The sequence below is a fragment of the Metopolophium dirhodum genome, chromosome 1, assembly GCF_019925205.1.
Source record: "Metopolophium dirhodum isolate CAU chromosome 1, ASM1992520v1, whole genome shotgun sequence".
Lineage (NCBI taxonomy): Eukaryota > Metazoa > Arthropoda > Insecta > Hemiptera > Aphididae > Metopolophium > Metopolophium dirhodum.
This window is the reverse complement of record NC_083560.1, coordinates 54585389-54729567: the sequence shown is the minus strand read 5'-3', so window position 1 is coordinate 54729567 and position 144179 is coordinate 54585389. Positions and strand designations below refer to the sequence as shown.

Sequence of the window (144179 nt, the reverse complement as noted above, 5' to 3'; positions counted from 1 at the left end):
TTGCATATAATTGTTTATTTAAAATAAAAATGTAAACGTCAAAGTAAAATTAATAAATGAACTACCTACTAAATACTACAATGAGATTCATTAGAACTTTATAGTTTATACCTTACTATTCCTTACTAATTCTATTGAAAACTGGCTTAATTATTCCAAAATTAAATATACAAAATCTACTTGGAAAATCTGAAGAAATATATAATAAACAATTAAAATATATGTATTAATTTATATTTTCATAAATCTTAACATTATTCATAGTAGATTAGATTAGATCTAATATGTAGACCACGAAAATTAGATCTAATATCTAGATCTATTTATTTGTTAATTTGTCATGATTATGTTTCCCTTTTAGATGAGCCTAATACATCATAAATTTATCACTAATCAGTCAACAAATATAAAGACTATTGTTTATTATATACATATTGTCCATACTGTAGGTAGCAATATGTCTGGTAATAGATTTTAAAATAAACAAGGGAAGTTCATAAATAATTTTTATAAAATCCTTATTACACAAATTGAGTATCTCAAATTATAAGTACCTACCTACATAGGTTAATCAATCAAAATTAAAATATCTATTTTTATTTATAGTTATTGGTACCAGATTTATACGTTGAAATATCTTTTAACGTGTTGCATAATATTTACAAAAAAATAAACATAACTTTCCAACTTTTAAGAATTATAATTCTCATATAAATCATAACTGATTTCTCTTTACTATATTCAATATTCATTAATTTATATCTTTGTTTTTTACCTATGATTTTAATACCTAATGATAAAGAAAAGCCTGAAAAAAATATAAGAATCAGTAAAATAAATATCAAGTAATAACATTAAATATTAACTATAGAAAATTTTAATGGATATCACGTTTTATTTATGTAAGTAACATTCATTATTTATTATTATTTATTATTGTTTATTATTTTTTAGTTTTTACCACAAAACTAATTTATTTACTTTATAATAAAATATAATTCAAACTCTTACAGACACAATTAATGCAACCATTTCCATTTACCGCTTCAACAATACCACCAACCATTATCGATAATCCATAGTAAATCACAAATAAAATGCTGACAAATATTTAAATCTGTAAAGTTGGTATTCTATTAAACAAAAAGACGTTAAAAAAATTTTTTAATTAATTTGTATAGAAATATTATACATATAATATAATATAATTCTGTATTTCAGGAGTACAAAATACAACTTATAATATATAATAATTATGGCATATATTATATATTGCGTGTATACTATCGAACTCTGTAAAAGTTTAGAAACCTCATAATGAAATACAGTATTTTATCAAATTAATGTATCATAATTTTGATTAATTTAATCAATTTATGTAAAAAACAGAATTTATAATAAAAAACTTTATTCACAATTTGTATATTAGGCTAATTGACTAATGGTGATCAGGAGGGATTAAGGAGGCTTAGTCCTGCCAAAATAGTTTATTTAAAGTTAAAATCACACTAAAAATTATAAAATAAGCAATATCGTACTTTAGTACAAATTACATAATTTATTGTGAATTAATATTTGCAGTACCTATAATTTTTTTTTTTTTATTATACCTAATACCTATTCATATATTATTGTGAAAACTATGTGATATTCATTATTTTAAGATAAAATTGAGCGATTACCGACCAATACCCAATGTCACAGTATACAATATCAAATATTTTAATTGTGTTTAAATAATTATTGTACATTTATGATTTGTACCTATTGTATCATTATATCAATAAAATTATAAAGGTGAAGTAAGACGTAAAATGGGACAATCCCATTTTGTCCACACTTGTATTTTATACAATTACTTTTCTGGTATTTTTAATCTCAATTTTTCATCATTAAATATTCTATGTACCCAATTTAAACACGTTCAATAAAAAGTGTAATAGATTAATAAAATTATCTTAAAATTTTTAATTGTATTTCATTACTTTCTTTTTTTATGTCCATATCTATTATAAATATTATGATAACGAGAAACATTTATTACTACATTCTAATATTCTATATAGACAATAAAATATGTTTGTGTTACATACATGTAACAGTTAGTTTGATAGGGATCTAGGGATCTGTTTGCAACCAAATATACCTAATACCATTCGAAAAATTGAATAGGTGCAATAGGTACAAAATACTATAATTTTAAATTGCATAATAAAAAGATAATATTTTCCATCATCAGAAATAATATTTATAGGTATCTACCTAACAAAAATAAATCACATAATGAATGTAGTTTTATATCTACAAGATATTATATACCTATATATATTTTTTTTTTTATAAGCCTATTCCTGTTTCTTTATATTCTGTGAATAAACTATTGACCTTAAAAATATCGCAAATTAAATTTTAATGTCTTTAAACGATGTTTAAATAAATTAATTAATAGGTACCAACTTTTAAAATTTTAATAGATATAAAAATAATAATTATGTTCAGATGAATTAATTTATTATAAAAGAAATACATTACACCTGTGTGCAAGAAATGTTTGGACTTAAAGTTTAGATATTATATAAAGTTGAATAAAATCAAATTGTATTAATTCCCTTGAAAAACATTGTGTATTGTGTAGTTAATAGTTTTAGATTTAGAACAATTTAATATTTTAAAAATGTTTAAAATGTTTGTTATTAATTATTTAAATAAAAAAAACCAGCAAAAAATTATGCTTTTTACCGTTTATCATCAAAAATTAGTTATTTCAGGGAATGGTTAAATTAATCAACATTTTGTTTTTATTTTGGTTTAGTATTGCATGATCACAAGCATGAAATTAATATAAAAAAACTCTTACGGTCCTACATCTTATACCTACAACTTAAATAATCCATACATTTTTATTACATATTTAAATATTTACCAATTAAGGTACCTAATTTGAGGTCTATTAGTATTTTATAAATCAAATAGAATTGTCATTCTTTTATTAGTTCAAGAAGTCTTAACTGAACAAAATATATTTAGATAAAAAAAACAACCCACCAGGTAAATAAACAAAATGTTATTAATTTATATAAATGGTATAATTTAGTTATTTTTAGTATTTAATTATAACAGATCTCGAATTGATCAAACAAAAAATGTAAATGTGTAGTTTATCTTGAAAAAATAAAGGGCGTTAATTTGAAGTGCTCAACTCATCATTATACAAAATATAACATATAGAAGAATGAGACCTAATAAAAAAACTTAATAAAAAAAAAAAACAGATGAAATCTACCAAGCAGTAACTAGTTCCCCAACGATTGTATGTCACAAAATTATTTATTTTTTAGTCCTATATAATTTATTTTATGTTTTCTTATCTATTTCAGTACAAAACTTTAGATTATTTATTATAGTTTTTTACTTGAGTATATACTTTGTTTTTGCTACAGACATTATTTTTACTCAGCGCCTAAAGTTAAAAGTTACAAAATATTTTTTTCACACTCCTCACTAAGGTTTAATGGGACAACTTCTTTACTTTATCTTATTTTTTTTAGGATTCCAAATGTAGATAATATAGTTTATGAGATACCTATAATTTATAATATACACAGACTATTTCCTGTTATTACAACATTAGGTACTTCCTAAATTATATAGTATGATCAACATATATTCTTAATACATTAACTAAATAATTTATATTTATAAGATAATTAAAATTTTTAAACTATAAGTTATATAGTAATAAAAAAAAATTTAAAATTTAGGTATATTTATTATTATGAATTTGGTGTAAATCTGTAAAAGTATTAACTGTTTTTAAATTAATATTCCAATAAATATTCTTATTTATAATTCTTTTTATATAATGTATAATTAAATTTCAATATTCAATATGCTACTGTTATATATGTAATTTTAAGTTTGTAACATGTAACACTCTTACTAACAACAAGAGATCTGCTTAAAGCTCTGCTCATCGGTAACAATGTTTTTTGTATAAATAAAAAAAAAATATATATATGTAATTATAAAAATAACGAGTGGATACATTTTAATATTAATATTTTAATCATTTAATATATATTTTTAAAAAAATATTGGGGTTTGAACTTTAACTTCTATTGAATTTAATAAAAAAAATTGTTAATTTTGTTTTAAAATCTAAGTCCACATTGTAATTTTTGATTTAATTAAATGGTCATGAATTATTTATTTATTTTAAATTATTTTACATTGTTAAAACCGTTATGAATCATTATGACACATATATAAGTTATAAGTCATGAAAACCTATCTTTCCATAAACACTCAAATTCAAATTATGGTTTAAATAAAAGTTATAAGGTTAAGTATAGAGTTTAAATAGGTATGTACTTAAATGTTGAGTTCCACTTATAAAATAATCTCAAATGATAACTCATAATTAAAGTAGATGGATACTAAATAAAAATGGTCACCTTGATCTTACAAAATATATTTGTATATAACTAAATGTTAAGTAGGTATCTAAATGGTTACATATTTAAAACTAAGTGTATGAGGTAAGTACTAAGGCTAGTAGCTACTATATTTGACTAATATTTAATCCTCAACTTTAAACCATATATAATGATTAAAGTTACATTTTTCCTGCCTAAAAAAAAAGTCAATAAATATAAGAGTATGTTATAATTCTTTGTTTTAACAACACACTAATCAGTTATCACTAGATTAGAATGTGTAAAACAATATTCTCTCTACCTCGTAAAAAAAATGTATTAAAACTAAACTATAAACATAATATTATATAGTATGAGTATTATCATCTGCATTTAAATAATGACTTATCTTTAATGATTATCAAAAGGAACTCTCAACAATTAAATACACCTATTTTAAACTCAATAATCAACGTACAACAATTTATTGGCCAAACATTAAGTTGGAAAAAACATAACAAAACAATTTATAAGTAATATGAGAACTGACCAAAATAGTAACGTGTAAGTACATATTATTAATGAATTTTAATTTAAAATAGAATGATTATAAATAATAATAATTATTAAATTTAATAATATATAATTTAGTGTATAAGTTTCAACAATAAAACTGTATTAAGTTATTTAAAGTTTTTCATTTATTATTTATTATTATAAAATACATTATTTCTTTTTAATATTATGGGTCAGGGTAAATATTTTCAATTCAAGCAAATTTGATGAAAATATTGAATCTACCGCAATCTTCAGTTTTATTTCATAGACACCAAAATATAAACATAAGAAATCTATCTAAAAGACAAGACTTAAAAATCAATTTAGTACCCCTAATAATAAACCTGTGCAAATAAAATAAACCGTAATAATTCTGTATCCTATTTTTTTAATTCTCGTAATCACTAATAAATATGATTGATGACCAATTAGCTATTATAAATCATAAATTAAAATTTAGTATGCCTAAAATACAAATTATTTATACACACTGTCAATGGAAAATATCAAAATATGGTATATTATATACCTACCTACGTCTAATAACAAACGTTTATTTATATATTAAATGATTTCCTTCAATTTTAAACTATTTCAACATTTGTAAAAGTGAAACACCATATATTTTTAGTTCAGATTTAAATAAAATACAGTCAACATTTAAAAACAAAGAATTTCCTACTAATAATAATATTACATCAATGTAAACAACTGTTTTAAAATACCTAGTACCTACTAAACAAATTAGACACAAAATTTAAAATTACAATACTAGCATCAAATCAGACAATTGTCAAGTACAATTTGTTTATAAAGATTAATTATTATTGATCTCAAAAACATCACTTCACTATAATGATTGATTGGCAAAAAACCTTCATGCGCTGTTATAATTGATACTTGAAAACTGTTAAGATTTACTAATGGTGAGTAACAACCATTTAAGTTGTACAATAAACATTCATAATTGTCAAAATCCCTACTTTGATAACTCTTATGAGTGAAAACATTTTACGTTTTTGAATTGATTTGTGAACACGTTTCTTGAAATACAAAGCAATTTATTTCATAACTCAATTTGACAACTTATAATATTGTGTTATACACTATTTATTCTTCAAAATTATAGCACTTTAACAAAATGTGTATACTATATCAATACCAGGGATTATATTTTTATTAACAACATAATATAATGTTAAGTGCCACCACCAGGGCAGCATAATGCTTATAGGTACACAAGATTCTAATAATCACCAATTAAATGAGATAAAATAAATATATTATTTAATATATGTGTATATAAAAGAATGTACACACTTCAAATATTTGATATTTTTAATAGGATACATTTTTTGTTGCAAGCAAAATTCTTTTTAAACATTAATTGAAAACCAATTGTGAATAATGCATATTATAATTTAAAAAAATATATTAAAATTAATTCATTGAAGATTTCTATGGTCCATACGTTTTAATATAAACATATTATATATTAGATTTTTACCAAGAGTTAAACAAAAATTCAAACAATTGATACAAACGTTATTTTTTTAATTTGGCATGTATAAATAATAATTTTTATTTAATCAATAAATTGATATACAAATACCGGATAATGATTTTTGTTTTTAGTTTCAATTACCTGATAAAAATAGATACAACTATTTTAATACTAGGCAATAATTTATTTTTTTTCATCCAAACTGAACAATCAAACTTTGAATACTAATACTATTTAATTAACAGCATTAAATTATGTTTTAAGATATTATTTATAAGTTATTCTAATATAATAAGGAAATAATTTAAAATCATTAATTTTGAGTAAGAAACATTTAATGTTTAAAATATGTAGACAACCATTTTTTTGTTACCCTAGGTTTCTAAAAAATATTAAAATTTATTCAACCCATAAATCATTTATACTAAACATTTATATAAAACAATAGGTTATGTTAATGTTAAAATAAATATAGATGTATTAAAATATGTATATAAAATACAAAGTTTACAAATACAACTCCTCATATTAATACTTCTAACTTCTATCAATACATGTATTTCAACAATGATAATAACGCAATGTAAATATTATGGTATATATTATTTTTTTAGAATTGAAGATAGGTAGATAACAGAACTAAGATAGCATCTTAATTATGTCTTAAGACAACATTATAGATATATTGATACATAATATAGTATAAAGTCAAATAGTTGTGTATTTATTGATTACTTTCAAGTTATGTTAGTTTACAAATTATTTTCTATTATTTTCAAAATAAATACATTTAGGGTTTGAAAAGAAACCGAAGGCACTCATGTTAGATAAACACTAGGCAAACAGATTTAAAATTGTGTTGAAAATAAAATGTTACATAAAAAAAATTGACAACTTCAAGCCCATAGGGCTCTAGACTAAAAGAACCAAAGTCATAGTTTGTAGTATAATTTGTTTTTCACTAGTTAACTTCATGTCTGAGTCTACAGCAACTTAGATGGGGTTGATTAGGGGTTGGTCATCAGTCACTCCACCAACCTCTTTGCTAACACAAAGTAATAGATACAAAAATATCCAGCTGTGTCTAAATGTCTTAACACATTTCCAATTTTAAACACTTCATCTTAAGGACCATCCATTAGATATTAACTCCAACTTCTAATATATGAGGTTTGGAAAATCTAAAACACATTAGATGCACATAGAACTAAAAATAAAATTATTTTATAATGTTGCTTCATTAAAACAAAGTTGTTCGTTGATAAGAATACCTTAGAAACTCTTGACAAGCGAAGATTTAGTCAACATATAAATAGTTAAGCGTTGAAGTAGTATAATCTTCAACACTGGTCAGGTCATGGCTAATAATTATGGCGATGGATAAGCAATAACCTTTTAATAAACCCTAGAATTAACAACCTAACTCAGGGTTTAACTGTGGAGTAAGTTTTCCAACCTTTGTGTAATGACGGTTGAATAATAATAATGACGTGATGTTGGATTCACAATACTATATACCAATCCAATTGGTCAAATAATTGTGTAATGAAAACCCACTCCTCTATCTTTACTGAAAATAGTGTATCTTATAAAATCCAAATCTTGTATAAAAATAAAGTAATGGTAGTACTTACCTTAAATTAAGCATAAGATCCTTACTTACAACATAGATAGCCATATTATAGACGGTATACATATACTCAAAATTCACCTGTACAACAAAACCAACTTAAATTAGTTAATTGATATTTATTTTTAAGCAAAACATTTTGAGTAAATTAATCAAAATATCAATGAAAATTAACAATAGATGTGTATTAATGTAAATATTGTATTCAAAAAATGAATCACATATTTATTAAAGCAAAGAAACTTACAATAAATCATGTATTGTTTTTTACTTACGGAATGAAATATGAGAATATTTTTATTAGGTAATATTAGTATACCTAGTTTTATCTACCAAAAATAACCTCTACCTAGGTATTATGCAGATACATTTTTTTTAAATTATCACTACCTATTTACTTTACAATATGACATCAATTTATGCAGAGTTTTGTAAATATTATGGTAAACTATATTGGTCAAACCACAACATTAATACAATTTGTTATGAATTTTCACATTTTATTCAATCTAGTTTTAAATACTTTTAAATTATGTAACTAAAATACTTTTAATATCTTCTACTTATAATTTAAGTTGGATATTAATCCAGTTTTGTGTAAGATGTTTCATGAATTAATAAAAAAAAATTGAATGAGAACACATTTTTTTTTATCAATTTTCATCAAGTGGGTTAGTCATTGCTGTTTAAAACATTTAAAAATTATATTATAAAAGTAGGTATTATAATTTATTTTATTTTTCAAAAATATTACCTTGCGGAGTATGTATTTTCTCTGATATTTTTAAAGTCAAATGATCATAATTTTAGATCTTTGATCACTGTAGGCACGTCTGTTTTGATATTTCTTTCTGTTTAAGAGGTTTCAATACCATTTGAAATTATCATACTGAAAGTAAAGAATTCATTTTATTATATTGAGTAACCTATAAATTTATTTTATAATAGTTATAATAATTTAATGTCTATACCTAATATTGAACTATCGATATGATATAAATCTACAATTTTAGTCATTTTTATAACTTTACTGACATATTCATATTTAAATTAGTTTCAAGTGAAATTAAGTTTTGATGAAAATGTATACTAAATGTATGGTGGAAGTGTGTGAATGTTTGTTTACATAACAACTATGGTCACTAAGGTGCCTTAAACCTTTTTTTACTCGTATAATATCATTAAGTGGTCAAAACATATTTGTTTAGAATTTATATTATTTCTGTAACACATATTGTACAGTTCTTAGTTGTAAAATAGGTTTCTATTTTGTTTTTATTTAATGGAATTTATTTTTAATAACTTATTAAAACTCCAAAATAGTCACTCGTAAGACATCTTTTAATAATTTAAGATTTTGCAGCCTTATATTATGTAGTTTTATACTGTACATTGAGTAGGTAACAAAGGAATTTTCCCCTTACACAAGGACACATTTTGCTCAGTTTATCAATTTTATATTAATTTCAAACTAAATAGGTAGGTATATAATTATTATTCTTTAAATTGTTTAAACACATAATTAATAATGAGTTGATTCTATTAAACATTTAATTAATTTGTCATGAAAACATTCAACAATTTTTCAACTTTTATGTTTAATTTATTATAGGAACATTTAAAAGTTCACTAAGACAAATATTGTAACATTCAAAAATTAAAGGTAACTATTGAAAGTTGAGGAAGATGGATTAATATCTGGTAAATTAGATACATATTTAATTTATATTACTATCTTAAATTTATGAAGATTTAAACTATTTTTAAGTTAAAACCATTTTTTTTAGGAAATTATTGCCTAAATAATAATTAATTTTTTAAATATGAACAAACAAAAATACATAATATAGAATAGTTACTCAACTATGCACTCTCTTCCAGTTAAGGAACATAGTCGGCGACCGACTTGTGCGCAGGGGCGTGGCAATACTATACGGCAGGTATACAGATAATTAACAAGGTGGGAGTAACAAACGGGTGTTGCCTGACTGCGGCCTGACAAAAACTAGATGTCACTGGCTACATTATTCAACTTGAACAGAATATATTTATAATATTATTGAAATTAATACAAGTTAAAAGTGCTTAAAAATTTGATGTACCTTAGGTAACTGTAGGATTTTTAAAAAAATGTTAAGGCTTAGATAAGTGTATAAAATGGCAAGGGCTATATTATAGCAAAGGTTGTAATCCACTACTTAATTCATTAAATTATTATAATGATGAAAATGGTAAAAGTACTTTAACCAACTAGATACGCAAAAACATTTCTTTCAAAATCACAAAAATTGACAGCCATTTTTCAATGAATTGCCCTGTAGAAGCATTTGGCATTTACCACATACTTATAAAACTACAATTAAGTGTGGCCTCATGTAGAGGTACAGTCGTATAGACACAAATATAAATATAGATGCATAATTTAATGTGAAATATAAATATGAAATACGCCTATTGGGTGATAAGATTATAATAACCTTTTTAGTTTCATTTAAAGTCTAAAATAAAGTTTGAATGCCATAGTAATTTAAATTTTGGGAGAGTGTAAGGACTAAGCTATAAAGTATTAATTATTGTTTATTACTATTTATTCAGTATTTTAAAATGTTATTATTTTTTAAATAATTTTAGTAGTTTTTAGAATGGAAAGATAATACAATTTATAAATAATTGTCTTAATATTAATAAATTGTATAATTATATCTTGAGTATAAGACATACACGAGTATAATATAATTTATGTATATTATGTTGCACCATATTATGTTTAATTTGTTGTGTGAATGGTAATGTTAATTTATTGTTTAAGAATTTATTAATACATGCTCAGTATTAATATTTATTCATAAGATAACCTTACACTAACTAATGATTACTCTGAGTTAGGAATTAGGAAATATGGTAAAACCAATAACTCAAGAAATAAGCTCAGAATAAGAAATTAGTAGACTATTGTACATGCATTCGTTTGATAATTGATTACTATCTAATAGTGTTGAAAGCATGACTAAATGTATTTAGTCATGGTTGAAAGTGTACAACATACCTAACAACAAGTAATAATTATATAACTTAAGTAGGTAACGTGAAAAAAAAATAATATATAATTGACTTCAAAAAGTCTTGAATGATTATTTAAGAAATAATAAACCTAAAGAAAATATTAAATAGGTAATTAAACAATAACCAAAACTTTCTTACTACGTCCCTAGCCAAAATTCCACATAATATACAGATAATATTTTATTATAATTAATTTTTTCATTATTAAAGCCTAACACCTATCAAGTTGATCCAATGTTGGCAAATAAAATGAAATAAAACACAAGGTCGATTAATAATAAACAATTTTTTATGGTTTAAAATGAATGGTGTTTTTTTTACATTGTGAGTCATGGCCTTGGTCTTTTATCGATTGGCTCGAGACCTTGTATGCAAAACAAAATTATTATTAAAAACGCTTTGGATAAAAAAAAAACTTTACTTAAAAGTGAGCATAATATTATTATTATGTTGTGGTTAAAATAGTGTGGGCGTAGACACCAGACAGATTAGTCATGTTCTAATAAAGCATTGGGTGTGACCGATTTCACCAAAAAAATCGCAAAGATATACGGAGTGTATCGCGAATATCAGACGTGTGCAAAATATGCAATTGGATATTTTGGACCTTTTTGATACACTCTGTATAAACGTAAAAAAAATGACACGTAGTCATGGTAGCTCGACCTCGGGTGGTGAAAGGGAGGAAGGAAGGAAGGAAGGGGGATCGATATCGCTTCGCTGCAGTGCGCAGTGCGCACCGACCGCGACGTTGCCAAGTCAGACGACCTACACTGGTGTAGTGGTGGGGCGTGTCCTTTGTGTTCGGCGCAAGCCCAACTCGAAAGTTTCGAATGATCAATATTTGGGAAAAGTTACAACCACCACATTCAGAATAAGCGGGGGGGGGGGGATAAAACACAATACATTATTTCATAAACATTTAAATTCAATAGACATTTATAAGAATGAATATTAATACCTAACCAATAATTACTAATTTATTACAACGTATATTATGTAGGTATAATACAATACAATAATAGGTATAAGTTCTAAATTATAATATGTTATAATAATATATAGGTAGGTAGGTAATTAATTAATTAATTAATGACAAAGCGGTGTCTTATTATAATATAATTTACATTTCATTCGTATGGTTATTATAACATAATAAATTATACTTACGAAAATCGAGTGAGTCCGTTGGTCAGCCGCCAGGCGTGGCAAAGCAAAAGCTCCGTGGCCAGTGACCTGCACCCGCACCGAGTGATGGCCGGGCGGATGTCGTTTTCGGCTTTTGGACGTCCATTTCTGTAACAAAACTTTGTAAGGCGTGTGCACAATGCGAATAAAATGTATAAAATACATCGTAAAGATATATGTATATAATAATATAATATTATAATACGACGTGTACGCAAACACGATTGGTAATATTATAATATTACAATATTCCGTTTATTACGCTTACCGTCCGCCATATTTGTTCTTGGAGCACCAGCAGGAAAACGGTGAAACAAAGCACCGTCAGCCTTTGAGTGCGGACCGCAAATGAAGCCCACTACGGGCGGTAGCGTAAAGCGTTAGCCGTCAGCGACGATGAGTGGGCTGTGAGGCGGCGGTGGCGGCGGCTTTCGTGAGTGTGCGCAAAGTAGAGGGGCCGCCGTCGTAGTATAGAATGTTCTAGAAGAACGTATAGAAGGACAAAGTCGATAAAAAAAAAACTGCTGCAGCTGTGGTTCCGTTTCGTCAGTTCACGTGTTACAGTCATGGCTATAGTCATGTAATATTATAATATTAATGTATTTCAGCGGCTGCGCATGAAATGGTTTTTTTGCTTGTCGATTTCTAAACTTGGTGTAGCGGTGTAGCGGGGTACTGGGGTAGTGCGCACTGCGCAAAACCATTATTCTATTCTGTGGCAAAACCGCCGCTAACATTCATACGACGGCACGTTATTATTGCAAATAATATTGCTATAAATTATAATATTATGACGCCAACGTACTATATAATATAAAAAAATAAAATATGACCACAGGCTCAATCGTTCAAACAGCAGACTTTTTGGTGGAACTGTAGTCACCCTTATGGCCATATGCCCATATTATATAGATACAAAAAAAAATATATGGGTATAATATGTCATGATGCTCCACCTTATGGCCCACACCACCACTATCCATGGGTATTCATCGAAAAAAATAATATGTTTATAATAAATAAATATATTATAGTATTATACCTAACTAAATATCTTTTTTATTTAACTACCTACAACACTACATTTTCTATAGCAAATAAAACAATATTCGCAATTAATAATTAATATTGGTTTCAATTTAGTACCTAGTCTGCGGATCCTGTGTCATAGAGTATAGGCTCGACGCAGGGCCGTTAATTAATAGGGCCTAGGGGCAATGATACAATTTTACCCCAGGCCCCATTTTAAGAAAACCTTTAAGGAGACGCCTTATTGCCTTAATGCAAGTACAGTCACAGCCTCACAGGCGTCCTTAGAAAATCCCTGAAAAATTTAATGAGCCATACAACATTAAGATTAAGTTTTACTGCTTGTCTCCCTATCATTTAAGTCAGGTCAGTTAAGTCAGGCTTAACAGGTCAGTAACTGTCTGGTCTCTGCAAAAAATCTTATATTATTTTGTATTTCTGTGTTCTGACTTATCAAGCGTTTATTATTATAAGTACTAAGTACTAAGTAGGCATAATATCCCAGTCTATTATCGGTAGTTGTCTTAAAGGACATCACAACACTAAAAACAAGTTTGATTAGATTTAAAGCATATCATTATCTAAGAAATATGGTGTGGGTCTTACATCACGTCACTAATTGTATTATTTAATGAAATACAGGCGTTTGAAAATATGCATTATGACTTCATAGAGCCGAAGTCGGAAAGCGGCGTATGTTTTACTTACAAAAGTGTCTAGATTAACAAAACGATTTCAATCGTTAAATATAATACCTATTTTTAAACAATTTTTTATATACCTTATGTGTTTTTTTTTTGTGTTTATGACACTAGTGTGATTATAATTTTGAAATACTTTCTAGTTTTTTTCTAGTAAATAAAATTATTATAGTGAATTTTGTAAAATTTGGTTTAAACATTATACGGCAATACAACGCGAGTCGATAACTCAATAACATTTTACTAAATTATAATTTTTAATGATATGTACCTATGCAACAACAAGATACATTAAAATTTAAATTACACCGTCGTCTTAAGCATATCAATATACTTAGAAATTAGTATCATGAAAAAAAAAATCTGAAATAGGTAGGTACTATTTAAATTATTAAAATCATTGAGTAAATCAAATTACTTTTACACGTGAAACGTAGGCGGCTGCTCAGTCGTCGGCTATATGACGTCACGCAGCTGGCTATCCGTCAACTCTCATTAGTCATTGTTTCGTTGAATAATCATTTTTTTAACTTCGGATATTTATCAAAACGTTATTCATTATGTTGACTACAATAATACGCCAATAAACTTAAAATAAAAAATTTAGTTTTGTGACTTGAGATGTCCTTTAAGATAATCATTAGTCAATCGCCAAATTTTACAATCCACATTAATCGTGTGTAAAATATGCACGCACAATAATATAATATAAGCATTATACAAGAGGAGAAAATGTATTTCATATGAAGTTATGACTAAAAAAAATGGTCGGGGAGAAAATGTCCATCTATAGTATCTAATATCTATAGTATCTATATACTATCTATATACTATCTATCTATCCTAGATTCTATCTACCCATAATCTGGATACTAAAATGATTTTGTTTTTGAATTACCAAAATCATCGGTAATAAAAAATAAAATCCCTAGTCTTTACCTCAGCTAACCGTTGCCAATGCCCAGTGCGCAGAGAGTATTTGTTTTTAATAGGTACCTACTGAAAAGTGAAGACTAAAGGTTATATTAATTTAACACCAATATATTATCAAACCTCATATCAGTATAAATTTTAAATAAACTTTAAATTTTATATGGAGTGATTAAAATTGAAATTAGAAGGTTAAAAAAAAATACTCAGTTCCTTATACAAATTATTATAAATAGAATAATAAGTTGTGGCTAATTTTACAATTACAATATTTATTAAGTTATGATTTTATAAAACTATACAGAATAAAAAAATAACTAAATAGTCACCTATCAAAAAACTTTTTGGAAGATGATATAGGTTTATAAAAACTTTTTGTTAAAATATATTCACAGATATTATGTACTAGGTAGATACGAATTATCAAAGGTGGCTCGAAGTTAGAACTCTTCGAATTTCGAACTTTCAAAGTCCTAAAAATTGTGGATGGTTCGAGTAATACCTACATTGCTCAAAGATGCTATTAAAAATGTTATAATGCAGACATGCAGTAGATGAATCAGTTTGGTTGGTTAAGGTTTAAAAAACTTAATAGGTATACTAAATAAAATTGTTGCTAATTTCTATGAGCGTTTTTTTATATTATCTAACCATGTCCCCCACAATATGGCGCATTCATTTTCCCCAGACTTCTAACTTACTATGGAACGGGATTGTATGCTCTGTTTAACTTTATATAATTATATTACTTAACATTAGGGCAGAGGACTTATAGCCATAAAGAGTCACAAAATATGCATTTGAATACTTAAAATACCTATGCATTTATATGCAAAATAAAAAATTTACCTAAAATATGCATTTTAAAAATAAAATTGAATGTCGGAAATATGACATCACATTGTAAACAATTATCTATCTATTAATACAATTAATATACGGCAAATTAATCTTATCGTTTTATCTATCTTCAAGTGTTTCAAGGAAAAACGTGCGCCGCGGATAATTTAAAACCATATTATTCGACAAAAATTAAAAATATTTATGCTTTGGTACCTAGTATACTTGTATTAATTATAACAAAAACGTCAGTGGATTGATAACATTATTAATTAAGTTAAAATATACCTCCAAAAGTATAAAATGGAAGAAATATGCTCTAAAAACAAAAAAAACTCAAAATATACTTTTATAATATGCAAAATAAAATTTCAAAACTAGCTTTGTAAAAGCATGAAACGTATTTGTTTCGTATGCTGCTATATTTGTGACTGTGCAAAACAAATATGCAAATGCTACAAGTCCTCTGCCCAGTCTGCCCTACTTATCATACATACAGTTTTACAAAAACATAATTTAAAAATATGTATAGGTAACTAACTTATTCCAAAAAAATTATATTTTAAAAACTGTATTGGGTAACCTACTTATTGTCTTATTTTTGAAATGCAGATTATAAAAATAATAAATAAAGTAGACGTACCTATATACTATTTACTATATACTATATATACTTGATGAGGACTTGCCTTGGGGGAGTAAGTCCCTATTGGCCCCATACCCTCCTCCTTATTTGTGGTAATATACAGGGGCGTAATTAAGGGGGGGATGAGGGGGATAGATCCCCCTCCAGAGCCATCATAATATTATATATTATATTATATACTCACAATGTACTTGAAAATTTAATATTTTGTGTGTAAAAAAAATGTATGTCCCCCCCCTCCCAGGACAAATTCCTAATTACGCCACTGGTAATATATATTATATTTATCAATATGATAATGTATGTTGGTTGGTATAAATATTATTTACTTTAATAAAATATTATATGTTTCTACGCAGTGTCATTATGACTTACGTAAGACAAATATTGCATAATAGGTACTATTATCTACCTATTGTCGTCACGCGCGTGCACTGTACAAGTGTACTGCATGTATAGCGATGTATATTATTCTAATCTATCATTTATTTGCTTGAAATATGATAATATTCATGTTGTATGTAAACATAGGTCGTCCAAATTTCGCATTACAATAATCAATACCTACTTAATACAACGGAGTACGGAGATCACATTAAAGATACATGCAGGTATCAACCATAGAGTAATAATATCAACATTTGTGTGGGGTGTAGGTAGAGAGCCTAGATAATAAATATATATTATATATAAAGGTTCTCTAGGTGTAGCCATGTAGGTATACCAATTTCATATTTAAATCACCCGAATTCGTTTTCTACATATTAATATACCTAATACATTAGGTAATATGTTATACTTATATATATGAATGCAATGTATAGGTTTCTACTAGAATTTGATCGAAAATATAATTTTATGAAACTCAATATACAATTGTAATAGGTAGGTTGTACCATTGTACGTACGTATAATATATAGGTAATAGATATGTTTACCGTATACATAGCCAAGGGTGGTGTTTTGGGTGTCTGGACACCCCCCCCCCCCATTTGAACTTGATTTACACAATATTTTTTATACATTTAAAAATAGATTTTGAGAAACCATTATATACCTACATCACTGGCGGACACCGACACCCTCCTTGAAAAAATCCTGGTTGTACCACTAACCGTATACACTATATCTAGCTACGATCTTCTACCTACACTACAGCCTACAGTATAATATTATATAGATGATTTTTTTTCACTTTGAAGTAAGTTTAACAGGTACAGGTAATACACTAATACAGTATGCATATGAAGTAAAATTGGAGTCAGTAGTTTCTGAATTGTTAAGCTTTATGAACACTAAGGCTAATAGTCCATGCCACATGGAACATATTATAATAATAGGTTTGAAGTTGTGGAGGCTAAGAAGATTTAGTAAAGTAGGTACTACAATATAGGTAATAATATATAATTAATAAATATTAAAGTATGGCTAAATACTCACTATATTTACATTTTATATAATATTTATATATTATTACAATAAAAAATACTCATCTGCTTGCTATGATAAAAAAAAACATAGGTATAGGTACCTAACATATTAAATTGTAGTTTAGTATTATTTAGTTCTAAATATAGGATGGTAATTAAGTTCTTGTAGTTCAATATTATTATCATTATTTATTGCTGCCTGCCGGTCAGTTGTTTCGAAATGTGCTTCTATAGTTTCATGCTTTTTCCAGCTATTAGCGTAATGGAAATGTCGTGAAAACGATCTAAATATCTGAAAAAAAATGTACTAAATATAGCCAAAATAATTATAGGCATATACCTAGGTATGTACTGTATTATAATATACACGGATACCCGTGTTCCTTATTAAAAACAAATTAATGTCTAATAATTAGGGCCAAGGACTTATACCCGTAAAAAGTCACCAAATATGCATTTGAATACCCAAAATATGCATTTTAAAAATAAAATTGAATGCCGGCATAATGACATCACATTATAAACAATTATCTATCTAAAATAAAGTTAATATACGGGAAATTAATCTTATCGTTTTATCTATCTTCAAGCGTTTCTAGGAAAAACGTGCCGCCCGCGGATAATTTAAAACCATATAATTCGACAAAAATTAAAAATATTTATGCTTTGGTTGTATAATACAGCTTGTATTATTTAAAATAAAAACGTCAGTGGAGTAAAAAATTGATAAAATTATAAAATTATTAATTAAGTTAAAATATACCTCTAAAAGTATAAAATGGAAGAAATAAGCCCTAAAAACAAAAAAACTCAAAATAAAATTTTATAAATAGCTTTGTAAAAGCATGAACTGTATTTGTTTCGTATTTTGCTATTTTGTGACTGTGCAAAACAAATATGCAAATGCTACAAGTCTTCTGCCCTACTAATAATTAATACACATATTATAATTCATTTTTTAACCAATTTCAGTATTATTGCTATTTCTTCGTAAGTAGGTACTATTTAAGGACTTAAAGTACCTAATTACAAGCCACGGTATACCTACATGGCTGCATTATAATTTATAATCACATCAACTGAGACACTAAATAGGTAGGTACTTACTATATAGCATGGCCGTACTTAGTACAAATGGTTATTTTTTTGGGTAAGGAGGTTGGGAAGTATTATTTAAAAAAAACTTATGTTAAATTTACGTTAAGTTACGTCATTAATAATATCATTATAAATAATTATACCAAATTACCCTTCAATGATTAATGACATTTCCAACTGGTTGTATGTTAACTGTATGTACCTTTGAACAACAACCAAATGTTGCAAAACATAAGATTGTGATATGTGGAAAAGCTAACATCATCCAATAAATAAAAAAATTTATCGGTCGTGAAAAATCGCCGAACATGTATTTAAATAAATTGCTAACTGGAAGCAGAAGTATTATAATGGCCAACCCTTGAAAAAGTAAAAATGTAAAACCAATCCATGTAACTTTTTCACAGTGTTCCAGTATTTCCTAAAATAACAATTATAATTAATATTTAATTTTTTTTTACTTAGGTCTTTGTGTTGCCACTGTTGTAAATCAAAATAATTTTATAAAAATATAAAATAAGTTTTTAATGAGATTTGAATTGATTACCTACTAATTAATTTAAAAACTGTGATAGTTTTAATTAGGCACCTATCCATTAAGACTAGGCTAGGCTCTAACTCAAGTAATAATGTAATATATCAGTCTTATCAAATGTATAAAAAATTAATGTATAAGATATTAATACTGAATTGTATAAATTACTATTCAAGCAAAATATTAATTATTTTTTGAACGAAAAAGATAAAAACTAGGTACGTAACTATTATATTATCAGAAAATATTTATTACCTACCTACTATATTTCTTAATTAGGTCTTACCTTCACTGAAAATAATTTTTTCTATCTTAAAAATTGACATACTGAGGTCCATAGGCGCATTTAGGGACATTTTTCTGGGGGGCTAAAACCCTGATAGTTAGTATTTTAAAGTAAAATATGATTAAAAACATGAGAATATGAGAACGTGTTAAAGTTTCAATTTATGCATGTTGAATTTATCTTATTTTTTAAAAATGTATCTGTTGTTTACAATGTTCCGTGTAGTTTTATATATATATATATATTTTGAAAACTCAGGTGTAATTTCTTAAGTAAAGCACATTTATATTATTTTTACCAAATTATTAACAAAAAGGGGTAATACAAATTAGATTATAACCTATATTACCAATAAAGCTATAAACAAATAAGTAAATAAGTAAATTTTTAAGATAAATTTTTATAAAACTTTATAAGTCAAAATTGCTTAACAAATTCAAATAATTCAAACTCAAAAATAGTGTACAATAATAATTCGAAAAAATAAATAGTTTGTTTCCTTTCTCGTTGAACACACTGTATAGCTCAGTACTCAGTACTCACTAGTTATTATAGTTACTTTAGTTTAAACAATTATTTAAATCTACTATAAATTCTTAGTCTTAAAACTAAAAATCAATTTGTGGATCAAGTTTTTTTTATACACACAGCTTACATTTACAGTGCATCAGGGCGACTTTTATGATGAGAGTCTTTCATTAAATGGATCACTCCGTACATAATATATTTTTGAAGTTGTTAACCTATAACCTAACCTAATAAAATAATCTTAAAAAAACATATTTTTTTTTTAAAATTTATAAATCTATCAATCTAATCTATAATATAAGTATAGACTATATAGGTACCTACTATAATATATTAATACGTTCTCGTCAGAGATTTACTTTTTTTAAATGAAAATAATAAAAATTCAAAAAATTTTATTAGATAATTTATATAATTTATATATTATTAAAACGTAACTTTTTAATCATTTCATTCTGTTTACAACCTTGACATAACAAATATAATGTTTATTAAACCGAAATAATTTGAATGCATAAATAAATGTTGCACACTTACCACTTGGACGTAAACACATTTGATGATCGTGATAATCATAATAACGGGGAGCGTAGAAATTAATTCCACTATCCAAGCACACGTGAAATACCATGGGTCTAAGAAACTGTCACCCAAAATGACGATACACACATAATATTGAAATGTGCCAAGCAACAGCCAACCAAATGGTATGCCAATTAAATACGGCAAAGGCATTGTAGATTGTTTGCTATACCACTCGGCAAATTGCTATCCATATAATATAGTAGAATTATTTATTTTTCAGTAATATTATATAGTAAGATAAGATTATACGAGAATATTAAAATAATCAGTAAGCTGTATTATATATTATATAAACTATTATAAATGTATAAAATGTATTATATATATACTTGTATATTATATATATGTAATATGTATATAGTACATTGCATATTATTACCTACAGGTTACGGGAAAATTAGGGAAATTTGGGAAATATAAAAATGATAACTTTATAGTACATTGTTTTCTTCAATGTCCGGGAAAATTATACTGCTTAGTTTATGATTGTAAGAATGCAAAGTACCTGCCCAAAGTCCCAAAATCATGTGACAATGTGAGTTTAATCAATTTATAATTGTTTTTGTCGAACATTTGCACGTGGCACGGTTAAATATTATTATAATACTTTCTATGGAAATTTTCAAATTTGCGTGGCCGAGGACAAATGTACATGGGCGGATAGGAACTTTTTTACCAAGATATATTTATTAGAGCCATATAATATGTAAAATATTAGTCTAAAATTATATATAATTATATATCCAATTGGTGCAACTAGAATAACTGTTTTCTTTTTTGTAATCATTTTGGCAACTCTGTACACAAATAAAATAATATTCGTTTTTCATGAGTCCTCTTTAGAATGTAAAATTAAAAAAATTGTTTTCGGGGTGCACATTATTGGGTATAGGATCATATATTATGTACTAATGTACTATGAGTGCGATCGACTAGGGTTTGGATCGCTTACACTTATACATACAGTGTCGTATTTTCAAACTTTTTAGGGGGATCTAAAAAGTAAGTACCTAAGTGTATAATACTATAAAAATACATATGAATTATGAATTAATATTTATTTTATTCCAAATTATTCCATTCTGGGGGGGTCAAGAATAGGGACCTCGAAAATACGCCACTACTAACATGCGAAAATATTGTTTTTTTTAATAATATACCTATATAGATTTAGAAATTCATCTAATGTTTAGTATTCAATGAATATCTAAGGTTTGAAAAATTAATACAAGGGTACATGTAGGTTTTGATTACAAAAATCATAAATACAATTAGATTTTAATAGAACAAATATTTTTTATGAATATGAATCGTCTGAAATTAAAAACTCGACGAACTTTAAAGGATATTTATGCGCAAAATAATGATTTCTCATCAAACGATTTAAGAATTTTTAATATAATTTAAAGAGTATATTATATAGTAAATTTAAACCAACCTTAGGTCAACTTAGGCTAAAAATCTGTGCTGTTGAGTACCTAATATTCTAACTAATAAAAAAAAAAATACAACAGTTTGATTACCTACTAGTCCACATTTTTTTATTCTAATATCGGTAATATCCTTGTATAATTTATTGTATTAAAATAAAATAATAATATGCCTACTTAATTTATTAAGTTGAAACAATAAAAATATTTCTTTGGACTATTTAAAATTTAAATTAAAGTTACCTAAAACATTTATATTAACAGTGGCGTAGCCAGGGGGTTTGGGTATTTAATCCTCCCACCACCCATTGTCCTTTTCCCCTAATAAATGTATTATTTATATACGAAAACTGTAATAAACCAAGTTTATATTATACTTAAACCCCCTCTCCCTTTCATAATACTGGCTAGTATTAACCTAACCTAATCTAACTTAGCTAGGCTATAACTGTAGGTATATTATAATATAAATATAATACCTATATCGGCTATATCATTATAAATTAAAATTAAAATACGATGAACCATGTATGGTTCGTAGTTGGTATGAATCAGGGACTGGAGCCTTTTGAATTTATCGGTATCGGTTCCGGTACTGGTTCTCCGTTCTCCAATAATAAAATAACTGTTCCCTTTCAGTTCTGGTTTAAAAAAGTAAAGGTACCATCGGTTCCAAATAATTTCGGTACCGGTTCCAGATAATTTAGATACCGAAAAGTATAATAATTTTAAATACCTATCTGGAATGCGGGTTTAATTAATAGTATGAGAAATATTAGAAAACTCATGTGATCATAGTTTATACACATAACAGTAATACCATTAAATTATGATAAATAAAATAATTTTATTTTTGAACCTAAAAGAATCTATTTAACCTATCGGTTCCCGTACTTTATTTAGGTTACGGTTCTAGTCCCTGGTATGAATACTATTTAATATGTATGGGATTATATATATTTAGTAGCTTAATAATTAATATATATATTAGCATAAATCCAACTCACCTCCTCCCCTCCAAAAAAATATTGAAAAATATTCTGAAAAATAATAAATCTCAGAATTTTGTGTTTGGTACAAGCCTCCCCTCCAAATGTAAGCTCTAAATGCACCAATGTTGGTACATTAATTTTAGGAATTTCGAACATATTTTGTAATAAAGAGACAATTAAAACAAAACATCGTATGAAGCCCATAAGGGCAAAACATATAGATACATGATACATCGCGCAGAGATGTTAGCGGCTAAGTAAAATGTTTAATGGGTGACCAGTAAGTTGAAAGACTTGAAAGTATATTAGTAATATAAAACTAATGTAATATAATATTACATAATGTAGGTTTACCTACCCACCTTAATTTTTAAAATGGTTCTATTCATTAGATACGTACATTAAAAACCTAGGCAATAGTAGGCATGATATTTATTTTATTATATTGCATATTTGTACAACTGTATATATATCGTATTTTTGTATTAAAATTTAGTTAGTAGTAACTTAGAAAAATATTACAGTACCTATAACAATAACACTCACTTGTATTATTCCTCGATTGACCGCCATGCTTCTCAATAAAACATTTTCTTCTATTCGCAGAGGAACTGATGAACATTCACACATTTCCAGATTTGCAGCTTCGGAATCATCTTCCCTATAAGTCGTTGTACTGCGACATCGGTTAACATTTATTGTCAACGATTTTGGTTTTCTGGTCTCCAATAAATCATCTTTTGAGTGATTTTTGGTAACTGGCATTCTAAGCTAAAAACATTATTTTTGGAAACAAAATTATTGATTATTACCCATAAATACAATTAATATAATATATTACATTATATTATAGACTATAGTACTTATATATAACTGGTTTTTTATCAGTAATATTATCAATATAGATTTTTACAATGTGTTATATTTTACATTATATCTAATAAGATTTACAATGGCTTAACTATTTAAAGTATGATTTAAAGTGTAAACAAAATATTATTTGTTAAATTGTTTTCCCTTGTACAGTTATACCTATTATAGCAATATATTGCTTTAGGCACATTTTTATTCATGAGTAGGTAAAAGAAAAATGCGTACCTATTATTTTACTTGAATAAAAATGTATTATAGAATATAGAAACGTTTCAATATGCTCCTTGTACAAGGATGTGTAGCCATGTAAGTGCCCTATTTATAGTTTAATCCCGTGTAAAATTTATTAAAAACAACATTTCTAAATATATGAATATATATGATATATCTATGTATATTGTATAATATTTACTATACCTAATTTAGATGCATGTATATGCATGCAATATATCATACATATATAATATTAAATTAAACTCGTTACCTACCTATAGAAACTATTATAACTTAATTATATCTATATCATGGGTATCTACCTAGGTACCTACGTTACATCATTAATCAGTATTATACCTACAAATTATTAAAGTTGCCAATTTATTATACTTAGGTACTTAGCTGTTCAGTAATCACCTCTGAAATTTTTGAAACTGCTATATTATGCGGATCGATAGACTGATAGTTGTATACAAAACAGATTACAGACCATCTGACTCTCGAAATAATATAGAGTGACTGGACCACAGTTGACATCTACATCAATACTGCAATATCTACATAATATATAGTGATAGCATATTGTCCATTGAGCTATAATGTGACACCAAAATGTCAAAATACCTACATTTATTATTATTATGCAATTTTGAACAATATGTTTATTGTTATTATACATTAGCAATCTTATAAAAACATAACTATGAATTTTCATATCTAACATAAACAAAACAGGAACAAAACAGGAAATCATATATTGATGTTTAACTAGTTACTAGTAGGTATACCTACTTACCTAAATGTTAACTTAATCTATATATTACAATGGCACTTAAACACACAATACAAAGGTCACTTAAAATGTATTTATATTACTTAAATAAAACATTAAGTAATTTTAACTTACCTTTAAAAAATGTTTGAAATGGGAATTATTAAAAAAAAATCAGCGTACCTAATTTCATAAATATTTTATACGAGTGCCTGAAGATTAAATTTTGACGAAATATATTATGGAAATTTTTAAGTTTTTTCTAAAATGTTAAAAAAAAAATAGTTTTGCGGTAAATATTATGTACAAAGAAAAGACGGGGTATGGGACATCAATTAATGACCGGTTCAAAAAATATCGACTCTCCCGAAAAAAAAAAAAATAATTGGTGCTGCAACTAAAATAGCATCAGCAGATAACTGTTCAAAAAACATATGACTTCAAAAGTAAGTAGGATAGGTTAGTTTTAATTTTAACTATCAAAGTCAATTAATCATAAATAATTACTTTTTTACAAAAAGAATCACTGGTTGCTAAACTAGAATATTATGCCCAGTAAAGTTACATATCTGTTGTTAAGTAGTTATTTGCAGATGCTATTTCAGCAGCGGTATTCATAATCAATGCTACTACCTATCTGTTATTGTAGGTGTAGGTTGTAGCTGTATAGCCTTTGTATATTGTGTAGCCGTCGGAACCCCATAAATATTATGAAAATATAAATATTTGACATTTCGGCGGCTACAATGCAATTGTTAGAAGGATTTGAAGTCATATTTGTACTCGACACGTCCATTAACCGAGTTTTGACCGTAATAATAAATACCTAGGTATGTCTAAATACAAAAATGACGAATAAAGTTGTTTTGTTATAGGTATATGTATTGTGTTCGTTTTTTATAATTTTAATTATCTAGTAGATACTTTAGTTTACCCCTTAGATCATATTATGGTATAAATGTATAATAATACATACCTACCTGGCTACCTATTATGTATAATATTATATTCTTTACTCTATGATAAACAGTGCCGCATTAAGCCAAATTGCCGCCCCGGGCAATATAAAATTTGCCGCCTCTATATATTTAAAAAAAATATCATATGATTTTCACCACTCTTTTTTCGCTATCATAAACACTGTGAGTTGATCTCGTGTTGTTACATCAGGAGTCGATTCTACTATAAGTGAAAAATATTTAAATAATTTTTAGTTTTTTTTTCTATAAATATCAATACAATTTTATCTGTTGAGTAAAAAAGCTTGAAAATTTAATAGAAGGCGCCTAGGTTATTGTTTCAAAGGCAGATGAAAAAAATTAAAAATCTTTAGTCACAGTTTTTATTTATAAGCATTTAAAGTTCAAATTTTGACAAAATACGGAAAAATCAAGAAAATTAGCAAATAATTTTGAGTTGAGAATTCATAAAAATTTTTTTTTTTAAATCTAAGATTTGAAAATGTAATATAAGATTATTCATAAGTTTGTCTACCTATATCAAAAAAAAAATGTCTACAAGAAACTTAAATTAAATTTTTATGAGCGTCTGAAATTTATATTTTTACAACATTTGATATTTTCTCGATTTCTCATGTAACAATTTTCTTATTTTATTGTAATTAAAAAACGAATGACTGTAGATACTTGAAAAATTCATTGAATGTTTATATTAGCATTTTCTATACACCATAAAATTTTAAAAATATTTTGACTCTTTTTGAGCTGTTTACAGACATTGTCAGTTTTCAATTTTTTTAGTTTTTTTTTCTATAAATATCAATAAAATTTTATTTGTTGGGTAAAAAAGTGTGAATATTTAATATAAAGCTCCTGATATATCGTTCTAATAACAGTTGAAAAATATTAAAAATACATAGGCAACATTTTTTTTATAAGCATTTAAAGTTCAAATTTTGACAACATTTATCAAATTTATAATTTATTAACTATTTTGTAGTTAAAAATGTATAAAATGTTTAACTTTTATGGCTAAGGATTGAAAATTTAAAACAAGGCTCCACGTAAATAGGTTATATATAAATTACTTTATTCACAATAATATCTTCAAATATACTTGGTAATATCATAGGCTGACTGACCGTTTTCGCTCAGAATCGTTTTTCTTATACAATGATATTATATCATTGAATTCAAATTTAACACCATCCATTACAGTGACCCACTTGTAACCTACTGTACAGCAGAGCGACTTCCACTTATCCACCTTTTTTCTTTTGCTGCTTTTTGGTAAGCTGCACCACTTAATTTAATTCGCTTACCAGACATAGTATAGTATAGTATTCAATAACATAAATTTAACAAACACAACACTGTTGTCTACCGAAATTGCGTCGAGACTGTGGTCGTCAACAGACGACAGTCGATGATAAGATTACTAAAATGATCGTCAAATACGTATTTTTGCGATTATTATTATATCATACAGCCCGCATTGCCCGCAACTGCAAACAGGCGACAGCTCTTCGATGTGATTGAGTCACTCGCCGAAAATTAAAAGCTATAAATAACACAGACACACAACTGTGATGCATTTAGTTATTATTGAATCGTTGATAGATAAAATTATTGTTGGTATTAATATTTTTAATATAATAATAATTATTTTAATAATTTAATACGAAATTCGTAACGGAGAACGTATAATATTATAATATGATATATTTTCTAAAAATCTGCCGCCCCTCAAATCACCTTAAAATTGCCGCCCCGGGGCAATTGCCCCCCCTTGCCCCCCGTTAAATGCGGCTCTGATGATAAATGACAATATTATACCTACATCATGCAAAGGCACAAATAGGGGGGAGGCTTTAGCCCCCCTTAGAGTTTCTATAGCCCCCAAAAACTAATGATTTCACTACTATAATTTAAAAGCATCATATAAGTTTCAAGTGTAGACCTGAGCCACCCAAATTTCAAACTCGATTTACTCCAATGACATCATGTAATATAATATGATCTAAGCACAGATATATAAATTTGTATTTTTATATATCTGTGGATCTAAGATACTATGATCCATGTACTATGATCCAATATCAATCCACATTGGATTCACGGCTTAAGATAGACCGTGCTTGGATTTAAGGTTTACCCCGGTCCCGCGGCTATCGGGACCGGCTGATAGTGTTATCATTTTTATCACATGGGCAGTTTGAAAAAAAAAAAATATAAAGCTGAACGACAAGCAAGCAACTAGTAACTACTACAGCCGCCACTGAATTGTCGTACGTAGGACGTGGGGTACATTACACTAGTACACACTACACAGATCCTCACCGATTTTTTGTCGATCCATTATGTGTGAGAGGTAGTCCATTCAATTCCTCTAGAACATCACTATGGGTATCGTCAGTGGCTTTACGTTGATTCTCCTATTTGTCGTTTTAAAATTTGATGGAATACATTCCGTTAACACTACAATTTGGGGACCCGGTCTCAACCCATTAATTGTTTTACCAGCTCGTTACTTTTACGTCCAGTACGACCAAGATAAGTAAGTCACTTTTCACAAGATCTTACATGATGTTCGTACATGTAGTCACAACACAACAAACTTAATATTCATTAAGTTCTGTAATTTAGTAAATTACTTGTATTGACAATTAAAATATAATCAGGAATATTATTTACACAAAAAATTGGAAAAGGGAGTTTTAGAGGAACTGTTTCCTTTCAAAACTCCATCAAGTCATCTCAAATTAGGTCCTTGTCATGTACCTACTGTATATTTTAATTTGTCTGCAACTTAGATAGTGAACACAAAACATAATATACAAAGCTGGTTAATGTTGTAAATTTATTCGCAGAAAAAGTATGCCTTATTTTATTAAAATAGAAATTTATTAGATCGTCAAGATTATTTTCTCACCAAAAAATGTGGGCTATTTGTGCCTATTAAGTAGATTATAGTTAAAATTAATTTTAGTTTTGAAATAATATATGAAGGGAGACTGGCTCTAGGACATTTATACTATAGGATATTAATATACTATGTTTATTCATTATAAATAATGTTTCATGCTAAGAATACAGTATTTACCTACATAATATAATATTATTGTTATTAAAAATGTTTCAGATTTAATATTGCAGACTTTAATGTGTTAATAAGTGGTAAAACAAAAAATGGTAATAGTTGTCGCATTTGGACAAATATCTTGGATAGAAAAGATGCATCATTTATAGTACGATACAAATTATATGAAGTTTGCTATGAATTCAACATATTAGTTGAAAATAAAATTACATTAAAAAAGTACTGGGATCATTTTGACCAAGGTAATTTAAATTTAAAATAGTTTAGCGGTATCCAACATAATTTTTTTTACATCAAATAGGTATACACGGACAGATATATTAGTTTGATTTCACTATTGGCTACTAGTATATGGATAAAATAACTTATTTTCTTGATAGTTAAGACACCAACAAATTATAAATACATTTAAAAATTATCATATTATTTTTAATTTTATTGATTATAAATTTTCTTACAAATAAAAATCATCCCTTTATGGGGAATCAAATACTGTAATATTTAAGTATTTATAATGTTTTTAAACTTTGAAAATAAGTACCTATGTTTTTAATAATATTGTGATATAATACAGGGCCAATTTATCCAGACGAATGTGACTGCTCAAAAGTATCAATAGATACATGGCTATCAAATACTAAATGCAGAACTAATATCGAACAAATTAATAATGATCTCAATCAATTTAAAAATGTAAATTTTAAAACCGTATTTGGGAAAATGGCTAAATTGTATAGTCAACACCCACACAGCACTAGCGTATGTCATTATGTTGTCAAGAATAATTTAGTAAGTACTTTTCAGAATAAAGAATTAATATAATTAAAATTATTATTGTAAAGATAAATGCATAAGGTACTTTCAAATTATATTTCCAGATATTCCGAAAATGCTATGGAGAATATACAGGATTTAAGATGTTTATGGATAATTTATTACTGTCATTAAATCGAAAGGTAAAATAATTTCCAATATCTATTTGAATAAATGTATTATATTATTTAAATTGGATATTGATCATAGGTTTTTTATTTAACTAAATTTTAGCATATATGCAACGTAAGATCATTACATACAAATGGAAAAAAAAAATGATATTATATTCAAGCAGTGTTTGTTACTTTTAAAAAGTAATTAAGTTACGTTACTTGTTATAAAATTAAAAGGCAACTAGATTACGATTTTGTTACCAAAATTGTGTAAAAATACTTTTTAACTCAAAAGGAGAAGTTTAATATGATACTTTCAACACTTAATTTAAAACTAAATACGTAAAACTAAAAATAACATTAAATTACAAAACTTTAAACGTAATTTATACATGTTAATATTTTTCTTTATTTAATTTTAATGTTATATGTTAGTGTGTCTCTTTATTGTGATTGTTTTTTTGTGAAAATGGCATGTCATTAAAAGGCATTCTATAGAAGCGCTTGAAAGGAGTGAAGATACATTAGTACAGTCATGGTTTAAATATATAAGGTTATAGCAATAGTACCACCATTATATCATTTTATTTTGTTTGATAACAAAATAGGCTATGTGCAATAACTTTGTATATTTAAGCCATGAGTATAATCATTAGAAAACCTTTTAATATTTTGAAACTGCCTAAATAAAGATTATATCAAAAATGCTGAATTTCAGCTCATTTACGTATTACCTAACATTTTTTATTTTAGATAATTTAATTTAAAAGTATTATTATTTTACAGAACTTATAAAAATTTAACAGAGTTTCTTATAAATTAATTAACGTAGTTACTTTTTTTTTATTTCAATACATATATAACAAAGTTACCGTACTGTATGTTACTCAATAAAGTAACTATGTTACTACCAAACACTGTTTTCAAGATAACTTTATGTTGCTTTGTGGCAGAAACTTTCAAAATTATAATTCAATACCCTAGTAAATGTTATATCTTCCATTTTATAACTGCCTCGTGAGTTTAGTAAAATAAATTATTTATAGGTGTTTTTACCAGATCTGGAGTTTTTTGTTAACTTGGGAGACTGGCCTTTATCATCACCCAAAGAACAATTTCCTTTATTTTCTTGGTGTGGATCAAACTATTCTGTTGATATTGTGATGCCTACCTATGATATTACAGAATCGGCACTTGAAAATATGGGACGGTAAGTGTACTTGTTTTTAATTTTTTTTTTTTTTTAATTTTATTAATTTATTTGTTAATATTTAAATTGATATTATGTTCTTTGTAGGGTGACCTTAGATATGTTGTCAGTTCAAGGTAACATTGAAAAACCATGGTCGCAAAAAATTGAAAAAGGTTTTTGGATGGGTCGTGACTCCAGCAAACATCGGTTGAATCTAGTGGAACTTAGTAAAATAAATCCAGACATTCTCAATGCTTCAATAACAAATTTCTTCTTTTACAAAGAATTAAAAGAAAAATATGGTCCAGGAAAAAAGCCCATTTCTTTCTTTAAATTTTTTGATGTATGATTCCTATGACTTATTATATTAAACCATTTAATGCGATTCTAATTATATATATTTTTTTTAGTACAAATACCAATTAAATATTGATGGTACTGTAGCTGCTTATCGATTTCCATATCTATTAGTGGGCGATTCATTGGTTTTCAAACAAGAATCCGAGTACTACGAACATTTTTACAATGAACTGATACCATGGGTTCATTATGTCCCAATAAAAAGACATTTAGATGATTTGCTAGATTTGATAGATATTATGATGAGCGATGACAAGACAGCAAGAAAGATATCATTAAATGGTCAAAAATATGCAAGAGAACATTTAGCGCCTCATAACATATTGGGATATTACCTACTATTATTTCAAGTAAGTTTAAGCAGACATTCACATCCGCATGTATATTCTCCGCCTTACAATAACAAACATATAAAAAATAGTAAATTGGCATTCAGCAGAAATAATGATGTATTGTTAGATTAAATATTAGTGTGAATTGATTCATCCAACTTAAATGTATAAATATTATGTGTGTTTGTTCATCAGTTTTCTACGATATTTTAATTTTAAAGCAAATGTTATGGTTATGTAAAATATTGCAATTTAAAAATGCACATTTAAAAAACTAAAATGGGTATTTTAAAAAATATATGTGAACACAGTTAATGTTCTTACTTTTATATCTAATAATAAATCAATTCACTTAAATATATAAGCTAATAAAACACCATTGGTTCTGTCGAATTCCAAATTTACTATGTCATGTTTCTAAAAAGAAGATAAAACTTAAAGGTATGCTGTTCTCTTATATATTTGGAATTTAAAGGAGATTTTGAGCATATTTTCTAATTTTTATTCATGTTCAGAATTTTCAAATTTGTCTTAGGTAAAATAATTTCATAATGAATTTGAAATTTAACACTGAAGTAGTTGAAAATATTCAACTATTTAATATATTATGGTAACGTATTATTAACTACACAAATTATACCGAACATGGTGATAAAGTCCGTAATATTATTCAAGAGATGTATAGCAAATTTAAACATAACTAGATTATTAAAAATTTTTAGATTGTTCAATTTTGTTAAGTTTAGATTGTCTGTTGTTTTATATTATTATAATATTAGTATATTACTAATTTATTAGTGATTAAAAAGAATATCACTCATTTATTAATTATAATTATATTTTGTATGGATTGTAGTTGTACATTATAAATATTTTATGAATTATGGTGAAAATGTATTTTTACTTTCTAGAACTACAGCAAATTTTTGACCTCAGTAGAAGTCCGTCCCAATATGGATGCAGTGATAAGTACTCACAACAGTCCTAACAAAATAGCTTGTGAATGTGAACCTGAACCTGATCCTTCCATGACAAATTTTAAGATGGAGCTTTAAATTTAAGTCATAATTAATCATTAATTTCTTTACAGTAAAAAAATATTGATGTATAATTTGTTTTTTTATCCATTTTAAAAACAATGTTTGGAAATGGATTATATTTGTCTTATTTAATATGTATATCAGATAACCATATTAGGAACTAAATGTTTGATGAATAATTCTGTTTGAATGTGTGATCGTAGTTTATAGTTTTATTATGTATCTCAATTTATTAATAATCAGTCTCCTAAATTTATTATATTGATTCTCATTAAATATTTATTCTTGCCTACTTATTAAAAGAGTTTATTATGGTTTGTAAGGAATCAGTATAGGTTATTATTTTTTTTAATTTTATATTATACTATAGGTACTGAATTATTTATTAAGTTTAATTAATCAAGAGATACTTTATTTAATAACTCTAATTTTAGTTTCATTATATAAATGTAATGATTTAATTTTGTATTCTTGCCTACTTAATTATTTAATTTATTGGAAAGTGATAAGATTTTACTATTATTTATTCTATATGACTATTGTATACCATAATATACTATATGACTTTTGTACACTATACTATACTATACTATACTATATTAGTATATTACTACCAAGGCTGGGCATTAAAGAGTTATAAATAATAAAGTTGAGTTGTTTTTAACTAAGTTACCTACCTTTTTAAAATAACTATTAACTTGACAAGTAATTTATTTTTTTTCATCATTATTTTGTAGTTTATGATCAGTTAAATCATTTTATAGTAATTTTAAGTTAATATTTTACTAAAATGAACCCCATATAATATATATTTAAAATATATTTGTTTTGTACAAATTAAAACCTAATCAGAATTATTATTTATAAATTCTAATATTATATTATTATGTATTGTAAATACAAAACTGTAGACTGTCAAAGTCTTGAATGTGTATAATATAAACACAACATAATTTAAACTTTTGTAGAAATTTACAATATCTCACTCAAATACATTAATTTCAAATATCTTAGCTATTATACTGCCAAGTTACAGATAACCAAATTTGACGTAAAATTTATTTTAACTTAAGTAAACAGTCTTTAATCTTAATGAACCTGTCGGGAATACTGGTTTGACGTAATACTGTGTTGAACTTGAACAGTATTATTATAAAGTTGGTTTACACCGATATGTGTAATGTATACATTGTTTTGCATAATTTTGAAATTGTGAATGTTAATTGTAAAATAATGTATTATTATTAAACTCATTTATTTGAATATCAAAAGATATTAAAGCTACACCAGCTATATTGCATTGTTGTGTCAAGAGAGGGGTTTAATTCAATTTTTAGTTTTAATCAATAATTTAAGTTAGATAACTTATTATTTACATTTCAACAAAAAGGTTTTTTAATCTATAAAAAAAACTAACTTCTACTCTAACTTAAGTTACTGTTTTCACCTAATTAACTTCTAACTAAGTCAGAAATTTGGACAGTTTCAGAAACTAACTTATATTCTAACTTTTGTTTTTTTTATTAAAGTAACTTAACTTAAACTAGTTAAAAAAAAATGACTAACTTGCCCAGTTTTGGCTGTCTTATTATTTATTGTAATTTCGGTGTTTTGATTTTTGTAGAGGTTATAATATATAATCCTGTCTTTAAAATCGAAATCCAATTCCTTTATTATTGAAAACATAATTTGCCAATCAATGTTATTGAAAGATTTTTTGATATCTATAAATGGTAAGTAAGTTATTTTATTTCGAGATATTTGTTTTCTATTAAAATCCTAAGTCCTAATATCGCCTCTCTAGTTCCCTGGATCAAGTTCTAGTAGCATTTCAAGAATTGGATAGTTGGTAGACAAAGTATTCAGTTGGTAATTATGCGTTGTGGGCGCTATGATTGAATTGTACAAAACTGAGCAGTTTTCTCCAAGTGCTGATGCTGAAATCCGTCTCTCTAGATCCAGTGCTATAATCATAAGCGTGCTCACGGGGGGAGGGGGGTGGGCCGCAGCCCCTGGCATTTTCTTTAATAAATACTTAGATATCTATGCTAGACTAGATAGTGAACATTTTTACATTTTACATGAAAAAGTGAAGCCAGTTTGAATCTCATAGTATAGATATCTGTGAATAAAGGTAATAAAGTTATTAATATATCAGTTATCATCGACCAAATGATTTATTATTATCACAGAATACTCTAAGTCTCTACTATCCACTATATTAGCTAGTAGACTATTTTTTTCTATCAACTACTTAATTTATATACTTACGTTATTTCACGGTTGTAACTTGTAGATAATATTACATACCACATAGGTTAGTTAAAATAGTAATTACAAATAACGAATATTCTTATTTAGTAGGGATCTACATTAAACTTTTACATATTATACCTAACTAGTAAATAAAATACTATTATAATGAGTGAAAAGAAGATCATACAGCAGAAGAATAATCATTAAGGTCATTAAAGTTCACACTGTTTTTAAAAGTTGAATTTTGTCCGGACTGACCCGTAAAATAGGGTGACTTCGGACACGTAGGTAGGTAGATTTCATTAAAAACTGATGTTATAATAATTACAATGGGTGGCTTCGGACAATATAGATATTTTTAAAAAAAAAATGTATTGTATTGAAATAAAAAACCCCATACATTTATCGCAAATACAATATAATTTATTAAATATTCTAAAAAAAAAATTATTCACTTTTCTATAAACATGTCAACTTAAAATTTATTTTTACTTATTGTGTTGTCATTTTTTTTATAACTAACACATTTTAAATATCATTAGGATTATAATTCTTATATACGTACATTGTTGACATAATATGATCTGGGCATAGTTTATGTGTTGTCCGAAGTCACCCACGTTTGGTAATAATTAAGACGATTTAACACTACAGTGTGATATCAAGTTACTTAACAATTTGCACATATAGGTACCAATTACCATTGATTTTATAGTATATTATAAAATCAATGCAATTACCAATTAACACAGACAAGTTAACGGGTATAGGTACCCGAAAACCGCAATCAAATAATTATAATTGCTGTTGTGTTACAGTAGTCAATGTAGTTATGAAATTTAAAAATACAAAAATATAATATTTTGTATTTACCTCCATAACATGTACTATGACACCGTTATGTCATCAATAAATATTATTTTCTATGGAGGTTATAATAGATATTAACGTAGAGTATCAGTTTTCAACTTTTAATAAACGCGTTTAATAAAAGTTAATACACGTTTTAATCCACGCGTGTATTCTAAAATTATAAGATAACTAAAAAACATGGTGTTGTCCGAAGTCACCCCTTTTTACGGTAGTCATTAGTACAAGAATCTTTGATTCGGACATTTTTAAGGCCACTCCCTGCGGACAAAGTCTGCGCACGCCTATGGCTATAAGCCTATAATATAACAATTATAGAAAATGTATGTCAGAATACAAATTCTTGGGTCACATGTCTAAGGCTGATGGAGATAATGTTAAGTTGAGAATGGTAAACTCACCAATTACGAAAAAACAACGGGAAATGCCTTCAAAATCGAAGAAAATAAAGCGTTTAAAAAAACACACACACATCAGTGTAAAATCAATACATTAGAAATAATCCTAAAAAATGTTTAAACAAAAATAATTTTTATTATTCAACTTTCGTCTATAGATAAAATAAATGTACATAACAAAAACCTAATTCTATAAAAACTGAATTTCATTTGAATTTAATATGATTGGGTGGTATTTATTACACAATCAAATAGGACTACAGTCTAAGGTTATAACTTATAACTAATATGTACATTATATAATTTTAGTCGATTAGGTAATACTCGCTATCCGCTTATTACAAAAGCATTCTGGAATAGAAATATTTTCATTGCTATTAAACAGTTGAAGGAGAAGCAATACAATCATTAATGTAAAGTATACGCAACAACAACGCCAGACAGAGAGCATTGAAGCTACTACACAACGGGCGATCGTCGTCGACAGAGTGGTTTTGCTTATGCCCAAGCATATAGGTATTTAAACGTTTACGATGAAGTGATACTGTGATAGCGTTTTCTAAGTCGAGAACCCTTACTGCAATGAATGATGATTGGACGTTTTCATACATAATTTGATGTTTATAGTTTATTTTTCTTGAGTAATGGGTCATACAACAATAATAGTAACGAATTTAAAAACATTTGGTATGAACACTTAGTGTATGTCTTTTACAGTTACCGCTTGATGTAAACTTTTTTTCACAATGACCGCACTTGAATGGTCTTTCGCCGGTGTGCGTTCTATTATGTTTAGCCAAAGTTGACCCTAGAGAAAATGATCGGCCACAAACGTTGCAGGCATATGGTTTCTCACCGGTGTGCGTTCTATTATGTGTGACCAAACTTGACCTTTGCGCAAATGATCGGCCACAAACGTTGCACGCATATGGTTTCTCACCGGTGTGCGTTCTATTATGTGAAACCAAATTTGACCTTTGAAAAAATGATCGGCCACAAACGTTGCACGCATATGGTTTCTCACCGGTGTGCGTTCTAGTATGTGTAACCAAAATTGACCTTTGCGCAAATGATCGGCCACAAACGTTGCACGCATATGGTTTCTCACCGGTGTGCGTTCTATTATGTGTGACCAAACTTGACCTTTGCGCAAATGATCGGCCACAAACGTTGCACGCATATGGTTTCTCACCGGTGTGCATTCTTTTATGTCTAGCCAAAGTTGACCCTTGCGAAAATGATCGGCCACAAAAGTTGCACGCATATGGTTTCTCACCGGTGTGCATTATTTGATGTCTAGCCAAAATGGATCTATAGGTAAACGTTTTAAAGCAAACGTTGCACTGGAGAGGAGTGTTTCCAGTGAGAACATTTTTGTGACCATGTACACCGTAGGCGTTGTTAGCCGTTTGATTAGAATATTGGCCAAAATACATACCTGTGTCGGCCATGGTGCAATATTCCGACGTCTGATCGTCCAAAGAATCAAAAAATTCTAATTTCTTAGTCCCGCCTTCGACATTATAATTATTACCAACATATGTCTCCACATTCGTATCCACTGATTGAAGGGGATCGTTTTTCGAATATTCTTTATCAGGCGTCCGTCGTTTACGTTTTTTCGGTGACATTACTTCTTTACTATTTACAACCTATTAAATATTAATTCAAAATATTCATTAGATAATCTCAAATTGCATACATGGTATAGTTAAGAAAACTTCCTAAACTGCTGTGAAAATTTGAATTCAATAATATAATATCATTGTATAAGAAAAACGATCCTGAGCGAAGACAGTCAGTCGTCAGACAACCTATGATATTACTAAGTATATTTGATGATATTATTGTGATTAAAGTATTTAAATTTGGAACATTGTTTTAAAATTTCAATCCTTAGCTATAAGAGTTGAACATTTTATAATTTTTTTTATAACACAATTAATTTTAAATTTTAGATTTGATACATTTTGTCAAAATTTAAACTAAAAATGTTTAAAAAAAAAATTGTGCATATGTATTTTTAATATGTGTGAACTGTTATTGTGACAATATATCAGGAGCCTCGTACTAAATTTTCACGCTTTTTTACCTCAGCAAATCAATTTTATTAACTATAGAAAAAAATAAAAAAAAAATTTTAATTTGAAATTTCCTACAAACAGCTCAAAACGAAGCAAAATATTTTGAAAATTATACCAAGTATAGAAATTGGAAAATAAAGATATGGTGTAAATTATACAGCATCTACAGTTATTCGTTTTTGAATTACAACAAAATCGCTACATGAGAAATCGAGAGAATATCCTGTTATAAAAACACACATAAAAATGTAATTTCACTTTCCGGTAGAAATTTTTTTTTTATATATATATATATGGACAAGCTTATGAGGAATTTTTTAATAAATTTTCAAATCAAAAATTTTTTTTATGAATTTTATTATGAGTTCAAAATAATTGGCACTTTTTCGTGATTTTTATGTATTTCACAAAAATTCTAAATGTAAATTCTTATAAAAAATATTGTGTATATGTTTTTTTAAATATTTTTCGACTGCCATCGTAACAATATATTAGGAATTTTGTATTAAATTTTAAAACTTTTTGACCCAACAATTAAATTTGGTTGACATTTAAAAAAAAAAAATAATTTGGAAACTTAAATGTCCGTAGCAGTTTAAAACAAGTCAAAATATTTTGTATCCACGGTAATTTGTGTTAAGAGTTACACAAAATCAAATTTATTGAAAACCGGTTGTACGTAAAAATTCCCATTTAGGCCTAAGGTACCAATTAGCTTCACTATCCTATCAGAAAAGATAATTTAAAAAAGGTGGGCAAGTGGGTGTCACTCTGCTGTACAGTAGGTTACAAGTGGGTCAGTGTAATGAATGGTGTTAAATTTGAATTCAATGATATTATAACATTGTATAAGAAAAACGATTCTGAGCGAAGACGGTGAGTCAGCCTATTACTAATATTACTAAGTATATATTTAATGATATTATTTTGAATAAAGTAATTTATATATAACCTATTTACACGGAACCTTGTTTTTAAATTTTCAATCCTTAGATATAAGAATAGAACATTTTTAACTACAAGATAATTATTAAATTTTAAATTTAATAAATTTTGTCAAAATTTGAACTTTAAATGCTTGTACAAAAAATTGTGCCTATGTATTTTTAATATTTTTCAACTGCTATTAGAACGATATATCAGGAGCCTTATATTAAATTTTCACGCTTTTTTACCCAACAAATAAAATTTTATTGATATTTATAAAAAAAAAACTAAAAAAATTGAAAACAGACAATGTCCGCAAACAGCTCAAAAAGAGTCAAATTATTTTCAAAATGTTATCGTGTATAGAAAATGCACATACAAACATTCGGTGAAATGTTCAAGTATCTACAGTCATACGTTTTTTAATTACAACAAAATAAGAAAATTGTTACATGAGATATCGAGTGAATATCAAATATTGTAAAAATATGAATTTCAAACGCTCATAATAATTTTATTTTATTTTCTTGTAGACTTTTTTTTGATAAAGGAAGACAAACTTATGAGTAACTTAAAGAAAAATGTTTAAGAATTCTCAACTCAAAATAATTTGCTAATTTTCGTGATTTTTCCGTATTTTGTCAAAATTTGAACTTTAAATGCTTATAAAAAAAATTGTGACTGTACTTTTAATTTTTTTATCTGCCTTTGAAACAATACAGTAGGAGACGTCTATAAAAATGTTCAAGTTTTTTTAACCAAGAAATAAAATTGTATTGATATTTAAAGAAAAAAAACTAAAAATAATGGAAACTGAAAATTCCTGTAAACAGCTCAAAATAAATCAAAATATTTGGAAAATGGGATGGTGTATAGAAAATGCTAATATAAACATTCCGTCAATATTTCATGTACCTACGGTCATTTTTTATAGAGTTACACCAAAAACCAAAATCGATTTTCTCGAAAACAGATTTTGCGTAAAAATTCCAGTTTTTCCTTAATTTTTCTTTTGTTTTTCACGTTGCTTTTGAAAACTGCTGGGAAATTTTTACTTAAGTTACTAAAGTTTTTATTGAAGAAAATCCAAGCACTTTTACTGTCCTAAAAGGTGATGACAGACACAAAAATAAAATAATAAAAAAAAAAACACACATCATTGTAACATCAATACATTCATCTCTTCGCTCAAAATCTAAAAGCACATCATTGTAAAACCAATATTCATCACTCTACTCAGAATCTAAAATATTAAAAAACAAATGCAAACCTTAATAGATTTTTTCGTAACTTTCCTTTTTTTTTCCAATAATTTTTGAAATCTACAATAGAATAAAATAATTATTTTTTTCACTGCAACACAATTTCGTAATAAATAGAACTATAAGTATATCATACACAACATGTAAATTTTATTTACATAAATTATAATTTATTACAGACTAAAATTATGACCTGATTTTACTCATTTTCTTACTCACAATTCAGGGTACTGTTCATGGACTTTTGAAATTCTTGAATTGTATGGAGTGTAAATCATAGCAGAACCTATTAAATTAAAATAATGCATATAGAACGTTTCAATACAACACAATACAATTATATTTAATATAAATTAAATTAAATAACTTTACTTTAATGTTTACCATTATTCTCTCTACTACTCTCTCAAATGTGATTTATTAAACTAATTAGATAGTATTAGTAGACAAGAAGTCTTAAATATACAACCCAGACGATTAAAAAATATTTTTAACAGTTGTCCTACATTTCACAATTTAATTTGAAGAAATACAATAGCTAGAGGTATGTCTATTTGTCAAATATGTGATCATATTGATAACAAAAATTTAATTTTGTTAAGAATACAACAAATATTGAAATATATGTCAGAAAATAAATATAATTTATCAATATATATCTTAAAAATTAAAACGTACTGTAAGAATTTAAGTTACATTTTCTGTTCCCTTCGCCATAATTTGTTAATAAAAAATACATAATATGATTTTGATAGCCATGATATAATATGCGATAAAATAAAACACTAAAAGCATCCCTAAAGTGCCTCTTGTTAATAACTATGTATCAAATTTACTCATTTTACTAATTTGTATTGTATAGATTGTAAATGAAATGTTTAATAAATATAAATAAAAAAGTATTTATAAATTATAAAATAAATAGAGATAAATACATTTATGCAATTATGCACTAATACAATGTTGATTCTATTTTTAGTAAAATCCTAGTTCCATATAATTTGGACTAGTGAGATCCAATATGTTCATTACTTTTAATATGTTTTAAACAAAATTTTGCACTCACAACACAAAAATTATTTTTGTAGACGGCATAATATTATACAATTTGATCATAGATATTTAAAATATAAAATTATTAAACTTCCAATATCACTTGATATCTTCTGGGACTTTTGTTGTGCTAAATGTGAGTAGCATAAATTACAAAACATTGTCTTCGAAAAATATATATTTAAAATGACAATATTACCATTGTAAATCTCATTTGGCTGTTCTTCAGTTATAACTTTATTCAGGTATTCCATATTTTTAAGAAATGTTTGTATAGATTCATATTTTGACGATTCAGTATATTCTTTTATTGCAATCTAAAATTAAATGTTTAAGAATATAATTATAAATTATAGAATTGTTCTTTTGCAAAAATGGCCAACAACTTTCAAAGTCTACCTTATCAGCATTAGACTAATATATCTTAAAATTCAAATAAATTACAAAAATAAATTAATTAAAAAATTAAATACCTTAGAATTTGTCTTCTTTTTTAAAGGAGTTTTTAACCTAAAACAAATAGACAGTTATTCATTAAATATTAAAGTAAAATAATAAACATATGTTTCAATATTCTAATATTTACAAGGTATTGAAACAGAAGAAAATACAAAATTTGAAATTTGTCACAAATAAATATATCTCAACTAATTTATAACACTGTATATGTTTTAATGGTCTATTTATAAGCATTAATTGAAAGTTGATAACCCAAAATTATATAACCTTTTAATATTATACTTACAAAACATTAACATATTCTATATCTGATAAGGCGGACGAATCTAAAAAACAAATGTAATTAACTCTCATTATCCATATAATAAATTGGTAAAATACTAAAAACTAATAATATAGAAAAAAAATATATAATGATAATAAATATATTTATACATACATAGATAACAAATATATTAATAATATTCTAATAATAACATCATAGCAATAATAAAAAGAAACAGACCTTTGTATAAATTAGAATCCTCTGTTTCGTCTTTATCCAAATGTTTGTAATTGTCATGAACAGTCTCATCAAAATACTTTCCTACATTCAATGTAGCTTTACTGTTTGTCGAATCTTTATCATTTTGTACCTAAAGAAAACAAACAGTCTTTTAGGTATCTAATATTTTCTAATTTTAATGTCAAAACTAACCATTTTTTTATCTCCTTTATTTTTCTTCTTCTTTTTTTTAAATCTACAATTAGACACAATAAAATACAGTACCGAACAATAAATTATTTTAATATACAGGTTATACAAATTTAATTTAATTATTTATCATTAACTGTACAATAAATAAAAAATGAGTATATAAAGCAATTTTAACTTTCATAGGTACTTACAAAAAGTCACTTTCCGAAGCATTGGCAATAGGAATCCTTGTCAATTCATCTAAATATATAAACCAATACATTAAATAATAATCTAATAATAACATCATAGCAACAATAAAAAGAAACGGACCTTTGTTTAGATTAGAATCCCTTGTTTCGTCTTTATCCAAATGTTTGTAATTGTCATGAACGGTCTCATCAAAATACTTTCCTACATTCAATGTAGCTTTACTGTTTGTCGAATCTTTATCATTTTGTACCTAAAGAAAACAAACAGTCTTTTAGGTATCTAATATTTTCTAATTTTAATGTCAAAACTAACCATTTTTCTATCTGATTTCTTTTTCTTCTTCTTTTTTTTAAATCTACAATTGGTCACAATAAAATACAATACCACACATTAAATTATTTTAATATACAACTTATACAAATTTAATTTAATTATTTATCATTAACTGTACAATAAATAAAAAATGAGTATATAAAGCAATTTTAACTTTCATAGGTACTTACAAAAAGTCACTTTCCGAAGCATTGGCAATAGGAATCCTTGTCAATTCATCTAAATATATAAACCAATACATTAAATAATAATCTAATAATAACATCATAGCAACAATAAAAAGAAACGGACCTTTGTTTAGATTAGAATCCCTTGTTTCGTCTTTATCCAAATGTTTGTAATTGTCATGAACGGTCTCATCAAAATACTTTCCTACATTCAATGTAGCTTTACTGTTTGTCGAATCTTTATCATTTTGTACCTAAAGAAAACAAACAGTCTTTTAGGTATCTAATATTTTCTAATTTTAATGTCAAAACTAACCATTTTTCTATCTGATTTCTTTTTCTTCTTCTTTTTTTTAAATCTACAATTAGACACAATAAAATACAGTACCACACAATAAATTATTTTAATATACAGGTTATACAAATTTAATTTAATTATTTATCATTAACTGTACAATAAATAAAAAATGAGTATATAAAGCAATTTTAACTTTCATAGGTACTTACAAAAAGTCACTTTCCGAAGCATTGGCAATAGGAATCCTTGTCAATTCATCTAAATATATAAACCAATACATTAAATAATAATCTAATAATAACATCATAGCAACAATAAAAAGAAACGGACCTTTGTTTAGATTAGAATCCCTTGTTTCGTCTTTATCCAAATGTTTGTAATTGTCATGAACGGTCTCATCAAAATACTTTCCTACATTCAATGTAGCTTTACTGTTTGTCGAATCTTTATCATTTTGTACCTAAAGAAAACAAACAGTCTTTTAGGTATCTAATATTTTCTAATTTTAATGTCAAAACTAACCATTTTTCTATCTGATTTCTTTTTCTTCTTCTTTTTTTTAAATCTACAATTGGTCACAATAAAATACAATACCACACATTAAATTATTTTAATATACAACTTATACAAATTTAATTTAATTATTTATCATTAACTGTACAATAAATAAAAAATGAGTATATAAAGCAATTTTAACTTTCATAGGTACTTACAAAAAGTCACTTTCCGAAGCATTGGCAATAGGAATCCTTGTCAATTCATCTAAATATATAAACCAATACATTAAATAATAATCTAATAATAACATCATAGCAACAATAAAAAGAAACGGACCTTTGTTTAGATTAGAATCCCTTGTTTCGTCTTTATCCAAATGTTTGTAATTGTCATGAACGGTCTCATCAAAATACTTTCCTACATTCAATGTAGCTTTACTGTTTGTCGAATCTTTATCATTTTGTACCTAAAGAAAACAAACAGTCTTTTAGGTATCTAATATTTTCTAATTTTAATGTCAAAACTAACCATTTTTCTATCTGATTTCTTTTTCTTCTTCTTTTTTTTAAATCTACAATTAGACACAATAAAATACAGTACCACACAATAAATTATTTTAATATACAGGTTATACAAATTTAATTTAATTATTTATCATTAACTGTACAATAAATAAAAAATGAGTATATAAAGCAATTTTAACTTTCATAGGTACTTACAAAAAGTCACTTTCCGAAGCATTGGCAATAGGAATCCTTGTCAATTCATCTAAATATATAAACCAATACATTAAATAATAATCTAATAATAACATCATAGCAACAATAAAAAGAAACGAACCTTTGTTTAGATTAGAATCCCTTGTTTCGTCTTTATCCAAATGTTTGTAATTGTCATGAACGGTCTCATCAAAATACTTTCCTACATTCAATGTAGCTTTACTGTTTGTCGAATCTTTATCATTTTGTACCTAAAGAAAACAAACAGTCTTTTAGGTATCTAATATTTTCTAATTTTAATGTCAAAACTAACCATTTTTCTATCTGATTTCTTTTTCTTCTTCTTTTTTTTAAATCTACAATTGGCCACAATAAAATACAATACCACACATTAAATTATTTTAATATACAACTTATACAAATTTAATTTAATTATTTATCATTAACTGTACGATAAATAAAAAATGATTATATAAAGCAATTTTAACTTTCATAGGTTCTTACAAAAAGTCACTTTCCGAAGCATTGGCAATAGGAATCCTTGTCAATTCATCTAAATATATAAACCAATACATTAAATAATAATCTAATAATAACATCATAGCAACAATAAAAAGAAACGGACCTTTGTTTAGATTAGAATCCCTTGTTTCGTCTTTATCCAAATGTTTGTAATTGTCATGAACGGTCTCATCAAAATACTTTCCTACATTCAATGTAGCTTTATTGTTTGTCGAATCTTTATCATTTTGTACCTAAAGAAAACAAACAGTCTTTTAGGTATCTAATATTTTCTAATTTTAATGTCAAAACTAACCATTTTTCTATCTGATTTCTTTTTCTTCTTCTTTTTTTTAAATCTACAATTAGACACAATAAAATACAGTACCACACAATAAATTATTTTAATATACAGGTTATACAAATGTAATTTAATTATTTATCATTAACTGTACAATAAATAAAAAATGAGTATATAAAGCAATTTTAACTTTCATAGGTACTTACAAAAAGTCACTTTCCGAAGCATTGGCAATAGGAATCCTTGTCAATTCATCTAAATATATAAACCAATACATTAAATAATAATCTAATAATAACATCATAGCAACAATAAAAAGAAACGAACCTTTGTTTAGATTAGAATCCCTTGTTTCGTCTTTATCCAAATGTTTGTAATTGTCATGAACGGTCTCATCAAAATACTTTCCTACATTCAATGTAGCTTTACTGTTTGTCGAATCTTTATCATTTTGTACCTAAAGAAAACAAACAGTCTTTTAGGTATCTAATATTTTCTAATTTTAATGTCAAAACTAACCATTTTTCTATCTGATTTCTTTTTCTTCTTCTTTTTTTTAAATCTACAATTAGACACAATAAAATACAGTACCACACAATAAATTATTTTAATATACAGGTTATACAAATGTAATTTAATTATTTATCATTAACTGTACAATAAATAAAAAATGAGTATATAAAGCAATTTTAACTTTCATAGGTACTTACAAAAAGTCACTTTCCGAAGCATTGGCAATAGGAATCCTTGTCAATTCATCTAAATATATAAACCAATACATTAAATAATAATCTAATAATAACATCATAGCAACAATAAAAAGAAACGAACCTTTGTTTAGATTAGAATCCCTTGTTTCGTCTTTATCCAAATGTTTGTAATTGTCATGAACGGTCTCATCAAAATACTTTCCTACATTCAATGTAGCTTTACTGTTTGTCGAATCTTTATCATTTTGTACCTAAAGAAAACAAACAGTCTTTTAGGTATCTAATATTTTCTAATTTTAATGTCAAAACTAACCATTTTTCTATCTGATTTCTTTTTCTTCTTCTTTTTTTTAAATCTACAATTAGACACAATAAAATACAGTACCACACAATAAATTATTTTAATATACAGGTTATACAAATGTAATTTAATTATTTATCATTAACTGTACAATAAATAAAAAATGAGTATATAAAGCAATTTTAACTTTCATAGGTACTTACAAAAAGTCACTTTCCGAAGCATTGGCAATAGGAATCCTTGTCAATTCATCTAAATATATAAACCAATACATTAAATAATAATCTAATAATAACATCATAGCAACAATAAAAAGAAACGAACCTTTGTTTAGATTAGAATCCCTTGTTTCGTCTTTATCCAAATGTTTGTAATTGTCATGAACGGTCTCATCAAAATACTTTCCTACATTCAATGTAGCTTTACTGTTTGTCGAATCTTTATCATTTTGTACCTAAAGAAAACAAACAGTCTTTTAGGTATCTAATATTTTCTAATTTTAATGTCAAAACTAACCATTTTTCTATCTGATTTCTTTTTCTTCTTCTTTTTTTTAAATCTACAATTAGACACAATAAAATACAGTACCACACAATAAATTATTTTAATATACAGGTTATACAAATGTAATTTAATTATTTATCATTAACTGTACAATAAATAAAAAATGAGTATATAAAGCAATTTTAACTTTCATAGGTACTTACAAAAAGTCACTTTCCGAAGCATTGGCAATAGGAATCCTTGTCAATTCATCTAAATATATAAACCAATACATTAAATAATAATCTAATAATAACATCATAGCAACAATAAAAAGAAACGAACCTTTGTTTAGATTAGAATCCCTTGTTTCGTCTTTATCCAAATGTTTGTAATTGTCATGAACGGTCTCATCAAAATACTTTCCTACATTCAATGTAGCTTTACTGTTTGTCGAATCTTTATCATTTTGTACCTAAAGAAAACAAACAGTCTTTTAGGTATCTAATATTTTCTAATTTTAATGTCAAAACTAACCATTTTTCTATCTGATTTCTTTTTCTTCTTCTTTTTTTTAAATCTACAATTGGTCACAATAAAATACAATACCACACATTAAATTATTTTAATATACAACTTATACAAATTTAATTTAATTATTTATCATTAACTGTACAATAAATAAAAAATGAGTATATAAAGCAATTTTAACTTTCATAGGTACTTACAAAAAGTCACTTTCCGAAGCATTGGCAATAGGAATCCTTGTCAATTCATCTAAATATATAAACCAATACATTAAATAATAATCTAATAATAACATCATAGTAAAAAAAAAAAAAACAGAAATTCACCTTTGTTTAAATTAGAATCAACTGTTTTTTCCATATTCAAATCTGTGTCATTGTCATCAATGGTCTCAGTATACAACTTACTGGTCTTCAACATAGTTTTATCGGTTTTTAAATTTTCATTATTTTGTACCTAATGAAGATAATTTATTATTTTATATATAATTTTATTTGTTTTATGAAGATTACAAACCTGTTTTTTGTCTCTTTTCCTTTTTTTATTTTTTTTTAATCTAAAGAGAACATAACAATAAAATACAGTTTCAGACTAATTGCCTTTTTAAATCAATAAGATCGATAATTATACAAATGCACTCAAGCCATATAAACATAATTCTATATATCTCAATAATTTTAGTATGTAATTTTGTTTAGACTTAAAATAAAACCACAATACAATAATAAAATAGAATAATTATTTCTAAAAACCTTATAACACTATACTCTGTTCCATCTGCTTTCGCGCACGCCAACTGAGTCGCCTAACAATGCCTGACCCTTTTTGCGATGGCTATGAGTTCTGTAAGTGGCGGACAGTCATTGCCGGCCGTCGTCGGTGGTCTATGTTAACGTTCTCACCAATGTCTGGATTGTAGCGAGGATGCGCGGAAAAAACATGTTTTGGTCATCCAAGTGGTCCACTCTTAGATGGAACAGAGTATAATGTTTATCATTATTATATTAATATATATAACCTATAATAAATATATTATGTGTATATAAACTTAATATATTTTATAATAATGGTATATTATGTTTATTATGAATTATGATAAATACATAAATTCATCTATTTGCATGGTAGGTATATTTCATTTAAATTAATGAAGCTCTACTTAATTCTACATGGAGGGCAACTCAAATATAATTTTGAACTACCTGATCAACGGTGGCAATTTGTATATTTAAGTATGCACCGTAAAAATAATACTATGAATTAATTTAAACGTGCACAAAGTCAATATTATTTTGAAAATCGTTTTACAATATAATTATATATTCACCTTCAAGAATGTAATGAGGCCAATTAAAAAGTCATTAGTTGTTATAAACACAGGGAGGATTTAAAGATTTTCCATATATTTAATGACTTTTTGCAACTTATCAGGGATGGAAATTGCGGTTGACTTATCCATAACAGAATTTGGAGAAAAAAATGTACTTTCCATATTAAAGCATATTTTGGAATTATATTGGAAGTTGTGTAATTGTTTCATATGTGACCGAATTCAAATAATTTATCAAAGAAAATGTTTGTAATAATTATGTTTAAGTAAATAGTAAATATAAACATAAACATACAAATAAATTATTTGAAGTAAAAACACATATTTTCAGTATATTTAACAAGTTTAAGTGAACATTTTAACGTTTTTTTAGAGCATATTAGAATCATATTTTAAACTTTTAAGAACCTAGAAATATGGTCTTGTGTTATAAATAATAGTAAAACAATTTTTAATGTTAAATGGAATTTAATGATGAGCTTATGCACTTCATTGTAATTTTATTTTATAATTGACAATAATGAACAGTAATTAAAACAGGTATTCAAATGTTTGTAAAAGACATACTTAACTAAATCTCTACACAACTAATAGTGTATACCGGAAGAGTTATTTTTATATTTAAAATAAATACTAAATTATTTCATTAGGAAAATAATTATAAAATGATTACACAACACAATTATAAAAAAAATGATAATTAAGATATTTATTAATTATCATTATTCTTACAATAATATATATGAAGATAATATTTATTTCATATTAATATTCATAGATACTTACATTGTCAGTTCTTTTTCATTTTCTGAAGCATTAGAATAAAGAATACATTTTATCAATGCATCTAAACATCAAGATAAACTTATTAGATAATTTATTAATTGCTTAATAATTATATAGCAACAAAAACAACATACTTTTGTTTAAATTAGCCTCTGTTTTGTCTTTGTCATCACATATCGTAGTATAAAGCTTCTTTGCCTTCTTATCATGTAATATGGTGGTTAACTGAGTTGATGTCTATATTTATAATTTAAAATTTAGAATGTAGAGACAATGCCTAAAATACATTTCTGTACATATTATTTTAAGAATTCAATATAATAAACATACATTCCATTTCCCTGTATATTCTTCAAGATAAGTAGATGAAATTATATTTCTAGTTGATAGCTAAAGTAAAATAGATATATATATACATGAATATTAGTTTTAAGAATATACTTTATTTATTATTTAAGCACCTTATTTTTTTTCTTCATTTTTTTTTCAATCTTTATCTACAAAATAAAAACATTTATTAATTACAAAATTGAAATAGTATTTATTGTGAAATAATTATTCTATATTATACGAGCGTAATAAATTATTTATTAAAAACTCTATAGGGATTACTTATTAGTTAACTTTTTATACAATAACAAGTAATTTATTATACAACTATAAGAAAAATACTTTAATTTTACACATTATGTAACAACACTTAATATTATATAAGTAATCACATATGCATCCAACGCATTTGTTTTAATTTTTAGTCACCAAACTAAGGAAACGGAATCCACTGATTCAAGTTTGCCTTATTGTAGACCTGATTCACAAACCTTATAATATATTTATATCTAATAATAATCATTATTATGAAAAGGAATAATGTTGTATTAAGCATTTAATACAAGTAGAAGTTGACAGGATGTAGTAATAAGAAATGTTGGTAGGTATGTAAAAACTAGGTTAAAAAAACAATTATAAGTAACAAAACAAGGAGAATACCACAACAATCCAAATATTATAAATATTAAATATATTACATGTAACTAGGTTAAGACAACAATAATGTAATATAATAACAATTTAGTATAATTTAACCATAGGACAATCAATATTATTTGATAGTTATTCGATTTTAAGCTTAAGATATAAAGAACATGTCAGAACAGAAAAGGGGTCAGCGAGTGGTGATCGTGTGACTCGATCGCCACTGGACATTAAAGTTTAATAAAAGTGCTTATTATAATTAGAAGGTTCGTTTATTTGTGTACGTCTGTGATCGGGGTATACGACAATAAATATAGTAGAAATTAGAATAGTATTCATTATAATACCACTACACTAGGCACCAACAATCACAACTACATATAAAAACAATTAATAGGTCAAAAAATTAATTTCTTCCTTTAGGTTATTTTTTGTTTCTTATGTTTGCGGATTTCATGTCTTATAATATTTTATATTGTAACAAATAACAAAATCGTTTGTTATTGAGGCAATTCATCATCAATCTATATATTATAACCACAAATTAAATGACATAATTTAGGTGGACTAGTAGATACTTCTAAATTATGAATTACCTACATTATGAGGTACCTACATGAACAACAAATATATATAATATTTAATACATTTTTGTTTACCCAGGTCATTATAATTTGTAATCAGCCGGCATTAATTTGATTTTTGTCACTATATAACGAATGTAAAAGAAACTATAAATTACAAAAAAAATATATATATTTGTAATATACAATTCTAAACTTGTATATTTCTACACAGTACACGATATAACAATTAAATTAATTTTGTAAAACTAATATCACAGATAAAACGTCATAATTAAATGATAGCCATTGCCCATTGGGAATTTGGGAAATATTTGGAGCCAAATTTTAAAAATATTATATTGTTTAATTGTTATCACATACTACTGATTAACTCCATGTTATCTCTTTGATATACCGGGCAAGACTTGTTCTATGATAAGACCGGGGATTTTAGCACAGAATAGATTAAACTAGATTTTAGTACAATGTCTTATTCTGTGGTACAATCAAGGTGTATTGATAAGGTGTCGTCATTTGTTTGAAAACTTGATTGAAAATTTTACTACAGATAGTCGTCACCACCGGGAGTCGACCTAAAGAGGCCGATGAACGAACACTTTAGTGCACCAAAGCCATAGAAAATTGAAAATAAATTATGATTTAAGGAATAAAATTCAAAATTTTTCATTGCATAATGACTTCTATATCCTAAATTATTTACATGTATTTAAATACTTTCTTTTTATCAAATACAATTATTAATATTATTAAATATTGTCATTTTTATATTTCCTATTACAAAAAAATATATGAAAAATGTAAGAGTTAATTCCGGTGCACCGTAACTCCGCGCGGATCGTCGCCATTTTATAATATATCACCTTAACTCCGCATACAAGTTTTTTTTTCGAAACCTTAACTCCGCATACAGGATTTTTTTTTAACACCCTAACTCCGCACACGGTATAAAATATATCGTATTTATTATTGTATTAATTTATTTATTTCAAATACAATATATTATGTTATTAAAATGAAATAAAAATAATATTTTAGAATAAAAAGGTTCATGCATATCAATTATTATATAAGATAAATCTAAATAGTATAAAAATAATAATAATAAAGACATTGTCGTCGTCGGTAAAATAAAATAAAATATAAAATATTTAATGTAAATTAAAATTAAATTGCATTAAATGAAGCTAAACTCTTTACAAAATCAATTTGGTTGTCGTTATACAATTCTATTTTTTTATTTATAAATTGTATATAATGACATTTTTCACGAAGTATTTCCCAAATAGCTGTATATGTATCTTTATTTTTATTTGGAAGGCAGACAGAACACAACTGGTACCTACAAATACGTCATTACGATATGTGTGAATACTGGATAATTGGTGAAAAAATTTCGTACAGTATTTAAATATACCATCAACATATAAGGTCTGAGAATCACACATAAAATTTAAATTTAAATCACATGAAAATATTATTATATGATCTAATGGGTCATTTGTTATAACAAAATATTCGTCTTTCACCGTTATCGGCTTGGTGTTATTAATATAATCATGTACTTCAGAAATTGATTTTGGAAGTGTCGGAAAATTTCGTATGCGTTCACGAGAAAATATGCTATCTCTAATTAATTTTGTGTCTTTACATGTTTAAGTCGACGCTGCTTCTACATTATTAGCTATTTCAAGTTTTATTAACTTGGAAGGACGATCAGTAATATAATCAAGTCCCTTTCGTTTTATCCCGTTTCTAATCTTTTGTCGAATAATAATATTGGTGTCGATACTTTTATGTAGATGTGTCCCTGATTCCCGCGAAAAATTATAATCAACGCCAATCGTGTATAATTTTTCTGAACACGTTTTTTGTGAATGCGGTTGAATGCGGAGATACGGTTTGTACTTTTGTAGTGCGTTCGTGTTTTCGATACCTATGGTGCATGCGGAGTTACGGATTCACAAAATATTTTTATTCATGCGGAGCTGTGGTGCGTCCGTTAATTCACTTAATTATGATACATAATGTTTTCAAAGTATTACAATTAACAAATAATAATTAATTAATTAATTAATACATTGATTTTAAGTACAGTTCATAATATGTTGAATTTGAATTTAATGCTAGTATTCATATTACCTATGTGTTACCAAAATGCATATATTTTGAATACCTTTTTATAAGCATTTATTACTCAGTTTTACCTATCACCATTGATTTTATAATATATTATAGTATTCATAGTATTTTAGTATTTATAGTATATTATAAAATCAATGCTATTATCTATATATATTATTATATATTAACCGAGATCCTGAGGATAGAAACATATCTATATGCTAAATGGTTGATAGATTTATATGGTCATCCTAGATCAGAGCTTATTTTCTTTAGACTTTAAGCGTTTATGGAAAAAGTTTTAATACTTAAATTTTAATACTATTATTAATATTTTTCAAAAGTATATTAAAACATTAATTTACTTTACATTTTAATAATTTATCTGTGTGAAATAGTACATGTAATTTTAGTATATACCTAATCTAGAAAAAACAATTAATAATTTTGATTAACAGGGCCTCGACAGTTTTCATTAAATTTAGGGAGCCTTTTGACAAAAAATTTTGAGAAGCACTGTACTAGATTTCACTGTAAAATATGTAACTGGCTGTCCCGGTAAACGATTATGTTTTTTAATGTTGCATTTCAATTAAAAAACTTCGTATTATACATTTTTCACTTTTTATTTTTCTAACATAATTTGTAGTTATTGAAGAAATATATTATATACATAATTGACAAAAGTTGGTTGCTTAATACACAGTCAAATATTAACCAGAAGGCAATTGAAGTGAGGGATTACTTTGCCGACTATTTTATGGGACCCGGTGCCGTAGATTTTCAGTATAAAGTCTTATTAGCTGCTTATTTAAAAAAATACTTATTACTTCATTGTTTTATTATTTGTACATTAATAATAATTAACATTATTAATAATAAATTAATAACTGTAATAGGTTTAGTCTTTATAGTTGTGTACCTAATTAAAAATAATTACTAATAAATAATAATATATTATATTAATATTCCGACAGAAGAAAAGTAATAAATATAACATAAAATGTACCTATATACAAAAATATTTTTTTTGTGGTTTATAATTAACTAGCTGTCCCGCTCGACGTTGTACAGGAAAAAAATTTATATTTTTAATAAATATATTTGTACAAAATGTTTATACCATATTTCTTCTAATTATAATATTAATATAATATGTAACGAATTGCAACCATTTAGATTGACAAAAAAAAATTTCTGTGTCATGTGTGACCTACCCTTTATACCTATCTACAGCAGTTCAGCCTTTATGAGTTGAAAAATCGGGTAAAACACGAATGCGTACGTTTGTTTTTGGTGACACCTTTTAAGCTATACGATTGCGTATGATTTTACCTGATTTTCAACTACACGATTGCGTACGAACTATTTAGCGTTGTTGCCAATTTTCATTCTAGTATATAGGTAACACATGATTACACTAAAAGTAATTTATAAATACATTGCTTTTTTAATAATTATTTAGTTTTTATTACCAACGCTCATTGTTAATGATATCTGAATCGGCACATTTTATTTTTTAATAATTCATACACTGAATGCCTTATTTAATTTTGTTGGTTTTTATTTAAATGATTTATTTTAACATAATTTTACAAGCTTAAGAGTTTACATCGAAAGCAGACCGTAAACTGAAAATAACGCGACCCGGTGCGGCGACACCGACCGATATTTAAACAATTTATTGCTATTATTATTAAATTAAATATGGTATCGAACAATATCAAATAGGTATTCGATAGATATCGAAATCTCGTTATTTACGATTTATTTTTAAAAACCAACTAACTTTTATATTGATTATTAGAAAAGTCTACATGTACTGGATATTTTATTTGGTATATTGTAAAATTAATAAATTTGACAACGTTGCATACAATTCCATACGCAATAGTGTTTATTTTTTTTTCTTAAAGGTATTTGCTACCCATCTTCAAACATACGCAATCGTGTTGTCAAAAAGGACAAACGAACGCAATCGTGTTCTACCCGAAAAATAAAGCTGTAAACACTCGCCAATTTTCAATTTCCTATATTTCTCCTATAATCAATAGCAACCATTTATAAACAAAAATCTCTATCGAAAATTTCAAAATACCTGTTTGAGCACCTCTCCGGGATAAACCAACTGGGTCTAATTGTGAATTTAAACAATTAAAAAAAACCATTTCAGGAAAATTATTAGTAAAAACGTATTAAAATAAGTAGAGTTCTTTTCAAGATATGCTCGTACATAAAAGGGGCAGTGTTTCTCTACTATATTATGCATGTTATATACATATAAACCTTCCTCTTGAATCACTCTATCAATTAAAAAAAACCGCATTAAAATCCGTTGCGTAGTTCTAAAGATCTAAGCATACACACAGACAGCTACGGGACTTTGTTAAGATTAAAATGTATTATTATTTTTTTTTAATTTGAATATTTTCTATTTGTTTGTGTCCATAGCAACCATTAATAAATAAAAATGTCTATCGTAAATCACAAAATTCCTGTTTGAGGACCTCCCGGGGTTTTTTTTGTTTATGTAACATACATCAGCAAATCTGGAAATTGTATGATTTTATGTATTTTTATAACACATACAATTTTTTTTGAAGTGTAATATTTTATTTTGAAAGATTCAAGATTAAACATTTGACAAACTTATATGTAATATTCAACGTACTGATGACCCATGTACTGATTTTCCAATCTTTTAGATTCTAAGCGAAACGATGAATGTATTGATTTTACAATGATGTGTGTTTTTTTATTATTTTTATTTTTTTTTTGTGTCTGTCATCACTCATCACCTTTTAGGACAGTAAAAGTGCTTGGATTTTCTTCAACAGTAACTTTTCTGATAGGAAAGTGAATCTAGTTGGTACTTTGGGGGGGTCAAAAGTAAAAACCTAACCTAACGTGACGTGAAAAACAAAAGAAAAATTAAGGAAAAACTGGAATTTTTACGCAAAATCTGTTTTTGAGAAAATCGATTTTGGTTTTTGGTACAACTTTAAAACAAATAACCGTAGGTACATGAAATTTTGACTGAATGTTTATATTAGCATTTTCTATACACCATAACATTTCCCAAATATTTTGACTTATTTAGTCCACAGTGTTGATATACAGTTAAACATTTACATTCAACTTTAGGAAATTTAATTTAATTAATTTAAATAAAAAATTGTGTTTATCTGAAATCTGAATTATTAAAACAAAATCAAGGAATTTATTATTCATTAAATCACCAATATTATAAGAATTCCAGAAATATGTAATTTTATGACGTATATTCAACCATTTGTTGTATATCCATAACAGTATAAATAAAAAAATTATTTTATTGCTGCACAATTGTTGTTATTAATATTATTTGTTAATTAATAATTATTACTAAACTTGATACTACAATACAAAAGTGATACTCCTACCTAATTAAGTGATAAAAACTGTGTTCCTCTGCCTTAGTACCAACAGTTTTGTTCATTTTAGGTTTATTGCACAATAAGGACTAAGCATGGCATATTTGAGATCTGAAATGTTATAACTTTTCACCAATTTAAAAAAAAAAATAATCAATTTTATAAGTTAAAATTTTAGTTACAATAAAATACCTAGATGACTGTGTAAATGTAACGTAATTATTAAAGTTAGTGTGTGTGTAAAAAGTTAATTAAGAAATTAACAAGAATTTGGTCAACAATGATTATGTGTTATATTTCATATTTTATGAATACAAATCAATTTATAAATTGAGTATTTTATACCCACATAATATAGTAATATTAATATATTATTATCTTGATATTAAATTACATAATATACATTAGGAGCTTAATCTTGAATTTATGAGCTAAAAAAAAGATTGCAGCTTAGCCATGTAATGATTTTTTAGGCCAAAAGATGAAAAGTGCACAAGTATACAATCAATATTTAGTTTGTAGTTAAAAATGTTGAATCTATTAAATGATAAACCATATTTTAACTTTATAAGTTTAAAAACAATTTAAAAAAAAAAAATTATAAATATTTAGTTAATAGTTATTAATTGTTTTTTAGTATTGCAAACAACAATTTTGTGTGAAATCCCTTAATCCATATTAACTTTGAATGCTTATAAAATAAATGAAACTATTAATTAAAAAAAGCAATATATTATTATATATTATTATAAATAATACATCTTAAACATAATACCATTGAGTACAATATATTGCATAGACAAGCAATGTATTATAAAATATATTTTTAGTTCTTGGGGAGGATGCTAATTGATGGAGCAGGAGCATGGAAAAATTAGTCGCCGAGGCGAAAAGAGTTTAGTAATTCTACTTATTAATAATTATTATAGACAATCGCCAGTGTCAAATTAATCATTAAAGTAATTACTTATAACCTAGCATTTTCGATAAAGTAGTAAAATGAATTATTATGATATTATATAATTTCATTTCACCTATTAAAAAATAAAATAACTATGTTAGTGACTCGCGAGCTCTGTTATCAGCGTCAAACATATTTTCTCTTTACAATATAATATACTCAATGATATTACATTTTTTTTTAAACCACAAAACTTAAATAAACAACTAGTTAATATAATTAAAATCTGACACAAATAGTATTATTTAAGGGCAAAGTAAAATATTTTTAAAGAGAATTTAGTACATTTTCTAACGTATTGCCCCAACGGGTAAAATATTTTTACTAACTTGTGTCTTGAAATGAATATACAATTTTAATCGAATAGGTTTACATTATCTCATTTAATAAAATTGATACATACATTTTGTTAAAATAAAGTTCGATATTAATAGTTAATAATATAATATATATATTTTTTTTTTGTACAGTTGCAATAAAAAAAAAGTAAGAATATAATATTTTATTAACTTTGGAATTGTATTATAATGATGGTTAATCCACTATTAAACTTGAGATTAAAATTAAAAAAATTAAGAAAAAGAAACAATACATTTCAAATTAGTTTAACAAATATTCAATTAATGTATTAGTAGTAGTTGACATACTAGGTAAACCAGAGATACTTCTATCATTGTTTATACCAAACAAATTAGATCCAAACATTTCAGGTTCATGTTTTGGCTTAGTAATATATTCAAATGGTACATATTCAATATTCCCATTTGACCAACCCTAAAAAAGATCAACGAATATAAAGATAATTATGGACTTCAAATGTAACATTTTATGTTCATACATACAATTGTTAACAAAGACCCTTTTTCGTAAGTTGGTTGGAATGCAATAGCAGAAGGTTCCTCATCAAGCCGTCCCTGAATAATACAACTAAAACCGACATAGTCAAAGATTTATCAAAAACATTTTAGAACAACAAAATTAGATACTTACAATGGAATACAATCAACAACAGCTTCACTTATAGCAGTTTGAAATACAACTAAAGACCCACTATTTTTAAAAGTTATAGCTAAACGTTGAGCGTTTTGATCCCAGCACATATCAGAAAGTGTTCCACCAATTCTAAATAATAAACAATTGTAAGAAATAAATTTAAATCATATTGTTAGGTAGCAAACAAGTTTGGAACAGAAAATTTATATAATTCTCTACAACAAACAATTCTTAATTAACAGTATATACTTGTTATTCTTACAATAATTTGTTACATAACATCTAACCATCTAGGATTGTTTGATTATTAAACTAATTAACCAGAATTAATAATAATTTTGTCACTGTAATAGAGGAGTTAAATTAAATTCAAAGATAAATTATTGCAGAAGAAAATTGATGTACCCACCTCTATTTCTGAGAATATTCTATAATTCATTTATATTAAGGGGACGTTCTACCCGCATATTGTGTTGTCTCCGTCTTACACACATAAGACATAATCAATTTTCGTTCACCAGTTTCAATAGTAAATATAAATAAATAAATATATTTATTGGCAAAAAAAAAAAATTACAAATAAGAAGAAAATATAAAGCAGTTGAATGGCCTATCGCACCACTGAGGATAACCTTTTATCGGTGAAATAGTGAGCTGTTAGTTTTGATATTAGATTAAATTGACCTATTATACAATTTAAAGGTACAATTATTATCTAGAACACGAGATAGGCTTTTTTTGATATTATTATTGTTAAGTACGTTATGATCATTTTAAAATGTACAGTTTCAAAAAGGTCATAATATACTTAAGAATAATAATATCATAATATATCGTGCCCTAGATAATAATAATAATCTTACCTTTAAATTTTATAATAGGTTAATTCACTCTAGTATCAAAACTAAAAGCACACTATTAAAACTGGTGAACAAAAATGCCGTACATATGTAAGACGGAGACAACACACGTGGGCAACAACGTCCTCTTAAAACAAATTATTTTTCTATAAGTATAAAATACACTAATATGGTATGTTAAGCTAATATTGTATACATTATATTATGCAGTATTATTATTAATTTACAAATCAATACTAATGTACAATAGAACTGAGTAGAGTTAGGCATGTTATTATAAAAAATGTATTGTACAAAGAAAATAATAATAGATGTTATGCCAAAAACTTTTAAGATTAATATAACCCTCAAAACGATTAAATAACTAAAATTGTTATGGGAAAGATCGTTATAACTCCTTTAAATTTCTAATTTTGTCAAATTTTGAACTTCAGATATTTATATAGAAAAAAAATTATGCAGTGTATGTATTTTAAGATATTTTTAAACTACTTGAAATATTTGAACAACTTATGATGGATGTTATACATAATGTATTCAATTTTCAAGCTATTTGAGTAAGGAAAAATGTGATCATTACAAATTGAAAAAAAACTAAAAAAAGTACAACATTTCTAAATAGCCGAAATATTTTGAAAATTATATCATATCAAATAATCATGTAAAGAAAATCCTAATACAGTTGAGTCTCGATAACTCGAAAACCTCAATAACTCAAATTTTTTTTTGTCCCTTGACATTCGAGTTATTGAGACTCGACTGTATAAATAATTTATGCTGTGGCTGGCGGTATTTAAAATGTTGATATGTTATTTGTGTACTAATGGTATCAGCGGTATTCATGGGTATACTGATGTGCGTCTTAAACAGTCTTTCCAACTCAAAATTTTTTAATATTTATTAAAAAATCATGTTTGTAATAAATTATTGTTTCAATAATAGGTCATTTAAAATTTTTAATAAGTATTTATTAGCAAAAAATTCGGGTTTTTTTTTGAGTAATTCACTTGATTTACAATTCTTTTTTTTCTTTTCTTTATTTGTAATACACAATCTGTACACAATCGGCACAATAAGAGTATGAGCTGAGACACAATAAAAAACATGAAATTATGAGCTAAGAAGCCACCCACCGATGACACTTATGTTTTTTTAAATTATTTGTTTTAACTTCATTATTATTATTATTTTTTTTTTTTTTGTTAGGGATTAAGTAGGTCTCTACACCATTTACGCTTAAGGCGACGAGGAGGATTACCAGGAATGGTTAATGAAGCCAGATTTTTTACAAGTTCGTTTGGATGAGAGTTAAGGCGTAGGTGGAATCGTTTGTAATAATTTTTAGCTTCTTCCTGAACTGTTTTCATATGTAGGTCTTTATGCAGGGAGTGATTTGAGACATATAGTGGAGAGTTGGTAATTTTTCTTAGTATTTTATTTTGGAATCGTTGAATTTTATTTAGATTTGATATTTTTGCGTTACCCCATAGCTGTAAGCCGTACGTCCAAATTGGCTTTAAAAGAGATTTGTAAAGAAGTAGTTTAATATTTAATTTAGAGTGTTTGTTGTTGACTATTAGGGTTTTGATTATTTGTAAGCGGGAATTTAATTGTGAAGTTTTGGCTTTGATGTGGTGAGCCCAGGTTAGACGGCGGTCAAGAGTTAGGCCGAGATATTTAACGTTTGGGGATGGGGGGATCTGAGTACCAAAAAGCGATACCTCTGGACATGGTGCTAATCTAAGTGTAAATGTAGTATATACTGATTTGGTTTGATTTATTTTAAAACGCCACTTTTTATACCAATCTTCCATTAATGAAAGATGGTTTTGTAGGTTAGTGGAGGCTATAATAGGATCTGGACTGGATGATATTATGACTTTATCGTCCGCATAGTCTGCTACTAGTGTGTTGGGCGTGGTCGGTTAGTCAGATGTATAAATATTGTATAGCATTGGGGAGAGGATACCACCTTGTGGAACTCCAGCCGCAATAACTGCTATATTAGAGTCTGAAGAACCATAATGGACCTGGAAGTGTCGGTCTGCGAGATATGATTTAAGTATAATGTAGTATGTTGGGTGTAGGAATTGTTTTAATTTGTAAAGTAAACCTTCATGCCACACTCTATCGAAGGCCTGCGATACGTCAAGGAATGCGCAGGTGCAGTAACCTTTTTTTTTCGAGGGCAAAAGAGACAGCGTCAACCACTCTATGGACTAGGTGAATAGTCGAGTGTTTAGCACGATTTACAACTCAAAGCACATTCTTTGAATCAACGAAATCCAACATAATTTTTGTTGTTGGTAAGGTTATTTTATAAATTAATTGTGTTCTGGAAATCCAAAAAAAAATTAAATATTTGTGTGCTGACCAGATCAAGTAACTGCGTTCACCAGACTATTAAAGCTCTACTGTATATTATTCAAAACATTGCACAATTTATTAATTTACCACTTACACTTTATCATTTATACATTCACTTTTGATGTCAACTATAGGCCATGCAACTTTTTTGTAATTCCTTGATCCATTGAACACATCTGATTTCCGAAAGTCAATAGCATTTATAATTGAACAAGAATCTGTTGCAAATAATAAAATTAAACTGCAAGGTGACCAACATGCGCATTGCACTCTAGACCGATTATTCAATGACCACTTATCTGAAGTCCAGTTATCAGTTGACCAAATTCTGAAAAGAAAAAAAAATGATATAGTAAAAAGAAAAAAGAAAAATTAACCAGCATTACCTAAATGTTTCACTAGTTGAACAGGAAAACACTTTAGTATTATCAGGCGACCAATGTACGAAATTTAATGTGTCAGAACTAATGCTGCGCAATGGAACACAGGTTTCTAAAGGATAATTCCAAACATACATTGTTTTAGATGTCACTGCACTGGATATCAAAAGATCACCCTAAATAAAAAAGTATGAAATTGTATGTTTTGTTATTACTTGTTTATAATAACTATATAAATAGACAATGTATTAATTATGTAACAAATATTTAAATAAATATAAAAAGGATTTAATGCAGAAAATAAATTTTAAAATGTTTGTGAGATTTGTTGGTTTATCAAAACAATTTGGTAATTTAAAATATACATGTTAAGTTACAGTTGGTTACATAATGGTATACAAAAGAGCTTTTATAGAAGTTACCATTTTATTCCATGATAATCCAGTAATATATCTATGATCATCTCTGACAAATTTGCAAACATTATTTACAGTTGGTCTTACATGTATGTTGCTAAACTCAATCGTCCAGATGAAAATACCTTTTTCACATCCCACTGCTAAAGTACCAACACTCAATGGTCTAAAATGTGAAAAATTAAATATTACACGTAAAAAAAAAAAGTTAATTATAAGTACTTCACCTCCAAGCTAATGATAAAATGGCACTTTGATATTTCCTTTTTATTTTAGCTTCAGAACCTTTTCGATTGAACACATAAACAATATCATGGGAAGAAACAATAGCAAGTTTAGTTACTTGTGGGTGCCATGCCATACAACGTACCACACTTGATGACCACAATTTTGTTCTACTTATATCTGTCAACACCAAATTTTCAGAGCCCTAAAAGAATAATACAGTATTTAAAAATAATCTTTAATTAATGTTTTGGTTACAAAATTATAACATTTCGCACATTTCTTTAAAATTTGAAAACAGGAATTTTATTGAAGAAAAAATTATACATATTTATTACGATATAAATTATATACAAATTATTCCACTTAGATATTTATTCTTAAGTGCATATTTATGTTATATTCTGGAATGATTTCAATTAGGTTGAAAAATATTTCTGCATTTATATTTGCATATTTTTTTGACAAGAAGCTTCTATTACATTGTTGAAGTATTAGATACTATTTACATTTTGTATAATTTTATTATATGAATATATTTAATTTATTGTACTAATTATATTAACAATTAGTATAAATTAAAAATTATATTAAGATTATAAAAGACATTTTGTAGTATTTGTAGATTACAAGTTAAGTATTTATGCAATATATTACCTTCAAACTTGCACGAGGAGAAAATCTCATAATTACTCCTAACGGATACATAAGAACTGATAAATTACTTGGATTTCTTTTAAAATATTTTGCTAGTTCGTCACACGCAGTCCAGAATTTTTCCTCAGAACTGTACAAACATAACAAAGCAGATATGAAAAATGAATGTTATTTTCTATTACTTATCACAAATGGCTAATCAAATATATTAAGAAAAAATAAAAACTATCCTTTAATTATTTAAAACATTTTAATAATGTACTTACAATTTACTTAAAATTTGTTGTAGTGTTGTTAGTCTTGAAGTTGGTAAAAATAATGGTTCAGGATTTTGATCTCCTTTCAACTGGATCACGATATTTGGGTAATCAATTGCCTATAAAATATAAAATTAGTGAATGTTTTTCAAATATAGGTACACTGGATAAATAATAACGGATTCCATTTTTTCTAATACTTTAATTTTCAACATGCATGCTGTTACTAATAAGATTAAATAATTATCCAGAATAACTGTCATCAGAATGGTTGGGACTACAGAGCCTATTAATATAAATAATATAATATATTATAATTAATTATCTAGACTCTCTAGTTGGGACTATATAACACTCAAAAAGTCAAAACTATACAAAAAATGAATTACCAACCTCAGGTTTCACTCTTTTAATGACCAATGCCATGGATACGTTCTTATCTGTGAGACTGCAATCCCGTAGTTCAGGAAAATCTCTCAAAGAACACATATTAAATTGTATGTTTTCGGTACGTGAAATTAAATAAAGGATATTAAGTCCACAAATTAAAATACTGGCATTTATACTTATACAACTAGCACAACAAACTTACAGTACAGTCATTCACGAGTTTCCTTATCAAAATTCAAAACAACTGAGAAATATTTATTTACCGAACGCCATTAAATAAAGACAATTAATGAAAAAAATCACTTTATTCAGGAAACGTTTAGATTAAGCACTACAATTGATTTCTTTAACTACAGATCAAGTTGGACATGCGTCGTCTTGTGGTTATAACATTTTCACTGTACTGTTTAAACTCGTAGAGTCGTAACGACCGTGATATAACAAGTCGACAGCTTATCACAAAAATACGACGTTTGGTCACGATCTGTAATCATGGTTTAGGTACTGCTGGTTAGAGCCATAGATATAAATTATAATAACTTGATAGCCGACAACATTATTGAATTATGATGCCCAACGCCATTTGTCACTCGGGCAATTTTTACAAATTCTAATCGTTTTGATTGGCATCGGGCTTGTTTTATATGAAATAATATTGTTATTTATTATCATATTACCCTTCTAACGATTAGTAAACATCACGGACTAAGATATACAGAATACGAAACGGAAAGGTCTTATCAATGTTTTTCTGAATCCGCCGCTTCTCACGCTGCGGCTAGACTACTAGCGCTTTATAGAATTGTTATGTTCGGGAAAATAATGAGTTTGAAAAAAAACTATTAGTTTCTTATTCTCCCGGTTAACACTGAACAATCCTATAAAGCGCTAGTAGTCTAGCCACAACGTGTGAAGGTGCGGATTTCACTTATCACAAGTTCGTTTCGTATCCTTTATATCTTAATTCGTGGTCCGTGCTAAACATTGTCCAAGTGGCAAGTTGTACGCATAGATAATAAAGAATGGATAGGCCATAACCCCTTATCATATGTTCTCAAATAATTTATTAATGTAGGTGCTTTTTTTCTAATCCATTATTTTTTTCTATTGTATTTCTCTCTAAAATATTTTTGAACATTTTATTTAAATAGTAAAATATTTAAGAGTGGATAGTGGATATAAAGTTCAATTTAATTTATATAGTTCTCACTTTCTCAGGTTTTTGATGAATAGTGGCGGACTAAAATATTAGATTTTCAATAAGTGGTAACATAAGTTGAGATAACAGGCACCTTTGTGAGACAGAAGATATCTGCTCTCTAGGAATGCGGCACCTTAATATGTTAAAAGCATAGGCGTGGCTTATCCATTCTTTATTATCTATGGTTGTACGTGGCTACCAGCGTCATTGATAAGAATAAGTCGGCTATCTAGTTATTATATATATCTGTGGTTAGGGCCTACCGAGTGCCGTTTTCGTTGTCATTATGACTAATTAGTTATTACTTAAAAACTGAAAACATGTCTTTTCGCTAACTAATTGACAATTGTGTTAAAATTGTTATTTTGTTTATTTAGCCATGCCGCAAACGAGTAACGACTGTACGAGTGTGAGTGCACGACATACCACCGGGCACAAAGTTACAAACCTTAAATATTATAGGACAATGAGTATTAGTTGTCCTATGGAAAATATCCACTAGTCCACTATCACTACAATCTGAAATCCAAATTTAAGGTGATACAATTTTTAGTCTGTAACATGCAAAGAATACAATCATTACCGGGTCATTCTTTTGTAACAATTTTATAATTATATCATTAGTTTTACAAAATATACATGCAATGTTTAGTGTTCTGTGTTATAGACGCTAGGTGTACAAGTTTCATAATACCAAGTTTTTTAGTATTTGGATTTCAAACTGAATTTTGTGTATTTAACCTTATAGACTTCATTATTAGTAAAACTTTATATTTAATAGATATTTAAATTTTAATAAAAATAGTTCCACATTTTTAATGATTTTAGTATTGTAATTCAAAGAATATTAATCTTAAAAACTTGAAACATTTCACTGTTCTCTGTTACTCAATACAATTTTCAAATGTATTTATTATTGTTTTATTTTAATTATACATAACAATTGTTATGCTCAGTTAAATAGATTAAAAATGTAACACAAGCTTTGGCCCAAGTAGCTCTTACCTACCTAATTAAAAATATTTTAAGTATGTTAGTCATGTTTTTTCTAACCTTAAACTATGGAAGTTCACTTTAAATGTACCTATTTATATTTGCATTATAATTTGTTGACGTATTGTACCGAAATTTTCTTCTCACAATATACTTTTTATTTTGTCATTAACTGTAGAAACTTTAAACATTAACTATTAGGGACTTAAAATATTATTATTTTTTAAATACTACATAACACTGAGTAATTTTAAGCTATTAATAATATTATTTAACATTTGTCTCATGTGTTGAAAAATTCTTAGGCTTGGTCAAAAAGCTTATCAATTAATATAATATTCCATGTATTAAGTTGTGCTTACTGCTTATAGTAATTTAAAGGTATTAAAAATAAATAGGTACATTTTGTTGTATTTTAGACATTTCAATATTTTTATAAACAAATATATATATATTAGTTGTTCTGTTGTAATTCAACAAAATAGTTTTTAAAGAGACTAAGCTTTACTACGTTATTATTTCCATTGATTATACTAGTATTTATGATCAATAATATTACATACACAATCTGTAAATGTCAATCAGACAATATTATATTCAGTGGCGTTGGCAGGAATTTTCATTGAGTGGAGGATAAATATTCATAAGTGTTAAGATAAATCACAATGTATTGCCCCCGTACTAATATTCATGTATATATTTTAAGCCTGGGGGTCATTCAATAAATTTGGTGCGACACGGAGAATGTTACATTGACGTCATTGTGTTGAGGCTAGGAGCCTAAATTATTATTGTATTTTTCTGACCGTTTGCACATTACAGTTGTTATGACAACCAAATAACAACAAAGATGAAATTCATGTTATAAAGTTCCTTAGGTTGCCTCATACTTTTTTAGATGAATGTATTAAATTTACAAAACATTTGCATGTATAGATGACATATAGATGTATCTACATGTACTCCTTTGTTTTATAGGGAATTTTTTATACGGAGTAACATTAAATAACAAAATCGATTTTTTAGAAAACTAGTTTTGAGTAAGAATCTCAGTTTTTTCCGAATATTGGAAACTACTGAGAATTTTTCAATCTTGTTAAACTTTTCCCCAAATACCAACTAGATTCATTTTCATTGGGGGGGGGGGACTTGGAATGGCTTAAGCCCCCCCCCCCCTGAATGTAACATACCTCACTAGATTTCAAAATAAATTGTGTATTTTAATATACCTATTTATACTTGCCTCTGTTAGAATAAAGTAGGAGTACTGAGTAACCACTAGTTAGAAGGTTGAAGGGTTTAAAAATGTATGTTTACGCTAATGGATAAGATAAAAATGTTAAGCCCCCCACGGATGTAACCAAATATCCGCCTATGTTCATTTTCCTACATGAAATACTATGGAAGCGATTCAATTATATTCACTAATTTTGTAGTGGTGTGAAATTTACATAATAAGTATTCTTATATATTATATTTATGAGTTATGCATAATATTATTATTGTTGATATTAAGATAATATTATAATGATTGTATTTATTTTATTTTTCATTTTGCATAGGAATGACTACGATGTAGTTAAAAAAAACAAAAGTTGTATTCCGGTACCGGGAATCGAACCCGAGCCTCCTGGGTGAAAGCCAGGTATCCTAGCCACTAGACCATACCGGAGACGTGAGTATGATTTTTCAAAAAACGCCAGATAAATTTGACTAAGCATCCATAAAAAAATGTATTATCCAATTCAATCTGAGTATCAAAAAGTACTTCATTATACAAATATACAGGAATACAGAATAGTTTAGGTTTTACGTAAGACTCATTGATTATTATTATTTCTTACGTTTTTTTTTTTAGATTCTGAGCGGAGCGATGAATGTATTGATTTTACAATGATATTATAAGGACTACGCTAACCGCTCAGAATCGTTTTTCGTGTACAATGGTTTATCATTGTATTAAAAAAAAACACATCCATTACAACTACTGTACAGCAGAGCGGTACAAACTTGTCCACATTTGCAGTGAAACTTATTTCTTTAGGTGTGGGTGGAAAAAAATTTGTAACAAAAAAAATGAAACGACACATTTCTTTATTTATTTATTTTGCAAGTTATGCAAGGCGGCAGCGGCATGCATGTTTATTTTTACCGTATTGATTCTTTCCACTCTCCCTAATTCACCTATAATTTCATGGGCCCCAATACTTATGACAGAAGTTATACTTCCCCAGAGTATAATGGTGGGCTCACACACTAGTTTTTTTTATTTGTGTGTGTACACGATAAGTAGTCGAAATAATGATTCAATTTTCAACTTTAGTATCTTGTTTGATGGGAAAGAGAATAGTTGGTGTATTGGAGAGGTCAAAATTTGAAATAAGTAATCATTTTTAAAAGCGCCGGGAAAAACAAAAAAAAAAAATCAAGGAAAAACGGGAATTTTCACGCAAAATCGGTTTTTGACAAAATCTGATACGGACTTACACTATATACGGACATTTACAGTTTCCATTTTTTTTTTAGTTTTTTTTCCTATAAATGTCAATAAAATTATATTTGTTGGGTAAAAAAGCTTGAACATTAATACAAGGCTCTTAATGTATTGTTACTATGAAATTTGAAAAATATTAAAAATCCATAGTTACAATTTTTTTTATAAGCATTCAAAGTTCAAATGTTGACAAAACACGTAAAAATCACGAAAATGTGCAAATAATTTTGAGTTAGAAATTCATAAAAATTTTTCTTTTTAAATCTAAGATTTAAAAATGTAATACAAGATTTCTTATATGTTTGTCTAGCTTTATCAACAAAAAAATTTCTACCGGAAGGTCAAATGAAATTTTTTTGAGTGTTTAAAGATAATATTTTTGCAACATTGGATATTTACTCGATTTATCATGTAGCGATTTTGTTATTTTGTTGTAATTCAAAAACAAATAACTGTATATACATTAAAATTTGACTGAATGTTTTTTCTATACATATGTGTATATGTGTCAAAGATTTGTCACTAAAAACCCGGGTGGTCTCCGGGAACTAGTGAAACCGCCCGGTGCTTGCACTAAGAACATGTTTTTTGACTGAATGCAACCACCAAGCCACTATTCTTACGTTTTTGAAAAATAATAAATGATTATATTATAATTAAGTACCTGGTACTTAACTTAAAAATAATTATTTTGCATTATTATATTTTTTTAATATGGAATATGAATAACTTATAAGGAACCATGCATTACATTTTCAAGCTTTATCATCTAAAAAGTATATGATAAATAAATAAAAAAAAGTCAAACGGTTTTGTGAATTAGTTTATGTCTATTCTCTAAATGTTGATTTGAATATTTGAATGAACATTTGAAGTCGCTAGTAGATATTAATTTTTGAGGTTCTATAAAATAACAAAATTGATTTTTTCCAAACTGGTTTTGCATAAAAAATTCCTCGCTTTTATTAATTTTAGATTCTCGTGATGGCTAATGCTCTTAATAATGTTGTAATTGGTCAGTTTTTATGTAAAAAGGCAATAGTAAATTGTTGTTGGTTTTCAGTAGACGAGAAAAATATTAAAACTATTATTAATAAAAAAAATTTAAAGAAAAACAAGATTTTTTACGCAAAATCGATTTTGGTTTGTGGTGTAACTACAAAAATAACAATATATATTATATACATCTTATATTTTTCTCCAAATGTTAGTATTTTCTTTATAACATACAATTTTCAAAATTTTTAACTTGATTTGAGCTATTTATATGTATAAAAATATTAATTTTTTAAAAATTATAGTCGATAAAAATATTTTTGCTCGGTTAAAAAACTCGAAAGTTTAATAAAAGGTTCCATATTTTTTATTCTTTGTGGAAATTACAGAAAAAAGTCGAGTGTAAAATCACAATAATTTTTTATGAACGTCTGAAGTTAGTATTATGACAAAAATAATCAGTCACGATTCACGAGAATTCGCAAATAAATTTGTGATTAAAATTTATAATAAATTCAATTTTCATACCTAAATATTGAACATTTAAAACAACGTTTCTCATAATTATTTGATACTGTAACCAAAATATCTAAAAATTACATAAACTACGTGACTACGCTAACCGATCAGAATTGATTTTCGTATACAATGGTTTATCATTGTATTCAAATTTAACACATCCATTACAACTACTGTACAGCAGATCGGTACCAACATGTCCACATTTTGAAGTCAAACTTATTATTATTATTTTTTATTTGAAACGACACGAAAAAATTGACACGTTTGTTTATTTATTTATTTTGCAAGTCATGCGCGGCGGCGGCGGCGTGCACGTTTATTTATATTGTATTGATTTTTCCCACTCTTTCCCTAATTCACTTATAATTTCACGGGCCCTAATACGTATGAAAAAAGTTTTACTTCCCCAGAGTGTAATGGTGGACTCACACGCTCTCGTCATTTTTTTTAAATTGTACACAATAAGTAGTTGAAATAATGTTTCGATTTTGAACTTCAGTATCTTGTTCTATGGTAAAGTGAATCTAATGACTAGTTGATGCATTGGGGAAGCTAACATTCGCAGTAGTTTTCAAAAGCACCGATAAAAACAAAAAAAAAATTAAAGGAAACCGGGTTTTTACACAATATTGATTTTCAAAAAAAAATTTTTTTTGGTTTAATTATAAAACAAATGACCGTACATGAAATTGTCACTGAATGTTTATACTAGCATTTTCTATACATGGTAACATTTTCAAAATATTTTGACTTGTTTTCGACTGTTTACGGACATGTTTTTTTATACATTATAATAACAAAACCATAATAAACATAATAATATATTGATGCAAAAACAAGTTAATGGTATTCATATATCCGGTACAATAACCTTTAAAATAATATTTTTATATAATAAGATATAATATAAGGTAATGTAAAAATTACAAAATAATTTAATGAGCCTAATTACTTATAAGTTAATAAAAATATATGTAAATTTTTTTGTATACCACATTGAATATCGCTATATGTAATTGATCAATTACCATAAATTTCAAAATGGATTCTTGTCGGAAAATCCTGTACCCGTTTTTACAATTGAGTGTGAAATTCTGATTGAGTATATGATAAGTATTCTGAATTGTACTACATGATTGCATAAAAATGTTGACTTAATATTTTTATAAAGTTTCCATAAAAATGTTTTGTAAATGTTTTTTATAAATATTTTCAAAAGTATGAACTTCTTGGCTTAAGAATGTAACTAAAATATTTCCTAATTATTTACACATTTTTTTAAATTATTTTGATAACTATTTTATTTTTCTGAAAATAGTTAGGATATATTTTTATGCTTTGTAGATGCCATACCGTGAATGTGAATCTTCAAACAAATAGTGGCTATTTAAATATGGATTAACTAATATATTGCATTATAGTTTTAGATGACCGTAAAATTGAACTAGAATTTGGGATTGTTAGAAGCTGAATAACAAAACAAATATCTGTTCTACACACATCAAACCCAACATTTATGAAGATTCAAGAAAAATAATCAACTTAATTTTAAACAAAACAAGTAATAATAAATAAATATATAGCTTATATAGATTCAAAAGTATTTAAAATATGTATTTGAGTACTTAAAAAGTATTTAAAGACTCCAGTACCTACCTACTTAACAAAACTGGGCTGCTCAATCACTTGTCAAATGCTACATATATTCATCATATACATGTATCAATGTGTCAAACAACATCCATTGATTAAATTGGTTTTCATCGTTTACTTTCGTTTCCAATAATTGGAATTCGGCTGTCCAAAAAATTGATTTTCTGTATCAATTCTATCAAAATTCAAGCTAGGTTGTTAAAATAATAAAGTGACATTCTCGGGAGCAAAGCATGTGTTTGTCACACCCATTTCTTTGAAATTACTCTTATTTGAGACATAGTATATATTACACCATTACCTATATACATTTACATTTTTATATTTATATATTTTAATTAAAATCATATGACACATTTATTTGCAGTAATAAGACTATTAAAAATTAAATTAAACCATGATATCCAATATTGGTTGATGCAGTTGGTAAAAAATACAGCATGGAAAACAACAATTCTACTGGTAAAAATGTTACTGTTCATAATTGTGTTACTATCTCCTTGTAAAACTTCTTCAAAAATGATTTTCTTACACAACTCATTAATTGGTTCTCAATAATTTGGCGTTTTCACGTATGCCAAAATTAAACTGTAGCGATTTTGATGATTGATGAATACAATTAATTATTTAACTTTTATTAATTATAAACCGTTCTACGCTGTTCCTTTTTATGTCTCTATATGTTTGAGTAATTATATGAAAAATGAGCTTATTAGGCGTTTAATGTTAATGGCCGATGAGGATCCCTCAATTGATCTTTAATTATGCCATATATATGTTAATTTGTTATTATTAATCTAGCTTAATGATTTAATTTTTCCATATTTATCACATTTTAAAAATGTTTTATTCAATTTACTAATTCTATACGAATATTATTGTAGTTACTGTAATTATGATATTATTTGTAAAATAAACATTATATGCAAATAAATAGATATTAGAAAATATCTTGAATTATTTTAATTAATTCATTAAAATTAACTTTAAGTGCTGTACATTATCTATAAATTCTTTTTATTTTTGAAATTGGGTGGTTCTATTGATTTTGGATAATTTCACATTGTAAATCATCTTAAAGAATAAACAGATTGATTGTTATACCCAACATGTAGAGAACACTCCATTGATGATTAGGTAAAGAAATATTATTTTTAATCTTTAAAAGGATTTGTATCCCTAAATATTTTTATTAAGTAATAAAATAAACCATATCAACATCGGAAAATATTTTTTCTTTTATAAAATATCAAGGATATTTAGGTTTTTAATTACTATACTCTGGCTCACGTGAGAACATGTAGAACTGGAAAAACAATATAATCCATTATTATTTTACTAGATGGCTTTTTATAACAAATTAATAGTACATAAATAATATTGCATTATAATATTACGTTTAGGTATGTTTAATATGAATGAAAACCACTTTATTACTTCTACTGGTATGATGTTTGAAAATAAAAAACAGTTAACTCAAATTGATTCTGATGCAGATAAGATATGTATGTTGAAATAATAATTATTGAGCTGATAAATTACTAAAATCCTGTCACTAATTATATAATTTAAATACTATTTTTAAAGCTGAGTCAGCAAACTGTGTCACAACTCAATTACAAGTTATACAAATGGTGGTACTAATAAATATGGTGGTATGGAAAATTCACAAATTATTAGTATATCAGATGTGATGAACAATATTCATCACTTAGGCCATGTTCTTATGAATGGTAATTATTTGATTATACATTTTCATATCTACAAAAATGTAATATAAAAATATTTATAACTTACCTGACATCATATTTTTAATTAAGTTTCTAGAAATAATATGTCAAATATACAGAAAGGGATGGATATTATTAAAGTCGATGTCAATAAAAATCAAGAAACACAAATGGAAATAGTAAATAAAATTAGAATTCAACAATCAAACCACAAGTTCAAATGCATATGATTTTTCACTACTCAAAGTGCCCGTGGAAAATTTGGTGGAGTTGAATAAACTCAAGGAGGATGCAGGACAAATAAAAATATTAGTTGAGTCACTATTTATTTAAGAAAATATATGTTAACTAATAAGTGTACTTTTTTTATAGGGGTATATGTTACGTAGACACGGAAAATCATTTGATGCTAAACATGATACGTACCTTATGATGAAGTTGACTGTAGATAATAGAATAGCAGAAATAATCAATATGGAGGGAAGAAGAGGAGATAAATTGGCTTTTGGTCGTCTAGAAATTTCTAAAATTTTAATTGGTAAATGAAACAAAATTGAATTCTATTTTACATTCAATATGAAATACAGTATGTCCCGATTTAAATGTACCACTAAATATCTCAGCCCGATAATCTTAGAATGAAATACGGTTTGCTGCAATAGCTAAGGTGTACTGAAGTACACATTCAAGGGCAAATTTCAAATTTTTAACTCTTGTAGTATGCGCATGCGCAATACAAATTTTTTTTTAAAATTGCAACACCTATTTTTTTCACCGGATATGGATAGATTATTTTATTCTAAGTAATTTTGATCCATTGACCATAGTTGTAAACCTAAAATTGAATGAGTTACAGCTTTTGGAAATTTTAAAATAATTAAATTTTTTCGATGTTACCTAAAACATTACACGCTTGAATTTCATACAAAAGTAAATCATTTTTGAACTAAAATGAAATGCATTTAAATAATTTAATACCAAATAACCTAAAAAAAAATGTATAGCTAATTTAAATTGTAATTAATTTAAAAATAAATTTACCAACTAAATTGAGAATGGCGTTGTAATTTGCGTTATTATTGTGCGATGTTATCTTTGATAATAGTACTAAGAATAAAATTAGAAATAATGTACTATTATCAAAGTACTAATAATAAAACTGGAAATAATTCAATAACTTTTATCGCACAATAATAACGCAAATTACAACGTCATTCTCAATTTAGTTGGTAAATTTATTTTTAAATTAATTACAATTTAAATTAGCTATACATTTTTTTTTAGGTTATTTGGTATTAAATTATTTAAATGCATTTCATTTTAGTTCAAAAATGATTTACTTTTGTATGAAATTCAAGCGTGTAATGTTTTAGGTAAAATCGAAAAAATTTAATTATTTTAAAATTTCTAAAAGCTGTAACTCATTCAATTTTAGGTTTAGAACTATGGTCAATGGATCAAAATTACTTAGAATAAAATAGTCTATCCATATCCGGTGAAAAAAATAGGTGTTGCAATTAAAAAAAAAAAATTTGTATTGCGCATGCGCATACTACAAGAGTTAAAAATTTGAAATTTGCCCTTAAGTGTACTTCAGTACCCCTTAGCTATTGCAGCAAACCGTATTTCAATCTAAGATTATTGGGCTGAGATATTTAGTGGTACATTGAAAACGGAACACACTGTATACCATTTATTATTAAAATATTTTTAGTAAAATTAAAACCCTTTAAAAATAGTATTTTAGTGACTAAAACTGTTGTGATAGATAGCTACAACTCGATAAAAGTGTTATAATATTATTGTTCAAAATGAGTTCAAAATGAGTGATATTTATTTTAAAACTAGTATAATTAACTAATTATTTTAATTTTTTTTTACAGAAGCCGTTAAAGGAATGTTTCCTGATGAGTCCATATTAGCAATCAAAAGTTATATCAGTGATTGGCTAGAAACAAGCCCCTAAATTAAATTAGATTTATATATAGTTTTACAATTAAATTATTTAATATAATACATTTGATATTGTAACAGTATAAAAGTCTATCTTATTTAATCTTTAGCTAGTAGATTAGATAATGCACTATAAATTTAAGAAACATTGCTTATAAATATTAAATATGAAATATTTATTGATTCTTGAAATAAACAAAACACTATTGTTAGAAATCTATACCTAGGTAGATTATGCACAACTACATTAATCAATTAACATTAATTATACGAAAAGTCCAAATATGTATGAAGACTATTCTGTTGACAGGTTTTTAGATGAACTAATATTAATTTAATGTACTATAATACTACTATGTTAGTAACTTAATATATAAAATATCAATCCTGCTCTAAATATATACGAAGCTTACACAAAAAATATTCATTCAACATGCTACATTTATACAGATGATAATTATCCTTGTGGAGTGGTGTTTGCGTTCAGTTAAGAAACCCGTTCTGAGTGTACGCACTGGCCGGTGTCATTAGCTCCCGGATAGGTGACCACCCATGATTTTTTGTGACAAATCCTTGCCACACATACACACGTGTTAAAAAAACCTATAGTACCCCAGGTTAATGACCTCAGTTGTTAAAGCCTTAACCACAATACAAAAAAAAAATTATCATATTATACTCAAAATATATTATATATACTACATTTATTTGATAAATATCCATTCTATTCTTCAAAAATATACGAACTTGAAACAAAAAATATCCACTGCATACTCTAAACATATACTAATATATAAACATATTTTGTTATTTTTATTGCATATTTTTATCGTATATTTGGATTTTTTTGGTGTTCATTTAATAAACTATTAATGTATAAATGACCGTTTTTTTTTTTTGTATATTTTATTGTTTTTATTGCATATTTAACGATATTTATGGTAATATTATAGCGCATATTAATTAAAAAATTTTAACTATTGCTTATTACTAATTAGTTATGGATTTTGTGAGTTATATAGATGGCTATAATTTTAATCTAGATGAAAATTAGATGTCATTTTTATTTTTTATTTAAGTAAGTTATTAGATAAGAAGATTTTAGTATAAAAATAACCTATCTAGATAAATTTAGCTAAAGCACAAACACTGCGGATAAGAAAATTCTTGGATAATCCACTAAATTCAAATTAAAACGAAAATTCAATAATTAAATTATTAAAAAATTATAATTATGTAAATCTTGTAATGTTATGTAATATGTAGTATGAAATTTAAGGAAAATTGATCATTCTGCGGAAGACCACGGATAATCAAGAGTACACTTTATAATATATAACCATAGACAAGTTAAGACAATCAAGTGTATCAGGAGCGTACCCAATAAAAGGGGTGTCGGGTTTGGACCCCCCCCCCAATTATTGACATATAATTTAAAATTCTTAAGGTGTAAACCATTGATTGTATACTTTTTACATGTTAAAAAAATTTGGACCCCCCCCCCCCTTGAAATTTTTTTGGGTATGCCCCTGAAGTGTATACAACCAATACCATCACAGAGTGCAGCACAAAGTCAGTGTTGTCTCTGAATCCTCGTTGGTACAATAAAAAGTTTGAATATTATATTATAACTTGATATTAATAAAATGACTACACTGTTAAATAGTATGTTTTAAAAACACCCAGAGCGCTAATCATCATTTTTTATTGGTGCTGTTGGCAATACTTCGCTTACTGCTTAATGCTTATTAAGCAGGGCTTATTCACTTCAGTTGGAAACTAACTTTTGTTGAGCACTGGTGTCTAGTTCAATCAAAGAAAAGTAAGCGAGTGTAATCGTAGTATAGGTATTCTTTAATTGTGTGGATTACTTACCCGAATTATTATAATTATTAATAGTATAAAAGATCGATGAATGTAAGAAAAATTACTAGAAAAAGTTTTTTTTTTAATTAATCGTTTCAATATAAAGCTACCAAACGTGTTATTTTTATACTTTTGATATAATTAATCGTAATTAATATATTTGGTACTTAAACAGTTAATTAAACTTTAATTTGTGAATTCGACATGGGCAACTTGAGGTAAGATTTATTTTAAATATAAGCAAATAAAATATGGGAACTTTTTTTTATTACTTAAAAATGTTGCTAACAATTAGTCAATTTTATAAAATTAAATAAAAACCAATATCTAATAGGTACCTATCTGATTCAATAACTGGTGAATTAATACCACAATTTATTGGATTACTAAATAATGTTGTATAACATGTTGTTTGTTATTATTTAAATACAGAATATTTAATTTAAAAAAAATGAATCAACAATTGTTATAGACTAAATTATTATGCAAGTATTGGTTATTGGTACTATTTATAAAAATAAATGGTTTGTTTTAAACGTGTATATGTTTACTTAATCGGAGAACGGGGTTCTCCAGCCCCACCCACCAGTTCTGCCGTTCTTAAAAATATTAAAGTATTCACATATAGTGAATAATTTGTAACACCTAAATTATCTGTGTTCTCGTGTTGATGTATGCAAATTATGAGTAGCTAGGTATTAATATTTAAAAATGCTCATAACTCTCTTAAAATTAAAATATAGTAAAAAAACCAACAAGAGAACAGAGATAATGTTCTTGCCTAAGTTCGATGATAATTTAATTCACTCTAATAATTACTTTATCAACACTACATTGGAAACAACACATGCGGCTATGCGGGTAATGACGTACTCTTATAAATAGCCAATAGCTAAAAATGAATCTAAATATTTTTGAAAATGTCATTGTATATTTGTATGATTGTAAATATTAAATAATAATATTGGCATTAACGAAAAGTCTTACGACGCAACAAACAATTTTTTTTCAATCAAAACAAATTAGTAAAAATTATTATTTTTCGTTTAAATAAGTATCCAATTTTATTGAATTTGTCATTTAAACTTATAAAAATGTCTATACAAAAAAATCGTGCATATGTATTTTTGAGATTTTTAGATTTCTGCAATGACCTTAAAAAAACTTTTTATTAAATTGTCAATCCTTGACTATGAATGTGTACATTTTTAACTTCAGATCAAATAAAAAAAAATTCGTGATTTTGTCGATTTTTATCAAAATGTAACTTCTATAACGAGTATAAAAAAAAACTTGTGTCCATGTTTTTAATATTCTTAAGCTGCTGTGAGAACAAATTATCTGGGTTCTTGTTTTAATTGTTCAAGCTTTTTGGCCAAAATATTTATATACCATCTAGTAACTACCAGGTAACCCAATGTAGCTAGTTTTTGAAAAAAATAATATCCTTAATTGGATTTAAAATATTAATATCTAATTTTCTGTCAATGTTCTATAACATTCTTCTTATGGAACGCCATTCGTCGTTATAACCGACATTTAACATACATACGTATTGACAGACTACTGGACCCCCCAAAAAATAAAGGAAAACTATTATAATTCTAAAATATATGCAGACCCGGGGATTTATTTAAGCACGCGCGGACACGGTTTTTTCCCGTGAACAAAATATTTAAGTATATGAAAATATAATATACAGTTTAAAATTAGCTCGAACAGTCGAAAACTTATCATGCGCCGATTGTAATTTGTATGTATTACCCATAGACCTTATACTTAGTATAATGCCTATGGTATTACCACACTATAAATACCTGTATTAAATGAAAATCAATAATTCTCGGAACAGTCGAAACATTCTTATCGCGTGAAATTGACGACGCACACTTAAATTATTACTAGGTACGTTTAGTAGGTATTGATTTATTTGAATTTTTGTTTCGTAAAAATAGGTTTGGCTGTTCAGTAAACGACAGTCATTAATACACAGCTATTGTTATTTCTAATCAAATCAAAACTTAAATTAGGTATGTGTAAGTTTTTACAGAGTAAAATAGATATTTTATTATTGATATGTAAAACAATTATTTTTTATTATTATGAATTTTGATATACAAAATACCGGTTATCAAAAATAAAATGTTTTAATCACAACTGAAGGCGTTCACTAATAATTAGATATTTACAGATTATCATAAAAAATTCAGCGTTCCAATTTTTGATTAAAACATGCGATTCGTATTTTACTAGGCAGTGGCGGACTGGAAGTACTTCGGCCCAGCCGGAGAAGATTATAGCGGTTCAAAAGAACGCTAAATATATTTGGCAATGCTGAGTAACATAACTTTTATTCTTAGAAATTCAAAATCTAACTTTGTCGATTTTCATTAAATTTTAATATTTAATTTAATTTATTATATTAAATATAAATATATCTTGGCTATCTTGAAAATTTAAAAACTTAATTGTCTAAAAAAAAGGTGGTACCTATAATTAAAAAACTTAATCTAAGTTACTAAAAACTTACCTAATTTTTGAAAAAAAAATCGAATCTTATGCCATTCAACCAGAATTTCCATACTTATTACTGTAAAAAAAAACCGCATTTAAATGTATTGATTTTCCAATAGATTCCATTTTCCTGTACAATAAATTAAGTATTTAAAAATTCAATAAAATTTGACGCCTCGTGCGGTCGCATAGCTCTCAGTTCCATAAATCCGCCACTGGTATACACTATACAGTATACTATAATGTATAATGTATATTATACACAAACTACATCAGTAACTATATATCATGTCGGAATTATTGGATCCCCCCCCCCCCCACAGAAAAAATTGAAAATACGCCACTGTACGTAATAGTAGGTAGACGTCCACCTACTATTATATATTAGTATAATTATATCGATTATTATAGATATATTTCGGTTTTAGAATACGTTAGGTCTCGGACAAATCGACATCGGTGATGTGAACTAAATCGACCGAGATGGATCGACTTGTTATATTTTTGAATTCGATTCATACTACTCTCTAAACTTTCCTCAAATCTCAGAAATTTTCATCAAAATCGTCGACTTGTTTTTGAGTCTATAAGCTACAAACATAAGGACATTTATTATACATTTAAAAAACAAATTATTATTTTATTTTATTTAAAAAAATATACCATACTAACACATGGTGGGTCGGATACTCGGATGGTCTATACCAGTGGTTTTCAACTTTTTTTAAACACGACACGCTGCGACCTTCACAATATTTCACGTCACATCTCTCAGACTCTCAACCATGAACGTTTTCTTTATTAAAGACTATTTTTTTAGGTCATTATTTAATTTTGTATACCGAATTAGATAAACAAAATTGTGCCTACTTTATTAATATTGTAAATATTATTAATATTGTAAATATTATAAATATTATAAAATATTGGTATAATTATTATAAAAAAAAATTACAAAATCTCACGGCACGCCTAGAGAATGTTTAAGGCTCACCTGTGTGTCATGACTCACGGCATATCGGTTGAAAACCACTGGTCTATTTTTTTGTAACCAGTGGCAGCCATACATATAAGCAAACAATTGTTCGACTTCTGTGAGCCAAAACGAAATTCATGCGTGCGTGCACCTATTGCAGTAAGCCATCCTATAGCAACCTATAGGGGTTTAAATAAGAACCTAAAATCATCCATTATAAGTCTCAATGAATCTTCTTTTGTCATTATTTAAATGGTAATAAAAACTTTTTCTATGCCTACATTTTCGATATTTCAAGTATAATATGTATTGTAACAATAGTTAAGACCAAATTGCGAACACCCAATTTTCCAAAAATAAAAATTGTAAAGCTAAACATTACATTCACTTGAATCTAAAACATTGCATCTATTATGCCTATGCATTTTCAAATAAATATAATCAAAACGGCCATCGGGCCATATACAAAGTACCTACATTTGGTTTTTGCTTGCTTTGTAAATATATAATAGGTACTGTTAATTGGAAGATAAGAAGCCGGTTCTACATTATTATATTATCAACAGTATATACTATATAATATATTATAGATATTAAATAGGTACCTATATATAATATACAATAAGCATTCTATGGGAGCAATGAACTGAATTTTGACCAAATGTCAAATGCGTCTGTTACGATACCTATGAACGATGAACAATGAATACCTATAACCTATATTGGACTATACTCATTTCCCACGTAGGTACTGTCTGTTTATAACATACAAATAATTATATCATCTCTAGAAAATTGTGAACGTTCACTTTGTACAGACACTACCTAGTAAACATTTTCATTTCAGAACACGGACACTTTGTACAATTATATACATGAAGTATATATCTAAATATAAATATATTGTGTATAATATTATGTTATGCTTAAAGTTTGATGAGATTTAAACAATATTTTATTTATTTTATATTAAGAAATTAATTAAAATTTCATAAATAGTACTTACCTATATAAACAAGCTAAAATAATCAAAGTTTTTTTAAATTTATAGGATAGGTAACAACTAAATATTTCTTGGTGCTATAATATGTGTATCAATTATAATTATATTACCAAATATTATATGCCAAAATGTATTTAAACTTCATACAATTTATCATTTTTAATATATCTAGGTAATATAAATATTGGTCATGCTCATGACTTTACACATGTTTAAATAAGGTATATAATGTATTTTAGTAAAAAGTATATTCGCGTTTTGAAGTGAACGTTTTTACTCCACCGTACAAAGTATCCACGTTTAATGTTCGGCCTTACAAATAGAACCCTATATAGACAACGCTATTATATAAAATATTGGTCTATAGCAGGGGTCGGCACCCTTTTTAACCATGCAGGCCATATTTTTTTTTCAAATTTTCATCAAGGACCGCGTTAATAAAAAATAATTGTACATATCATATAATACTAATAATTTTATTCCTATTATATTTAGTTATTTTATATGGAAATATAAGTATGAAAAAATTTAATTAAAATATATATATAAAATTTAGTTGCTAGTGTGATTTTTGAGGTTGAATTTTTCCCACTAGTTCATATTGGATGTTGATATTCTTAAAACTGCATCCACGTGTTCGTCGCTTAATCGTGAATAATATTTATTTTTTCAAAATTTAAGTATTGAAAATGTCTGCTCACAAATATAAGTGCTACCAAAAGCAGTAATCATTTTTTCAGCAAAACTTTTAAATTTTAATGCGTTTAAAATCTATTTTAGAAAGACTTGAATAACATATTATAAGTATTATATTTAATATATTAAGTACCTATTTGTCGTAATCGACGATATATACATTATATACGATTAGATTACGACCTAGATTACGTTCTCCCTCATACCTTATCTCACTCTAATAGTCATGATTCGATTTTATTTATTACAATTTAAGATATAAAATTAAAATTTTAAACACCATGAAATATATTTGAAGGGTCACAGAAAAAAGTTCCGAGGGCCGCTGCCATTTTAAGATTTGAAAATGTAACAAGTAAAAGATTGCTCATATGAATACCAATTTTTATATTTTCCAATGTGCCTTTGAAAGATCATATATTTTGCCTCCCCACCATCACATTACCGACCATTACTAAAAAAATAAAAACCTGCTACCTATACATATAGTAAATAAATGTACTTATAGATAGTATAATAAAGATACTTCATCGCTGCTTGGACAAAATATTGGTGTTGGGTGGAGATTTTTATGATTTTTATATAAAATATAATTTAATTACATATTTTAAAATGTTGACACCGGGGGAAAGTTCTTCCTATGCCTCCCGTTAAACATGCCTCTGGATATACATGTTGGTATATATTTATCAATGTCATCAATATTTAATGCGGTATTGCTGTCTTACCGTTATGGCGTAATAGGTATATGGTCAGGATTATGATGTTTAAATCGTTATTGACGTTATTATGGTGTACGTGTACTGGTATTACAGTATAGATACCGCAGGTATTCATTATTACAGTATTCCGATATGTATCTATTTTACGGTATTCCAGTTAGTACTTAGTATATAGACCTGCAAGGGCCGTACATTTTCGGTCCAGTCCGGTCCATCAATTTTATCCTCAAGTCTAGTCCAAAACATTTTGTGAAAAAAAAGTCAGGCCCAGCCCGGAAATAATGCTAAGCTCATAAAAAGCCCGGTCCAGTTCAACAATTATTTCCCCCCCCCCCCCCCCCCCCCTAAATAGATATCGGGTAATAGATTAGTGGAAAAGTCTTATAATTGAGATTTGAGGTGGAAACTAAAATATAAAATTTAATTTTCAAATTTTATAGAATTGTGGAATATTTGAAAAACTGGCACCGGGACCCTTAAACGCGGCTCGACCAGGTCCAAAACACTGAAAAAAAACCCAGGCCCGGGTAATGCCGCAGATAGCTAAATATTATTTTCGTAGTGTGTTGTTGTTTTATTTTGTATTGACATAATATTATTATGGTATATAAATAGCTTTATTTTACCCACTAATCAAGATAGGTAGGTATTGTTATATTCATTGTGATTGTATCTATTTGTACTAACGTCTGTTCTATCATTGGTATTTATTATTTTAAATTATAATTATTTATTGTCGAAGAAAAATCCTTTAAAAGCCCGGTCCAACCCTTTGTTTTATTATAAAGGCCCGGGGCCGGGCTTTTTGAGGATCGACTGGATCGAGTCGGACCGGTCCGGCCCTTGCAGCTCTTTAGTACCTAACCTACCTATGATAGAGATTACTACTCACTTTATATCACTTAATATTAAATTATTATTATTATTTTTTTTTTGTTGTCTTTATTTTATAAACCATATTGAAACTTTATAAAATGTTTACAGGATAATTAATTCTATTGGTAAAAAAAAAAATGGCTGTAGAAGTACTTATAAGAAAGGATATTGTACAATACTAGAAGTGGAAAAGACAAAAAGTGGTAAACTTAAAATATTTAATGGTGAACTCGGTAATGGCAATGCAGGATGTTCAATACTAGGAGTGGAAAAGACAATAAGTGGTAAGCTCAAATATCTAGTTCAATGGAAATTCAAGAACATGCCAGAACAAAACTACTTAATTGATTCATACATTATAAGTAAAGTATATCCTGATAAGGTCATAGAGTTCTATGAGAAAATAACTACATGGAATTAATAAAATCGACGAGATTTGGAACAGGACTAAATAATTATTTCTAAAATTGAATCATGTTTTATGATTTTTTATGAGTACCTATTTTACCAATTGACAACTTTATGTATTATTATTTTTAGTTTTGTATTCTTGTAAGATGTTATAAACATTTAAATTAAACTCAAGTTATGTATTCATTTTTTTAAAGTTTTTTTTTTGTTCAATTTGATTATTTAATATCGTAGATGTTTAAACATATTAGGTATTTTATATTTAATTTGTCAATGATCATTCATTTTTTCCCTTAGTCACTAAGTTGATGATAAATATATTGCAGTAAAAAGATAAATTCAGAATTAGCTCTGATTTAACAAAACTAGCTGTTCTATTATTATAGTAAATTTAAATGTGTATAATTTTTTCGTCTTAATAAAATTGACAACAACTATAGATGTGTTCAAATTACTACAAACGGCTGAACTTTGTTACTTTACCTGAAACCATTCTTTAACTTAAGTAGTACAAAATACCAGTAATACAAAGTGGAATTATACTATCATTGGATGGTTTCAATTTTTTTTTCTTTAAACCTTTGTCAAAATTATATTTTCATAAATTGTTTATAATAGTAAGTTAAGTGCTAATGTAAATTTGTTATGTTGTACATTTGTAAGATAGAGAAAGCATATGCGAGTGAAACATCCTCAAACACATTTTTTTTCATATTTGAAGTAGGTAAAAGTAGAGTTTTTCAGAACGAAGATGTTTAAAAAAATATGTAATTTATTGGTTTTCAATGTAGTTTAAAAATTAATTATAGTATAATGAAATAAATCAATTAACAAAAATAAATAAGTAAAGTCATTGCAAATATTACACTAAGACATATGACATAATTTTTTTTTTAATTTACTATTATAATACAAAATAAATAATTCTGTACAATTTATACACACAGATTAGTATCTAAATTCCCTATAAAAAAAACATGCTGTAGTTGTAACATTGTTTACAACTAATCAAGTAGGATCAATTCAGGTTTGGATTTTTTATTAACATTTTTTTCAGATTTTGTAATAGTCAAACTATTACTGAGGTGCTGAAACTGTTCAAAATTAAAATTTTGTGTAATTGTTGGGATGTTTTGAACATGACGTGATGCCAATGATGTTTCATTTGCCTTGCGGTTATCATTTGCGTTCACGACCGGCGTTATACTTAAACCTGGGCAAGAAGATAGCAACATGGCAGGACTCAACGAGACAGTAGCAGTTTTTTTAATTTCTGGACTTTTATTCTGGAGAATTGTAGATTTTAAACGGGCCTGTTCAGCAGCAGAATCTAGGTCTATGTATACCGATTTTGGATTACGTGAGTTTGGTGGCTTCATCATTATAGTCGGTTTTGACTTGTCTACAGTTAAAAGTGTCGTGGCCATTGCTTGTTTAACAGCTTTCTGTTTGACTGAAGACAAATTGTTGGGCTTTAGCTTTTGTGACTGGCCTATGTTATTAGGTAGTTTGTTGATTTCTACAATTGAATCCAAGTTGTGTGATGGTTTTAATTCATTATGTGCATTGTGTGGAATATTCAAGGATTTACATAGTTCCAAACGATTAGTTTTTGCTTTTTTTGTGGGTTTATTGTTGGATAACTTAGAGTTTTGCACAATTTTTGATTCAATACTGACTTTAATACTAGAACTTTTTTTTTGTTTACCATTTGGCAGTCGATGGACATCTGATTTGTCAGTTTTGGAAATGGTAGAACGTTTTGATTCCGTTTTTGGCTTATTACTGGTTTTTTTTAGTTTCTGTTTCGTTGCTTGCAACTTTTGTTGCAATGTGTAGTTATAACTTGTCTCTTGTGTCATTGGGAACAATGGGGATTGTGTATAGGGAGCAAACATAGACATAATTTGATTGGATAACTGTGTATTCATTGGTAGTGGATGTGAGACTTGTGGGGAATAAAGCCGTTTTTGATTTTCAAGTGACATCTGAGTTGACAAAGCTTGCGACGAATTCAATATACTTGTAGATTTAGAATTGGCAATTGGCGATGTAAGATCCTAAAAAAAAACATTCAGTTATTAAAAACATTTTAAAAATAGATAAACAAAAACCAATTTAAGATAATTTAGATAATTGCTAAAAATGCAACCCTAATATAAGTTACTTATATTAAAAAGGTCATCCGTGATGATTTTTCTGGGCTTAAGTGAAGTTATTAAAATTATAGGTAATTGATAATAGTGATCTGAGAATAGATTTTCAACCATTTCAGTTATTAAGAAAGCTGTGTAATGTGTATTAACATAACTGTCATTAAAACAAAATAAACCAAACACTAATAATATATTATACTTTGTATACAGTATAATTCTTGACTGGGAAACCCGGTAATTTTTTATTTGATTTATCAAAACAATGAATAGGGAAAACATTAATTTATTTTTATGTAAGTACTAGCTGCTGCTGGTGTACTTTGGTGTAAGTGAACCTTCTTTTGTCAAGAGTACCCTTGGTTGGGAATATACCTAATTGAGAGTTGATAAAGGTAAAGGGGAGCCTTTAAATAGGGATTTCCCAGTTCACCTCTTTTTATTTAAATTCATGTTTAACACGTTCACTGCGGATAACGCCAAATTACGTCATTTTACATAGTTTGCATATGCTAATTGGCGTCATGTACCTTACTATTTAATGGACTATAATTTGGTCAGCGTTACAATTTAACTATTTGTTTTTTGTCAGCGTCTTCTATAGCCATTGTTTCATAATAAAGTGTAAACCGTATACTGATATTTTAATTTTTCAATTTTTAGGAAATTTTTTTTTAAAACCAATTTTTTTTGTTTCTTGACAAGTATATACAAATATGATCTGCAGTGAACGTGTTAAACATATCTATAGCTGTAATTACAATTAATAAATTAATTTTTTTAATTACGCTTTATGCAATGGTTGAATGATTTAAATTAAAAATAAACAAAATATATATTAATAATTTAGCTGGTGCAAATGTGTAATTGATTAAGTCACCATAACTAGTTTGCAATAAGTAGAAATAGTATAGATGCATTTTTAACAAAATACTGAGTTATAATTTAAAAAAAATGAAAAGATACACAATCTTTTTAATATGTGTGGCCCAGATGATAATTTAAAAAAAATAATTAACTACTTTTCAACTGAATTGAGTTAATATTTTTCTCCATATTAACATTAATTATTTAAAGTAAAATATATTGTTTTTAACTATTAGCTTAGCATTATTAACAATAAATTAACTTAACTAACTCAAGTTTATTATTTTTATTAATTTGTGATACTATATAATCATGGTACGATAAGTTCATAAACTATGATTGTATTATTGTTTATTATTTTATTATATTGTTATATTACTATGCTATGAAGTTGTTGGCAAATTAGGATTTTTTTTAGTACAATTAAGTTGTTTTTTGTTGGTAAACTGGGCATATACTCTACAAATATCTTGCATTAAAACTAGTGATGGGAATAATTGAATCATTTGATTATTTCAAACATCGATTCAATTCGATTATTCTAAAATCATTCGATTAATCAAAACCATTCGAATCAACTTGATTTTTTAAAAACCATTTGATTAATCATAATCACAATCATTCAAATGATAAAATAATCGAATGAACATAAATATATTATTAAAAAATGATCTCTATTCTCTATTAGGTATTTAATATTTATAGGTAGATAGTAGATACTACATAGTACATAGTATCTTAAACTTTTAAAATTCAATACTTTATTGATTATTCATTAATATAGATTAACAATAGAATATAAATTACTAATAAGTAAAAACTAATTATTTACATCAATATTATATAAGCGTTATAATCGGTTCTAGGAATGTAAATTGTAAATGTTAATAATAATTCATTTGAATGAAATTGTTAGGTTATTAGTTTATTACTCATTTGATTATTCAATTTTTTTTCGACTACTAATCATTTGATTATTCGATTATTTTTTTTTTCGATTACTAATCGTTCGATTATTCCCATTACTAATTAAAACCAATTGTGTACAATTCATGTATATTAATATAGTTATATAGTTATATTTAATTTTATTGTATACAGTTAGAGATATAACATTTATTATATACAGTTTCAATTAAAAATTAAAAATTATTAACATTTGCTTTCGGTTTATTCAATTGTTTCTGGATTTTTATTTATATACTTACATTTTCATTAATTGCAATATTGCTTTTGTACTCAATTTCTTTTTCCTTTGTTTGAAGCTTTTGACAATACTTTATTATGATATCATTAGATACATCGTCCTATAATATTAAGACAAAAAACATTAATTTTAACTAATATAAATCAATTCTTATTATTAGTAAAGAATACTTTATTCTAAAATTCCTACTAGGGTACAGTTTTAAGAACATCTTCTTAGCTCGGTGTACTGCCAATTACTTTCAGCACACGTTAATTGAGAGTGGTAATTATAGCGGACAACAATTCAGCGCATACAGCATCTTGGTGCGCGTAAAATTAGCGCAACAAATATTAGATTAAAAAATATATTTCTATCTAATCAAAAGAATTTCCATGTTATCGGTACAGCAGTAGTTATTACCTATTAGTACCTAAATAATCAAGATAATCTTATATAGGTAACTAGTATAAAACAATTTAATGCAATATCAATTGTGGTTGGTATACAAAGTCTTTCAACATAATTCTGTAGAACTATATTATAGTATATAAATCATATTTTTTTAAACAAGTGATTATTTTTACAATATATAATAAGTCAATGAGAAAAACAATTATTAGTATACAAAAATTATAGTCATAGCACAGAATATAATAGACAGGACAGATAAAATAAAAATAAAATAATTTGGAGGTGCAATGAAAATCAAAATTGATCAGATAGTAAGTTCTTACCAGTTTTGACATTTAAATAAGAGTTGAACCTAACCAGACTTGTTAATAATACTTGTAATAGTGTCATAAATACAAATAAATGTCTCATCACAAAATTATTTAAAGCAATCAAGAAAACATTATGTGGAGGACAGTTTCTTTTTTTCCATATGGAAAAATTTAGATCTTTTAGCATATTCAAAACACTAGTTTGCTGACGGTACACTTTTATCATATCCCAATTTAATTTACCAATTATATATAAATACATACAATTACATACAATTCAGTTTTCTAGTGTCATACCGTTGGCATATATTTTGTAACCGGACAAAAAAGAAAGAACTTCTACTACAATGTTCCATAATTTGAAATTAATAAAACCAGATTTAAATCCAACTTTTGATTGGCTTAAAAAAAGCAGCAATGAATTCTATTAAAACTTAATTTCTACAAACAAAAATTTAAAGCAGTTTTTTCCACTTGGGTCAAGCCATATGGAGGCATATTCAAGAATATGGTTTATGAACTCAATATTGTAATGATCCTGTATTTGTTCTGGAGTTGAAAAAATTTGCTGCTCTTGCCTTCGTTCCAATAGAAAAGGTGACAGAATACTTTAAAGGTATTTTAGAAAATTAATTTTATATAAAAAATGAAGAACTGTCATCACAAATTTCATACTTCAAATTTACTTGGATTGGAAGTTTAGACAGAAGAGGAAAACAAAGATCTTCCTTATTTGCAATTAATATTTGGAATTGTTTCAATCGTTTGAAATATGATCTTCCAAAAACCAATAACAATATTGAAGCTTGGCATTATGGGTTTTTTGCTATTTGGCTATCGAACAGCTTATTGCTGGAGATATACCACTAACTAGTGGCGCCAATCTATATTTCATATTATGGGGAAAAAATTCTGGTGTTAGACCCACCTACTTAAAAAAAAATGTTTAGTTACTCTCGAACCGTGCATTATAATCGCAATATACTGCCTGGTGACCTGCCTTACTCATACTATTATTGTCTATTCTCTACACTTACCATTATTGTTAAATTATGATGATATTTAAAAATTAAATACCTCTAATTACTGATCACTTATTATCACCCACCCACTCACCTGACCCAACCATAAATAGTTCTGGGAAATTTTCCCCAGTTGATACCCGTGTTCATTTTATTATATTTGTTATCTCTAACTAGTTTTGTATATTTTATTAAGCATGATGCGTTGACTTGTCTTGCTCGCTAATGTTGTATGCGCTAAAATGTTGCGGTTTCCTCTCTTCTAACATTATGAGGTTGGTCACCCTAAGACACCTTTACAGGGCTCTGTTAATCCATCTATCCTTTGCTCACATCAGCTAATTCCAAGTCATCCTCTATTCTATCAATCCACCCTTTCTTCAATCTTCTTCTCCTTCTCTTTCCATATACATATATTTCCATAACTCAACTGTCTTTAAGTCACCACTTTTCATTATGTTACCGTATCATCTAAACCTATTCTTTTCAACTTATTCCTCAATTTTTTTACAATTTATGCCACTCCTAGACTATCTTTAATGAATTAATTTCTTATTCTATCCTCCCTAGTCACTCCACAAATCCATTTTACCATTCTCATCTCCATAACGTTACATACGGCCAACCGATTTTTTTCTAGAAATGGTAACCTTTTAAATTATGTTCTGTATTTGAGTATCACAATTTAGTGTTTATTATTTGTGCCAGTAGTAGTGATAATTTGATTTTTAAGAATAATAACTATCTTACTTTTGTTCCAACAATGTTTTGATAGACATTCAATAATAGCATTGATAAAGTGTTATCTTTATGTTGCCAACACTTGAACACACGTTTATAACTTTTGTAAACTTGAATAAGAAGAAGTTCATTTTTGGAGCGGTTATTAGTTTTAGCATATTCTGATTTCATTCTCCTTAATATTTGAACACTAAGGAACAGTGCTTCTTTTGAAATACCTTCTCGTTCGTTATCACGTAAATATTTCCTAAAAACCATAATTCATTATTACTTGCAAATACTATAATTATTTAAAAATTAAAATTTTTACTAGGAAATATGCTAAACAAAAATGTCTGTATTAATATTTATACTTCATCACATACTTATCAAGATCAGGTATGTATTTCAACTGTATAGCCAAATCAAGTAGCATTTTGTGGTCACCAGTTTCTTTTAGAAAATCTAACAATAGATGTATACAGCGACTCATGTGGTACGCAAATGAACCAGGGCGGTCTATTTCACTAACTGGTATCCTCCAAACACCCTAAATTAGAACCACATAAGTAAAATTGTCTAGAAAATATATATAAAAATCATTAAATTACGTGAAAAAAGTTATTAGGCCTTTGCCCAACAAATAAACCTCGTTCACCAAAAATTAAATCTTTGAATTTATTAAAATCTTTATGAGATGGCGAACGGAAATAGAAATGGGCCAACCGATAATATGATTTGTAATGTTGAGGAAATCTTTTGATGCAATCTTCTAAAGCTTCTAGGCACCTTTGAATTAATGTCCATCGAACTATGAAAATACAATTACAAGGCTATCATTTTTGCGAAATTAATAAATATATATTTGTGTAAAACTTACAATCACTTGTGTCTTGAATAGCTGAAACTAACTTCATCTTTTTGACCGGCATGTTTGAATTGTCCTTGAGCATACATTTTAAAATAAACATACAATTTAATATTTTATCAGCAATATACTTAATACTTACATTAGAATTTTTGGTAATAAATTCACGTTGATAACTAACTTTGGAATTATCAACATCTTTTTCAGATGTCATCACATGATTTATGATATTATTTAAAGTCTGTTTTACTGTCGAGTTTATATCCTAGAAAAGAAATACTTTAACATTTAAAACTTAAGCAATAAATCAAAATATTTGTGAATAAATGTATTATTAATTACTATATAATAAATTAGACTCAATTTAATTTTCTTGAAAAACCTTTATAAAGAACAAAAATACATAGTTGGACTAATTTATATATAACTTCTTTAAAATGGTGCATTGGTAACAAAAAAAAGATAATATAACCGAGTCTTGCTATTTATTTAAATTTTATAACATACCTTTTTTATTATATCCTTACAATTCACCACATCAAATGTGGACATGTTACTGGGTTTCCTACAAATATTAAACAGATAAATGTTGGTTAATATTAATAGTCTTGACTAATATTAGATTTTGAGCGGAGCAATGATGTAAATGTATTGATTTTACAATAATGTGTTTTTTATTTTTTTTTTTTTATTTGTGTCTGTTCTGTTTGGGACAGTAAAAATGCTTCAATTTTCAGCATCTTTTCTGGTTGGAAACTGAATCTAGTTAAAACATTTTTCAATTCCCAAAAGTTTTCAAAAGTGTCAGGAAAAACAAATAAAAAATTAAGGAAAAATACGATTTTTACGCAGAATCTGTTTTTGAAAAAATTGATATTGTTTTTTAGTGTAACTATAAAAAAAATAGCCATAGATACATGAATTAAATGAAATTTTACTCAATATTTGTATAAGTAATTTCTATGAACCATAAACTGTTTGAAATATCGTGACTCTTTTGTAAGCAACTTATCCTAAGACAATTTAGATTTTTATTAGTTTTTTTACAATTATTGACGATAAGAAATCGATAATAAATATAATTGAAAATCTAATACAACGTTCCTCATTAGTTGATGTTAGTGGAAATAAAAAAAAAAGTTAAACCACAATAACTTTTTATGAGCTTCTGAAGTTAAAATGTTGACAAAATACATCAAAATCACGAAAATAGGCAAATTATTTCTTGATAGAAATTCATAAACATTTATCTATTTATATCTAGGATTTGAAAATTTAATACAAGATTCCTTTAAAGTTTTCCTATATTTAACAAAAATAACTGTGTGTGTAACGAGTACGCGCGTATGAAGTGACACTTCTTTCAATCATTCAACTGATAGAATATTAGGGTTATATTGGAATAAAATAAAATAAATACAAAAATCCATTAAATTATTAAAAATATTAATTATTATTAAATTTATTAACCTAGCTAAATTAAACGAAACATATCAAACCATCTTTTTTGTTGTTTGATTCAACTAAGTTAATAAATATAATAAGAATTAATATTTTTAATAATATAATAGATTATTGGGCGTCACGGTTGTCGGCAAATACACAAAAACGAAAAAAAGCAAAAAAATTGTTCATAGACCGGAATTGAACCCGCTCTATACCGTGGTTAGTAGCTTCATGAACTGACCACTACGTTTTCTCAATGTGACAGCCGACAGTGGATGCGCAATGATAATTTTTTTTTGTACCGTCTGTAAAGAAGTTTCACTTCAAAAAAGTTTACTAGAAAGTCAAATTACTTTTTTGCGGGCGTTTGAAGTTATATATAGGGATAGGATATTCACCCGTAAATAATCATAAAACAATTTTCTTATTTTCTTATTTAAGTATAAATGTCAATAACATTCTATAAAAAAGGTTTAAAATGTAATATAAGGTTCCTCTTAACTGATAAGTAGTTATAATAGCAGTTGATAAATATTAAAGATCCACGAGCTCGATTTTTTTTTATAAGTATTCAAAGTTTAGATTTTGACAAAATGTATCAATGTTTCGATTTCATATAATTTAAAACAATGATTCTCATAAATAGAGTCCATACTGTAACCAAACAATCTAAAAAAAAATGGGTAAGTGGATGTCGCTCTGCTGTACAGTAGGTTACAAGTGGGTCACTGTAATGGATGGTGTTAAATTCGAATTCAATGATATAATATCATTGTATTAGAAAAACGATTCTGAGCGAAAACATTCAGTCAGCCTATAGTGTTACAAATATATTTTATGATATTATTGTGAATAAAGTAATTTATATATAACCTATTTACGTGGAACCTTGTTTTAAATTTTCAATCCTTAGCTATAAAATTTGAACATTTTATAAATTTTTAACTACAAAATAATTAATAAATTTTAAATTTTGTCAAAATTTAAACTTTAAATCCTTATAAAAAAAAATTGTGCCTATGTATTTTTAATAATTTTCAACTGCTATTGTAAAAATATATCAGGAACCTGGCATTAAATTTTCACGCTTTTTTACCCAACAAATAAAATGTTATTAATATTTATAGGAAAAAAAAAAAAAAATTGAAAACTGACAATGTCCATAAGCAGCTCAAAAAAAGTCAAAATATTTTTAAAATGTTATGGTGTATACCAAATAAAAATATAAACATTCAGTAAAATTTTCATGTATCTACAGTTATTCGTTTTTGAATAACAATAAAATAACAAAACCGCTACATGAGAAATCGAGTGAATATCCAATATTGTGAGTGGGTGTATGAAACTTTTAGATTATATTATTATATTTATACATACAGACAAAATGACATTCACAAATGTTTTTTTTTTGGCAAAATAAAATGTAACCTATTGTAGAGTGTAGTACTAATAGTAAAATTAATTATTTTAATCACAATATCATCAAATATACTTGGTCATATTATCGGCTGATAGACTGTCTTCGCTCAGGATCGTTTTTTGTATACAATGATTTTATATCATGGATTCAAAATTTAACACATACATTATAGTATCTCTCACACTTAATGTACAGCACAGCGTTACCCACTAACCCGTTTTTATATTAATCTTACTTATTTTTATCAGCAATAGGGGACATATCAGATATTTCATCTAATGCTATTTTAATTTTACTATATAATTCTTCATTTAATGATTGGTTATCATGTTTTTCTAACAACTTTAACGCTCCAGCGTGGATTCTGTAATAAATCTGAAATCAAAATTAATTTGCTTATGTTATTAAAAATATTACAGATACATTAATGATCAGATGAAACATTTTATATTATTTAATATTTATTCAATTAATGTAGATAGCAGGGCCGTATTAAGGGACAATGTATGGAGTGCAGACATAAATATGACACTCCTAATTCAGTTACTCAGTTTTTTACGATTAAATAACCAAAAAAAAACTATTGTTACTTATACAAAAAACTATATGCTTACTCATCTGTCATCTAGTCTTGCTACTAGGGTTGACGGTTTTTTCGGTATACCAGTTTTTGTTCAAATACCGCTGCAACGGTATACTATAATACCGGTACATACCGTGATACCGTAATACCAGTACATATTGTAATAACGTTGGCGGCGGTTTTTTAGTACACCTACCGGTTTGTGCCGGTATTACGGTATACCATTTCATACCGGTACCGAATCTAATACCGCACTACCGGTTTCCGATTTTAATACCATCAACCCTATGCTACACATATTATCTTTACAGTACATATCTATATTCTATATACATTATATAAATACATGAACCGGATCACGGACTAAGATATACTGGACTGGTATCGATAAATCGATTACCTATCGGTGGCTCTCAAATGTTTCGTAAGCCGCAGTAAGTTACAAGTAGGGCCCAAAAGCGCCATCTTACATAGTTACATGTGCTATATAAAACACAATGATAATAATAATTGATCTATGTTAATTATACTATGAACTAAGATAGTAGAATAGTAGATAGTTAACTATCTTAGTTCATGATTATACCTATTAACAATATCAGTTGCGTTATCTGTTACTAGGAGCGCTTTTACCCCTACTTGAACCTAACGGTGGCCTATTAAGACGAATGAGTGGCGGTGTCGAAACATTTGAGCATCGTTCCTCAACTATCCCCCCCCCCCCCCCCCCCCAAGAACCCCCAACCCTGTCGATACCAGTCCAGTATATCTTAGTTCGTGACCAGATACAGTGTACAAGTTTACAATACTACTCATTGGTTGGATTGGTCACTACCCCACCAATATTATTATAACACGATAACAACAAAAATAAATGCTTAAGGCTGTTCAAAGCGGGTAGTGTTTTCGTGCATTTAGACCAATAAGCGGAAGACAAATATATATACTTCCAGAAGTCCAATTTTCATTTTGAAAAATATTTGAATTCCTTATTCTTTTTTCTAGGTTAGGTATGTTAGAAATGAATTATCGATTTTTTAATAACACTAACAAAAATGCGAATTTTGAAAAAAAAAAGAAGATCGAAATCCATTTCTTACATCACTTATAAAAGAGAATAAGGAATTCAAATATTTTCAAAATTAAAACCAGGTTTTTTTGGTACAGGTTGAATTTTTTCTTCTGCTTTTTGAGACTTATATGTTAAAACTGTTTTGATCGCAAAATGTGTGACGTGTGACTGCGCGTATGTACGTTACAGTTGTTACAGATTTCCATGAATCTTAGATGTAGTTTATCTTTAATTACATAAAGCGTTTGGGGTACTCCCGCTAAGACTCAGCTAATCACAGCGCTAAATTTTTTTTCGGATTTCACGGTTCAAGCTGGATTTATTTTGAAACCAATAAGGTTACCAGTTGTAACCATAGCCTTGCTACCACACCTTCACACGACACGACCACCAATTAAGACATTATACAGTATACGAAACGATGTGCCTTCTCAGCACGGATTAAGATAGAATCATAGACCTTATACTAATACTTAACATTATAGACAAGAAGTGATTGCACACCAAGTGTGGAAATATAGAGGGAACTTTTCGGTGACTGAGTGACTTATATGAAGCCATGTAGGTAGTACGGGGTAAGATGTACGGTAAGTTATATATATAAATATTATTGTATTTTGTAGTCATGTAGGCCTACTTTGATATGTTTACACGCCGATCGTAATGCTGTTGTTATACACAGTTCTTGTTTATTAGTGTAAGGTCTATGGATTGAATAAACTGGAAACCATGAACTAAGAATACTCTATCTTCTTAGTTCATGCTGGAAACGAAAGTGTAATCAGTGACCGCTTAAGGTTATGAGTAGGCTTGTACGGGAGGAAATCAAAGTCATGGAGGAAATGTGCCAAGTGCGAATCTAGCGCTACCTATATTCGTCATCTAGTTTCTACACTGAACTCTATACATGGAAGGCGCATTATACATAGGAGGTACTTCCAAAATTCAACAATGATGGAAACGCTGTTTGGTGGTTGTTGGATACCGAAATATCTAGATTGCATTGAATTACGGAACATAATAGTGTGATTGCAACATTGTTGCCATGTTATCATTTTTTCAATATTGATAATATGGATAGTATATTTTAATACATTTCGGCCAGAAATTTCGCTTTATAAAAAAAGTGTCTGTTTATTTGAAAAGTGTCCCTATATCGAGGGCCGGCATTTCGATTCCGTTAGTGTTTCTATCAATAATTTTTCATGGTGGAATTATTTCATTAGCTTATCTTCTACCAAATATCAGTGATATACCAGTGCTATCCCATACATAATAAAGATTTTTATTTACCAACGTAAAACAACAAATTTTAAGTTCTCTCTCAATTTTGTATTTTTTTTTTTTAAATTGGTGTGAATTGACCCTGTAAAATTCAAAGACAAGATAATTTAGGGCATTTTACAGGTTTTTATTAATAGTTTATATTATTATTAAAATAACCCTATTTTTGTCTCATTCTTAAATTTAAATTTCCATATTTTAGTTATATAAATTATGATCATTACTTTTTCAAAAATCCATTAATTGTTTTAAGTGTGTTACCATTTTTATGGATCTAAATTAGGCTAAAAAAGTTGAAAAGCACGGCTCTAGGTAATAATCTTATCCTTAAATTTTATAATAAGTCAATTCACTTTAATTTTAAAAATAACAGGATAATTTATTACTGTGAAAGTACAATTTGGTATGTTGTATACAGTATAGGTTTGTAGGCCGGAGACAATATATCGCTAGGATATATATAAATCGCGGGTATGGTGTTCTCTTAAGAAATATATATAAATAATATAAGTGTCATCTGATACTTGTATGATAAAAACATAATTCTTTACCTCGAGCACTTCAATTGAATAATACTGAGGAGCAGTGTATATAATATGCTCTGGAAACTTAGCTCCATAGGAATTTAAATACTGAGCCGCTTTTAAATAATGATCCATAAATACTGTTGAGTTATCATCATTTTTCTCAGTTATTTTCCCGAGCACATAATGATGCATCCAGCGTTCATCCTGGGAATCACAATCAGTGTATTCCCAAACCTAATGATATATAATAACATAATTTAAATTAAAAAATAATAAATAAATATATCTAAGTTAAGATTAGTAAAAGTTACATTGTTGGCAGTTTCAAAACATTTTCTAGCGATTTTGATCATTTTTTCTTTTTCTTCTTCAAGCTCTCCAAACATTTGTAAGCTCATATTAGAGGTTTCCTATATAGATATGCAAATAAAGTAATAATAATAAACTTATTTGTTATACTTAAAATTCCAATTTACTTTTGTTTATCAAAAACTTAACCTATATATTATTTTACACAAAATAAAATAAAATGTAATACAAACTTTTGATTTATAAATAACTACTTATTTAAATAAACTTGACTTAATATTTAAATTTATTTACTGCATGTAGGTATATTGATTGGTTACAAAAAATAAACTATTATTATTATTATTATTATTATTACTGTAATGTTTTAAAAGTTCAACAGAATGAAATAAGAATATAAACGTGGAAAAATAATAATAATACATTTATATTTACTATTCATACTACTTCTTTTTAATATTTATTACTTCTAAGAAAAAATTTTATACAACAATAATTATTATATTAAAAGGGGGCTACACTTGCATGCGTTCTCTCTGTTACACGAACGCATAACACAGCAAATTGTACAATCAGCAGATCACATTCAGGTCTGTTAGTTTAAAAATTAGAGTGAATAGACTTTTTATAAAATTTAAAGATAATATTCTTACTTCTAAATTTTATAAGAAGTTAATTCACTCTAGTTTTTAAACTAACAGAGCTAAACGTGATTTGCTGAGCGTACAATTTGCCATGCGTTTGTAAGACAGTGAGAATGCATGTGGATGTATGGCCATCTTAATTATTTACTATTCATACATGACTCGGCATGTACAATAATATAGAGTAATCTGGTTGGAGTACGGTGAGTTATTACCTATCACAGTTGCAGTGGGGATTGACGTGGACTCAAGTACCAAGTCACCAACTCAACATTAAATTATAGGGAACATTTTAGTTTACAATTTATTACACTAAATTTAATTTAATTTAAAATTAAAATTCTTGGAGCTGTTTTTTTTATTAAGATGAGTGTTATTTATAATAATATTTTAATAAAACGTCATAAATACTAATCTAATTACTAGAGCTCGGATGTTAATTATCAACAATTCATTAAAATATCAAAATATACAATTATATGCCTTAAAATATTTAAAATACCTTTCAATAAAAAGGGCTAATATTAATTTAAAAAAAATTATATACTCTTTTGAATGAGTATTTAAAATCAATTTACTACGAAATACACAGCTAAAATATGAACAATTTTTTTAATTAGTTGCCGATTTATTAAAGTTATATTTTCTACACAGTATAACAATTATTTTGCTGATATTTCAAAACTTGAAAAACCTTTGATGATATGACGGTATGTTTAAATGTTTTTATAAATATATTATAATCTTCAAATTTTCTATGGGTCTTACCCATAAACACAATTAATGATGATGATTTATAATGATAAGAACAATTTTTAATATTATATTTATAATTAATAAAATATATGCTACTTAGTCTAGAAATAATCAACATAATAAATACACTTATATGCTCAAAAATATCAATGTGTAAAAATATGAGAAATAAGTTTGTATATTTGTAATCTTTATTTTATAAATTGTAGAATTCTGGTTGCACAAAAAAAATATCCAGTTATAAGCATCTGAACTCTACTAATTATGTATGATGAATCTGTGGTTTAAAACAAACAATATCATATTTTGATACAACATTTTTGTTTTGGTTTTTTGACAAGTAAATATTTAATTCAATTGTATTTATTTTGAGAGTATTCGACATACATTTTTATTTTTTAGTCAATAATTAAAGCATTTTGCAACTTTTACATTATTGTAATTGTTCTAGTGTAAAAGTCAAAAAGCTGAGATTGTCTATATACTTCATGTGTTAAAGGTTGGTGACTAATAAAGTAATAAATAATAATGCTCTTAGTTCATTAAAGACACTACTTGAACAGTCAATGTTGAATAAATTGTAGAGTCGTACTCTAACTTGTATAGATAACCATAAAATAAAGTAATGCAATTTGATCACTTAAAAGTACTAAAAACTATAAATAATTTAAATACACACCTGTTTCAATAAACGTGAGCAAAAGGAATGAATACTATAGGTAAATGTTCCATATTCAATAAGAAGAGTTGTATTTTCAGGACTTATTTTAAGAGAGTGCTTATAGCATCGACCAGTCATATGAGCTCTTCTAATTATGTCAGCTTCATTTTTTATTGACTCACACTAAAAAAATATATTTTTATTACTATTTTTTTTAATTTGTTTACACAAATAATGAAAACGATTTTGTATGGACTCGAACATTTCTCATATCTTCTTCTATAGAATTCTATATGTAATCACTATTTTTACTAATTAATACATTATTTATATCAATATAGATCAAGTGATTATTAAACAAATTCAAAAATATTTTCATCTTAAAACAAATATCAGTAAATGTTGACTTACTGAATTTAATTTTGTTTCTATTTGACTCCCCCTAGCTAAAGCCATGGCAGCCCAAGAATCAAAACGGTCTAAGTTATTGCAAAGATCAAGTAAATAATATCGAATAGCTTTACTCTGAAATATAGTATTATATTAATAATAAATATATTACTAACAATAGTTTTATTTATATTTATAAATTCTAAGAATTCTTAAATAAAATCTTAAGAATTTACCCAAGTCTTGTTTTTAAAATTAAAATCAGCCATTAAATAAAAAATATCTTTTACATCGTTAGGTAAAGGATTATCATTTATAGGCAACTGGTCTGTTTCCCCTTTGATGTACATCATTAAATTATCCATCAATCGATCTGGAATATAAAAATAAATGAATAATGATTTATTTACAATAATGTATTATTTATACACATCTTAATTAACTTTACTTGGTTTTATTTCTTCAGGTATGAGAGCTATGATTTTTTTAAGCATAGCTTCTGTATCAGAATTTACAGTAAATGTTTTTGATATACCATCGTAACTAGGTAATTCTTGAGGTTGATAAAAATGCATCAATTGTCTAGCTCGTGGCCATGTAAGTGCTAATCCCATGGAATGATGATCCTAGATAAATAAAAATTATTATTATAAAAAAAATAATTTATTAACAAATATTGTTATTATTTTAATTTTTAATTACCTGTACATGGCGTGGTCTATTACGTTTGATTAAATGTGTATACAAACAATAAAATATTTGATCAACTTGATGCACTAATGATATGTTATACAAATCCGTATGAATAAAAGGTTCTATTTCTGATAATGTTAGGAATAGAAGAATACCATCTTCAAAACAACACCATGACCTCCTACACAAGTTTTAATAAATAATATGTAAATTAAAATAGAACTATATTAGGAAACACATTAATTAAATACTTACTTTCCTAAATATTCATGACCCAGGAAGAGTAATGATAAAGATTGTGGGATATTAGTAGTTTGAGAAGAAAAGGAATTATCAGTTTTAGATTCCTCACTGGAAATACAAAAGATAATCAAGACATTAGTCATTACAATAAATATTAGTAAAGTGTTATAAATACATGATAAACAGGTGCTAAAGTTAACTAAAGAAAATATTGTAATTTAAAATGTTAGCAATTTAATAAGAATAAATAAAATACTGGTCAATGAATTGTATTACAAATAATCGAACCGAACCAAATACCTAATAGTTTTTTTCGATAATCGAACCAGAGAAATAAAAATAAAAGTCAATTCCATAAGGTTTCTTTAGGTATCACTAATCTAAAATCTTTAGTCAATAATTCTGTGGTATGGTGACTAAATGATAAATAATTATTAAATATTAAATAAAATAATATCCAATTTTGACTATTTTAATGTTCGGTTTGAGTTCGATAAAATATTTGAAGAGTTCGGTTTGGTGGTTCGGGTTTGATTAAAAGTGTGTAAGTTCGGATCTGTTTGGGTTCGTTAAAAAAAAGTTTATCCACCCGAATAAAATCATAAAACATTGTCAGAATTAAAATCATCATAATAATTATAATAGAAATATAAAACAATATAAATAATGCTCACAATAGTTAAGCATGAAAAAACTTACTATTTTACCAAATTATAAATTAACAACCACGGAGATACAGCATCAATTTCTGGATTTCCATCAGGAGTTTCTATTAGATATGATAAAAGATTTATGACTGATTGTATAAGTTTTGATTTAGATCCTTGTGACACATTATCAACTAATAAAACATCAAGTTAATAATGGAATCTTTTACTGATTGCAATTTTGCTACTTACAAACATCTAAGCCCTCTATTTTAATTGATTCTAACATAGCGTAAAATATATTATTAATAAATTTGGCCTGATTAGTTTTTTGGTTTTGATCACAATCTTCTATAAGACTTTTACGATGTTGTAAAATAGCTTCATACAAGCACGGCTCACACCATTTAAACAATTCCTTAAAAAAAAAAAAAATTATAAAATAAAACATTAAAATTCAATTACATATCCTTACATAGTAGTTTTTTAACTCTAAAAATGAATTTAGCATAAATATGTATTGGTTCATTCGTGTCATAGTTTGATAACTTGGTATCTCCATGTAAGTAAATTGGGGTTTTAAAGTTTCTTTTAAAATATTCACAACACTTAGATATTCTTTTGACTCGTACAGACTTTTTACTGTGCTTAATAAATTATTCCTGGAAATAAATATGTTTTAAAAATACATATATGAATAAAAACACATTGATAACAAACCTTTTTAATGTGATTATAAGTTTCTCTGCTATCCTTGTATTTATTCGGTAAAAATATTCTAAATTAGGTAGGACAATTTCATAATCATCCAGACCGCAAATGAAATTCAATAACTAAAAACATTATGTTAATATGTTAATAGTTTGTACTAGAATCAATTCAATATTTTAATGTACATAATACATCAATTTATTTTATTAAATGTTTTTAAAATATTTTAGTTTTTAAAAATAAATTGTTATTTACGACAAGTTTTCTTCAAAACAATGTTAAGTATAAAATTATTTATAAGATTATGTGATTTATAATAATATTATAGATCAAGTGTAATAGAATAGCATACATAACTCATGATTATATTAAGTTTAAATAGAAAACATTAAACATATATGAACATTTCAATTATAATATGGAGCTTGGTTGGCAATTAATTGATAAAATAACATTATCAATGTTTATATTAGTTCTTCATTTATAGTGTTATTTTATTTTGGCATATTATGGCACTATGACCCAAAGGTTGCTCATAGCTTTTTTGACAAATTTTTTTTAAATATTTTAAGTATTGACAAAAAAATTAAGGCATTTAAATTCTAGATCCACTATTGGTTTTAGTTCAAAAATACACAACAAACAAAAATATTAAAAATTTAGAACATAAATATAATATTTTAAAATAGATAAATCATTATGATAACTGAGTAAATTGTATGCGTATTTCACACATGATTGTGTGGTGCCCGGCCTCATGACATTACATAGCTATTAAAAATGTTTAGTATGTCTTTCTGCAATAATATAACTTTAAATGAAAATTTGCAGAAAAAAATGTATTAGTGATCCATTGATTCATGTCAATATACTTCAACTCTATAAATTATAATATTAATTTTTGATAGGAGTTTACAATAAATAAAAACAATGTAGCTAAAAATAAATTAAATTAGGTAAAATAAAAACTTAGATTACCATATCAAGTACATCACATGTAAGCCTGGTTTCTTTATCTTGCAAGTTAAATAATGCTCTTAACCATAGAAATCGAACATTTATCACCATATGATTATCTTTCAAATCTAATATTGAGAGTGCATCATTTATACTACCGATCCACAGAGAACAAAAGTCTCCTCCAATAATACTATAAAATTAATTTACATAAGATTATTTAATAATAAATATCAATAAAAATAAAAATTAGTATTTTAATGCATTAATACCTTCCTTCTAATGGCTTATGGCTAATTTTTAATTGAAAATAAAGATCACATAATAGTTCTCCATAAGTAAGAATAGATAAAATTTCATCTTTCACTTGTTTAATTTGTTCATCGTTTAAGGAATCAAAATTTGAGTCAGAAATATAAGTAATATGTTGTTTTTCTGTATGAATCCTAATTAAACATCAAATGTAAGTATTGAAAAGTTATCAAATAGATTTAGATTACTTACCATACTCTTTTGAAAACATCTATATATACTTGAACCATGTTGGTAGGCCAAGTATTTGTCCATTTGTTTGCAATAATAATTAAATAAATTTCTAGTAAATCGGAAATTGACTTTTTGTTATTAAGTTCGATAAAATTATTCAAATCATTTGCTTCATGATCAGACCCAAAATAATTTTCATCATGTATTTGTCTAATAATAATACAAATATAAAATAATTTAAAATTGTAATAAATATATTTTTTATTATACATACTTAAGGCGTTCATCTTCAGAAATATTATTTTTCAGTAAATTTTCAATAAGACCATCACTCAATATATCTGAGAATTCAAATAACCTATACAAATCCATTGTATCCATAGAATCGTCCGACCATTTAATTGGATTACATTTATTATTGCCATCTTTGCTAAGCCTTAAACCAATACAATAATATAAACATAATCATACAATAATTAATAAGTAATAAGTTATTTAGTTTAGAAATAAACTATACAATAAATGTTGGGGCATAGTATTCCATATTGATTTGACCAGTGTTGACTCATTGACTTTTGAATTTGCTTTATTTCGAGCTGATCGCCGACTTAATTTTAGTTGATCTGCAAGTGATGGTGAACTTTTTCTTCGTTTTGTTGCAGGGACTATCATTATCAATAACAAAATAATAAAATAAAATTAATTAATTATTAAATATTAATAATAAAAATATATTTTTATAATATCTACCATCAACTTTAAATGAAAGCTTTTCAAAATCGTTTTCAATACATTTTTCATCTACCATAATTTGGCTTTCTGTTGTGTTTAGAGTTAAAGATTCATGATTGAATTGTATAGGTTCGTAAAGAAGCTGAAAAATTTGAAATAAATTTATATTAATATTTGATTACACAATTTATGTAACTCAGATTTATTGATAAACTAAACAAAAAAATAATTATTTTATATTTATAAAATTTTTATCTAGTATTATTTATTTATTTCTCGAAAAAAAGAATACTGGGCCCCACTGAGACACTTGTGTGGGCCCCTATAATTAACCCCTTTAATTTCTATTGTTATGTATCTTTGCCTTAAGATTACTATCTGGAGTTTGTATTGGGCTTATCCCGTTTCATAATATAAAAAATAAATATACATTTTTTAATTTCTATAAAAGCAATTTATGAGGAATTTTATTTTATATTATTGAGCTTTTTGAAGTAACAAATAATTTTTATCAACATTTATATAAAAAAAAAATTAAGATGGTCTTAACTCTTAGGTAACCAAGTTTATCAAATAGTTATATTAATAATATAATAAATTTAATATATGTTTATATTTTTTTTTGTTTTTCCTAATTATTTTAAAAACCAATAAGAACTTAAAACTTCATTATCTTCTATAGTACCAACTAGATCTGATTTGTTACCAGAAGCCTCTATCAAAGTTGATGACCAGATCATTTTTTTACTAGAAAAAGTATGGCACAAAAAATACACACACATCATTGTGAAATGGTTACATTCATCATATCGTTTAGAATCCAAAATCATTAAAAAATATTATTCTTATGTTCTATGTTCAAGATTTATGAAAAAATTCCATCAACTATTTTTAAAAATGAAATAAATTATATTAATTACAATATTATCTGGTTTCAAAAGAAAAATTATTTTTAAACAGTATATTTGTATATTTGATGTATTAGATAATAAATTAATAGTAATAATTTTATTTCTGTAACATATTTTTTTTATTTTAATAATGGTTAAAAATCAAAAAGTTTCCAAAATGACCTAAAAATTTAAAATATGTGAAGATCAAAATGAAAAAAAAACGTGTACACAACCATTAATTCTGGTAACATATTTTCTTCTTACAGAAATCATATTATAAAAGAAAAAAGATGAAAATGGACAGTCCTATAGTCATTTATCATTCACTTTTAACATTTATCAATAACTATCCCTACCCAGTACTAATAAAACTTTGTAAATTTTTTTTTAGAAATAATTTACTTAGTAACAAAATAGCAAAAAACATTTTTTAAATTAAATAAACTATAATTACCGAATGTTCATAACTTTCAAACATATGATCATAAATTGTTAATAACCATTTTCCAAGTTGATCCCAACTTTTAAACACTAAAGGCCTAGCAAACAATTTTGGATTGCATTCCATATTTTTGGATGATTTTCCTAAACATAAAGTAGGATCATTTTTCTTGATATCTTCAATTTCATCTAATATCTTTTGCTGTATATTGGTATCTATTATTTCAGCACACGCAACATCTAAACCACTATAAGTATATACAACATTTTTTTTTAAAATTATACATTGTTTTAAATTGAAATATTTTAACCTATATTTTACTTACCCGTCTGAGCAATAACTTTTAAAATAAGATATTAATGATGGAAATTTTTTGAATATAATTTCTTTGATAAAATGTCCTTTTAAATATCCAGAATCTAAATTAAGTGATATGCTTATATGATATAAACAACACACATATTCGTTGCTTGCATATAATAAAGTTATTAATTTATCCAAAGTAGGCCAATGATTAGGATTACATTTAATACCCTGAAAAATAATGTTTTATTATTTAATTGTTATTGTTGTAAGCAAGACCTACAGCAGTAAAATACGCTGTACTTAAATATAAATTATTCAAATTAACTTACTATACTATGATATAAAACAAATAGGTCACCACAAAAATTTTATTAAATATTAGTCTAATATACATAATACATATATAATTCTGCTGTGTGTCTTTTGTGATTTTGTAACTTCTGAATGACTTGAAAGATTGAGGTGAAAGTTAAATGAATAGATTCCTTGATACTCGGGGGGGTATAGCTTATTATAACTTTTTTTCAACCCTTACAGTGAGCTATAGGGTGACTCACATTTGAATTTCAATAATATATGATATTTTCCATAACTATATATATTTGATTTAGTTATAGTACATTATATATCTACGCAGTTAAATATCTTCAAGTTTACTAGACTTGTATGCTTTATTTGGCCAAAATATGTAACAACTAAACATATTAAAAATACTAAAATGCATTGAGTACTGTTATTGTCAGAATAATGAAAGTTGTTTTAAATTTGATCTATTGGTGAAATACCTTTAGCAAAAAGACAAAAATTAAAATTAAAATTAATAAAACAGAGTATTTAAGTATACAGTATATTATACCTCTATACTTATTACTTGGCACCCATCTTAGTATTTTACATGTGTATAGTAGGTTTATAGTTTTACTATAATAACAAATAAATGTGCAATGAAGTATTTTCAGTATCTATAATACCAGATATTGTTATATCGATACAAAGATTCTCGGTGTAAATTATAAATAAAGGAAAATGTAGTTATTAAATATTTAAAAAAAAAAAACAGGAAAATCGCACAGAAAATTAATTTTTTAAATCCATTGATTGTTAAAAAAACATGAAATTGTCTACCCGGAAAGGTAAATTATACTCAATTGTGCCTTATTACTTACATTTGGGATATACCTCGTACATGACCATATTGTTTAGATGATAATAATCAAGTGGTTTTGTTATTTATTAGTTACCTCTAAAAACGCTGATATTGCTTGATCAGTTTGATATAACTTGCTATGAGTAAGTCCTATTCGGTACCATAGATTCAAGTCAGTATTGTCCATTTTTAAAGCCTAAATAATAGATAATAAATTTATGTAATCAATATTATTACGTTTAAAATACATTATTCAATAAAATTCACCTCTTGATAGTGAATTAAGGCTTCATGGTAGTTGGATTTTTTTAACAAAATATTTCCTAAATTAGTAAGACAACAATATTTTAAATGAGCTAATAAAGATTGAGATTTATCTTTTTGGTTCAATGTAGTATTTAGCTAAAAAAAAAATATATACATATATAATTAATAAAAGTTAGAAATTATTTAAAACTTAAAGATAGACATTTTTTAAACATACAGATTTAATAATTTCTTTTTCCAATAAATTTGATAGTTGTTTCTCTGCTTCATCTAATTGATCTCTTGCTAAACACTGTAATGCTTGGCTATATTGTAGTTCTGCTTTCGTTTCCTGAAATAAAATATTTTATTAGTTGTAATGAAATGAAAAAATATTTTATACAATTAATTTAAACAATGCTTAAGTAAAAATAAATATTATAATTTAAGCTGATAATTAGTACTATAACTTTAAGGCAGTGGCACCAATCACTTAGCTTATTTATGACATATGAAGCATTTAGGCTCATATGTCATATTAGATACTTTAGATTAGGGCTCACCGTAAGGTACTGCATCCAGCATTGAAGTTAGCATAGCAAAAACAAATTAAATTGATTTGCATCTGATGATTACATTTAAAAAAATGGGAGAAGGGGGGTTGTGTATGATGTACGATGTCATTGTATATTTTAAGCAATTCAGTGCCACTGCTTTAATGTATAAGTATGATTGGAATATAAGTAATATGCATATCATTGAACCAAAACATTTTAGTTTTAGGTGATACTTAAAGTAAAATATGAGGATGACAAGATTTTACAAATATATTTTAGTTAATGATAAAGTAAAATAAAAAAGAAGAATCTGTAATTGGGAAGGTATAATATTATAGTAATTTAATTCTCGATTATATAAATAAAAGATTAACTATAAATAAAAAACCACTCTACAATAAAAATAAAAATATAATATTGTAATTTATTCTATAGTAAGGTAGTGTTAATAATGTCAATATCCAGTTAATTTTGATAAGAATAAATGCAATTTTTTTTGTTCAATACATATCATGTAGTAATAAGACAATCAATTGTTAGAACATTTGGTATTTTTTCTGAGCAAGTAATTGAAAAACACCTACCAACGCTTCTTTAGTAATTTTAACTGGCACATCATCGTTGTTGCTACTTTCATCAGTAGAACAATCATTTAACGCCCTGAGCTTCGTTGGTAACATAATATAGTCTAAAAGATAAAACCACCGAAGCACATCAACGTATTCGAGTAGACACGCTAATGCTCGTCACACGAAATCTGCAAACAATTGCCACCGGTTCGGGCTGAATGGCTGACCGTCGACAACGTCTCTGTGAGCCGATTTCGATCAGTCGAGGCAAGCAAGAGAGGAACTGTGTTTCGAACACATTTCATATAAATACGGAATTATAATTGAATTTAAGTATAAATATAAGAATATTGTGCGATGTGTATAATTACAAAAAATAAACCGAATGCTTGTGGACGCTGATAAAACAATAATAAGTAATAATGCTCTCAGGCTCAGTCAATAATTATTATCTGATAACAAACTATGTTAGACAACCAACCGTTTCCACGGTAAATCGGCTGCGTTCGTCAGTTATCTGAGTATTATTGTTCTATGGTCTGGGTGGGGTGAAAAAGTAAATATTATAATTAATGAACGCAGCTGCTGGTTTTGATAGGGTATTTAATTATGTAAGCACCAAACGTTATCAAAACGTTTCACAAGGACGTAATCAGTTGGAAAATGATATTGTGAAAAAAAAAATGTCGACGAAAATGCCCGTGTGTGGAAACATTTACCGGCATTTCTTAATTTTTATTTCGAGGTGTTAGTGCTATTCGATATAATATGCTAATGCGATGTTTGATCGGTTTTTCACACGAAGTAATCTTAATTGTTAGTGGTTTTTGGGTATAAATTGTTATCAGTGATTTTTTTGTTTTGTTTTTTCTTGTTCGTTTGGTCTTCAGTTTTAACACTTGTAATGGTTAAAGGATCTATGATTTATGAGTTTAAAGTGTGTAAGAAACTTCAAACTACTTAATTAATTTTTTTATTCGTTTAGTTTTCTTCAGTCACATGTATTATTGTTTATAATAAATGAACTGGCACGAGTCATACATACATTTTTCGTTTGACGCTATCCGGTGATATCAGTTTCAGTCTTCAGATAACCCGTACAACTGCAACTATAAAAATATGGCAATTCAAAGGAAATATCTTTTCAGCTACATTTCATTCATAAATTATGTACTGAAGTCGTGTTTTAATAGAACCAAATCTCTAGTCATAAGGTCGACAATGCTTCGTGATCTCAGAGTCAACATCCTTTTTGGATCTGAAATACAATTTAAATGTGTTCCTGACAATATATTGGAAAAGCTTGTAACACATTATTATGACAATATAACAATTCTAAAACACAATTTAGAAATTCACAATTGTATATTTGTCAGCCAAGAAACATTAAACAAATTAAAATTGAACAACATGCAATGGGTACTAGTCAACGTTAAAACTACGGGTTCCCACAGTTTACCTTTGTCACGCTACAACAGAATAATAGTGTTGAACTCTTATAAAGAATCTGAGTGCATTCTAACTTCGACAAATTTATTTAATCTAACTGATTGCAATCATACATGTGAAGTTTGTATGTTGAGAATTATCAAACCATTAAAAGACTTTGAGCCAAAAATAACACCAAAAGTATCAATATCTGTTATGAAACCTTTGATATTTAATGCAGAAACACAAAAACTACTGGACATAACACTTAACAATTATTTTTCTTTACCAAAATGTGTATCAGTAGGAGATATAATAAAATTGGATTTAAAAAAGTCTTACCCAGAAACAGAATATCTATTAGAACCTACTAGTATTTCAATTTATTACATTAAAATTGTTGAGGTGGAAGAAAGAAGTGTAAAAATAAATTTATACAACTGTAAAAATAAATTTTATATATCTAGTTTACATACTAAATTAAATGAAGTTCAATATTCAACCAACACATATTTACCTATGGAAAAAGAATTTGCTATAAATAATTTAAAAAATGTAAACATAATTAATTTCAATGATTTTATTTTGAACATATTTCCTGGTGGAATGAATGATGAAGGGGAATTAATTGTGTCAATGATCAAACCATTTATTCAACAAAGTCTTACAGGTGATAAATTCATGATTTTCTTATTATTCTTTACATCTAATTAAGTAGTTAAAATATTTAAAATAACATTAGCTTATTAACTTATAAAAATGAGAGTACAGTAGAACATCGATCATCTAAACTAAATGGTACCTAGTTCAGAAACGCGAAAGTTTAGATACTGCAAATTTTTTTATACTGTATAATATATACTACCTACTGTACTTGCAACATTCATAAGTATATTGATATTGATATATAATATATTAAATATGCTTATACATATCAGGAAAAAACACATTTCCAGATATATTTATACTTACCTACTCATTATTATTATAAATATATAATTATTAGGTGGATACCTATACACATTTATTATTAAATTAACATAGAATTATTATAATATATACTTAATTACAAGTATGAGCACTACAACCAACAAATATTGATGTTCGAATATGTTAATTTCCGGTCGGATAATCGAGGTTCTGGTGTATTTTAACCATTTTATTTTAATCATTTATTTATTTAGATTTTTTTTTTTTAGATTTTCAATCCTTAAAACCAATTTTTTTAGTTTATGGAGTTAATGGATGTGGCAAAGAATTATTAATTGAATCGGTGTCTAAATACCTTGGAATACAATACATATCTCAATGCTGTTTTAATTGGCCTACAAACAATATTGCCCAATTTAAAAAAAGAATAGAATACTTTTTTGATGATATTAGAAAAATGACACCATGTTTATTACACTTGGAAAATATTGAAGTGAATATAATTTATTTTTTAAATGAATTATTAAAGTACCTAATGAATTATCTCATCAATTTATAGGCTTTTTGTTTATCTTCTACAAAAGATTTAGAACAAGAAATTTTGGATATATTTATCAGACAAATAAATGTCAAAACCAATAATCCTATAATAATTATTGCTACTGCAAACTCCAGAGAAGAACTAAGTCCTGTTTTTTTAAGACTATTTTTGCAAAGTCAAGAAGTCGGAAATTTAAGTAAAATAAATCGAGAACAATTATTGAAATGGATTTTGAAAAGAGATTCTGTTGCATTAGACAACATAATGATTAAAACAATTGTAGACCATACTTCTGGTTTCAATTATACAAATTACATGACACTGCTGTTATTAGCTGTAAAGTAAATTTAGAAATGAAGCTGTTTATGTTTAAAATATAAATAGATATGCCTTTATTTATTTGTATATTTATATAAATATTTTTTTGTTAAGGAATCATATGTCTGTACATAATATTAAATCTACTGATGTCGTACTGGAAAAATCTGATATAATGGTTTCAATAGGTTTGTAAATTATAATTTAAAAGTTTATATACTATTGTATTATATTAAACTATGTTAATTAATTAGACTAAAATATAAAATCATTGTTTGATTCATTTTTATAGAAAAAATAAATTTGGTGTTCACAAAATCAATTGGGGCACCATCAGTACAAGTCGTAAAATGGGACGATGTTGGTGGCTTAATAAATGTGAAAGAAGAAATTATGTCTGCATTGAAACCATCAACATTTAATATGAGGAGATCAGGTAATACATTTTAATAATTATAGTTAGGTCTTGAAAACATTAGTTCTTTGCACTTCACTGTGTTCCATGATTAGTCTATTACATAGTGAACCATTAAATTAATAAATTTTTTATGCAACTCAATATAATGTATTTAAATTTATAGATAATAGTCTATAATCTATATAATATCTTAAACCATTTTTTAAAGATAATTTAATGGTTTTAATTTTTTACATAGGAATATTATTATATGGCCCACCTGGGACTGGAAAAACATTATTAGCAAAAGCTGTGGCAACTGAATGTAAATACAACTTTTTATCAATTAAAGGTCCTGAATTACTCAATATGTATATAGGACAAAGTGAAGCTAACGTAAGAGAAGGTAAATATTTAATTATGCACCATACACCATTCCACGAGAAAAAGGTACACGTTTTGCACAACCGCCTGACACCAATAATAGCACAGTGGTAAAAGAAAACGTGGATCTTCTCTCCTGGAACGGAGTATAATATAATGTCTTGTTTAAAGTTATGCTAGTAAAATATATCTAATATAAGAAGGTATATGAAAAATGTATAATAATAAGTTACATACTTATAATATGTAAAATTATGATGTCCTTAACTCCTTACTAATATTTAAAAATATGTTTTAGTGTTTAACAAGGCTCGTTCAGCTGTACCGTGTATTTTGTTTTTTGATGAACTTGATTCGTTAGCTCCAAAACGAGGTCAAAATGGAGATTCTGGAGGTGTTGGAGATAGGTATGAATTTTTTTTTATTCTTTAATTAAATTATATTTGCATACTTTATATATTTATAGAGTTGTATCACAATTGCTTACTGAAATGGATGGAATGACATCAGAAAATCAACAAATATTTGTATTGGGTGCTACAAATCGACCAGATCTCATAGATTCTGCACTTTTACGCCCAGGAAGGTATTTTATTAAAATATCATTAATTGTAATATGCTTTAATGAAAATAATTATTTATTTTAGACTTGATAAAAGTGTTTATGTTGGTGGTTGTAATGATAAAGAATCAAAACTGCATGTCTTAAGAGCATTAACTAAAAAGTATGTATAGTTTTATTCTAATATATTAAAGGATATTAATTTGTATCTTATATTTAAATCTATACATTGAATAGTGAACATTGGCATGTTTGGCGTATGTATTGTACAGTTAATAATTAACTTAATTTCAATATTTAAAATATAATTTGTACACAATATAATATTATATAATTTTTCAAATATTTTATAAATTTCATCAACTTGCATATTATGATGATATTTTTAAAAATATTCTAAAAACTTTTAATTTTTTAGATTTAACTTAAATTCAAATTTTCATCTAGAAGATTTAATAGACTACTTACCAGACCAAGTAACAGGGGCTGAATTGTATGGTATGTGTCATAATGCATGGCTGAACTGTGCTAGAAGAATCATCCAAAAACGACTAACACATATTAATGGTAAACCTTTTTTTATGTTTTAATATAAATGCATATATATTTTATAATTTTTTTAATATTTTAACTTATTTTAGACGAACAATGTGCATCTAATGAAAATTTATTGGTAACCAAAGAGGATTTTATGAAAGCAATGAGTGAAAGTTTTATTCTAAAATAACAGTTTTACATATCTAAAAATCAAAAAATAAAATAAAATAAAAAGACTGATTTTTTTTATGATTTATTATATTATTATTTATACATATAATTTTTTTAAACCTGAAGGCTTGTTTGTTATAACGATCAATGATCTTTAATGAAACATTTCAAAGGTGTATAAATATTAAATAAATAAATGTTTTGGGTTGATATAATCTACAAAATATGTTTAGGTTATCACTCCCAGTGGAGAGGCTCTGGGCTTAGTCTAATATTTTATACTAAACTCTGTCTAGCGAGAGAATGCGCCGATTCTGTGAATCCACCCGTGTCACCCTGCTATCAAAACTGGTTCTCCTATGGCAGAGTTTTGTTCAGAAAAACCAATTTTGGTCGGCCCACATCGCGTTCTCTTGCTGGACCCGACAGAGTATATGTCATAAACCTTGAGAGTTATCGGGTAGTTAGATTAGTGTGTTGATTCAGTCTTATCTCGTATTTGCGAGCAAATTTAGTAATCTCATCCTAGAAGGATGTAAAGAAGAAAAGGTGATAACACTCCGCGAAAAAAGTGGCACAATTTTTGACGGCAAAAATTTAGTTAACATGAATACCGCTAGGCACTGCTACATTACTCGAAGGCCGGTTATATTAATTATTTGCTATTATGGTGTATTAAATATAGACCAAACTAATGTATTGTATACATATATTCACGAATTCAATAAAATAAACATATAGAATTAGACTTCCAGTCATAACAAATAGTATTTAAAATATAAATCTCTTCCCAATATTGTTCAAAATTTATTAGAATTATTGTAAGAACTATGACTGTCCATTTAAATGTCTACTATTAAATGTTTAGTTACCGAACAATAAATATTATATTAAGTTTTAAAATATTAGTTTAAAAGTTTAATAGGTAAATTAAATAATTAAATGCTATATCCTATGTACCAGGCTGTAAGACAAGATACACTAGTGGAAGTGAAGGAAAAAATATTTCATTGCTTAGAGCTCCAAAGATACTGTGACTTTATTAAAGACAAAAAAATAATTACATGATTTTTTATAAACTTTAAGTAGATAATTACCAAATAGCATTACTCCACAATAATATAATGATTATATAGAGTATTATTATTATTTGGTACCTAATAATAATTTATACACTACATAAATTATTTGTACATAAAATCATATTAAATAATTTTCAAGATCCGGATACTCATACTTTAAATTTAAATATTATAATTTAATATGATAATTATTAGATAATAAACAATATTTTTATAACTTTTATCTTGATGTAAGATAAACTATAATTAATAAATAACTATTAGGTACATATTAAGTAAATCAAATTTTAACCTTTTGTAAAAATGTATTATATATTAATTTATCTTTATTACAATATTCCTATAGGCTATAACTGGAGCGCGGATTTCTATGCAATTGCATATTTTTTTCCTTTTAATATTTTTGGATTGTTGTCAGTTATCTCCACGAATCATCATAATTTGAAGCTAATGGAGAAATTTTTTTTTGCATATTTCTGCATATTTAAAGGTTATTGCATATTTTTGCATATTTTGGCAAAATTCAAAATTTATTGCATATTGAAGCGAAAATTTAAAAAAATGTATAAAATAATATTTTGTCAAGTAGAAAAATTAAAACTAAATTTCATAGTCACTAAATAATAATGTATATATATATTTATTTAAACCTTTATAAGATAAATAATCGATTACGACGTAAAATTAATCGCTCTTGCTGTGTCAGTCGGTTATCGACATACCGCGAAAACGTTCAGCTCGAAGATCTTTATGAAGACCCGACAATACTAAGTAGCTTCAAATATTCCCCAATAACTTCGGTTGACGTCGAACGTTCGTTCTCAGTTTTTAAAAATATGTTAACCAATAAACGATACAGCTTCACAGAAGAAAAACTTGAAATGCACATGATTATTAATTTTAATAATAAATACAATTTTAAAATAAATTAAGTTTTTCAGAAAATTCCCTAAATTTTTTTTTATGAAGTACCTATTTAAGTAATTAATTATTATAAGTTGTATTGTACATTTTAAATAAATAAAACATTTTTACATATTTTTATGATTTTGACTCCATATTTTTTACATATTTTCATGATTTTTACTGCATATTTTTTGTATATTTTCATGATTTTTACTGCATATTATATGGCATATTTCAATACTTTTAAGTGCATACAAATCCGCGCTCTAGCTATAACATATTTAATTTTAAGTTATTTGTTTTTATAATCTGATTGGGATATAATTATAATTTTAATTAAATAACACATTTGTTTATTTTAGTAAATCTAGATTACTATTTATATTAACATAATTTGTAAAATATACTACCCAAATCAGGATATTATCTATAAGTCACAACACAGAACATTCAGGGGTTAAAGTGGGGGGGGGGATGCAGGAGGAATCAGTCAACCCTACCTCTGATGATGGTTAAAATATGTCCCATTTAACAAATTAGGATTTTATACATTAGGCATTATACATAAAATTATAAATTGAACGCTTAAAAGTTAAAACTATATGGAGACATTAGTCCCCTCTGGAATTTTTCCCACTTTAAACCCTGAGAAAACGAAAAAATTTGTCAAAACAGTCCCAGTTGTAACTACATCTTTAATATTATGTGATAACTACTTACTTATATGTATACTATTTTATGTATTATACTTATACAATAGTGTTTTAGATATATTTAAATATTTTTAAGAGAAGGTACCAAATACCAATATTAGGTAAATATTGAATTAAAAGTAAATATAAAGAAGTAAGTATATATAAATAGATTTGAGTTACTTATAATATATAGAAATTATTAAATTTGTAATGGTCTGTATTCTGTTATCTGCAATTTTGCTATAATTTTCAATTGTAAACTTCTAGGCAGTTGAATAAAGTATATCATAAGGCAATAAATGATTTGCAATATGAATACCATACGTTTAAATTATCTTATTGAAATACCAATAAATAAATGCAGGTACACACAGGTATTCTCCATCATAAATACAATATTTTTGATTCATTGCAATAAAACACAATACACATGTGTCTAAAATATATTGTCAAAATATAGTGTTTAGCTCCCGGGTGGATATTATTTAAACTACAAATTTGCCGTCGAAAACAAAGCCACTTTTTTTCTCCTGGCCAAACCGAGTGTTACCGCCTTCTCTTCTCTACATCGTGGATGCAATCATCAAAATATCTCGGTGGATAATGTCATATCTGTCGTACCAACATGCTGCAACAATACTGGAGAGCAATATTGGCAGCATTGAATAGTCTCGATGTTGGACTTACTGGTACAACCCCATAGATATACTACAAGATATATCTTAATTCGTGCCCACGATTATATCTTAAATCGTGTTCGTGTCCCACAGTTGTATTCTATTGGTCTATATTGGTTTAATCGCCACAAACAATAGACTTGTGAGGCCAAATTTGGAGTGCCCTCCAACCAGCTAATAAAAATATTGATTTAAGTTGTATATTCTTGAATGGTTTAGAAACTAAATTATGACTGTCTTGTTGTTTGAATATAAATATTGTATTATATTATTTTCTATTTTAATTCTTAAATTCTTATCTGTACTGCTGTTATCTTTTTTGATTTATATACCCATACGATTATAATAATAACAACAATAATGGCTGTGGTAATATTTATTTTATTCATTTTAAAAAAGTACATTTTTTTATTTCTTTCAAGAACCACATAATTCATTAGATGAGTAGCCTTAGTAATTCATTGTACAAGACGTCATTATCTCTTAAAACCGGTACAAAAATATGCTAATACCATTTTTTTGAAATTATGCTTAGAATAAATGTATTTTTTTTTGTACCTGTATTCATATAACACTAGCTTGTTTTAAATTATAGTCAAGTTTACATGAGCAAGCCATTTCCTGCTATTCATCATTCACCAATAGCTGTAATTTATAAATTATAATTCAACAATGAAAAAATTACATGTATTAAATTGTTTATTCTAAGTTACATTTTAATGCGTGATGCATAACTTATAATAGAATAATAGTAATAATGTATTTAAAAATATTACAAAAAATCATTGAACTTCTTTATCATTTAAATCACTCCGTATTTTTTTGACAAAACTTAAATAGCATATTATTATAATTATAATTGTATTCATAGTAAATTAAACAATTATACACAAAATGTTATAAGAACTAATAAACAATAGTTAATACATTAAAGAAAAATAGTTGTATATAATAATAATCAAAAATTAAAATAAATATAGAGATCTTTAAATCAATGAACTAGTATAGTAACTATGTACAAATTTTATTTGTGGACCCGATGCCTGATTATTTATCATGTAAGAAAATATAAGCAATTGTACGTATTGCATGTTAATTTACATATTCCAATTGGGTATTCAAGCTATATGAGTGACAAGTATAGATGTTAGTATTTACTAGTTTTTTATAGGATGAAATTAGGTAACTCTCGTTAAACTTTCAAACAAACAAAAAACCATGAAACTAGTAGTTTTTGAAGACAAATTAGTGTGATCATTTTTTCAAATAACACTAAATTTCTCAACCCGAGTACAATGGAATGAATCAGGAAATTTATGACAATCCATAGGTTCCTAGATATATATACATTATAACTATTTTAAACGTTTTACTCTCCCAAAATAAGTATTTACAGTAAGACTTAAATTTTATAAGTTATATTAAATAATATAAATGTATATTTTTATTAATGTGGATATAACATCCTATTAAGTATTTAATGTAATTTGGCCTTGCATTGTAATATTAACTGAAAAAATAATTGCATGTTTGATGTAACTTACAGTTCTTAAGAATAGTTTAAATCCAAAAAAATATTTCATGGTTTGTTTTACAAATAATGGTCATATTATATTTAGCACGCAGAACTTTGAATGTAAATTGTACAAGCATTGGGTCTTGACAAAATATTTTTGGGGCTAAGTAAACCTCCAGATTTTGAAACTAGGTAAAATTTAAAATTTTTACTAATTTTACAGGGAAAATAAAACATATAATAACAATGTAGTACCTAGTATAAATTGAGACAATATAAAGGTATAACATTATGAAGGGAAAGAAATTAGAATACTGTAAGATAAAATTGATGCAATGATAAATTTATTAATAAAATTTGCCATCGTTAACATACAGTTCACTGAGTCATTTTTTTTTCAGGTGTCCATAATTTTATTAAGTCATTAGATCCTCCATAAACACAAAATCGTTTACTATCATAAGTAGCACAGTTCATCGGTAGAGGTATATCATTAGAAAAAGGTAAATGTTCACCACTTTCAATATCAAATATTCTCATTCCTCTTTTTGATGGCAAAAACACAATGTCTTCTTTCAAATTTTCAGTAACAGCAAATTGATAATCTTTAAAAATATGATTCTTGTTAAGGTCACACAATGCTACAGATTCATAGTGGTTAGGACGTAGATGACCTGTACTAACTTCCCTGCAATAAATAAATTACCATTAGCTGCTTCTAATTAACGTTTTTAAAAATATTTTAATACAGTATTTCCAAGAATTGAAAAGTTGCTATATTTTAGGTAGAGAAATGTATGTATTTTTTTGATTTTTATTTTCAACCTTATAACATAAATTTCATAAGAAAAATTAAATTAACTATCCAATATTTGAAGGTCAATATGACATCCAAATGTATTAATAAACTAAATAATAAATACTGGCACTAATTTTCCATTAATTAACAATTGAACAGTAATATAATATATATAAAAAATCCAAATACAATTTTAATAGTTAATAAATAATAATTATTACCAAGTTTTGATGCCTCCCTTGTTATCAACAGATATAACACTATTTCCGTCATTATAAAACCGTAACCCAATAACTGGATTAGTATGGCTTGTTGATACAGAGAAGGAATCTTCATTTTTGAATTTGAAAACAAAATCTCTTTGAAAACGAATATCCCACAGGTAAATATTTCCATTGTCATTGCCAGTAACATATTGTAATTCATTTGTTGGATGCCAATGGATAGCTCTTATAGGGTTTTTTTCAATATTTCTCATAGTCATTACAACAATACCATGCATCATATCAATCATGAATACGTGTCCTTCTATTCCTGTCACTAGAAATAAAATGTTTTTCTTATTTTTAAAGTTAATTAATCTCAAATTTAAATTATGTAGTACCTGCAACATATTTGTTAATACTATATTTTTTCGCAGCCATCACATGGTTCAAAACTTTTGTACGCATTTTCACAGTTTCAATTATCTTACAAGTAAATGAATCCCAAAAGTGTACAGAATCCATAGTGCAAACTGTAAATACTGTACCATCCCAAAGCCAATGTGCTGAATTTGGTGATCCATTATTATCAATAGGGTCATGTGGAATTGTCATTCGCTTTATTTGATCAAAAATTTGAACATTTTGTGAAACGTTGTAAATAGCTACACTGTTGTATCTGGATATGACTAGTAAACTAAAAAATAAAATATTATTTTAATTTATATATTTTAAATTTAAAATTATAATTTTCTAATATAAGTCCATTACTTTATATTAGTCAAGTAGATTATTAAGTTAACGAAAAAAAAAATTAAAATTAATACTTCAACATTTCAAACCTTATCTTTACTTTATTACAAAAGTACAAACCATTTGAAAGTAGCATAATATGGAATAATTACTTTTTAAATTATAACATAGATTTTTTTTTAGAATTAAAACATAAAATATTAATTACTATAATATTATCTGTAAAACTTTCTGAAGATCTTATAAAATTAAATTTTATAACACCTAACTTCACTTTAAAAGATATGCATCATATCTAACGACAATATACTCTTAATGCGTATTGATATGGAAGCAATAACAACTTTTAAAATTTCCTATTACAACCCAGAATATTAAATTTTACATTATAAAATAAACATACCATTTACTTTCTTTTGGATCAACTTCCATACCTAAAATATCATCTTGCACATAATTTGGAGCGCCTGTACTCATTGGATTAATGTAAATTGCTGGCAAAGATGTTTTATGAAGTGCATACGCGACATTATTAATCTCATTAATAATTATACGACGTTTATATTCCGTGATAGATATAGCTCCAATGGAGCGTTTTATTTCCAGATCAATAATACGATTTGGTTTTCTCCTCTGTTAAAAGTACCAAAAACAATTAAAATTATATTGTCCATAGCAATATTATATTAACAAATAATAATTAGGTAATTTCAATTATAAATTTAACAAAAACTAACAAATAAGCAGTCAAATAATATAAAATATCTGAAAAAAGTTTATTAAATTATAAACTTTGGGAAGTAGCATAGGTATCTAACAAGTGAAATAATTATAAAGAATAGTATAATATGAGGCTGTACCCTTTAATAATGGTTGTTATATATCAGTAAAGAAACATAATAATTCATGGTAAATAATCTAAATGAGCCATTTAAGGTATTGTATACAGTGCGTTTATTTTAGCCGTATCATATTGATATATTGGCTTGCCTTAGTTTTATGCTACTGCAAGTACAGCCAAAATTAAAGTATTTCATGTAATAAAATAAATATCAAACATTTTATTGGTAAAGTATTGAGCATTTGTAGGTTCTTTTAAAATTATATTTTTCTTTGTGGGCATTTTTGATACGAATACAAAAAACAAAATAGCGTGTCGACAACTGTCATAATTGAAAACTGGAAGAAGTGAAAGATTTAATTAAGGTAAACTTTTAGAAATGCTTATTTTGTATACCATAGATAAATCAGTATGATTACACCACTGAAATTGATCATGTTAGGTACTGTCATTTCTGTGGCCTGGTAGAAGAAAATATTAAACCCGTCTCAACATTTGGCAGTCCGTAACTAGATTACGGTACATCTGCGTTAATCGACAATCATTGTTTCGATGGCGATGTACATATTTTACAAAGTTGGTGACCAAGACACGTAATATTTACCTTGGGACCTTGTCCGCTGGACGGTGCTCGTTCCATGTCGACAGGATACGTTTGTACGTACAACAGAGCAGAACCCGAACGGAGCAGCAGTCTATGTGCACTTATGGGGGGCACTTGCAATAGTTGCAAAACACCGTCAGTGCGTCGATCGTCACTTCGTCAGCTAGTCGACACGAATCCAACGGAATGACTACGTAGTTAGGTGTATCAAAAGATCAGTAGACGATGTGCAGCTCGAGACGCGACAGCGCGGTGACGGCTGCTATGGATACCGCAGGGTGGGCCCGGCGGGATGAGGTGGTCGGGATTCCGGCGCACCGAGGGGACTCGGTCCAATCCACTCACGCCACCCGTTTCGAGTGAACGGCCGATCCGCCCGCCGACGAAGGCTGGCACAACGGGTAAGTCCGCCACTTGTAAATAATATTATTTGTGTGTCGTTTATAAGTCGAGACTGCGCGCCAATATGAGAGGCGAGAGCCCATTTAATTTTATGAGACGCTATCAAAAATGTTCTGATAATATTGCCCACGATCAACGACACAATAAAATATTATTTTAAATTGTGGCGGCAACGAAGTACCCACGCTTGATAATATGATTCAAGGCGGCAATATTATTTTGTTGCTTGTACCTACGAGCATAATAATATTGGAATATTAGAATAATCGAGTTACTATGCCTACGGGCTTACTCATTACGTTTTACGTGTCATCGTGTGTTCAAATTATTTGTTTTTTTTCACAGATAATGAGATAACCATTATAGATAATCAACAAACGTGTTATCTATGGTTTTCGCCAAGCGACCAAAAGTGGGAACGCGTAAAATGTCGTAACATTTTTTTGTCTCCGACATATTTTATTCAAAAAATGTTTTCATCAAAAATAATAAAACAAAAAATATTTCATAAAATTGTATTCTATCCGAAAAATATATTATAAACAGAAAATATAAAATTATAAGTGAAGACAACTATTAATTTATCCCAACAGTAATTTAGTCAAAAATATTTCATCCGAATATTTATGAGATAAATAAAAATACACCTGGATCCGAACGGTGTTTTATCCGAAAAATATTTTAGTCTAAAATATTTCATCAATCTAATATAAATATATAATATAGACACAAGTAGTCGAAACCGTAAAATGGCTCAACGGGTAAGGTGTTCCAATGATTGACTGGGAGCCTGTAAAATTTCGGAACGTATAAATACAAAACAAAAAAGTATAGTCCCGGACAGTAAAAATCTGGAATATAACATTCTTTAAACCAAATTATGATGGACCGTATAATCCCGAAATAAATATACGAACTGTATTTTCATGGACCATAAAAGATATTATTTTCGTTTTTAAAGAATTCGTTTTCCTAAAAAATAAAAATTACCGATGGGGGGGGGGAAATGCCCCAAACTTTAATTTCTATACAAAAACCAAGAATAAAAAACTATTGAAAAAATCTAATATGGTAATAAAAAAATCTGTATATAATATAAATGTAATAAAAAACTTTATTTAATAAAAAAAATTCTATCAAGATTTGTGTGATTTTTTTAATTTATCAAGTTTCTTCATTGTATTGTATAATCTATATTTATTAAAAAAATCTATATTCAATAAAAAAATACCTTGATTGAATAAAACAAATCTTAATAGAAAATAAAAAAATGTTGATAAAAAATATATATTTAATCAAAAAGTATATTCAACAGAAAAAAAGCAATCGTAATTTCACTTTATAAAAACGGAATTCAAAATTAAGTGAATAATTAGAGACCCATCTCTATGCTGTGCAATTTTTCGAAAACTCTAGAAAAAATTATAAAAACTCGACTAATAACATATTTAGAAACAAACTACTATCAAAAAATCAATTTGATTTTAGACCAACATTAAGTCCTAAAGATGCACTCTATAATGTAACAAAATATATAAGTAATGCTCTTGACAAAAAAAAAAAGCCTTAGCAATATTTTTAGACCTAACTAAAGCGTTTGACACAGTCAACCACGACAAACAATCTTACTCAGTTTTGGAATTAAATTTAACAGCCTGAAATGGATAATGAGTTATTTAAAGAACACAAATAGTAAATATAAATGGTACCCTAGGAGACAAAAAAAAAATGTATGTGGAGTAAGTACCCCAGGGCAGTGTTCTTGGACCAATTTTTTTTATTTTATATACCTATAAACAGTATTTGCAATATGACTATAGACGGGACAATTATAACATATGCAGATGATACATGTCTGCTATTTTCAGACTAATCGTGGGACTCTGTACTTTATAAAGCAATAATTGAAACAAAAAAAGTAGTTTGTTATCTAAATAAACGAAACTTTTCTCTTAAAACCAAAAAAACTTTTTTTATGACTTTTACCATAAACAACACACACATTTCAATTGATGATTTAACTTTCTGTAAAAACCAAAACGAATTAATTGTAAACAAATTTCCAGAGTACAAAGAATTCGTTATTTGGGTATAATATTTGACGAACACTGAAGATGGAACTTACATATAAGCAAAGCTGGGCAAGTTAGTAATTTTTTTTTAACTAGTTGAAGATATTAGATAAGTTACTTTAGTAAAAATTTAGTTAGTTAGAAGTTAGTTTGGTGAAAACAGTAACTTAAGTTAGAGTTAGTTTTTTTATAGATTAAAAACCTTTTTGTTGAAATGTAAATAATAGGTTATCTAACTTATATTATAGATTAAAACTAAAAATTGAATTAAGCCTCTCTAGTAATTTGATCAAAATGTTCTGATAAGGTAAATAATAATTTCAATTATTTGGAAATTAATTGCTATACCACTTATCAGTTATTAGAATATAAAGGGTGAAACAAAATAAAAAAAATACATAACAGTATGGCAACTTAAATATTAGTATTAAATAATAATACATAATATAATCTATATGATATTGTGATATTATAATATAGTTATTAAATCTTAAATATAGGTAATACTGTAATAGTTAAATAGTAATATAGATAAACGGGTAAACGTAAACCACCGATAACACTACCACGAAAATTCGGCATCGTGTCTACACTAATTGGTTAAGCCACCCATATGAATACTATTTATATCTAGTAGATATCAACATTCTATAGCCGTGGTTCCTATGCGTGCATTATTATAAATATTAATAATTAATAATATATAATATGAGCAAATATAATCTATAATATAGATTATAGGCATGTATAGTCTGTCATATATAGCCATAATGTCATGATTGAGGCACAGCTTTTGGAATTTTGGAATAAAATAAATAATAATAATAATAACTAGTTAGTTTTTTTCTAACGAGTTAGATTAGACTATTTTACACATTAAATTCAACTAGTTAAGTTACAAAGTTAATATGTATTAAAACTAACTAGTTAGTGCCCAGTTTTGCATATTAGTAATCTATAGTAATGCGATTACGCACAACAGTACATCATTTTCTTTCTCTAAAATCAATTTTACCAATGGTAATTATTAGAACTGTATATTTGTCTCTTTATCAAGCTGTATTCCAGTATGGTATTATAATATGAGGTGTCTTCACAGAAAATAATCAACAAAACAAAATAATAATAATTTGCCTATACAATCATAGTTTTGACGGTTCTACACAAAAAAATGTATGTAGAAGTCGGAGTTTTGCCAGTAAAACTAGTGCAAGCAAAATTCGCAATTTTATGGGTAAAAAAAAACATTATTAATACTTGGTTTTCTACAGACCAGATAGGAAATAAAAGAGAATGTAGAGCATACAATATGACTGTAAATTATGTAAATACAACTTTTGGTCAAAGATCCTTGGCTATCTTGTTCCGGTCTGTTTCAATAAAATGGACCTAGAAACCAAAAAAAATGTATGCTCTAAATCTTATGACACTGCTAAACAATATATAAAAAAATGGCTTTTCTAAAACTTAGAAAATAATTACTCTAATTAAATTACCTATACCTGTCTCACAGCAACCTCTTATTTTATTAAATATCTGTATATTTTTTTCTCGTGTGCTTTACTTTAAGTCTCATATATAGCTTGTAATGATGTAAAATAATAAAAAAAATATATTACCTTATTTTTATTCCAAATTGTAATTTATTATTATTTACGATATTGTTTTTGTTTTTGTTTATTATTTTCACCTTATTTATGACATCTCTGTTTTTTGTCTTAATTTGCATGTAAATATTATCATTGAGTATATATTGTATAAGTATAGTATATATCTATACTCAATGATAATATCTCAACTCTCTATTAATACCATTTTTTTTTACCACGAATGGAAATTCGATATTGAGAAACATTTTGATCCATACGATCAACACCACCCATATTTTGGTTATATAAATGTATAAGTTGTGGTTGCGGTAATCGTATACTTCTTTTATCTGAAACAGACCATCTTTTTGCGGCTGTGACTGGCTCAACTCCAATATTATTGGATGCTATGGTAACAATGCTATTGTCCTTCCATGCACATACCAAAATATACCCGAATCAGAAACATAACTTTCGTACGAACCTCTTTCTTTTTTTTTCATTGCAGCCAAGTTTATTGGGCATTTCTTTGTTCTATTTGAACGTATTGTCCCTGTTCCATATAAACCCATTTCACTCAACTTTTCTAATAAAGGCAAACCAGTAAAAAAATTATCAAATACCAAATGATATGGAGCTATACGATGTGCCAATAAATTATTTGCATATGATATGGTAACTGACGCACCCAGACCATACTCAGTATTTTGAAGATCACCACTTTTTCCTTGATAGGGAGATATCCAGACTACATAGCCTAATCTCAGTGTCCCAACCCAAATTTTGAAACCAAATCGAATAGGCTTGCCCCTTATAAACTGTTTGCAGCCATGTCTGCCGAAGTATGGAACCATTGATTCATCTATACTATGAAATTGTTGATGTGGTGTGTGTATCAAAAATCTTGAATTTAGCATGGAAATTAGTGGTCTTATTTTGGAAAATTTGTCATGCTCGTCAAGCTTGCTATTATCACAGAAATGAATACATGAAAAAATTTACTCAAAACGATTTCGTCGCATAGCACCTGACACCAAGTCGTTATGGGTATCTGGTGATTTTTCCCAGTACATACGTCTTCGTGATAATTCATTATAACCTGATAATAACAAGATACCTAAAAAACACTTTAGTTCGTTTACATCAATTTGAAGTGATTGGTTTTTATTAGATGCATAATTATTTGAATAATCAACAATCATTTTCAACACTTGTTGGTCGAAAAATAGCTCAAACAGTTCATATGGTTGTAACGTATTATAAAATAAATTAGGTTTTTTATCATCAACAAAAATATTTGGAGTTTCGAGATCTCCCTGACGCCATAATACAGTTAGTTGAGTATCTTGGTTTTGTTTTGTTATTTTATTTTTTGGCCGAGATGAAATGTTTTGTTTTATTTTCTTTCGTATTTTTTTACCACTTACTTTGCGTTTGCTTGCTACTTCTGAGTTCTCTGTATCAGGATCATGTATAACTATATATGCGTTTAGTAAGCTAGCCGGCATGTGAATTATATCACCTATCGGTCCATCATCATCGCTGTCTTCATCAGTGATGTCATTATTCACATTTACTGGTGGCTCCATAAACATGTCAGTAACATCGTCCAAAATATCATCGATATCCCCTTGTTCTAATAATTCGGTTACTTCGTGAACAGTTAGTTGTCTATACAATTAAAAAAAAGTTATATATTGTATTTATAACTAATAAAAATATATTTTATCATATTTATGTATGGTAATATAATTTTAGTAACTGATGTACCCAGTGTCCTTCATTTAGGACACTATGTTTGGTATGCTAATAAATAACTAAATATAAATAAAATGTGTACCTACCCCAGTTTGTAAAATATGTTTACCATACACTACTTAATAGTTTTTGCAAATGTGTGTGCAAATTATAGATAAACAAAATAGTTTTTACTTACTTTGAAAATGACGCCATGGTGACTGAAAAATACACTGCTGTACATAAATTGTTTTATAATAAAACTATCAGTTCTTATGAACAAAATAAGTTTTGTTATAATAAATACACTTTCAGGTAGTAGATAAAAACAGATTGGGGAAAATAATTCTAAAAATAGATTAGATAACGATGCGATAAACCGGTGTACTACATATAGGTCACTGGACATGGATGACGTGTGTGTTAGACAAAAACAGAAAATCACGGCATCAAATTCCCTTAATGGAGATAGATAAATCACTGGAATTCTTACACATACATTTAATTATATTGTACACCTTGTGTTTTAATAAATGTAATTCCATAAAAAAAAAAAATCTTGATAAATTAAAAGAAAATTATACAAATCTTGATAGAAATTTTTTATTAAATATAGATTTTTTGATATATTTAAATTTTTTATTAAAAACAGATATTTTTAAATTTTTAATTGGATATTAATTTTTTTTAGAAAATATAGATTTTTCATAATTTGTATTTCAATACCAAAAAGCCAAGAATAAAAAACTATTGAAAAATCAATTTAATACAAGGCTCTTAATATATTTAAAAATCCAGTCTCAATTTTTTTTCATAAGCATTTTAAGTTTGAATTTTGACAAAAAGTATAAAAATCAAAGAAAATGTACAAATTATTTTGAATAAAAAATTCCTAAAAATTTTTCTGAAATACAAAATTCCTTATAAGGTTATCTAGGTACCTTTATAAAAAAAAAATTAGATAAGAAATTTAAATTAAATTGTTATGGGGTTTACATAAATTTCTTCAACATTCGATATTCACTCGATTTCTCACGTAGTGATTTTCTTAGTTTGTTGAACAAACTTTGTTCTAATTCAAAAACGAAGAATCGTAGACTATTGAGATTTATATCATATTATATTTATTGGCTGATAAGTCACCAGAAGTGGGCGAGAAGTCATCACTCACCAGTTTTGGCAGAGAAGTCACCACTCCCGAAGATACGGTTCGTCTGAATGGACGACCTGTATCGTAAATAAATAATAACAATCATTTTATTATTATCACGTATGGTTATTTCTATGACTTCTATAAGTTCTATATATATATATTTACAAAACTTGAGGCTAGTCAGCGTCAATTTGCGTCAACCGGACTTAAATAAGTAAGTCAACACAATCGGGGGCGTTTGTAATTAGTCGGGTGCGTACCAGACTCTATTTACAATATGACATTATATTCGGCATATATTAGTTTGTACAAATAATAGGGAGGGAACCAGCCGTCTTCGGTACAAGCTGAGTTAAGTGGTACCCCAACGGTGAACCTGGTTCGGAGAGGACAACTTAAATAAGTGCCGTGTCGGAGTGAAGTGGTGACCCTGAAAAGGGCCATTTTCAGTTGTCGTCGCCGGGCGTTTAGTCGTTCCAAATCTGCATCGGTTTCTTTCCGCTGGCTGTCGGTTCGACGGTTTTGGTTCCCAGACGACAACGGCTACGTGATTTAAATTTCTGTGTTCGCGAAACCGTGATCGGCGTAGATTTCGGTGTCGGTACAGTTGGTCCTGGCAAACACAGTTTTCAATTCGTACTAAAGGTACGTGTAACGCTGTGTGAAAGTGCCGAGTAGGCAACTTGATTGCGCGTCAGGTCACTGTTCGTCGTTGAACACGTCGGCCGTGGTCTTGGTGTCGCTGGCGGACGGTGGTGCTAGTGGTTGTCAGCATAGTCGTAGTTCTACAGGCCTCTTGTTTTCGATGAATCAGGTTTTCGGGCTGGTAACAGATGCTTACAAGATCGTCGTAGTTGAGCTCTTGTTTGCTGTATCTTCTTGGTCACCGTAGAATTTGGTCTGGAGTCTAGTGCTGTCTTGGCTTGATTGTGTATTCGCTGTTGACAGGTTGAAGGTTTGAAATGGACTGACTTGTTACTTTGCTTTGGGAGGGGTGGCTATGCCGTTTACTATTCCAGGCTTGTGCCTCTACTAGTGGATGGATTTTGGGGTTGATTGGTAGGTTCAGTTATGTTAGTCAGTCCAATTTAATGGGTATGGTTTGAGTAAACGTTTGGTGGTTGGAGGGGAGTGGGTTTTACCTAAGAGGCGGATATGATCGTATTCGGAAAAAGAGTTTTTGTAGAACATTGTTTTTGATTGAGAGCAAATGGAATTTTGGATAGATTTGATGTTGGCTGATTTTAAAAGGGCCGAGTTTCTAATGATAGTGGGCATACCGGTTATCGTGCGTATGCCGATGTTTTGGACGGATTCAATACGTCTCCAATGGGAGGGGCCGATAAAGGGTGCCCAGGAAGAGCCAGCATATGTAAGTATAGGGGTCACGTAGAGTTTAAGTATGTTAAGTTTTGTTTTCAGCGGAACGGGACTAGTACGGTTAAGTAAGGGGTAAAGCATACCACGGACGCGGGTAGCTTTTTTGGTTACGTCTTGAATGTGTTGGTTGAATGTAAGTTTACGTCCAATCGTGACGCCTAAGTATTTGGCCTGTTTTGACCAGTTAACGGGTTGGTTATCGATGGTTAGAGGTGGAATGTGGGTTGTATTAGAACGCCCGAAGAGGACGCCTACTGTTTTGGTCGGGTTTATTTTGATTCGCCACCTGTGGAACCAGTTGGACGCGAGGTTGAGTTGGTGTTGTAGTTGAATAGTTGCACGTTTGGGGTTTTTATTACTAGTAAAGAACATCGTGTCGTCAGCGAAGAGTGAGAGGTTGGCTTTAGGAGTCGTTGGAATGTCGTTAATGTACGTCAAGTATAGCGTCGGTGAGAGACAGGAGCCCTGAGGGACTCCTGCGAGTACGTGTCTGGTAGTAGAGAAGGAGTGTTCGATTTTAGTGGTAAAAGTACGGTCGGTGAGAAAGGATTGGATGATTTTTACGATTTCTAACGAGATGTTGAGTTTGGAGAGTTTGTAGAGTAGGCCTTCGTGCCAGACGCGGTCGAAGGCTTTCTCCACGTCGAGGAAGACGGAAGCAGTGTTTAAGTCGTTGTTAAAGTTTTCGCTCAGTTGGTGGGTGAGTTTGGTCAGTTGTAGTGTGGTCGAGTGTTCGGGTCTGAAGGCGAACTGTTCGGGACGGATTTTGTTTTTGAGTTTGTCTTGTAGGTGGGTGAGGATGAGTCGTTCGTAAATTTTGGACAGGGAGGAGAGGAGGGCGATTGGTCTATAGTTTTCGGGTTGTTTATGGTCTTTGCCAGGTTTGGGAATGGAGATGATGACTGCTTTTTTCCAGGCAAGGGGAAAGTAGCAGATTCTGAAGGCGCTGTTGATGATCCGAGTAAGGGACAGTATAACGTTGTTCGGTAGGAATTTAAGAGCCGTGTTGGTGATGAGGTCGTCACCTGGGGCTTTCTTTTTGCGAAGGTTGCGAATTATGTCTTGTATCTGGCCGGAGTGGTAAAGAGGTTAGATCGGGTGATGTCAAGGCCTTGTAGGTACTGGGAGTGAGCGGTTACGTCTGGTAAGTCGGGGCCGGGGTTTGTTTGAAATTGACGTTCGAGCGAGTCGGCAATCAGCTCTGCTCGTTCGTTGGCCGGAAAAACTAGGCCGTTGGGGCCGGTTAGTGGGTGAGATGCTGGACGTTTGTGTAAGAGACATTTGTTGAGTTTGTATATTGAACCGTCTTGGTGGTTAAGTGAGTTAAGAAAGATGTCCCATTGGTCAGTATTGTGCGTTGCGAGTAAGGTACGTATGAGAGATATTTTGGCGTTTAGTTGTCGTTTAATTGTCGGGTCGCGGTTTATTTGCCATTCGCGGCGTATACGGTTTTTGTCTTGTATTTCCAGTTTAATGTAGTCTGGTACTACAGTGGACGGGTGTTTGCGTGTCGGTACATATACGCTGGATTCAACCGCTTGTTGGATATGTTTTGTGAGGTTTTCGATTGCCAGGTCGATAGACTCACGGTCGTTGGTCGGTTGAGTGGTTGAGTTCGGTAAGTTCGCGAGAGTTGTCGTGTATTTTTTCCAGTTAATAAACCGATTCGTAACCGGTGGAGAAGAAGAGATCGGAGTGCAGAGTGTATCTAGAAGAATGGGGTTGTGGTCAGAAGATAGTTCGTTGAGGTTAATGATTTGGGTTTGATAGGGTAGTCGTACGAGGGCGATGTCGAGTATGTCAGGTCTGTATCGTGTGCATGTCGGGAAATGTGTGGGAGAAGAGGGAGCAGTTATAGAGTAGCCCGATTGTTGTGCGTGGTCAAAGAGGACACGGCCGGCAGCGTTATTAGTGTGGCTATACCACAGCGGATGTTTGGCGTTGAAGTCGCCTGCCGAAATTTGCCATTCGGCACTCTTTGTCAAAAGGTCGAGGTCGTTTGTCGTTAGTAGGGTTCCGGGTGGTTTGTATACGGCTGAAATAAGTACTTCGTGGCCGTTGAGTTGTACGAGGATGGAAGAGGTTTGGATGGTTGTGTTTAGGGTAACTGGTTGGTGGACGATACGTCGGTTGACGAGAACGGCCGTGCCTCCGTGGGCGGACGAGCCCCGCACGGGTGGCAGGTCGTTCCTGTACGTAAAAAAGTTAGGAATGTGAAGTCTGGCAGAGGGTTTTAGGTGGGTTTCGTTAAGTAGGATTATGTCGGTTTTCAGTTTTAGTGCTAAAGAGCGCAGTTCGTCAAGTTTGTGGTTAATGCCGTTTGAGTTCCAAAATAGAATTTTTAAGTTATCCATTTTGGGGGGTTAAGAATGATTGTATTGCTGTTTGTATCAGGGTTTTGGGGTCCTGGTTGTTTACTATGGCTGTTAAGAGGTTGGTCAGGAGGTTTAAAATGAGGGACAGGTTAATTTGTGGGGCTTCGGGACCGGTCGGTTTTGGTGGTGGTGGTGGTGGGGGCGCTTGGCCGGTGGTGGCTGCAGCGTACGAGCGGGTTTGGGGTTTTATTGTAGTTGTTGGTGGGGGCGGGGGTGGTGTAAAAGATTGAGTTGTCGGCGGCAGGGTTTGAGGTTTGGTTGTTGGTGGTGCGATTTTGGGTTTTATCGTCAAGAGATGTGGGCATCCGCGGAAATTAGCCGTATGAGGCCCGCCGCAATTGCAGCATGTCGGGGTTTGCTCGGGAGTTTTTTGGCATTCAGATGCCAAGTGATTTCCTGCGCACTTGACGCATCTGGGTAGGTGGCCACAGTTACGGGAACCGTGTCCAAAACGTTGGCACGAAAAACATTGTGCCGGGCCGGAAGGTTTAAGGGCTTCTACCGAAATTGTAAGATAAAATAGGGAGTTGAGAAGGAAGATATCCTTGGCGTTCAGGGTTGCCGCAATGTGTACGAGGCACATGGGCATCGGTTTTTCGGGAGTACCGAAACGGCGAATGCATTTTGTTTGGAAGTTTAGGGTTTCTAGTTCGGATTTTAGATCGTCAATGGTGATGTCGATCGGTATGCCCTTTAGAACGACCTTAAGGGAACGATCTTCAGGGAGGCTGAAGGTATGGAATTCAGTTTTGCTGTCAACTAGGACTTTCTGAATTTGTCGGAAGTGGGTGGGGTCGGTAGTTTGGACAGTTATTTGTCCATTGGATGTGGTTTTGGCTGTAATTGCCGATGGAGTGAAGTTCGGAAGTTTGTAGATGGTTGGTGCGATTTTTCGCCAGGACGCAGAGTTTAAGATTAAGGGGGGTGGCCTGATTTGCTTGGGTTTGGCTGATGTCGGGGTTTGTTGTTCGGATGTTTTGGCTGGTGGAGGTTTAGTAGTCGGGGCGGAGTGTTGGGCGGATTTGTTTGACTCGGTGTCGGAAGAGGAGCAGTTTGACGACATTGTTATTGATGAGTCGGTCGACGGAGTTGGAGAGGGGGGGAATCCCTCTGTGGACCTTTTAGGAAGGTGGACGGTGGGGATGGTGAGGCACGTGGACGTCCCTTCTTGGAACTCCCGGGTGTATGCGCGGGGCCCTTCCACTTGTTAGCTGTTTTGCCCATGGCAAGACCGTAACAAACTCAGGGTTTAACACTGTAGCTCTGAAAAGAGCGATTTTCTGGCGGTGTGACGGGTGGGTTTAGGGGGGTTTGGTTTGGTCAGGGATGGGATTCTGCGGCAATGAGAGGGCGCGGCCCCTCGACAGATAAACGGTGGGAGGTGGATACCCGTCGCTTTCGCGACGGCTTACCTTGGGCGCTGGTGCCCTGTCGGAGTAGCGGTGAAAACGGCTGTTGATTTGGACTACGACGTCGCTTCCGCGGCGGCTTAGGTGGGCGCTGTTGCCCTGTTGAAGCAGTGAGAACGGCTGTTTTGTGGTTGAAGATTCGTGGTGTGAACCGTGGGCGCTGTTGCCCTGTTGAAGCGTTGAGAATGGCTGGCTGTAGAGTAGTTGGCAGAGGACGTCTTGCTCGGATGTGAACTGAACGTTGACTGATGATGATGAATGGTGACTAAGTCTGACTTGTTAGTGAAAGTGCACCAGTATATATACCCTCCGAGCTATCTATACCGGTGCTGACTGGTTGACGCTTTGTTATTTTGTCGGATAAAACCACACCGTTGTCTGGTTGTTTCCCTTTAGTTGGTGTGCTTTTCATCCGCCATAACGCTGAGGCATTATTGTTTAAAACACACTTTTGTAAGTGTGTTCCTTAGTCATCTGTGTTGCACTTGTTTGTCATACTGTTCGATTTGTTGGTCTTGAGAAAGACTTTTTTTGGTGTTGTATTGATTTGTTCCGTAACAACCAGTTTTGGCAGAGAAGTCACCAGTTTCGGCAGAGAAGTAACCAGGTTTGGGCGAGTAGTCACCAGGTTTAACCGAGAAGCCACCAAGTTTAGTTCAAAAAGTCACCAGGTTTGGCTGAGAAGTTAAGCTTGACGGACTAATGACTTAAGTATTTATATAAATGAATAATAACACGATAATATGATTATGTATATTGTATAAGTATTTAGTATAATATATAATAACGTACAAATGGACTATTAACTGTGACTGTAAATACACACACCGTATACGCACTGTACGACAATACCTATGCAAGAGAGTATTACATACTTCAAAGGTCCTATATATATCCATCATGTTACATCCGTATAGAGAGTGAGTCTTATACTCGTATAGCTAGATACTAGCACTATACAGGGTGTTGCGTAGCTGATAAATTTCAGTGGCATGGTAGAATGAATTACGTCAACCTCGATGGTGGCATGGAAACTGAATCTGTTGCCTCGGGCGTTGGGATGGTTGGGTCTTCCAACCTCGGTCGTGGTGGGGGGGGGGGGGGTACTACATCGTTTACCGACGAGGAAACCACACCAGTGATGTGTGTTAAACGAAAAGCCATACCCCCCCCCCCCTTTTGACTCTACAGCGGAGGTCTGCGAGAATTAGATCGAGGCAGGCCTGGCATACATAAAATCCTCGCTGAAATCAGCTATGAATCAATCGAAATTAGAGGGAGAGAAATTGGGGTCGAACCGCAAACTGCAGATGCAACGGAGGACAAGGACACGAACTAAAACTTTGTACGGTGGACAAAGACCGATGCGTTGCATGCGAGAGAGCGATGGTGATGGCGATTTGACCATAAGCCAGTTTCAGGTGTATGCAAAGCTAGGAAGCAGGCTCTCAAGACTTCAGTCGGGTGCATTCAGCAGGTTGCCAGTGGCGATGAACCACGCACACTGCAATGATTCGCTGCTTGCAAATCAATCTCCACACTGACCGGGCTGCACAACAGCTACTGTCGCAAACTGTGTCTAACATGGATATCGGCCTCCTCATTCTCACCGAGCACAACAGATCCCCCTGTAACCATCCAGCTTGGGCATCCAGATCGGATGGAAGGTGCTCAGTAGCACTGGCTACCATTGCAGCCATTATGGTGGAGGAGCCTGGCTCTGGCTTGGGCTTCGCTTTAAAAGCGTCAGAGTATTCCGCTGTTATTGGACCCGTAATGGGGATTCAGCAGCGGCCCGACTGGAGGCCTTTATGGGATTTCTGGATGGTCTTGAACACGCTATATGTCAGGGGGAAAGAGAGCATGAAACTCTCCTGGTTTCAGGTGATTTCAACACTAAATTCACATACTGGGGATCGAGCATAAATTGCGTTAATGAGAAGCACTTGAGGCCTATGCTGCAAGCCTTGGTCTCGGAACTAACGACGTTGGTAATTACCCTACATTTAAGAGACGGGCGTCCACTTCGGTTATTGACGTAGTTTTCTCCAGCCCTGGTCCATACGAGGTTGTGGATTTGGAGGTCCTCGACTACTCTCTGATAGCGATCACAATTACATCGCGTTCAACCTCATTCCATACTCCCGAGCCTTCAGCGATGCCGCTTCCATGGGATAAGGCGACCATCTTGGAAAGGCTTCACGTAAGCTTGAACATGCTGCACTCCCTCGCAAGTTGGATGAGGGACCGCCACTCTCGGATGAGTCCGTCCGCGGAGGTTCTAAATGACTACCGGTTCATTGCCTGTGATGCCTGTATGCCCAGAAGAGTCTACGGAGTCCACATACAAAAACTGGTGGAATCAGGAGATTGCCAACTTAACAGCCGAACGCATCAGGAGTAAGCGAATTTATCTAATGGTGGTGAAGAGACAAGGGCCGGATGGCAGCACAGCTGAAAGAACTGCCTTCAGGGAAGTGGTAAGGCATTACGGGGACTCAATCAGCAAATCCCAAAAGCTAAGTTGGGTTGCGCTTTGCTGTCAGTTGATAACGATCCATGGGGTATGCCTTATAGAATTGTTTTAGGGCGGCTGGGCGGACAGCCTCTAACTACAGCGGCTATAGGACATATGACGTAAAAAAGATATTGCGGATCACCTTTTTCTCCTTAGGCCAATCATTGATTGGCAATGCATGCCGTTAGACGGTCTAATAGATCCCATCTACGCACTTGCTATCGCTAATAACTATAACATAAATCCTGACAATGAGTGCCCCCTTATCTCCACCCAGGAGATTATGATATCAGTTTCCCGACCGTCAAGGGGTAAAGCGAAGGTAAAATTAGTTTCCTTGATTTTCCTGTAACTAAATAAAATATTTCAGCTGCATTCATGATTACCTTAATTTGAAATTTCCACATGTCCCAATTTGATGCATCTTTGAGTTTGATGATTTTATATTTTTCGTTTTCCATATTTAAAAAACGTAAATGTACACTATCTGCACACTAAGAAACGCACACTACACTGCACTTACTTTGTGAATTATTATTTCTGTACACTGTCTGTACACAAAAACACGCAATTCGTTATTCAATATTATTTTACTAACTATTCACGACTTTATTATAAAGACCTTACTACTGGGCCCATAACCTGTTGAAGTAGACAGATGTACAGAAATTAAAGGTAAATAATAATAAGAACGGATATATATAATATAATAATAAGTATAATTATACGATGTACAATAGTGTTACTAGTCGTAATATAAATCATTGACTAACTATGTATACCCGGCTACATTACACAAGACATATATGCTGTAATATTATAAAAAATGTATAGTCAGCGTCTGCTGAACTACAGTGTGAATATATAACTTATACACTACATTATATAGGGTGTTTTTTTTATAAATCCAACACGACCTATGCTGGTTTCGTCAATGGACGCTCCACACCGAATCTGGGTAGGCTATCGTGCGAGTCGTTACATAATATTCTATAGATCAATTATCCGTCCAGTCATAACAATGTTATCGCGTTTACGAAGACATCTAAAAATATAATATAGTTGTTTTTATTTAATAAAAGTACACTTTTTCCCACCTCCCCTATATACGTTCCTGGTCATTGTATATTAAGTTTTTTTACATAATATGAAACTATGAAATTAGTGCATACTCAGTATTTATACATTTTTTTTATTTAAGTAATCTCAACTGGATTGTATATTTGTACATACCCGGTTTCCCACGGGTGACATCCAACCAAATGTTGTCCTAATGCGTTGCATTTTTACACATTTCGTTAGACGTTAGATAAATCAAAGAGTTAAAAAATTTTTAGAACTATTTCGATCAATCATTCTTCTTCTTCGGCTGAAAAATTCAATAACCCATTTCATTAGTAATATAAGTATTTGTAATATAAGCATTTCTTTGACATATATATGTAACCATGTATCCACTGTAGGAACGAGCACGGCCGGTGTATATGGAATTCCGCTGCATGCGCACTTTTGAGCCACAGCGGGCCCGCCCGACCGCGCTCGTCCCCAAGGTGACTCAGTCGTTGTCAGTCCAACAGAGCCTCCACAAATCCGTGTATTTTTGTATTAACATGGTGTTCAAATAAAGTATAGTGGTTAACTACCTCACTGCGTGTTTCATTTATTTAGTTGTGTAGATGTATATAACACCATATCGACGAACGCGACAGTCGCGATACACTGGCGGTATGCTCTCGGACCAGTTGTGTCGCCGGTCGCGACGAAAAAGTTCTGTCGTGCTCCAAGTGTCGTGCGTTGGAAACCAGTCATTAGGAATTACATATTGTTAAGTATTAAGGTTGGCTAGTCTGCTTTGTAAGGTAATCATTAGTTTTGCACAAGAGCAGTCAGTCATTATGAGTATGCGCCACTTATTGGCTAGTGATATTATGATAAAGATTATGTTGTAATAGTAATTAAATAAAGAGTTTAAGTACAGTATACTCAGGGGTATGAAACTTCGTGAATTGGCCGAATCGGGCGATTGTGGCCTTGAACACGGTGTCCAGGGGGGCGTGGCATACGTGAAATAGGGAATGGTAAACAAGCCGACCCCGCGTAGCGTATCCCGCCATAGTCTTGGAATCGTTTTCATAATATTGAAAAACATGGGTCTAACATCATATTGGTGCGTGGAACCGTTTTCATGTTTTTCATAGGTTCAGACTTCAGATCATAGGTAACCAAGACCCCAATCAGCCCAATCAGCTGATCAAGTTTCGCTTCTATATTGTTCTATGGTATACTAGAATTGATGAATTGTGCATTTTGGTATTGTTGTGTTTTTAATAAATCTCAATGAGATAATAGAGATACTGAAGAAGCCTGAAGACACGAGAAACAAGTAGGAAAAGGCTCAATCACGAGGATTTGAACTGCAAGGTCAATCACTATATAAAGTTGCTATGAGGACATAGCTAGGTCAGAAAAGTCGATTGTTAAGTATCAGATAGGGTTGGCTAGCCTGCTTTGTAATGAACTCACTAGTGTTGCACCAGATCAGTCAGTCAGTAGTCATTATGAGTATGCGCCACTCGGTGGCTAGTAATATTATGTTTAAGATTATGTTGTAATAGTTATTAAATAAAGAGTTAAGGTACAGTATATTCGAGTTGATGAATTGTGCATTTTGATATTGTTGTGTTTTTAATAATATTAACAATCGTACGGCGACCGTCACAAGGACTGGTCGCGCCGCGCATTGGAAACCATATCTTAATGGGCACCTAGTCGGAAAATCTAAAGTGTCACCGGCGAAGAAAACGTAAATTCCTCGGCTTAAGCTTTGTGGTGCACTATTATTAGTACGTGTGATTGAGTATCTCTATTCTAATCTCGAGTCATTACAGATTGGCAGCTTCTACCGACTCTACCGTGGCTCTCGCCAGATCAATACGCCGTCAACTAATCTTAAAACAAAATTTGTTGGCAATCAGGTCCCCAAGATCCAAGAACTCACTTCACAAAGGTATGTTCCATCAACACAGAACCCCGTAGATTGCGCTTCAATGGTCTGACACCCAGCGAGATTGTTGATCATCCTCTGAGGTGGAATGGACCGACATTTCTGCAATAACCATTGGATAATTGGCCACAACAAGCTAATATGTCAGATCAGTGGCGTATAGAGGGGGGGGGAAGTGGTTAGCAGGTTGTACTTTTTTGGGTCTGGGACTTGCGCCTTTTTAACGGTTGGATTAATATTATCCTAAGTTTATTTATTTATTGTAGGTATGTAATATTATTGTAGGTACCTACCTACCAAATTAAAATGGTTCTAATTCGGTATGCGCTCTACCAACAAGTTTCTGAGTGCTCTACAGTCTATATGCGTCATTTTAACTGGGTTTTATTTTATATTCATGCATTCACGAGCTGAATGTCTTCTAACATGGCGAGAAAAAGGTCCGGACTGTCTTGAAGGTTAAGTCGTCATGAATGGTGATTAAGATGGGACTGAAAATAATTAAGAGGAACACCCATAATTTTCTTCAATAATTTAATTTTTGCGTCCAACCATGACATCTCAATATTTTGAGAGTGGGCTCCTGTATTTGCATCGACATATGGCATTTGATGATTTACCATCTTGTGTACAAAACCTCGACTCGTGAGACACCAATATGCAGCCCATTCGTCATAATGAATTTCTGATTCTGCCTGGCTGCGTCGCATCCACGTTCTACTATCGGTAGAAGTGTTTCTCGATCACGTTGATGAACATAAAAATAACGGCAATCGTTTCCATTTTTTAAACCAAATACTTAGGGGCCATCTACTCGTGCACCGTGATTTCGGTTATTAATTACTTCAGCATTTATATTTGTCTAGGAGGGAGAAGCGTATCTCATTTGGCACTGATGTACCTAGTATAAAACTCACTAAACATCATCACAGCCATCCCAATTAATAAACAATACACAATATATAAAAATATATAGTAGATACTTGTAACAATCAACCTACGTGAGCGTTAAGTAACTGAAAACCGCAAAGTGACAACTGTAATAAATGTTAAACCAACAGTAATACAATTTAAGGTAAAGATAATTATAGATGATCAAAGATAAGATAATACAGTCGAAAGAAATACCCAACATATTATTTAAAAACGAGGCAGTCATTGTCATACAGTCGTTGTCCAATAACCGCGTACCGAACGTAGACCGAGTATAGAACGGAAAAACCGGTAGACCGAATTAGCACCATGAAAATTACCTATGGAAAATATTATGGAATACCTACATAAATGGAAGCTATGGTAGTTTTAGTATAGTGACTAAAAAGTAAATGAAATTAGATAGTTATGTAAGAGCACATTTACAGAACATTAATTGGAACATCTCAAATGACTGATGTCAAAGGTTTGATCTTGTAGTCAATATTTATTTTGAATTATAATATTTACTAATAGATTAGTAGTTAGTCAGTATTGAATCGCCGAATAACTATTGTCTATTTAGACGGGCGCACAGGACAATTTAGCCACGGTCCCCATTATAGGACATTTTACAGGGGCCCCCTAAAAATTGTAAATTGACTTGCGTGTTAGTCGGATGATAATATTTATGATTAGGATTACTTGGTGTTACCCATTACGACCTACTATTGCTAAAATCTTTTTCTCTATGAAATTTAAATAATACAATTTCATTTAATTTCTTTAGTTTGTAATTATATTACATAAACAGGCTACATTTTCATTTATCTTAAAATATTATAAATGTAATTTATAATAAAAGCAGAGCCTGGGTGTAATGATTAATAATAAAAATAAATTCTTCGTAGAAATTTGTTATTGAAAGTATCAACATGGCATATAGCAGTCGGGCGGTGACCATAGTAATAACTTATTACTTATTAGTGTTTTTATTTTAATGCTGAAGACTGTGAAAATTTTAAGTTGCATTAACATTGAACACTAAAATCATGAGTTTGTACAACATGGTTGTTCAAATTTGGTAACATTTTGCAAATCTCAGAATATTTTTTTATCTTATCATATATAACATATATACTGTAAAATATTGGCTCCCAGTAGTCAGCCAGTACTAACATTTTGGAATGATTCAGGTTATGGGTATGTCTATGCATATATCTCCGATTGTTAATCAAATGATCACAAAATAGTAGAGACTATCTAAACGTGAGTACTTAAATATTGTTCTTGGGATTTGTTAGTTATTGGATATTATTTAGGTAACTTAATGGAACAACAAAGTACAACCTACTAAAAATACACACAGCCAAATTTATTATAAATTATAATGACAATAATACAATACAATAAAATATACATTTTTACATAAACATTATTTTTTTTTAACAATAAAAATTAACAATATAGACTTTTAATCATAATACCTATATATATTTA

General features: G+C 28.2%; 8 protein-coding genes, 2 long non-coding RNA genes and 1 other non-coding gene across 21 annotated transcripts; 3 read left to right on the top strand and 8 right to left on the bottom strand.

The window, feature by feature from the left end:
- Window positions 1-7175: 7175 nt before the first annotated feature.
- Window positions 7176-12784, bottom strand: LOC132935824 (uncharacterized). 5 transcript variants are annotated; one of them, XR_009663349.1, is made up of 5 exons: window positions 12627-12784; window positions 12341-12466; window positions 8862-8996; window positions 7749-8188; window positions 7176-7684 (listed from the first exon to the last, which is right to left on the bottom strand). It is a non-coding gene; the product is annotated as an uncharacterized LOC132935824 (long non-coding RNA). The 5 variants fall into 5 exon arrangements; XR_009663347.1 differs by having other exon boundaries at window positions 7176-7658; XR_009663348.1 differs by having other exon boundaries at window positions 7176-8047; window positions 8112-8188.
- Window positions 12785-17932: 5148 nt separating this feature from the next.
- LOC132935823 (uncharacterized) lies at window positions 17933-26557 on the bottom strand. Its single transcript, XM_061002453.1, has 5 exons — window positions 24895-26557; window positions 23935-24159; window positions 20919-21149; window positions 19184-19453; window positions 17933-18226 (listed from the first exon to the last, which is right to left on the bottom strand). The coding sequence occupies exons 1-4, from the start codon at window positions 25012-25014 to the stop codon at window positions 19187-19189; spliced, it is 843 nt and encodes a 280-aa protein (XP_060858436.1). The 5' UTR covers window positions 25015-26557; the 3' UTR covers window positions 17933-18226; window positions 19184-19186.
- Window positions 26558-28431: 1874 nt separating this feature from the next.
- On the top strand, window positions 28432-33809 carry LOC132936856 (protein O-glucosyltransferase 2-like). The gene is made up of 8 exons (XM_061003643.1): window positions 28432-28765; window positions 29351-29550; window positions 29883-30097; window positions 30187-30264; window positions 31284-31447; window positions 31535-31772; window positions 31840-32139; window positions 33033-33809. Exons 1-8 carry the CDS (start codon window positions 28611-28613, stop codon window positions 33174-33176), a joined length of 1494 nt encoding a protein of 497 aa, XP_060859626.1. The 5' UTR covers window positions 28432-28610; the 3' UTR covers window positions 33177-33809.
- A 3008-nt stretch (window positions 33810-36817) lies between these two features.
- LOC132935789 (repetitive organellar protein-like) lies at window positions 36818-52187 on the bottom strand. The gene is made up of 46 exons (XM_061002409.1): window positions 51949-52187; window positions 50776-50811; window positions 50645-50704; window positions 50449-50551; window positions 50315-50375; window positions 48715-48754; window positions 48525-48654; window positions 48399-48447; window positions 48208-48250; window positions 48016-48145; window positions 47895-47943; window positions 47704-47746; window positions 47512-47641; window positions 47391-47439; window positions 47200-47242; window positions 47008-47137; window positions 46887-46935; window positions 46696-46738; window positions 46504-46633; window positions 46383-46431; window positions 46192-46234; window positions 46000-46129; window positions 45879-45927; window positions 45688-45730; window positions 45496-45625; window positions 45375-45423; window positions 45184-45226; window positions 44992-45121; window positions 44871-44919; window positions 44680-44722; window positions 44488-44617; window positions 44367-44415; window positions 44176-44218; window positions 43984-44113; window positions 43863-43911; window positions 43672-43714; window positions 43480-43609; window positions 43359-43407; window positions 43168-43210; window positions 42976-43105; window positions 42757-42796; window positions 42485-42521; window positions 42211-42328; window positions 41178-41244; window positions 40967-41018; window positions 36818-38337 (listed from the first exon to the last, which is right to left on the bottom strand). Exons 1-46 carry the CDS (start codon window positions 51955-51957, stop codon window positions 37360-37362), a joined length of 4173 nt encoding a protein of 1390 aa, XP_060858392.1. The 5' UTR covers window positions 51958-52187; the 3' UTR covers window positions 36818-37359.
- A 5474-nt stretch (window positions 52188-57661) lies between these two features.
- On the bottom strand, window positions 57662-65719 carry LOC132935107 (aladin-like). Its single transcript, XM_061001568.1, has 10 exons — window positions 64920-65719; window positions 64536-64645; window positions 64270-64399; window positions 63615-63817; window positions 63394-63553; window positions 62978-63147; window positions 62686-62919; window positions 59362-59493; window positions 59214-59298; window positions 57662-59145 (listed from the first exon to the last, which is right to left on the bottom strand). The coding sequence occupies exons 1-10, from the start codon at window positions 65013-65015 to the stop codon at window positions 58972-58974; spliced, it is 1494 nt and encodes a 497-aa protein (XP_060857551.1). The 5' UTR covers window positions 65016-65719; the 3' UTR covers window positions 57662-58971.
- Window positions 65720-65972: 253 nt separating this feature from the next.
- LOC132935108 (uncharacterized) lies at window positions 65973-85960 on the top strand. Of its 7 annotated transcripts, none has more exons than XR_009663162.1 (10): window positions 65973-65987; window positions 66135-66654; window positions 68673-68785; window positions 72544-72683; window positions 74179-74280; window positions 74363-74508; window positions 74596-74817; window positions 74878-75043; window positions 76389-78542; window positions 85220-85956. It is a non-coding gene; the product is annotated as an uncharacterized LOC132935108 (long non-coding RNA). The 7 variants fall into 7 exon arrangements; XR_009663163.1 differs by lacking the exon at window positions 65973-65987 and adding an exon at window positions 73143-73237 and having other exon boundaries at window positions 65997-66654; window positions 85220-85954; XR_009663164.1 differs by lacking the exon at window positions 65973-65987 and having other exon boundaries at window positions 65997-66414; window positions 66495-66654; window positions 85220-85953.
- Window positions 68711-68782, bottom strand: Trnae-uuc (transfer RNA glutamic acid (anticodon UUC)). The gene has a single exon. It is a non-coding gene; the product is annotated as a tRNA-Glu (tRNA).
- A 311-nt stretch (window positions 85961-86271) lies between the features above and the next one.
- On the bottom strand, window positions 86272-111244 carry LOC132935105 (calcineurin-binding protein cabin-1-like). Its single transcript, XM_061001566.1, has 33 exons — window positions 110800-111244; window positions 109897-110010; window positions 109680-109814; window positions 109507-109608; window positions 108285-108493; window positions 107972-108206; window positions 106643-106766; window positions 106410-106557; window positions 106167-106328; window positions 105911-106102; window positions 105679-105852; window positions 105428-105599; window positions 104459-104571; window positions 104214-104400; window positions 103991-104156; window positions 103791-103932; window positions 103104-103199; window positions 102858-103029; window positions 102604-102781; window positions 102392-102528; window positions 102177-102290; window positions 101784-101948; window positions 99707-99805; window positions 99420-99629; window positions 96165-96304; window positions 93571-93628; window positions 93206-93328; window positions 93076-93139; window positions 92807-93006; window positions 92582-92745; window positions 92226-92463; window positions 89751-89849; window positions 86272-87582 (listed from the first exon to the last, which is right to left on the bottom strand). The coding sequence occupies exons 1-33, from the start codon at window positions 110893-110895 to the stop codon at window positions 86527-86529; spliced, it is 5784 nt and encodes a 1927-aa protein (XP_060857549.1). The 5' UTR covers window positions 110896-111244; the 3' UTR covers window positions 86272-86526.
- A 196-nt stretch (window positions 111245-111440) lies between these two features.
- On the top strand, window positions 111441-116130 carry LOC132935106 (peroxisomal ATPase PEX6). The gene is made up of 11 exons (XM_061001567.1): window positions 111441-112882; window positions 113412-113635; window positions 113702-114024; window positions 114116-114189; window positions 114294-114437; window positions 114658-114804; window positions 115081-115189; window positions 115249-115368; window positions 115430-115507; window positions 115763-115911; window positions 115986-116130. The coding sequence occupies exons 1-11, from the start codon at window positions 111904-111906 to the stop codon at window positions 116069-116071; spliced, it is 2433 nt and encodes an 810-aa protein (XP_060857550.1). The 5' UTR covers window positions 111441-111903; the 3' UTR covers window positions 116072-116130.
- A 3954-nt stretch (window positions 116131-120084) lies between these two features.
- LOC132936321 (DNA excision repair protein ERCC-8-like) lies at window positions 120085-124841 on the bottom strand. Its single transcript, XM_061003023.1, has 5 exons — window positions 124129-124841; window positions 123087-123316; window positions 122332-122627; window positions 121949-122267; window positions 120085-121616 (listed from the first exon to the last, which is right to left on the bottom strand). Exons 1-5 carry the CDS (start codon window positions 124162-124164, stop codon window positions 121307-121309), a joined length of 1191 nt encoding a protein of 396 aa, XP_060859006.1. The 5' UTR covers window positions 124165-124841; the 3' UTR covers window positions 120085-121306.
- A 3566-nt stretch (window positions 124842-128407) lies between these two features.
- LOC132940160 (piggyBac transposable element-derived protein 3-like) lies at window positions 128408-130144 on the bottom strand. The gene is made up of 5 exons (XM_061007606.1): window positions 130128-130144; window positions 129619-129862; window positions 129194-129420; window positions 128646-129094; window positions 128408-128598 (listed from the first exon to the last, which is right to left on the bottom strand). The coding sequence occupies exons 1-5, from the start codon at window positions 130142-130144 to the stop codon at window positions 128408-128410; spliced, it is 1128 nt and encodes a 375-aa protein (XP_060863589.1).
- Between the last annotated feature and the right edge of the window lie 14035 nt (window positions 130145-144179).

Excerpts from the sequence above, each read along its gene's own strand:
- LOC132935823 (XM_061002453.1), bottom strand. The coding sequence starts at position 25,014 with ATGTCAACTGTGGTCCAGTCACTCTATATTATTTCGAGAGTCAGATGG. Across the intron at positions 21,150-23,934 it reads TCAATCGAGGAATAATACAA|CAATTTGCCGAGTGGTATAG; the intron begins GTGAGTGTTATT and ends TTATATGGATAG. Across the intron at positions 19,454-20,918 it reads AATGTGTTTACGTCCAAGTG|GAAATACTGGAACACTGTGA; the intron begins GTAAGTGTGCAA and ends TTGTTATTTTAG.
- LOC132936856 (XM_061003643.1), top strand. The coding sequence starts at position 28,611 with ATGGGTATCGTCAGTGGCTTTACGTTGATTCTCCTATTTGTCGTTTTA. Across the intron at positions 30,098-30,186 it reads ATGTTGTCAAGAATAATTTA|ATATTCCGAAAATGCTATGG; the intron begins GTAAGTACTTTT and ends TTATATTTCCAG. Across the intron at positions 32,140-33,032 it reads ATTACCTACTATTATTTCAA|AACTACAGCAAATTTTTGAC; the intron begins GTAAGTTTAAGC and ends TTTACTTTCTAG.
- LOC132935789 (XM_061002409.1), bottom strand. Across the intron at positions 45,227-45,374 it reads GCTTCGGAAAGTGACTTTTT|ATTTAAAAAAAAGAAGAAGA; the intron begins GTAAGTACCTAT and ends GTCTAATTGTAG. Across the intron at positions 43,610-43,671 it reads AGAAATCAGATAGAAAAATG|GTACAAAATGATAAAGATTC; the intron begins GTTAGTTTTGAC and ends TGTTTTCTTTAG.
- LOC132935107 (XM_061001568.1), bottom strand. The coding sequence starts at position 65,015 with ATGTGTTCTTTGAGAGATTTTCCTGAACTACGGGATTGCAGTCTCACA. Across the intron at positions 63,818-64,269 it reads CTCCTCGTGCAAGTTTGAAG|GGCTCTGAAAATTTGGTGTT; the intron begins GTAATATATTGC and ends TTATTCTTTTAG. Across the intron at positions 59,299-59,361 it reads GTTGTTGATTGTATTCCATT|TTGTATTATTCAGGGACGGC; the intron begins GTAAGTATCTAA and ends TGTCGGTTTTAG.
- LOC132935105 (XM_061001566.1), bottom strand. The coding sequence starts at position 110,895 with ATGTTACCAACGAAGCTCAGGGCGTTAAATGATTGTTCTACTGATGAA. Across the intron at positions 110,011-110,799 it reads AAATTACTAAAGAAGCGTTG|GAAACGAAAGCAGAACTACA; the intron begins GTAGGTGTTTTT and ends ATTTTATTTCAG. Across the intron at positions 93,140-93,205 it reads TTATTACCAAAAATTCTAAT|GACAATTCAAACATGCCGGT; the intron begins GTAAGTATTAAG and ends TGTATGCTCAAG.
- LOC132935106 (XM_061001567.1), top strand. The coding sequence starts at position 111,904 with ATGGCAATTCAAAGGAAATATCTTTTCAGCTACATTTCATTCATAAAT. Across the intron at positions 113,636-113,701 it reads TACACTTGGAAAATATTGAA|GCTTTTTGTTTATCTTCTAC; the intron begins GTGAATATAATT and ends ATCAATTTATAG. Across the intron at positions 115,912-115,985 it reads ACGACTAACACATATTAATG|ACGAACAATGTGCATCTAAT; the intron begins GTAAACCTTTTT and ends AACTTATTTTAG.
- LOC132936321 (XM_061003023.1), bottom strand. The coding sequence starts at position 124,164 with ATGGAACGAGCACCGTCCAGCGGACAAGGTCCCAAG. Across the intron at positions 122,268-122,331 it reads TATTAACAAATATGTTGCAG|TGACAGGAATAGAAGGACAC; the intron begins GTACTACATAAT and ends TTTTATTTCTAG. Across the intron at positions 121,617-121,948 it reads AAGGGAGGCATCAAAACTTG|GGAAGTTAGTACAGGTCATC; the intron begins GTAATAATTATT and ends TATTTATTGCAG.
- LOC132940160 (XM_061007606.1), bottom strand. Across the intron at positions 129,421-129,618 it reads AAGTAGCAAGCAAACGCAAA|CTATTTTTCGACCAACAAGT; the intron begins GTAAGTGGTAAA and ends GAACTGTTTGAG. Across the intron at positions 128,599-128,645 it reads AAGTTATGTTTCTGATTCGG|CATCCAATAATATTGGAGTT; the intron begins GTATATTTTGGT and ends TTGTTACCATAG.